At 35.4% G+C, this 144,179-nt stretch overlaps 12 protein-coding genes, 1 long non-coding RNA gene and 2 pseudogenes across 17 annotated transcripts; 7 read left to right on the forward strand and 8 right to left on the reverse strand.

The window, feature by feature from the left end:
- Window positions 1-11: 11 nt before the first annotated feature.
- On the forward strand, window positions 12-696 carry LOC122317774 (cell wall / vacuolar inhibitor of fructosidase 1-like). The gene has a single exon (XM_043134779.1). The coding sequence runs from the start codon at window positions 86-88 to the stop codon at window positions 614-616; it is 531 nt and encodes a 176-aa protein (XP_042990713.1). The 5' UTR covers window positions 12-85; the 3' UTR covers window positions 617-696.
- Window positions 697-6,511: 5,815 nt separating this feature from the next.
- On the reverse strand, window positions 6,512-8,806 carry LOC122296533 (annotated as a pseudogene).
- A 2,090-nt stretch (window positions 8,807-10,896) lies between these two features.
- On the forward strand, window positions 10,897-11,442 carry LOC122296598 (uncharacterized mitochondrial protein AtMg00820-like). Its single transcript, XM_043106419.1, has one exon. It carries the CDS (start codon window positions 10,897-10,899, stop codon window positions 11,440-11,442), a length of 546 nt encoding a protein of 181 aa, XP_042962353.1.
- Window positions 11,443-27,639: 16,197 nt separating this feature from the next.
- LOC122302571 (cell wall / vacuolar inhibitor of fructosidase 1-like) lies at window positions 27,640-28,532 on the forward strand. Its single transcript, XM_043113885.1, has one exon. It carries the CDS (start codon window positions 27,895-27,897, stop codon window positions 28,426-28,428), a length of 534 nt encoding a protein of 177 aa, XP_042969819.1. The 5' UTR covers window positions 27,640-27,894; the 3' UTR covers window positions 28,429-28,532.
- Window positions 28,533-35,596: 7,064 nt separating this feature from the next.
- LOC122317784 (cell wall / vacuolar inhibitor of fructosidase 1-like) lies at window positions 35,597-36,539 on the forward strand. The gene has a single exon (XM_043134790.1). It carries the CDS (start codon window positions 35,841-35,843, stop codon window positions 36,396-36,398), a length of 558 nt encoding a protein of 185 aa, XP_042990724.1. The 5' UTR covers window positions 35,597-35,840; the 3' UTR covers window positions 36,399-36,539.
- A 2,064-nt stretch (window positions 36,540-38,603) lies between these two features.
- LOC122317792 lies at window positions 38,604-41,300 on the reverse strand. The gene is made up of 4 exons (XM_043134804.1): window positions 41,103-41,300; window positions 39,740-40,674; window positions 39,157-39,301; window positions 38,604-39,010 (listed from the first exon to the last, which is right to left on the reverse strand). The coding sequence occupies exons 2-4, from the start codon at window positions 40,287-40,289 to the stop codon at window positions 38,950-38,952; spliced, it is 756 nt and encodes a 251-aa protein (XP_042990738.1). The 5' UTR covers window positions 40,290-40,674; window positions 41,103-41,300; the 3' UTR covers window positions 38,604-38,949.
- A 3,470-nt stretch (window positions 41,301-44,770) lies between these two features.
- On the reverse strand, window positions 44,771-52,672 carry LOC122317793 (galactokinase-like). 2 transcript variants are annotated; one of them, XM_043134817.1, is made up of 14 exons: window positions 52,460-52,672; window positions 51,123-51,389; window positions 50,631-50,815; window positions 50,265-50,311; window positions 49,654-49,748; window positions 49,431-49,513; window positions 48,768-48,836; window positions 48,432-48,617; window positions 47,846-47,980; window positions 47,588-47,722; window positions 46,821-46,891; window positions 46,120-46,197; window positions 45,398-45,539; window positions 44,771-45,316 (listed from the first exon to the last, which is right to left on the reverse strand). In XM_043134817.1, exons 2-14 carry the CDS (start codon window positions 51,286-51,288, stop codon window positions 45,206-45,208), a joined length of 1,503 nt encoding a protein of 500 aa, XP_042990751.1. In that variant the 5' UTR covers window positions 51,289-51,389; window positions 52,460-52,672; the 3' UTR covers window positions 44,771-45,205. The 2 variants fall into 2 exon arrangements, with proteins under 2 accessions (XP_042990751.1, XP_042990757.1); XM_043134823.1 differs by lacking the exon at window positions 52,460-52,672 and adding an exon at window positions 52,140-52,392.
- A 541-nt stretch (window positions 52,673-53,213) lies between these two features.
- LOC122317807 (GPN-loop GTPase QQT2-like) lies at window positions 53,214-56,151 on the reverse strand. 2 transcript variants are annotated; one of them, XM_043134843.1, is made up of 7 exons: window positions 55,928-56,151; window positions 55,659-55,768; window positions 55,173-55,311; window positions 54,824-55,050; window positions 54,095-54,385; window positions 53,743-53,948; window positions 53,214-53,648 (listed from the first exon to the last, which is right to left on the reverse strand). In XM_043134843.1, the coding sequence occupies exons 2-7, from the start codon at window positions 55,692-55,694 to the stop codon at window positions 53,369-53,371; spliced, it is 1,179 nt and encodes a 392-aa protein (XP_042990777.1). In that variant the 5' UTR covers window positions 55,695-55,768; window positions 55,928-56,151; the 3' UTR covers window positions 53,214-53,368. The 2 variants fall into 2 exon arrangements, with proteins under 2 accessions (XP_042990777.1, XP_042990769.1); XM_043134835.1 differs by having other exon boundaries at window positions 55,659-55,784.
- A 9,140-nt stretch (window positions 56,152-65,291) lies between these two features.
- Window positions 65,292-66,226, forward strand: LOC122302578. The gene has a single exon (XM_043113898.1). It carries the CDS (start codon window positions 65,435-65,437, stop codon window positions 66,095-66,097), a length of 663 nt encoding a protein of 220 aa, XP_042969832.1. The 5' UTR covers window positions 65,292-65,434; the 3' UTR covers window positions 66,098-66,226.
- Window positions 66,227-69,616: 3,390 nt separating this feature from the next.
- Window positions 69,617-80,756, forward strand: LOC122296764 (annotated as a pseudogene).
- Window positions 80,757-82,025: 1,269 nt separating this feature from the next.
- On the reverse strand, window positions 82,026-84,574 carry LOC122302586 (peroxidase 40-like). Its single transcript, XM_043113910.1, has 5 exons — window positions 84,423-84,574; window positions 83,216-83,427; window positions 82,912-83,103; window positions 82,636-82,801; window positions 82,026-82,547 (listed from the first exon to the last, which is right to left on the reverse strand). The coding sequence occupies exons 1-5, from the start codon at window positions 84,517-84,519 to the stop codon at window positions 82,147-82,149; spliced, it is 1,068 nt and encodes a 355-aa protein (XP_042969844.1). The 5' UTR covers window positions 84,520-84,574; the 3' UTR covers window positions 82,026-82,146.
- Window positions 84,575-87,780: 3,206 nt separating this feature from the next.
- Window positions 87,781-89,587, reverse strand: LOC122317817 (probable WRKY transcription factor 48). The gene is made up of 3 exons (XM_043134853.1): window positions 88,970-89,587; window positions 88,557-88,700; window positions 87,781-88,418 (listed from the first exon to the last, which is right to left on the reverse strand). The coding sequence occupies exons 1-3, from the start codon at window positions 89,422-89,424 to the stop codon at window positions 88,013-88,015; spliced, it is 1,005 nt and encodes a 334-aa protein (XP_042990787.1). The 5' UTR covers window positions 89,425-89,587; the 3' UTR covers window positions 87,781-88,012.
- A 10,672-nt stretch (window positions 89,588-100,259) lies between these two features.
- Window positions 100,260-104,339, reverse strand: LOC122317826 (probable prefoldin subunit 3). 3 transcript variants are annotated; one of them, XR_006244661.1, is made up of 7 exons: window positions 103,982-104,339; window positions 103,697-103,754; window positions 102,777-102,848; window positions 101,528-101,647; window positions 101,347-101,448; window positions 100,891-101,022; window positions 100,260-100,485 (listed from the first exon to the last, which is right to left on the reverse strand). XR_006244661.1 is itself a non-coding variant. In XM_043134864.1 (6 exons), the coding sequence occupies exons 1-6, from the start codon at window positions 104,134-104,136 to the stop codon at window positions 100,945-100,947; spliced, it is 585 nt and encodes a 194-aa protein (XP_042990798.1). In that variant the 5' UTR covers window positions 104,137-104,338; the 3' UTR covers window positions 100,562-100,944. The 3 variants fall into 3 exon arrangements, 1 of the variants encoding a protein (XP_042990798.1); XR_006244659.1 differs by having other exon boundaries at window positions 100,260-100,499; XM_043134864.1 differs by lacking the exon at window positions 100,260-100,485 and having other exon boundaries at window positions 100,562-101,022; window positions 103,982-104,338.
- Window positions 104,340-122,305: 17,966 nt separating this feature from the next.
- Window positions 122,306-123,625, reverse strand: LOC122317836 (transcription factor bHLH147-like). Its single transcript, XM_043134877.1, has 2 exons — window positions 123,443-123,625; window positions 122,306-123,243 (listed from the first exon to the last, which is right to left on the reverse strand). Exon 2 carries the CDS (start codon window positions 123,134-123,136, stop codon window positions 122,483-122,485), a length of 654 nt encoding a protein of 217 aa, XP_042990811.1. The 5' UTR covers window positions 123,137-123,243; window positions 123,443-123,625; the 3' UTR covers window positions 122,306-122,482.
- A 17,822-nt stretch (window positions 123,626-141,447) lies between these two features.
- LOC122302595 lies at window positions 141,448-142,496 on the forward strand. Its single transcript, XR_006240487.1, has 2 exons — window positions 141,448-141,562; window positions 141,749-142,496. It is a non-coding gene; the product is annotated as an uncharacterized LOC122302595 (long non-coding RNA).
- The last annotated feature ends 1,683 nt before the right edge of the window (window positions 142,497-144,179 follow it).

Genomic DNA, 144,179 nt, shown 5'->3' on the forward strand with positions numbered 1-144,179 from the left:
CTCGCACTCTGAAGAATGACCATCATCTAGCTCTTAGCATTTCTTTACAACTTTTTGCCCCATCTTCTTTTCCTGATCTGAAAATATGAAACTTTTGTTGCTCATCTTTCTTGTTCAATCTGTTCTTCAGACTATATATCTACCGGCAAGCCAAGGCGCGGTGCAGCCAATGGATGTCAGATTGATTGAGCAAACATGCAAGCAGACACCCCTATATGATGTTTGTGTATCCATTCTTAAATCAGACTCTCGAAGTTCCAAGGCAGATGTCACCGGGCTGGCTCTCATCATGGTTGATGTACTCAAGGCCAAGGCAACTGGAACTACGAACTATATTAAGACGCTTCTCCGGGGCAACCTAAAAGGAGATGTAAGGCGTGGCTTAAGCTCTTGTGCTGACCTATACAATACTGTTTTAGAGGCTGATATCCCGGTAGCCATTGAAGCTTTGCAGAAAGGTGATCCTAAATTTGCTGAACAAGCTGCAAATGATGCTGGCATCGAGGCCAGATCATGTGAAAGCAGTTTCTCAGGCCATTCGCCTCTCACTGAAAGTAACAAATCCGTGCAGGATGTCTCATCTGTGGCTGCTGCCATTGTCAGGTTATTGCTTTAAGGGGTTGATGCGTTTTTTGTTATGAACCTACCACAGTACAAAATGAAATAATAAAATGAAATAATGTCTTTAATGGGATATTTTTGGTAGCATATTTCAATTAGCTTCAATTAATTAGTAGTTAGTCATATTATTTCCTTTTATATTATTATGTGTTTGGAAACAAAAATAATTTCTATATGGAGAGACTTTCATATACAAAAGCCTTAAGAAAGATGGGTAAGCAAGTAGGATGAGACATAGAATTTTCATATATATCATGCCATGTAATTATTATAACCTCTTCAAATTTAATTTCACACAAAATAAAATAAATAATTTAATTTTTTTTAATCCGATTAATTCAACTTTTTTAAATTTTAAAATAATAATAATATTTAAAAATAATATTTTAAATTTTAATCTAAAATCAAAAAATCTCATCTCACTGTCCAATCCTATCAAGCAACATTCTCTCAAAATATTTTCATGGTCAATGAAAATTAAGAGGTCCAGTTCTCTCGAAGTAGCCATCCATCCTGGCATGGGCATGTCTATTCCATTTTCTCCATGCTTAGCATCGTGGATGTCCTCTAATAGATATGCAAATCAGTAATTAATAAGACTATCGTTTACTATGATGATGATAATATTATACAATCAGCAATATTATTGATTTGCATGGAAAGAAATTTGTAAACTATATACAGCACAGCATGGTAGCTTTTCCAACTATTAATATAAAATTTAGGTGAAAGGACGCTAATGTGATCTGCATGGAAAAGACGGTAGTGGCGAAACGGCAATCATATAAAAAGTAGGAACGTCATCAAAATGTGATTGTGATGAGACGTATACGACAAGGATCAATCGGAGCAACAGTCGCATGTGGTCTCCATACGCATCTTTTCAAAATGCATTACGAGTGTCGTACTAAGGCCTAATTCTTTCGCACTAAGCGAATTAACTTCAATTTAATTTCAAGTTAAATTTAGTAAGTTCAAATCATTAAATTTATTTTAATTCAATATTTTTTTTATACATAAGATCTATATTTTTTTTTAATTTAATATTTTTTTACACGTAAAATATATAATTTTTTTAATTTTTTATAAATATATTTAAACTCTTCTTAATATTTAAATATATATAAACTTATTTTAAGTGAACTTTGTAAAACCTACTTTACCATTTCAACTAATTATTATTTATAAAGAACTCAATTCATTTCAACTAAACTTAACATAAATGAGTTATATTTTACAAATAGAAAAAGTTACTTCATTATTACCAAAAAAAAAAATGTCTTAATTAATTATTAATTAGTATTTTCTCCTTTTTCACACGTGTGTGAGTGATAAAAACCCACGAGACATCATTACCACAAAACTTATCCACTCAAGGCAGGAAAATACCCCAAAACTTTATCACCATATACTTTGTCAAATACTTTCTCTTTGATTTTTTTTTTTTTTTCCTTAAGAATCCAATGGTCTTAAGTACATTTTATATACAAGTGAATCATGCCAGCTAATTGATATCATTTTAAATGTAAATCCTTATTATCTAATGTTATCTATATTGTCCCTTCAAATAAAAAATATTACCTATATTGTAATTCTCTAAATATTTTCTTAATTTTATGACGTTAACCATTTTTCCAATTATTCTATTATAATTATTCTAACGGTTTCAATTTCTTACAAGCTAACATCACTGTAAGAAATTTTACTTTTTGGGGTGAACTAAATTTCATACCTAAAAGTAGGTATTGGAGACGAAATTTAAATTTTATCTCAAAATATGGATGACTTTATAAACTCATTCGAAAGGCTAAATATCCATTCGAATGTGATTTTCAGTGACGATTTAGATTGTCTCAAAAAGTCAAAACTGTTCGAACTGCAAAAATTCAGTTTGAACAGGGAATTAATGACCGTTCGAATGGTATATAATCTGTTCAAATAATAATATTGGTGGAAAAATAATTTATTTCAACAAGGAAAGTTCAAAACCGTTTGAACTTAAATGTTTTTATTCAAACGAGAGAGATTTGGTGGAAAAATTTGGCGAGAAGGTTGCAAGTCCATTTGAACTACACATATTTTGTTCGAACAAGTTCAGACATAACATTTATTCATTCGAATAGATGATTTGGTGGAAAATTAAATTAAAAATGGCTAGGATTTTTTAAACCTATTCGAACGGAACATACCTCATTTGAATGCATAAACAAATGTTCAAACAAGATTGTTTAATTATAATAATATATTGTTAAAAATGTCGAAAATATTAAAGTAAGAAATATTTTTTCCATTAATTTGTTATCATGTTCAAAATATAAAAAATGTGTATATATTATATATTATGATTTACAAAGAATTAAAATATTTATGAATTCATAAATTACTTTTATGTAAATAATTTAAAAATATTTTAGTGATTTCTTTCACATACAATAAGATTTTTAGTTAAATAAATATTACTTTAAAGATAGTATCATTTTTTATGTGATCGTGAACAGTAAGTATAATGAAAAAAAACATAATTAACAATAAAAGACTAGCAAACATTAAAAATAAAAACCATACAGTAATTACATCCCAAAACACTGACATTCAATACAACATAAAAATCGTAAATTAATAACTAAAACTATCTATTTGTTAAATAAATCAAGATCCTCCTGTAAAATAGTTAGACGTCCATCTATCTCCGTAAGGTTCTCCATAATGGACTTAATGAACTCCTGCTTCATAATTTGGTAGTGCTCTGCCAACAGAGCTTGTACATCATCCAAAGTAACACCAATAGGTTGTCTCTCAACACCAGCAATAGCAGTAGAAACTGGATCAATCGGCGTGCCACTATTCTGTACTGAATGTGATCTTGTTAAGGGGCCCCAATTGTGGTGACCTCTGCTCATTCCCTTGCATTGTAACCCCCGATCAGAATAGGATGTTAGATATCAACAATGCAAATGGTAGACTACCTCCACGCGAATAGCGGGACTTCGATCGAATGCGGAGGAAGAAATATAATGCCAGATTATACCCACAACAAAAATCTAGCTCGCTCGATCCTGAAATCAGTCTTGTGTTTTTTCGGATCGATGTTATACCCAACAATCAGATTAATCATTCTAAAAAATGCTACACAGTCAGCCTGTTGGATCACCTTGCCACCATCATATAGAGGAGCCAAAGGGTCTCGCACTAGTTGACGGACCTGATCGTCTGTGAGACCATCATCAGCTAGATCCTCGCTGCCCTAACTATCATCTGAGCTAGCATACAACTCATCAATCTCTACATAGATGGTGCAGCCGCTGGTCCCCGTGTAGCCGCCCCAGTCGCTATAAGATATGCGTCGAGCATGCGTAGAATATCAAGGAACTCAACAATAATGCGAGGAGAGAAGATGATACTCACTCCCTAGATCGATAAGTTATAGCACAGAGCGTCACCAGGATGCTCTCCCATGGCACGATAAAACTCACCAACCATTTATGAATATGCTGTCCCCATTTACTAACAAATCAGTGTCCATCACTGATCGGTAATGATGGAGTGTATGCTCTATTCCTCCCATGCAAGATTGTGGAAGTCATCCAAAATGATCTACCGTTCAACTAGTGTAGGCCTCACTTGCTAAGCATGAGTTGCTCCGCTACTTTGGCCAGTTTGATCTCGGGAACGTTTTCTTTCTCTAGTTGCTATTAGTATATTGTTGATCTGCAAAACAACAAGGAAAGTAACAATATAATTAAAATAATTATTTAATTATATTAATGTAGAATTATACTATATTGAAATAACGCGTTTGAACAAAACATATTCTGTTTGAACGAGCCATTCCTATTCATTCAGACAAGTGGCAACCAAATTCGAACACTAGAATTGGTGTTCGAACGACCAAAAACGGTCGTTCAAATGCAGGGGATATGTTCAAATGGAAATAAAGTTGTTTGGCAACTCCCCAATCCGTTTGAATAATTGCTAGCTAATAGCAATTTTCGTTCGAATGACCAATTAGTTCATTTGAATACATTCGAATGAATTAACATCTATGTGGAAAATATGTGTTCGAACAAATTCAAACCCGTTTGAACGAAAACTAAGCCAAACACCCACGATTGAGTCAACTTAGCCATGAACGTAAAAACCAAAGATTCTTGAGAATCCTTTGTTTTAATCGATAGAAATGATTTAGGAGTGAAGTCTCATCATTTCTACCGATTATATAGATGTGATTTGGTCCCAAAACACCAAAATGGGGTCAAATTGAATCAAAATCCGACCACCTCAAACCCAAACTATATTTCTAAAAAAAAAAAAAGACATTCACAATGTTTATGGACCCATACTTCGTAGAAATGAGAAATTTGAGGGCGAACGACAGAGTTTATGGTGGAGTTGGTGGTTGCAAACAGTGGAGCGACGGAGGAGATTGGGTGAGTTTTCGTTTGAACGTAAACTCAATGATATTGGAACTGGGTATACCAATCGTGATGTTACATTTGAACGGGTAAATTACACATTCGAACATATTTCGTATGAATTATTCGGTTCGAACAACAAAGATATTAGTTCAAATGTTTATGTTATACTTAAATGTAGTTCGAACGGACAGAATATCCATTTGAATGGTTATTATACTAATATATTTATAATTATATTACTAATACTAATATATAATAATACTAATATTACAAAGTACAAAAGTATAAAAATACTAATTATACTTTATAGTATATATATAATATATATTATATAAGTAAATTTAACATATAGTCTAATGTAATTATATGTATTATAGTATATAGTATAATATAAGTATGTATAATATATATAATATAGTATATATAATATATATTATATAAGTATAATATAAGTATGCATAATATATATAACATATATTATATAAGTATAATAAGTATGTATAATATATAGTATATAGTATAATATACGTAACTAGTTAGTATTGTACTATTACTTATAATATAATACATTAATTGTTACTTATACTTATAGTGATACTTAGTATTATATTATTATATACACTATATAAATGTTTATATAGTGTATATACTTTTAATATATACTAACAAATATAAATATATACACGATATATTTAGTACACATATATAAGTAATGCTATAGTATTATAAACTAGAATAACTATTATTATATTAGAATAATAGTACTAATATTAGTTCGAACTGAATAAAACCCCATTCAACGGTGTTTTCACGTTAAATGTGTTTGGTGGGAAACTTAACGCCATATACTCGGAATATTTACTCATTTGAATGTGAGATTCTCCATTCAAATGCATTTGTGTGAGTACATATACGAAAATACCCTCTTCGCTTCTCTGCATTTGAAGAATATGCCGAGGAATATTCTTAGTTGTTCATTCAGACTACTATCTTAACCGTTTGAACGTGAAAAGTTTAAATAAATCGCAACAATATTTCATGGAATTTTGAAATTTTAGCATTCAAACTGCAAACTTACCCATTCGAACGTGTATTCACAAATTTAATAACCCATACGTTCAGTTCATTTTCACGCACGAACCAAACTTTGGAAGAGAGAGAGATTTCGCCCTAGACAAATCAGGGCAATTATGATTGCTGGAGCAGTTATCAGCCTTTCTGCGATTTCATATATTTTTATGATCGGATCGATAGAACTGCTTGAAGCTGATAAAACTGCTTCCAATTATCTCTTCCAGCAATGCATCATTTTGTACCGTCTTGAGAATTTGAATTAGTAATTAAAGTTATACAACAAAACAAACAAAGATAGATTTATAGTAAAAAAAAACAACATAAAATGTATAGTGCATTTAAATAAGAAATGGAATCAAAAAATTTAAATAAGTTATTTACCATGTACATAATGCAACGGAAGATGGAAGAAGAGGCTCAACGATAAAAACACCTGTTCGTCTTGATGACAATGACAAGCCTATATTATAAACACGAACGAATAAATATACAAGTATAAGATGTATAATTAATAAGAATGTTGATATTAACAAGAAGTACCATTATAAGAAGAAACTTTGATCCATGTTCGAAGAACAATGGGCTTTGCCAAAATAAGGTTGAAATTTCATGGCATTCATCATGAACAAATCGATTCCATATTGTCAAATGCAGGAGTTTTAGACTATTAAAATTATAAATGATGTTAAATTCATCATAATAAAACTATTATAATATATTAACCTATAAATTTTATCAATGTGAGACAATATACGTTCAGACCTTGGATCAATCAAGTATATCTCTTGGATTAACGCTTTTCCATGGTTCGTATTCACTTCATTGGCGGGTTCATATGAATTGCAAGTGCCAAAATATCTAATTTAGGAAAAAAAAATTATTACTTTGCAATGAGAGGGAACTATATAAAGATTTTGACATTTATATAGTAGTTACTTATTTCAGCATCTGTGTACGTCTCTGTATACGTCAAGCTCATTCAAACGAACGAGGTTATATTCTGGTGGTTTGAGTCATGTTGGCTTGTCATCTTTGATATTTTCAACAATGTTTTTGGAGTTTATTGTCCATTGAAACTCATATGCTTCTCTTTGATGTCTTGTCTCTATTGGCCTTACCAAAGCATTTCCGTAATATATAAGTACATCATATGTCAAAGGCATACCTCGTACATGGCTTCAGTAAGAATGCTTTCCAGTATGGCCCTTAAACCCTGGCACCAGTATTCTTTGCCATTGCTTTCTTGGCAATCAGTCTCAATGATCTCTCTGTAAAATGTAGCTTCACCTGAAATTGTGTGAAAGGATCATTAACACCAGGAAGCCAAGCTATGCTTGGAAGAAGAGAGAGAGTGAAAGAGAGAAGGACACAATAATGGTAGGAAAAAAATGCTTACATTGTTCATGCCAAACAATTTCTTGTACTGCTTACCAAGAGCATTTTTTGGTTCTGTAAGGACCTGTACAACCACAGCAAAACAAAAGTAAATTTTATATGTTCCAAATAGGAGGAATATCCTGTCCATTCATCGTTTGCATACTTGTGAAATTTTTTTAAAAAAAAAAATGTAATGCGATATCATGATGGTTCAGATAAAGCTTAGCACACCGTTTTTAACATCAGACTGTAAAAACAACACACACACACACATTTCTTAATCTTAAAAATGCAGTTAAGACAAGCACCCAATACAGTTCCAACCATGTACATACAAGGCTTTATTTTTCTTTTCTTCTTTTCTTGAATGTCATCTTCATTAAAACCAAAAAGAGGTGCAACTTAAGTACAAAAGATACATACAAGAGAAGCACCCAATTACGGGATGCAGGGGGGCTTTAAACAAACAAGAGATTAATAAATAAATAAATAAAAATAGAATAATTAAGTATAACGCAGCATTACCTGCACAAGTTGATCCTCAGTTAAAGCTAACAAACTAACTAAAATTGAAAAACGTCCAATAAACTCCGGTATGAGACCATATGCTATAAGATCAGCACTTTCAACCTGAAGGTGCAGAAAGCAACTTTATAATCTGGACAAGAGTAATTTAACTATAGATAAGGCACAAATATATATATATATATGTATATTTATATATAAATAAGAGAAACATACAAACTTTAAATTCCCACTTCAATGACTTTAGGGTCTTGCTTCTCACCGACGGAAGTAAGGATGACATCATTGCAGCATTGGTTACTCCACCAGTTCTCATGTTTGCACGAACAGGTGCTCCAAAACCAATTGAAGAGTCTTGACGCCTGGTTAGTTTTGTGTAAGAGAAAAAATGAAGGATATCTTAAAATGGAAAGAAAAAACAAAGGGTAGAGGAATTCTCTGTAAAGGAAAATCTAAAACAAATTACCTCTCTGAAATGATTTTCTCAAGTGTTGAGGATCCTCTGCCTTAATCTAAGGCTTTCCATTTGTGTACTCTTTGACTCATAATTATAGTATCTCAATATTCTTTCCATTTATTTGTAATCATTCCATACATGTAATTAAAATCTACGACTATGTAATTACTTATATATATATATATATACAATGACTCACTACTGAAATAGGTGGTGGTTTCCAAACCTTTACATGGTATCAAGAGCCCTTGTGGATTAACCTCCCACGATCACCCTCCCTTCCCATGGCTACCAAACCTTCCTCTGCTCTTCTCCCTTTCACCACTCTCATCCACATGGTTACAATCAAACTTTCCTCCTCCAACTATCTCCTATGGAAGAGCCAATTGCTTCCTCTCTTAGAAAGTCAAGAATTAATTGGTCACGTGGATGGAACTCTTAAGCCCCCACCATGTTTTGCCTCTGCCGATTCTCAGACACCTAACATCAAGCACTTGGAATGGAAACAAACTGATCAAAGACTGCTTAGTCTTTTGCTGTCCTCCCTCACCGAGGAGGCCAAGGCTGAAGTGGTGGGACTCTCCACCTCACACAAGGTTTGGGTTGCCCTCGAAAACACCTTCAGTCACCACTCCAAAGCCCGTGAAATCCATCTGAAAGATGACTTGCAACTAATGAAATGTGGCACCAAGACGGTTTAGGAGTACGCCCATGCTTTCAAGGTCATATGCGATCAACTTCATGCAATTGGCCAAGCTGTTGATGGCACTGACAAGGTGCATTGGTTCCTTCAAGGACTCGACCCAGACTTCTCAACCTTCTCCACGGCTCAAATGGCCCTCACCCCTTTGCCCTGTTTTGAAGATTTGGTGCCCAAAGTAGAGAGCTTTGAGCTCTTCCAAAAATCCTTGGAGCCTGTTGTTTCGTCCGCTACGGTAACTCCTAGAAACCGAATCAAAGGAACTCTTCCCCTCGCCACTCTCAAGGTCGTACTGGTGGCCACAGAAGAGGGCAAGGACATTCCTCTGGTAGATGCCCTCCCCGTTGCCTGATATGCCTTGTGGAAGGCCACTATGCGGATCAGTGTAGGCAACGGTACGATCGCCATGGTCATGCCCCTGAAGCACAACTTGCTGAAGCCTTCAATTCATCATGTTCTCTCTCTGGAAGTGAGGCCTCGGATTGGTATTTGGACACAGGGGCTTCGGCCCAATCCAATTTGGATCAGTCCACTTCTTATACGGGAATGGTGCATCCCTACCCATTACTCACACTGGTACCATTTCACATTCCCCTGATCTTCAATTGTTCGATGTTTTAGTTGTCCCTCATATCACTAAAATCTTGTCCATTAGTAAATTAACGAATGATTTTCCATTCTCTGTTACATTTACTAATAATTTTTTCACTGTTCAGAATCGCCAAACGAGAAGGGTGGTGGCAACCGGTAAACGAGATGGCGGCTTATATGTGCTTGAACGCCGAAACTCTGCTTTTGTCTCTGTCCTCAAAAATAAATCTCTTCATGCTTCGTATGACTTATGGCATACTAGCCTTGGACATGTGAATCATTTTATTATCTCTCTTTTGAATAAACAATGACAGCTTCATCTTACTTCTTTATTACCATCTCCTGTGTTGTGTAGTACATGTCAAATTGCAAAAAATCACCGTTTGCCTTATACTCGTAAAGAACATCGCTCATCAAATGTGTTAGATCTTATTCATTGTGATATATGGGGCCCTTCTCCCGTCAAGTCAAATTTGAATTTTGCATACTATGTTTTATTTGTTGATGATTATTCCCGCTGCACTTGGCTTTACCCGTTGAAATTGAAATCTGAATTCTTTCATACTTTTCTTCAATTTCAAAAATTTGTGGAAAATCAACATTCTGCTCGTATAAAAATTTTTCAAAATGACGGTGGTGCAGAATTTCCTAGCAACTGCTTTCAAGCCCATCTCCGTACTTCTGGCATTCATCATCAACTCTCTTGTCCCTATACACCCGCCCAAAACGGTTGTGCTGAAAGGAAACATCGTCCTGTCACTAAAACAGGTCTTGCCCTCCTTTTTCATTCTCACATTCTCACTCGTTTTTGGGTTGATGCTTTCAGCACTGCAGTTCTCTATGGCTCCTCTCCAAATTAAGAAAACTTTCATCTATTTGGTTGTCGTGTTTATCCTTGTTTACGTGATTACACGACTAACAAAATTTTCGCTCGTAGTATTCTTTGCATTTTTATGGGTTACAGTTCCTCTTATAAAGGGTTTCGTTGTCTTGACCCCGCCACCTCTCGAATTTATATCACCCAACATGCCCAATTTGATAAGCACTATTTTCCTTTCCACCATACTTCCCAGGCTCAATCCATTTCCTCCCTTCAAATCTCAATTTTTTTGGAACCGAGTCTTATCCATACAAACATGTCCCTACCCTCTCCTGTACCACCTTCCCGACACATCTCTCAATCTGGATTCACCCCGTGTATTATTTGTACTGATCCCGTGGATGAGTCTATGCAGGCAACTACTTCTAATGCAGGTTCTTCTCTGCCACACTCGAACTCCAACCCGGCTTCTCCTGAGCCTGTCACTGAGTTACCTCTAATTGCTCGCACTCCTGTTCCGGCTGCTCCATTAGGCTCCCATCCTATGGTCACACGTGCCAAGGCCGGCATCTTCAAAACTCGCCACCCAGCGCATCTTGGTCTTGTGGGCTCCTCTGGTCTTCTCTATGCTCTTCTTACATCCATTGAGCCTAAAGGATTCAAAACCGCTGCTAAGAATCTTGCATGGCTTGCTGCCATGGAAGAAGTTCAAGCCCTGCAACGTAATTGTACCTGGACTTTGGTTCCTCGACCTGCCAACACCAACATTGTGGGTTCCAAATGGGTGTTTCAAACCAAATACTTGCCTGATGGTTCTATCAAGCGTCTCAAATCCCGTCTTGTTGCCAAGAGCTACACCTAGGTCCCTGGTCTTGACTATTGACACTTGTAGTCCTGTCATCAAGGCAACTACAGTTCGTGTTGTTCTCTCCCTTGCTATGACCAACAAATGGTCTTTTCGCCAACTTGATGTCAAAAATACGTTCCTTAATGGGCATCTCACTAAACATGTCTATATGGAACAACCACCGGGATATATTGACCCTCGCTTTTCCAATCAAGTCTATCAGTTGAAGAAAGCTCTCTACTGTCTCAAGCAAGCTCCTCGTGCCTGGTTTCAGCGTTTCAATTCATTTCTTCTTCAACTTGGTTTTTCTTGTAGTCGTGCCGACACATCTCTTTTTGTTTTTCATAAGCAATCTGACATGATCTATTTGCTTCTCTATGTTGATGACATCATTATTATAGGCAACAAATCATCTCTTCTTGACAGTTTCACTTGCAAGCTCAATTCTGAGTTCGTCACCAAGGATTTGGGTTCACTCAGCTACTTTCTTGGTCTAGAAGCTACCCCTACTACTGATTGTCTGTTTATCAGTCAGCTGAAATATGCCCGAGACATTCTCACATGAGCTCAGTTACTTGACAGCAAACCAGTCCACACTCCCATGGTTGTTTCCCAGCACCTGTCTTCTGATGGTTCTCTGTTTTTGGATCCCACGCTTTACAGGTTTCTCGTTGGTGCTCTCCAATATTTGACTATTTCACGACCTAATACTGCTCATGCTGTTAACTCTGTCAGTCAGTTTCTCCATTCCCCAACTGACGACCATTTTCTTGCTGTCAAACACATTCTTCGCTATGTTAAGGGCACACTACATTTTGGTCTTACTTTTCGTCCCTCTGCTACTCCCGGTGCTTTAGTTGCTTACTCGGATGCTGTTTGGAATGGGTGCCCCGATACTCGCCGTTCTACCTCTAGTTATTCTATTTATCTTGGTGATAATTTGGTCTCTTGGAGTGCCAAGAAACAACCTACTGTTTCTCCCTCCAGTTGTGAATTTGAGTATCGTGCTTTGGCTCTCACTGCTGCCGAACTACTTTGGCTCACACATCTTCTTCGTGACCTCAACGCTTCTCATTCCCAACAGCCTCTACTACTATGTGACAACAAGAGTGCAATCTTCTTAAGTTCCAACCTCTTTTCTCACAAACGGGCCAAGCATGTTGAGCTCGACTACCACTTTCTTCGTGAACTTGTTCTTGCTAGCAAGCTTCGCATCCAGTATGTGCCTTCGCATTTGCAAGTTGCTGACATTTTTACCAAAAGTGTGTCTTGCCCTCTCTTTGAATTCTTCTGATCCAAGCTTCACGTCCGCTCAAATCCAACATTCAGCTTGCAAGGGGGTGTTGAGGATCATGTTGAGGATCTTCTACCTTAATCCAAGGCTCTCCATTTGTGTACTCTTTGACTCGTAATTGTAGTCGCTCAATATTCTTTCCATTTATTTGTAATCATTCCATACATGTAATTACCATCTACAACTATGTAATTACTTATATATATACAATGACTCACTACTGAAATAGGTGGTGGTTTCCAAACCTTTACATCAAGATCAACAAATGCTCCACCACATATAAAAAGGATATCTTTTGTATCTATCTGCAAATCATTTAAATAAATTTGAACAATGATGTAACTGAAGCAACAGACAAGCAAACAAATTCGTAATATTTACATGCCTACAAACAAGGTAATCCTAAAGAGGTGAATAGAAGACCAAAGAACTTAATAGGTGTTTCTCTTATATACATCCGATGTACTTGGTTTATGCCTTTTGGATTTTTCAATCAAATTTGAAATTCTTATAAATAAATAATAGAAAAAAAAAAGACTAAAGCAAAAATGTTTGTTTCCGGTGAGTAGTCATTCCCAGTTCTGGTTACATTACTTTTTTATATGATGAGGAAAAAGCATTATTCATACTCATAGGTATAGTCAACAGCAAAAATAGTTCATCCAAAAAAGTGTCAAAATTAAGTAGAATTTTCAAAATGGAAGAATAAATTATCATTGCGATGCCTCATTAGCTTTTGCATAGGCTAACTAGTATGCATTATTTCTCAATTAAGCCTCAGCTCTTTCTTGCTCCTCTCTTGTGGCTTGCCTCCTTGCATCCTTATGGGAACCAAGATCCTCAACACCCAAACCAGCAGATAGAGCCTCTGCTTTAAGGACATCTAAATCCAGCTCCTCTTTCTTCTACAAGGATCTTTTTTTCTGAAGACTTTTTAAAGTGAAGCATTTTTTGTTGAGTAAAGAAATCTGATGAGATCTTCCCAGATTAGTTGAGATCTTCAAAGTAATTATTTGTGGATGAACCCTCGATCCTCTTATGGATCTGGCAATAGGGAAATATATTCTTCATAAGCGTGGAAAATTTTGATTTAACAAATAAATAATTCAGGCGTGAAAAGAAGCTAAAAATCATCTTTCATCACAAATATTCAAACCGTGCAAATTAAGTGTAGGGGAAAAGCAAAGATGGTGTATAGGAAGAATGGGATTATTGCATAGGAAGTTCCTCATCCTCAAACAGAGCCACTCTCTTCTCTTATTTTCTAATATATTGTACATGGAATAACAAGTTTACCTCTTGGAGCTTCTTCTCTACTTCATTAGAGAAATGTCCACTTTCATCCAGAGTTATTCCCTGAGAATAAGAATCCATTAAGCACATAGTTTAAGACCAATGTCCATGATCAACATTTTCTCCAAGTAATTTTAATTAAAAACAAAAGGCAAATTAAGCTCAGGAAAAAACTAAAGCACAAAGGGTAAAAGCAAAAATAAACCTCAACCGCAGTGGGATCATCATAATGTGGTAGAATTTTCTTCTCAGATTGGGCTTCATCATTAAACCTAAAACGTCACCAGGAAGGTGTCATTAGCTATTTTTGGTATGATTATGGATCATAAGACATCGCAAAAATATTTTTTGATAGGTAAGCAAGAAACTTTAATGATTGCAATAAGTATAGCCCAAGTACTTGGGTCACAAGAGAAACACCTAACCATAATTAACAATTGATACAAGAAAGTCATGGATACTAAATCCATTTGAGTTCTATTACAACTGGCCATTGGCATAAAGTATTGATCCAAATATTCACCTTACTTTCATCATATCTCCTTGTTTTCTATTGTATGCCTCATCTCGCCACTTTTGCTCTTATGTATTCCTCAAAAAGCTCACTGCCAAAAAGCATCATAAAGGTAGCTGCAGTATCGATAATTGCTTCATTGCAATATTAGGGCACCATGCCATGTATCAGAAAAGAATCTTCAAATCAAATTTGACAACAACTTTATTCCATTCTACCTACATATAGTACAAGAAGACACACACCATCACTCTTAAAATACATCTATTGATAAATTAAGAACAAAAAACTAACATCGAGATTCCTGATTTCCCAAAAGTGTCATATACTTCTCGTTGGACTGGATCACCCAATTCATTTGAAGGCGAAAGATATTATTTACGAATGTTAATCATATCAGAGGAGCAGCGTCATTTGAGAAATTAAGAATAGTTAATGGTGTTGTGCTACCAACATATCATGAAGCAACTATTTCAACTAGTCTATTAGACAAAGATAGTAGCTTATAAGACTGTTTAGAAGAAGCCTGTCTATATTAGATACCAAGTAGTTTAAGAAACATTTTTTCAACAATTTTAGTATATTGTAATCCTACGAACCCAAGAGAACTTTGGGAACGATTTGAAAAAGAAATGTCTACAGATTTTCTTATAAGAAATGTGTCATCAACAGTTGTTAGGAAGATGGTTCTACAAGATATTGCTCCCACACTAGAATTTATGGGAAAAGATATAAATATGTATCGTTTTGTTCCTACTGACATATTTTACGATCAGGATGAATTTACAAATATAGAAAGTGACGACGAACGAGTAGTCACAATTCCAACATAAGATCTACTTGCATCACAAGTTCTAAATTCTGTAACAAAAAAATGCGTACAATTTGATACTACAAACATTAGTGTCAAATGAATATGGTTCATTTTTCGTTGATGGCCCTACTGATACCAGTAAAACTTTTCTATACAAAGCACTTCTGGCAGAAATTAGATCGAAAAATATGATAGCGCTTGCAACTGCGTTGTCTGATTTTGCTGTCTCTATCTTTCCTGGAGGATGAAAAACACATTTAAGATTTAAGATTCCATTAAATGCAGATAAAAGCAACACATGTAATGTGAGTAAACAGGGAAACCTTGCTAAACTATTACGCCTTCAAGATTAATTATATGGGATGAAGCACCTATGTCTACAAAATATTCAATAGAAGCATTAGATAAAATGTTGCGAGATATTAAAAATACAGATCTCCCTTTTGCTGGGAAGTTATTATTTTTGGTGGAGACTTTCGCCAAGTATTTCCTGTAATTCGTAATAGTACAAAAGAACAACAAATTGATTCAAGTTTAGCTTCCTCTTATTTATGGTCTATTTTGAATAAAAAAAATCAAATTAACAGAAAATATAAGAGCCAAATTAGATCCAGATTTCTCGCATTATCTAATTGAAGTTGGCAATGGTAATGCGCTCATAACTGTTGACGAAAAAATCAAAATTCCCAGTGAAATGACCATTCCCTATAACAATGATGTTGACTCTCTAAATTCTTTGTTAGATATTGTTTTTGGAAATATTTCTAACTATCCAAACAATTAAAGAGAAATGTTAAATCGAGTTGTATTAACTCCAAAAAATCGATTAGTTGATGAAATAAATACTATTCTCATCAACAAATTCCCTAGCGATGTATTATAGTTTTGATAAAACAATTGATATATCTGAACAAAGTATTATGGAAGATTTTTTAAATACGTTGACACCAAACAAATTGCCACCACATGAATTGTTACTTAAAAAAACTTGTCCTATTATGTTAGTTAGGAATATAATCCTTCAGAAGGTATGTGCAACGGAACACAATTAACTTGTTGCAATTTTAGTCGTAATGTGATCGATGCACAGATTTCATCTGGCTACTGTAGTGGTAAAAGAGTATTTATACCTAGAATTTCATTTTTACTGAAAATAACGGCTTCCCATTTAAGAGAACACAATTTCCTATTAGGCTAAGTTTTGCAATGACAGTAAATAAATCACAAGGACAAACGTTAAATTTTGTCGAGATATATTTACCAGAACCTATCTTTTCACATGGACAGTTATATGTTGCGCTATCAAGAGCTAAGATTGCTAATTCAATCAAAGTGCTTATAAGACCAACGACAAGTGATGTTTCTGAAACAAGTTATACAAAAAATATTGTATATAGAAATTTTTTGAGATTAACAGATTCATTATAATATCATGGAGGTATTTCAATTCTTTTAATGTTATTATTATTCATATATTGTGTATTTTTTTGTAATGCTAGAAATTTTTTTCTTATATATTCACATTTGTTTGTCTTTTGATTTTTAATTACAGTGAAAATGCAGACCGTGTATACATCTATTAGGGACATTACTCCAACCACAAGAAATTGAAAAGTCAAATTGATCATTGCAGAGAAATCGCCAAAACGTACGACGCAAAATTCAACAACGAAACACCAAAATTTGATATTGTTAGATGCTAAGGTATTAACATATTATTCTTCATTACTTATCATTAATTTATGTATCATTCAAAATTAAACGATTAAATTTGATCATTGTCTTTTTACAGGGAAATCACGTGCAGGCAGTGATCTTTGAGAGAGACATCGATCTACGTAATGATACATTGTATATCTACCAATCTTACTATATCGGAAATGCTTTGGTAAGGCCAATAGATCCAAGACATCAAAGAGAAGCATATGAGTTTCAATGGACAATAAACTCCAAAACCATTGTTGAACATATCAAAGATGACGAGCCAGCACTTAGACCACTAGAATATAACCTCGTTCCTTTGAATGAGCTTGACGTATATAGAGACATAGATGCTGAAATAGGTAACTACTATATAAATGTTGATATTTTTATATAGTTCCCTCTCACTGCAAAGTAACAATTTTTTTTCCTAAACTAGATATTTTGGCTCTTGCAATTCATATGAATCCACCAAATGAAGTGAATACGAACCATGGAAAAGCGTTAATCCAAGAGATATACTTGATTGATCCAAGGTATGAACGTATATCGTCTCGCATTGGTAAAGTTATAAATTAATATATTATAATAGTTTAATTATGATGAATTTAACCCCATTTATAATTTTCATAGTCTAAAACTCCTACGTTTAACAATGTGGAATCGATTTGTTCATGATGAATGCCACGAAATTTCTAACCTTATTCTGGCAAAGCCGATTGTTCCTGGAACACAGATCAAAGTTTCTTCTTATAATAGTACTTCCTATTAATATCAACATTCTTGTTAATTATACATCTTATACTTGTATATTTATTCGTTCATGTTTATAATATAGGCATGTCGTTGTCATCAAAACCAACGAGTGTTTTTACCGTTGAGCCTCTTCTTCCATCTTTCATTGCATTACATACATGGTAAATAACTTATTTAATTTTTTTTCCATTTCTTATTTGAATACACTATAAATTTTATGTTTTTTTTTACACTGTAAATCTATCTTTGTTTGTATTAATGTTTAACTTTATTTACTATTCAAATTTTCAGGACAACACAAAATGATAGATTGCTGGAAGAGATAATTGGAAACAGTTTTGGATCAGCTTCAAGCAGTTCTATCGATCCGATCATAAAAATATCTAAAATCACAAAAAAACTGATATTTGCTCTAGCAATGGCGACACATTTTTCTTTTTTTAAAGCCAAATTGCTTATTTTAAAGAATAAAGTTCATTTTTTTCTCTTTCAAATCATTTTATTTTATTTTATTTTTTTTAGATGTGGAGATTGGAGGTTGGTTGGGATGAAATGGAAATAGAGGATAGAAATTTGTAAATTGTGTGTTGTGGATTTAGAACTGTGCATATGCTTAAATTTAAAATGTTGATTGTTTGTTGGGTTTAATTCATGTAATAAGGATGAATTTCGAATCTCCCTATACGGCATTATTTGGATATTAATTAATGCACGTAATTATTCTATCTTAACACAAAGATCCACATTTTTAGTTAAAGGCAAATTTAGAATGGTTAATTTTCATCAATCATTCCATCACATGTCATGCGAGAATTGCAACAAAGCAAATGGCCACGATCACGGTAAAAACTTCATATGTCATAGTTGCAAGAATATGAAGATTGCACAGCCAAGGTAAACATTTTCCTCATATTTTGAAATTAAAAATTTTTACATGATAATTAGAACATTTTAAATGCTAACAAAAATAAATAATAATTTATTCATTAATGTCAAGTGTCGAGTTTACCTAGATGTGTTTGATGATAGCACATCGATACCAATGGTTATTTTTTATCTTTGGTAGAGTAAATTTTGGGATGCACAACGATTGATCTTATAGAACATACAGGTGAGGTAAAATCTATACATTAAAATACGTTTAAAAAATTTGATACATTATCTTTTTATATGCTTTTCATAGTTATAGGAATACCTTCCTTATCTTGAAGACATTGCAAATAACATTGAAAATAATGAGTAGATCGCAGTGTTGGGCACGTAGATGAATGAATATGGGAGGCTATGTCAAAATAAGCTTATTGTATTATCTGCTAATAACGTCCCAAGAACAATAGAATGAGTTTGCAGACCTTTGTTTTTAAACTTTTGACTATTATAATATATAAGTACAAAGTAATTGTGTATAGATGTAATTATATTTAAGAGAGTTATGTGTTGTAGCTATGAATATTTTGCAAACAATATATAAAATGTTTATTATGAGCAAAAAAGAATTGTTAAAATATAGATGAAACTCTGTCAATTTATAACTAAATTGGAAAATTTTAAAGTTCAAAATTTAAGAAAAATATCAACTGGGCACACGTGCATCGCACATGCTGCTTTACTAGTGTGTGTATATATATATATATATTTGTCAAAAATTCTTGAAGTGTTACCTTTTCTGGCAAGTTAAGGGTCATTTTTCATTTTCATTTGGCTTTATGGATTCGAAGTCATTAGTTATAACAAAAGCGCACCTTTCATGAATGATCACACCAATTGCACACTCACACGGTCTGAGAGAATTGAGCCTACTCCACCATACTCTTGCTCCAACCCTCGTGACACGTACTCTTTGTCTCGACTCTCTTCCTCTTTCTGGACGTCTCTCTCTCTCTCTCTCTAAGACCAAAAAGATGAGTTGGAGGGGGAATTCGGCGTGTGGGATTCAAGCTGTAGACATTATATTTTAACAATTTTTTTCCTGCTCATAATAAACACTATACATATTGTCTGCAAAATATTCATAACTACAACACAGAACTCCCATAAATATAATACAACTACATATGAGTATTTTGTACGTATATATTATAATAGTTAAAAGTTTAAAAACAAAGGTCTGCAAACTCATTCTACTGTTCTTGGAACGTTATTAACAGACAATACAATAAGCCTATTTTGACGTAGTCTTCCAGATTCATTCATCTGGGTGCCCAACACTACGATCCATTCATTATTTTCGATGTTATTTATTCTTCAAGATAAGGTAGATGTTTCTGTAATAATGAAATACATATATATAAAAAGATAATGTATTAAATTTTTTAAACGTATTTGAATATATAGATTTTACCTCGCTTGTATGTTCTATAATATAAGATCAATCGTTGTGCATTCCAAAATTTGCTCTGCCAAAGATCCAAAAATAACCACTGGTGTCGATGTGTTGTCATCATACACATCTAAGTAAACTCGACACTTGACAGTAATGAATAAATTATTATTTTTTAATGTCAACAATTAAAATATTCTAATTATCATTTTAAAATTTTTAATTTCAAAATATGAAGAAAATGTTTACCTTGGCTGTGCAATCGTCATATTCTTGCAACTATAACATAGGAAGTTTTCGCCGTGCTCGTAGTTGCTTTATTGCAATTCTCGCATGACATGTAATGGAATGATTGATAAAAATCAACCATTCTAAATTTTCCTTTAACCAAAAATGTGGATCTTTGCGTTAGGACAAAATAATTACATGCATTAACCTACATCCAAATGATACCATATAGAGGGATTCAAAATTCATCATTATCACATGAATTAAACTCAACAAACAATCATCATTTTAAGTTTAAGCATATGCATAATTCCAAATCCACAGTACACAATTCACAAATTCTCATCCTCCATCTCCATTTCATCCCAACCAACCTCCAATCTCCATGTCTCAAAAAAACAAAAAAATCATTCGAAAGAGTAAAAAAATAAATTTTATTCTTTAAAATAAGATATTTGGCTTAAAAAAAGAAATTATACCGTCATTGCTAGAGTAGTTCTCAGTTCTTTCTACAATTTCAGATACTTTTATGATCAGATTGATAAAATTGCTTGAAGTTGATCCAAAACTGCTTCTAATTATCTCTTCCAGCAATGCACCGTTTTGTGCCGTCTTGAGAATTTGAATTAGTAATTAAAGTTAAAAATCAAAACAAACAAAGATAAATTTATAGTGAAAAAAAACAACATAAAATTTATAGTACATTTAAATAAGAAATGGAATAAAAAAAATTAATAAGTTATTTACCGTATATGTAATGCAACGGAAAATGGAAGAAGAGGCTCAATGGTAAAAACCCTCGTTGGTCTTGATGACAACAAGCCTATATTATAAATATGAACGAATAAATATACAAGTATAAGATGTATAATCAATAAGAATATTGATATTAACAGAAAGTATCATTATAAGAAGAAACTTTGATCCATGTTCCAAGAATAATGGGATTTGCCAGGTTAGAAATTTCGTGCCATTTATCATGAACAAATCGATTCCACTTTGTCAAATGCAGAAGTTTTAGACTATTAAAAGTATAAATGGTGTTAAATTCATCGTAGCATGAAAACTATTATAATATATTAACTTATAAATTTTATCCGTGGCTGTGGGATTCACCTTTATGTAATAAGATTTCTTGATTACGGCCTCCGTGGCTGTGGGGTTCACTCCAAGCACGTCGTATTAATCAGTCTCCTTCATCATCTCAAAATTTCCTCTTCCGAAATGATCGATTATATGTAGCTAGAAATTCCCCCTTCGCCACGAACGTAGCCGCCGATGATCTGCTTGTCGCAATGGACAGCCTTGATGAAGTTTTCCCCAGCTACCAGCTTTCTCCAAATGCTCCCTCAGAAACTTCACCATCGGAGTTGTCACGGAAAAAAGTGAGAATGGAGAAGAGCAGAAGTGGAAGAGAATGGTTTCCAGATTTCACTCCGTTTCAATCGGTGAGTGTGACGCCCCCAAATTCCACTTGGGATCGGACAGACATTTGAAGCGTCGAGACATGCAACACAAGGTTACCCGCCCCCGTTCATGACATATAAGATGCAATGTTCCTAACATGCATCTAACATTATGCAATATTCGCAGCGGATAATTTTTTTTCTTTAGCAATACTATGCACCAAATTGAAAATATCCCAAATGTTTAAAACATACTTCATACATAAAGACTCATTGAGTAGATCACAACACTAGTCCAAAATGGTTATGATCCAAAAAATACTAAAGATGCAACTCCATTGTACAAGTAGTAATTTACGTTAACTACTATATTAACATTGACGTCGCACCATCGCTTAGTCAACTGTGTCTAATTGATCAGCTCCTGATTCTCCTTCAGGTCCTGTAACAAGATCTACCATTCAGGGGGAATGGTAGTTGGGACTACCAAAGTGAGATTTGTAATCAAATCTCAGTAAGTTAACAAAAAACTTCCACACAAGCTAATGATGCATGCATGACAGTAAAAGCATAAATGCATAATCAAATTCATAAGTAATTAAAGCATAACTTGTCGTACAACATAGCATAATTGACATAACTTAAATTGAAACATGAACTGAACTTGACTTGACATGAACTTGATCTGAAACTTAACTTAACATGAAAAATACATACTCCATAGTTGTTGTGGCCCCATGTATTCTACGTGTAAATACATACTCCACAGTTGTTGTGGCCCCATGTATTCTACACAAACTTGACTTAACATGAAAAATACATACTCCACAGTTGTTGTGGCCCCATATATTCTACGTGTAAATACATACTCCACAGTTGTTGTGGCCCCATATATTCTACACAAACTTGACTTAACATGAAAAATACATACTCCACAGTTGTTGTGGCCCCATGTATTCTACGTGTAAATACATACTCCACAGTTGTTGTGGCCCCATGTATTCTACACAAACTTGACTTAACATGAAAAATACATACTCCACAGTTGTTGTGGCCCCATGTATTCTACACAAACTGAATGTACTCAAGATGAAACGTGACTGGAAAACGAAAGGACTGGAGCCCTGACGTAACATAACGTGATTTGAACATAACTTGAAATACATGACCAACTTGAGATAGAAACATTTCGTAACATGGCATAACATATAATAGACAACATATTTAACATGACATACTTGTAATATACAGTAATACATGACAGAATATATTATGTAACAGATAAAAATTGATGACAGAATAAATTCTGTATAATAGACAATTACGTGATAACTTGGCATGGCATGACATATATGATAACATACATACATACATTGTAGTTCCTTTACTTAGCACACATACACAGTAGACTGCTAGTAAGTTAAAAGCTAACTTACCTCGATCTCCGCGTTTCTTATAAAACTTCAAGTGCGACCACGAGGAACTGTAATTAGTGATTCTAAAAGTTAGAACTAAATCACTAAATATTTGAAATATGGAAAATAATAACTTAAAGAGTAAAATTTTCATTTTACTCTCTACATGTAGAAAAATGACCGTTTTACCCATAACTTAAGGATTTTGCATACTAACTCCAAAAGTTTCTAAAATTTACATTCCTCATGTAAATTTTGTCCTAAACTTAAATATCAACTCAGAAAAATTTAAAATAAAACACAACTATGAAGAACACACTATGGTCGAAACATCCATAGGCCATTTCCCTTTATTTTTGTTGCAATTCCTTCCAACTTCAAAACTCATGCTTAAACCAAAATTTTGCAACAAACATCTTCCAATCCTAAGTTCAAAACCATACTTAAAACATCCATTTAGAAAAAGCTAATAATCAACACCAAACTTTTTTGTAAAAAGATCCAAGCACTTGAATCACAAGTTTTGACCTTAAATCAAAACATCTCCAAGAATTTCAAAAATCAAATCTTACTTCTAACATATTCATAATATCATCCTAACATCAACCATTCTTTAAATCATCAAACTAAAATCACCAAAATCACAAAATAAAATTTGGAGTTTTTGGTTTTACACTTAGTCCAAAAACAGAAACTTTTTCCTCAACTAGTTTTGATAAATCTCTTGATCTATGACTTATAAATATATGATCTTCAAACCAAACCATTACATGGTTTTAAAAGATGTCCTAAAACATATACAAGCTTCTAATTCAAGATCACATGGTTAAAAATTAACCAAAACATAAATTTAGCCAAGAATATCCACACTTTGGCTTATCTGAATATCTCTTTGCATAAAATTTCATATCTCTGAAACTAACATCAAATATCTTCAAAATAATAATATAACATGTATATAAGATGTTTAGGATCCTCTAATAAAATTATCAAAGTCATTAGAATAGGTTTAGACCACCAAAGAGTTAAACTTTCTCAAAACAAAAACTGTTTTTCCTCTTCCAGTTTCTAAGTTTCTAAATCTAAGAAAATCTTTCATCAAAACCTTTAATCATGCAAAAATCCTCAACCAATAGTCATATATACATGTTAACAATACTCCATAAAAATTTCGGACCAATATCTATCTATTAGCTTGGTCAAAAACTCCAAACTATAACATATTCTCCAGTTTACCTCCCAGAATGACCTTTTTATAGTTTATACAATATTTGACTGACCAAATGATCTTCAAATGGGGCAAATAAGATATCCATGTAAACTAGACTCAAAAAGGAATAACTTATATGAATGAGACTTTATGATAAAACACTTACAACAGCTTCGAAATTGGCGTGCAAAATACCTCCTAAAAGCTGTCAGAGAGAGAGTGTTTGATATTCTTTCAATGGAAAGTGTAAATGAAGATAATTTCGTGGGGAGAGGTGGCTGGAGATAATTATGGATGAGATATGGAAGAGATGAGGCTGGAGTTGAGAGTTGAGTGTAGTTTTCTCCTACCCAAAATATCTATAAAAGATTATCTCATAATATTCTATCCAATAGTATCTACAAAAAATCAACTTAAGATATTTTTATCTAATAATATCTATAAAAATCAACTCAAAATATTTTTACCCAATAATATTCATGAAAATTACCTCAAGATATTTCTTTTTATCCAATAATATCTACAGTTTTGAACAGACGTTTTGTCCGAAAATATGAAAAAATGTTATTGCGCCATAAGACTTTAAATAGCCCTCCGAGTCTAATGGCACAAACCATAATACATTTTGACACTTCTAACTATCTTCAATAATCAAAAACACATTTCTGATACCATAGTAAATAATAACACTAACTATGTAGTTAGACAAAAACCTATACGATTAATGGATTCGTGAAAACTTATGGGGTTTTCACGAGGTTCCTAAAGTTAATAGAAATTTCACAATTGAATTTCTAACGGGCTGTTACAGTGAGAGCAAGTGGTGATTTTGGAATCACGTGATTGACAGATGCGGCTCAGCAAGAACATCTTTCGGAACTCACGTCATTTTATGAGAAGAAATCCACCAAGCGGTTTAAAAGCAGGGGCAAAAACGTACACATCCAGCTTAGCAGAACGGAAATTTGGAAAATAAAACAGGGGTAAAATTGAAAAACAATATATTAGACGACAGGTTCTTGCTTATTGCCGCTTATTAATATAAAGATATATTTATATGTTCTTATCAACATTAATGTCGTTGTTCTTACTGGTTGGAGCTGCCCTGCTTTAAACTCTACTCGGCAGCCGGTTTAAATTTTCTACACCACACATGTGATGTGGTGAATCCAATCTGGGCGCCACATCACGGTTCTCAGTTTAGATGAAACCCTCTCATTCGATTTCCTTCCACTGAAATTGCTTTCTCTCCAGATCTCCTCAAATGGGAGTGAAACAAAAACGCTCGTCTTAGTATTTGACGAAAAAGAAAAAAAAGCCACGTCACGTGTGCGGTGTAGGCTGCTCTATAGAAGCACTCTTCTAAAAACTCGTCTGTTTGCTTGAGTGGATGAACATTGTCGGCTTTCCATAGATCCATCCATTTTCTCTTACACAGCAATATTATTTATTTGCATGGAAATGGAAAGAACTTTATAAACTATATACAGCACAGCTTGGTAGCTTTACCAACTATTAATATAAAATTTAGGTGAAAGGACGCTAATGTGATTTGCAAGGAAAAGACGGTAGTGGCGAAACGGCTGCATCTTATCTGCAATCATATAAAACGTAGGAACGTCATTAACAGTCACACTGAGATGAGGCTATTCTACAATTGGACCAACAGCCGCATGTTGTCTCCATACGCATCTTTTCAAAGTGCATTACAATATCGTACTAAGTGCAATAGGTCGAATTAAATCAATTTTATTGAATCTAATTTTAAGTTGAATATAATATTTAAATATTTAATTTTTAAATTATTAAATTTATTTTAACTCAGAATTTCTTTATAGATAGATAGAATCTATAATCTTTTTTAACTTAACACATCTTTTTTTGTGGGATCTACAATCTTTTTTAACTTCTCATAAATATATCTAAATTTATCTTAATATTTAAATACATCTAAACTCATTTTAAGTGATTTCAAAAAATTCACTCTACCATTTCAATTTATTACTGTTTATAAATAACTCAACCTATCTCAACTCAGCTCAATAACCAAACCAGACTTATATTTCATAGATTAAAAAAAAAAAAAAGTTGCTTCATTATTATCCAAATAAAAAAGGTCTTAATTAATTGTTAATTAGTGTTTTCTCCTTTTCACACTTGTGCGTGTGATAATAACCCACAAGGTAAATTGTGTAAAGGAATCTTCATTTTGGGTAAGCTATCAACATAATGACCACAAAACTTATCCACTCAAGGCAGGAAATTAATACCTCAAAACTTGATAATCATATCCTTCGTCAAATACTTTCTCTCTGATTTTTTATCTTAAGGATCCAATGGTCTTAAGTACATTTTAAATACAAGTGAATCATGCCAGCTAATTAATTGATACCTGGCAATATTAATATAGAGTTTCCATTCAAATGGCCGTGTTGACATGACAATGGTGCCGCGTAATTTATTAAAAAAATATATATTTAAAATAAAAATGCATGGGTCCAAAAATATATAAAGAAGAATACTGAAATTCAAAAGTTTCCTCTACTACTTTTGTGTTTGTATTTTTCTAAACAAATCACGTGATAGTCATTTGAGCAGTAAGGTTCAGACAGCCTAATAGTATTATTCATAGAATTTATAAGTCTTGCGATTTGCAAGATCATTGGGATTGGATATCACAAACATAGAATTTGAGGTTTCTCTTACCATTCCTCCAAGTAATTAAGATCTCAGCTCCTAGTTACAATTTTAACTTTAAAAAACTGGCCTTGTCTAACCCTAATGTTATCCCAGACACAAGTGATCAGCTGGCACAGTGTGCTCATGTAGTAAAAGTGTCGACCCTTGCTCAGCAAGGAAAACATGGATTGACTCGTGATCGTGTTCATGTTCAAAGCAAGAATTTTTTTTGTTACTATTTTTTTTCGAGCACACGAGGATTTCATTTTGTTAGAGCGTTTGATCTTACCTTTAACGCTCATAATAGTTGTGATAATTAAGGTTTGTAAACCTTGCAGAAAATAACGTAAGCTAGCTAGCTGGGAATGGAATTCTCCTCAGCTTGCTTGAAATAGGTCCTAGAGGATTCGGTACTTTATTATACATGTAATCAGAAATTAATGTGAATAATAAATTCAGTTAAAAAAAAAAAAGAAAAAAAAAGGAGAAAATGATCAATAAATTATAATCAAGACTGTAAGAATCGATCTGAATAATTAATAGCCTAAGACTAAATACAGTATCATGACTTTCCTTCCACCGCAGCTTTGGTGCATGAGTTAAGATGAACGTTTTGTTGACTGTTGTGCATGATTAATGAGTTGTAACCTTATATGGCAAGAGTATCCTTAGCAGATTGGAAACATTTGCTCACTTAATTTTACTTCTGCAATAGGTACGTACTGGCCCCATGCTCCTGGCCTATAAAAGGAGCTCGCACTCTGAAGAATGACAATCATCTAGCTCCTAGCATTTCTTTACAACCTTTTGCCCCATCTTCTTTTCCTATCTAAAAATATGAAACTTTTGTTGCTCATCTTTCTTGTTCAAGCTGTTCTTCAGACCATATATCTACCGGCAAGCCAAGGCGCGGTGCAGCCAATGGATGTCGGATTGATTGAGCAAACATGCAAGCATACGCCCCTATACAATCTTTGTGTATCTATTCTTGAATCAGACTCTCGAAGTTCCAAGGCAGACGTCACAGGGCTGGCTCTCATCTTGGTTGATGTACTCAAGGCCAAGGCAACTGGAACTAGGAACTATATTAAGACGCTTCTCCGAGGCAACCTAAAAGGAGATGTAAGGCGTGGCTTAAGCTCTTGTGCAGACCTATACGATAATGTTTTAGAGGTTCTTATCCCGGAAGCCAATGAAGCTTTGCAGAAAGGTAATCCTAAATTTGCTGAGCAAGCTGCAAATGATGCTGGCGCCGAGGCCGGATCATGTGAAAGCAGTTTCTCATCAGGTCATTCACCTCTCACTGAAAGTAACAAATTCATGCAGGATGTCTCATCTGTGGCTGCAGCCATTGTCAGGTTATTGCTTTAAGGGGTTGATGCGTTTTTTGTTATGAACATACCACAGAGATACAAAATGAAATAATGTCTTTAATGGGATATTTTTGGTAGCGTATTTCAATTAGCTTCAATTAATTAGTAGTTAGTCATATTATTTCCTTTTATATTATTATGTGTTTGGCAACAAAAATAATTTCTATATGGAGAGACTTTCATATACAAAAGCCTTAAGAAAGATGGGTAAGCAAGTGGGATGAGACACAAAATTCTCATCTCAACTCATCTAATCATTATAATATTTTTAAATTTCCATACAAAATAGAATAAACAATTCAATTTTGTCAAATCTCAATTAAATTTTTTTAAATTTCAAAACAATAATAATATTAAAAAATAATATTTTAAACTTTCATCTAAAATAAAAAAGTCCCGTCTCACTATCCAAACCTACCCAAGCAACTCTCTCTCAAAAAATTTTCATTTTCAATGAAAATTTGGAGGTCCAGTTCTCTCTAAGTAGCCATCCCTCCGGGCATGAGCATGTCTATTCCTTTTTCTCCATCCTTAGCATCGTCAATGTCCTCTAGTAGATATGCAAATGAGTAATTAATAAGACTATCGTTTACTATGATGATAACAATAATTGATAAGGTGGCAGAGATAGACCCATTTTATGTTACCCTTCAATTCTAATAAAAAGAAAAAAGAAAATGAGTTTATCTTTTGTTTATAACTCGAGAGACCGTGCGCCTTGATAAGGATAAATACACTCTCTCGATAGCCATTAAAATGCAGAAATTGTCTCATACCTGCTTGGTGGCCTCGATTCATCTTATGATCCCATTGTTACGTCCATTCAAACAAGGGATGATCCCATGGAGCTTGAAGATATTTTTGGGCATCTCCTCAATTTTGAGTTACGTCTGCAGCAACATACTCAAGTTGTTGAAGCTACCATCGGTTCTGCCAATGTTGCAACTCGCACGGATCCACCTCGTGGTCCTATTGGTAAGCCATCTTACTCAAGCCGTGCTCCATTTTACTCAGGTTCACGTGGCCGCGGTAGGGGCCGTAGTGGTCGACATGGTTCTCCTGGTGGTCATCGCCCAGTGTGCCAGATCTGTGGCAAAACTGGACATTTAGCTATAAAGTGTTTCCATCGGTTTGATCAGGCATATCAAACCATGCCAAACAACATGTCTACATTTCTTACTGCACACCATGCTCCGACTGATACCAATTGGTATCCTGACACCGGCTCCACCAATCATCTTACCAATGATCTTCAGAACTTGAATCTCCATGCCGAGTCCTATAATGGTTTGGATCAAATTCAAGTAGGCGACGGGGCAGGTTTGGCTATAACTCACATTGGTTCCTCTAAACTTAAATCCTCACAATCTGTTTTTCATCTTCCCAATATTTTACATGTTCCAAAAATTAAAAAGAACCTTATTTCTGTGAGCCAATTTACCAAGGATAATAATGTCTTTATTGAGTTTCACTCATCCCATTTTTTTGTGAAGGACGAGGTCACGAAGAAGGTTCTTCTGCAAGGCACGCCTAAAGATGGTCTCTACCCATTCCCATCTTCCGTCTCGTCGTCATCACCGTCTCAGTCTTTTTCCTGTCAACGTGTTTCTTTGGAAATGTGGCATCGCCGTTTGGGACATCCCAATTATCAAACCGTAAAGCATCTTGTGTCTAAATTCTCTCTTCCAGTTTCCTCAAATAAAACTCCGAGTATTTGTTCTGCATGTCAACAAGGGAAGAGCCATCGTCTTCCCTTCCCAGTTTCTCAATCTATTTCTGCTTATCCCCTAGATTTAATTTTTTCCGATGTATGGGGTCCATCCCCTATTTTATCCACCAAAGGAAATAAATATTATGTTTCGTTTGTTGATCATTTCAGCAAATTTATTTGGCTCTATCCTCTTGCAAATAAATCTGATGTCTTGACTACTTTTTCTCAATTTCAAAAAATGGTTGAACGTCAATTTAATCGCCAAATAAAATGTGTTCAAACAGACTGGGGTGGTGAATTTCAAACACTTAATCGGTATTTTCACAAAGAGGGAATTCAACATCGTGTTTCTTGTCCTCACACCTCTCAACAGAATGGGTCCGTTGAAAGAAAACACCGCCATGTTGTTGAAACCAGATTATCCTTATTATCTCACAGTCATATTCCTCATTGTTTTTGGGATGATGCTTTTCTCATGGCCACCTATCTTATTAATCGCCTTCCAACTGCTCCTCTCGGCATCTCCCCTTTTGAAAAATTATTTCACAAAGCACCCGATTTTTCCACCATGAAAGTTTTCGGTTGTGCTTGTTATCCATATCTCCGACCTTTCAACAAACACAAGTTGGATTTTAGGTCCAAACAATGCGTCTTCATTGGCATTAGTAATCTCCACAAAGGTTACAAATGTCTTGATCCTACCTCTGGCAAAGTGATTGTGTCTCGGCATGTAATTTTTGATGAGTCTCTGTTTCCGTTCAAACCACCCACATCAATTTCAGTCCATGCCGAATTACCCCCTGCGTCGTCCACTTTACTTCCCTTTCTAGTCCCTTCAAACGACAGCTACACTCCTGCCGTTCGTAATGTCTCATCCCTCCATGGTCCCACATCCCACTCAGATACCACCGAAACGCCGTCGTCTCATTTATCCTCTTCCCCTACTGAGTCAACAGTCTTTTCTCCCCCGTTTTCGTCTTCCCCATCGTCCCCTCCAACTGCATCTCCGGTTCCGACTCCATCCGAAGCTGCCTTGCCGACTGAACTGCCTCCATCTTGTTCTCACACAATGACCACCCGATCACAGAACAATATTGTGAAGCCCAAACAGTATCGTGATGGCACTACCAGGTACCCTCTACCCACTGCTCTACTCACCGTTTCCACCATTCCCACTGATCCCACATGCTTCTCTGAAGCCCATAAATTCCCAGAATGGCGTGAGGCCATGGATGCAGAATTTTCAGCTCTCATGCAGCAAGGTACGTGGTCCTTAGTTCCTTATGAAGCTGGCATGAACTTGGTTGGTAACAAATGGGTTTACAAAACAAAACTTCGATCCGATGGCACGCCTGAACGACGGAAGGCCCATCTCGTTGCGAAGGGCTATCATCAACAGCATGGGTTAGACTATGATGACACTTTCAGTCCGGTCATCAAGCCTACAACCATTCGGTTGGTTCTTAGTCACGCCGTGTCTCACACCTGGCCTGTTCATCAGATAGACATAAGCAACGCCTTTCTCCATGGTTTTCTCTCTGAAGTTGTTCACATGCAACAGCCGGTGGGTTATGTCCATCCTCAATATCCCACTCATGTTTGTAAGCTGAACAAAGCCTTATACGGATTAAAACAAGCCCCACGGGCTTGGTTCTCACGGCTTAGTGACAAATTGGTGGCTCTCGGATTTATTAACTCTCAGTCCGACAACTCTCTCTTTGTCTATGCCTCGGATTCACTTATCATGTATGTACTGGTGTATGTCGATGACATTTTAATCACCGGTTCAAACTCAGGTGCCATCACTGATCTCCTTGCTCAGCTCAACTGTGACTTTGCAGTGAAAGACTTGGGGCCGTTAAATTATTTTTTAGGCGTGGAGGTTATTCCTGTATCCGGCGGTCTTCTTCTTTCTCAGAGACAATACATTCTCAGTCTCTTGAAACGCACAAACATGCTAGAGGCTAAGCCAGTGTCCTCTCCCATGTCCTCCTCACAGCAGCTGTCACTTTTTAATGGCAACCCGTGCCCTGATGAAACTTTATTCCACAGTGTGGTGGGAGCACTTCAGTACTTATCGCTTACTCGCCCCGACCTCTCATTTGCAGTGAACAAAGTGTGCCAATTTATGCACAAGCCAACAGACATCCATTGGACTGCCGTTAAACGCATACTGCGGTACCTTAAATTTTCTATTGATTTTGGTTTGCTCATCAAGCCCAGCCCCTCCACACAACTTTCCGTCTATTCAGATGCGGATTGGGCTGGCTCACCTGATGATCGTAAATCCACCTCTGGCTACTGCATCTATTATGGCCACAACCTCATTTCCTGGAGCTCCAAAAAGTAGCCCTCCGTGGCTCGCTCAAGCACTGAGGCCGAATACCGTGCTGTTGCCCATGCTACTGCCGAGACTTTATGGTTATTATCTTTACTTCGTGAACTTCAGATTTTTATTCCTTCTCGCCCGGTGCTATGGTGTGACAACATAGGCGCAACTTATTTGGCTGCTAATCCCGTCTTTCATGCTCGTACTAAGCATATCGAAATAGATTATCATTTTGTCCGCGAGAAAGTTAATAATAAATCATTGGATGTCCGGTTCCTGTCTAGCAAGGATCAAATAGCCGATGTGCTCACCAAACCACTGGTTTCTGGGCGTTTCTCTCATCTACGAGACAAGCTCAACGTGCGACTTCCCCCGTTGAACTTGCAGGGGCGTGATAAGGATAAACTCAACTCAAATTCAAATATTCAAAAGCTTCTAAGTCCATCCCAAAGTCTTCGGATACCGACGTCTCCAACTCAGATTTATAGGAGATAATGTTTACTATTTTATATATATCACTTCATGTAACTGATTCCATCTTTCTTGTAAACAGTTTACTATATATATACACTCTCTCGATAGCTATTAAAATGCAGAGAGCACAACTCAGAATTTCACCTTTGTTATACGCCTAACTCTAGTTTCCAGTACTGTATAATTGCCATTCACCCCACCAATAAAATAGTACTTTGTGATCTATATCTCTATCTAATCGATATCGCGTAAAGAAGCATCCAGCATATCCTAAAATTTTCAGTTTTTAATTGCCTAGAAACTTTGTTGGAAATTGTCAAATCACTTGGCTTTGTTCACTGTTGCAATTTCATTACTTTTCTTGGCATTTTATTTTCCCTTTTCTTGATGGGAACAAAGAATAGAGAATGAATTTACATTATGAATCTTCCTGTTTATTGATGGGAACAGAGAACAGAGAATTAATTCACTGTTTCAATTCTTTACCAAAGTTATGAATGAAAGAAGATTCTAAAAGCTCCCTACAAAATAGGGAACTCTCTCGTTAAGCAATGTATTGACTAATGAATAAACCAAGCAACGTGATTCTCAGTAAAGATATAACAATGGCCCCGATAGCAAACTTAGGAATAGGAAGCTCTACCCGCTGGTCCAGGCTGAGCCACTAATTGGACTAAGAAAATGAACAAGCCTGGTTTGCATATTACTGATTTCTACAATTTTTAATGCCTACTTTTTCTCATTGGGTGCCATGACAAAGGATCATCCGATAAGGGTCACCAAAAATAGTGAATATATATTATGATTAATCATGGGCGGCACCCAACTTTGCTTTTGTCCCGTGTGTTGTCAGAAAATATCTGGTCCCATGAGGAGCACTCCGACTGCTTCATAAGACAGTGATTGGAATTTACATTGCCTCATGTTGGTAATTTTTTTAATACTATTTTTTTTTTTTTTTTTACCGTTAATTTCTTCCACTTTAAGAGCCTGCATTCAAGTACCTTACCTTAATACATGTTTAAGTGGCAACGGGCTGGAAATAAAAGTTGCTGTTACTTTGGATTTTAGCATGGTTTGAAAGCCAGTTAAAGTTGTTAACGTCGGCCCTTTAATTCAATTTATTCATTTTCCCATTTACGTCCCTTTACGTCCAGGTTAGTGTATTTTTGTCCGATATATATATATATATATGTTTGTTTGGTCATTCGGTACGAGAGAAAAATAAAAAATAAAAATAAAAACATTTTTTAGTGAGATATGAAAAACATATTAGTGAGTATATATTTTTTAGTGTACTTCTAGATAAAAGAAATGTGTTTTTTGGTAGAGTTTTGAGTTCAACCACTTGTGCAGAGTTGGTTCGAGCTATACGAGAATCAATTAGACTATTGTATCCCGGAGAAATCAAGTCAAGAGAAATTCAGTTGCACCCGTTAATTTGAAACTTTATACACTGTAGAGGACTTGAATATTCTTAAAGAGAGCGATATTTCTGTAACTCAATCCAAACTGATTTCATTTAAATATTAATTTCCTTATAATTTTTATTATATTAGTGTATATTTCCCTAACACCTCATAATCTTGAAAGTCCAATAAGAAATTCCCAACATCAACTTCCGCCTTACAACTGTCATTGTGCTCCCAGTTTTGTATCAAGTATCTCTTGTCAAGTATAAAGACTGTGCAGTGTGCCTGTATTTCCTTTGTCATCCAAAAACAGGGGTGCAAGTGAATGCTGTTAAAAAGTTTTATCATTTTCTGTTTTATTTTCTATCATCGGTCCAAGTCCAAGTCACCAAGTCTCCAACAAGCAAGAATTTTTCTTGGTAGATATACAATGCTGGGATTTGTATCTCTCATCCAACTTGATTTTCATTTTTTGTTTTTTTTTTTTCATTTCACACAAAGGACATCAGATTACAGAGAAATACACGAGTATAACAGTTTTCTCTATTTTTCTTTGTTAATATTATAACTGGTTTGGATCTCTATAGTCTTCAGCTTTCACGTGCAGATACCTGAATAGCAGGGAAAACAGTCCTTGAAAAAAAATTCCTGACCAACAGATTTAGGACAGCAAATCCTACTTTGTGGGACAGATTAAAGCCGACATAAGATTCATCTACCAGCTGTTAACATTTCAGGCACCGATGTGGACATTAATTAATACAATAATAAAAATGTGTAATTGGTGCATCCGAACTCATTGAACTTGAAATAAATAAGGTTTAAAACGAGCTTGGGTCGAAAAAACAAACTCGACAATCAAATTATATAGGAAATTTCCTTAAACTAAAAGGACCTAAGTATATTTGTTTGGTTGTCTATTGGATGTGTATTAAAAGGACAAAATGCTCTTGCACCTTCAGAGAATGACAAACCTTTTTCAATTTTTGGGCCCCAAAGTTTGGGAACCATTGGTACCAACCAATGTTGGTTGTTAGTTGTTAGTTGTTTGTTACTAGTACAGCAAGGCACTTGTGAAAGATCAAAGCTTGAAGTTAAAAGATGGTTTCTTTTCTTTCCTTTTCTCAAGATGTGAATTATTGGCATTTTTCCAAACTAAATATGCAAATCAGGGGGTTTTAAAAAAGGTGGGCGACCATAGAATTATCAAATATGTAATGTGAATGATGCAAGAGATTTCAACTAAAATGTGGACACAACTCTGATTTCAAACTTGCAAAATATGCAGAGAGAAACAAACCATATATGAGACATCACCTATGCCTATTACTTTAGTATGGGAAAAAATGTTCATATCTGGCAATACAATTGCATAAACAAGTCCGGCAAAGTAAAGTCCCATTTCTCATCTCAGAGAAACCCAATTTCCCTATCTCTACACCTTAGCATCCTCCACTCTTTGTCCATCCAGTCTTCACAAAATAATGAGGAATTCAATCTCTCCAATCTCCATCTTTCTTCTTCTTGTTGTTCTTTTCCCCATTTTCCCTCCATTAACCCGATGCTCCATCCTTCCATTGAATGAAAGTGACAATTTGATAGAGGAAATATGCAAGCAAACACCCCACTATGACCTTTGCCTCTCATATCTGCAGTCCAACCCTCAAAGCTCAAATGCAGATGCCAAAGGTCTAGCCCAAATCATGGGCGATATCCTCTTGGCATGTGCAACGGAGGAACTGAATTACATCGAGGGACTGATTAAGCAGGCCCCAGAACCAGAGCTAGAGCGATCCTTGGCTTACTGTGCAGAACTATACATCCAAGTTGTGAAGTATACTCTCCCACAAGCACTAGATGCTTTGAGTAAAGGTGAGTACAAGTTCGCCAACTATGGCATTGCCGATGCTGGCAAGGAGGCCCAAACATGCGAGAAGAAGTTCTCCGGTTCAACCGATTCACCGGTGACTGATCGGAACAATCTTGTTGAGAATCTCTCTGAAGTGGCCAAAGCCATTATCAATGTATTGTTGAAGGGTTAGTTTATTCTCTTTCTTCATTTATGATAGTGCTTAATTGTCGTGTAATGGGGAATCTCTGCAATAATTGTTCAGAGCCTTTTGTCAGATTTTTATCTGTTTTGTCTAGATGAATGTACCTGGAGCAGCAGTTTCAACCCTAAATTTAGTTTCTTGTATGTACTCCTTGTTCTTTTGTGACCATGGCATTGAAGCCTCGTAAAGAGTTGGGCGGAATGGATTTAGGGTTGGGCTTTGTCGGGTTTTTCTTGCACAGGATTCATAGCAAAGTAGACATAAACTTCAAACGAAATGGCTGTGGAGGGCGGGCTCCATTGTTGGAACTCCTGCCAAAAAAATACAGAGGATTTGTTTATGCATACAACGATAATGCCAATTTTCACTCCAAATATTCTTGAATAAAACCACTTGTCTCTTCTATATAAGCAAATTCTAATTTTTCACAACTTGAAAGATAGTGCAAATTATCGTTGTTCTCACTGAACCACCTTAACATTTTCCAGATTGTTTTAAATTTTTTATTATTTCATTAATTCTTTAAGTTTATCATTCTCTAGTTACAACACCACATTTCCACTCCTACTATTGTAATCATTCACTTTACTCTATTACACTCTCCCCCCTACTATTTAAGTATCCATTTGAAAGTTAGATTGAAGTGAGATCAATTCAGTTTAATCTAATTTTAAACTAAATCTAATATCTAAACACCCAACTCTCAAATCACTAAACTCATCTCAACTCAAAACCTCTTTACTCGTGGCACCCACAATCTTTTTTAACTTCCCATAAATATATTTAAACTTATTTTAACATCCAAACATATTTAAACCTGGTTTAGATTCAAAAATGAGTTGAGATGGTTTTAGATTAAAGATAAAAGTTAAATAAAATATTGTTATTATTGTTTTAGAATTTGAAAAAAGTTGAATTGTTTATTATATTTTGTGTGGAAATTTAAAAAAATCGTAATGATGAGATGAAATGAGATAAGATGAGTTGAGTTGAGATAATTTCCTAATTCAAACCAAGTTTAAACTCATCTTAGGTGGATTCCACAAAACTCATTACATCATTTCAATTCACTACCATTCGTAAAGAATTCAACTCATCTTCAAGTCCCAAGGAGTCGGCTCAAGTGATGAAGGTCTTGATTTTGGGATATCACTCTCTTTAAGGTCTAAGATTCAACGCTCCATAAGTGTAAAATGTAAAAAAAATCCTTTAATGTCACACCCTTAGTGAAAAGCTAATCATTTAACCAGTTTCGTGTAAGGAAATTTCTTAAGATACGGTGCACAAGATCGGAATTTACTCCTTAAATAGGTTTCCTGACATTTAAAAAAAAATATTCAATTCAACTCAACTCAACTCAATATAAAAAACGGAGCCTAAATAATCATTTGTTGCACAAGAAGACCCTTCTATTGTTTTTATTTTCCAAAAACTCTCTAAATCTCCTCTTCCCAAAAGACTTGTCAGGTTCGGCTTCAATCGTTGTCACTGCACAAAAATTTGAACTTTTTATTTTTCTTGCAATAAATTCAGAGACTCGGATTACAACACACTGATTATCTGGTCCAAACTGAACAAGGGAACCCAAGATCATTATTGCCGGGGACGACCCTTTGTTTTTAATTATTAAGTAATATAGGAGGTAACTTCCGAAGTTCAGGTGCTCGCCAATCATTTGATTTGCGACAACCAAATCTAAAAGTTGCATGTGAAGCCACCTGTGAAGACTCTGTGCCTCAGCATGTGCATCAAATACTAGACCCTTTATGGACAATTAGAAAACGAGCCATCCTATGTTGAATTACTAGAGGCTTTGAATTTTCTGGGAAGATTTCTGTCACGGGATCACCTGGTATATACCTCCAAAAGATCTCAAAGAAAAACAATTACTCCAGAGCTCTTCATTTGATTCACATTTTGACCATTTGGATGCTAATTAGAGCACCCAACAATAATCACACTGCAATCAGTTAGGAAAACCAGAGCACCATCACTGCATCCAGAGATTCCCTAATATTTTCTGCAGCAAATTAGCAATCCATGTAGCGCAAAGAACACCCGGAAAAAGTGGTAAAAACACTAGGTTCCTGTCATCCTGATAACAGCTTAAAGGTTGACCAAAAAGGTTTGGAGATCTATGGCAATCTCATACAGTTTATTCATTATACGACAACAAGATATGCAGAGGAGTGATTCGCTTGAATTTTGCAAGGCTGCATGAACTGCTTATAAATAAAATAACCATCCTCAATCAAACATAATTTGGCCAGGTTCGTTGCTACGGAGCAACTTGTGAAAAGTATTTGGCATCACTTATAAAAATTACACCTAAAACTTATACATTAATTTGACTCGGCCCCAATTTTACTTGATATACACAATAAAGGGGATAATTTACCCAAAAGATTCAGATTCATGTCACGTGTAAAAAAGAAAAAGTGAGGAAAAATGGTTTGCGGGAGAACTACAAAGGGCAACTCCGAAGTTTGTTCTCCAATGAAAACTAGGGCTGTTGCATTCACTTCAGTTATGCTCCCTTTCATCCCACAACTCTCATCAACTTTTCCGATGGATCAGAACCAGCCATTTGCTCTACCAAACTGCAATGTACCAACATAACAGATGATTTTTACTAGACTGCCTCATCACTATTGAACTCATGAATGACAAAAGTACAAACCAAAAAGAACAATTTCAATAAGGAGGGGAATATAGTTTATATAGCCAATTTGGACGATATACATACTTGAGAGACACAGAACCAGGTTCATTTGGCTCACTAGCAGACGGAAATGCATAGTACTGAACAGAAATCAAACCACTGTCTGTCGGTCCTGCTGACACAGGAGACCCTTGGAAGTTTACAGGTGATTTTCTACTAGACGACATTCCTGCAGCATTGACAATCTCATGAGAACGCAAAACAATGGTAGGAATACCAAAAAAAATCTTGATAGGTAAACAGCAATTTACACGACAATGATATAAACTTAAAGCAATGGAACGTTATAAGATTATAAAAACTAAAGTGAATGTTTAGCCTCTCATACAAAATCTAAGTGAATCTACTGAAGATTGATGGTGCATCTAAAGTACGACTTTGCATAATCAGGAAGTGCCATGCTGCTAGCTCACTGAACAACAAAAAGTAGTACTGAAGAAACCAGATATATTCCATAATCGTTATATAGTTCTTTCAGCATAGTACTCTAATTTGTCGGGTCAAATCTAACCCATCCATCTTCACAGGAAACAAGTCATGCAGTCAACCAAAATCCAATGCTAAAATGCGAAGTTAAATCAATATAAGTCCAATAGGAAAATATTACCTTGAAAGATTATTACAAGACAGAAGAGAATGGTCAACACCATGGCAAATATGCTGCTGCTATTAGGAGATGATGACTTAGCAGCTTTCATCTTCTTCAAGGCTTTCATTCGCTCAATCCTTGCCCTCTTCAACATGGCAAGTTCAGAGATCTCCTTGATTAGCTTCTGGTCAGCTGCATCCAATGATGGACCTCTGGGAGGTCTCGGAGGTTTTGGAGGTTTTTTATTGCTCGACTTTTTACGTTTATCCTTCACTGGTGTTATCTCAACATAATCTACATCCTCTACCCTCTCTAATATCTTGTTGCTAACCATCCTCACATTCTCAGGAGAAAATCCATTAGAGTTTGAAAAATCGCCACATGAACTCTGCTTATCTTCACTCTTGATGGGCCCATCAATGAACCCACCACAAATCTTCTCGAGCAATGTCCTTTCTTGCTTTGTAGCACCCAAAACAGGAGCTTTGATCGATTCTTCTTCACTAACTGTGAGCCCACTCTCAATATCACCTTCAAAATCTCTCTCTCTCGGAGTCATATGATCCATTCCAAACCCACAAACAAAATCTAATTATGTTCCTTCTCCACACACTCCAAATGGCAGAATCCACAATATCCCCAGAAGACCACCAAAAACTTTAGTCTTTGAAGTCAACCCATAACACAAATTGCCTCTCCGCAATATATATTAACTTCCTAAGCCAAAAGTGATCACAACTGAATCTACCTTCATTAAGTAAAGAACATTTCCAACTTGAGTCACAACCAAGGCCAGAAATCTTCACTATTGCTGTTTAACTTGTTTTGCGGCAGCTGACTGACTTTCTAGTGATAATCAACAGAAAGATAACAATTCCCCCATGTCTTTTCCCGGTGAATTCCACCCAAATGGCTATGTCCACAATAAGAACAATCCCAACAATGAACAGACCCTGCAATTATTGATGCGACAGAAAAATATCAATCAACTATCATCTGAAAATAATTGCATATAACTCTTGTGGTGATTTTAAAATACCAAAACAGACCAATGCAATGTTGAAAAATAAAGCCATAACCAATATGAAAATACTTGAAAATAAAGCAAAGAACAAATTCGGAGTATAACAAAAGTGGATTAAAAAATGTCAAAAAGAAAAAACGATTGCCAAAGCAACACTAAAGCATATAATCCCACAATCAATCAAACCCACGAGATATTACAAATCAACCCACCCATCAGAGTCCGTATATGGTTGCAATGCAACGAACGTAGTTAATATTCAGCACAAACCAAAGCCAAAATATAGAAAAACATAATAAATCAATCAATAAATACAAATAAAAAGCATTTTGAAGAATGAAACGGAAAAGTGAATACCTTTAACGCTAAGCGAAATAACCCCAGATCCGATGCCCGATGAGAAAATGCCACCGTAGAAAACGGAAGCCTTCTGCAGAGAGAGTGAGAGAGAAGGGGGAGGACATGCCACGAGGGGTTCAGGCCATAGGAATAGGGGGAGGAGAGCCGGGAAAGTGCTAGACTACATTGTTTTCTCAGAATTTAAGATTTAACAACTGTCTCTGTCGTTATTGTATAGAGTTTTGCTACGAATAATTATAATTGCGTATTGATATGTGTATTAATATTAATATTAATTTATATTTAAAATTTAAATTAATATTATTTTTAATAAAATTTATTTTTTAATTAATCACATCATATTAATATATAAATTAATACATAATTATATTTATAATTATATTTTTCTTTATTGTATTATTAGTTTTTAAAGATAAGTAATACTAAAATACACTACATGTGTTGTCGTCAGAGAAGCTTCACCGACACTTGTTAGTTCTATCCATTCCGCTTTGTAGTTTCTAGTTTCTACTTCTTCACATTTTTTTTTTCTTTTATTGTTTTTTTAATAAACACACATTTTGGTTTTTTAGGATCTTCCTTTTGTACTAATATTATACTTTTTAAATACCCAAAAAGCTGTCTGCATTCAAAGGTTATTTCTTTGGGTTGGGTACAATTGTAAATATATTTTGTTATGATTAACTTTCATAAGGAGTCATGAAAAATTCTTTGGGTGACAACCATAAAAAATATATTTGAAATTTATCATTTTACTTTATGTTTTTTTTTTTGTGCCAAAATAATTAAATTACTGTTTGGATAGTAAATTGATATAAAAGTTTAATAAAATATTATTATAATATTATTTTTTAATATTATTATTATTTTGATATTTGAAAATTTAAATTATTTATTATATTTTGTTTATAAATTTTTAAAAATTATAATAATAAAATAAGATGAAATGAAATATTTCTTATATATAAATCGAGCCTAAATAAATCCGAGCATTTTTTGCACAAGTTAGAAACGCCTAGCCAAATAAAGCTAGTCACTTTATTTTAAGAAAACTTTTTAAAACCCCTACCTAGGAAAAAAAGAACCCAATAACATGATTCTAATGGTGAATGCATATTTTATCAAGAAAAAAAAAGGTAAACTTAATATATTTGTTCGATCTATTTACAGCAACCCTTGCGATTTGAAATTCAAGATGAGTCACTCTTGAAGAGGGTTTGGGCACCCTCGAGATAAATTAAAATTTTGTACCCAACATTCAATGTCAATGAAAAGAAAGGAAATTCAAGATGAGTCTTAACAAAACACATTAAGATGTTTTATAGCGTACTTGCAAATATTAAGATCTAAACTGAGAAAATTAAATATATGTAAAGTGAGTTTATAAAACTTATTGGGTATTTAATGTATTTATTTATCATAGAAAATTAATGTTTCAAAATGAGAGAGAGATTTGAGAAAGTAATTTTTCTTTTTTAAAAAATAAAATCTATATACAGTTGTACTTGGCCTATTTGTTACTTTTAGGAGGAAAAAGATGTGGTGGGTGTATGGGATGACAAATGATATTTCATATTTTATTTTTTAATAGAAAAATTTATTCTTTTTTAAAAATAATGTATTATATTTACACAATTTATAACTATATTTACTATTACTCGTATAGAATTTAGAAAAAGGGATCCTCACATTAACAGTAAATCTATTATATATGTGTTTTACGACCGGTCCTACAAGCACTTTTGGTTTTAGAAAACGGTAATTTGTAATGAAAATTAAACGTTTGGGTTGATCTCGTCAGAAGTCTAAACAGCATTATTAGTCAAAAGTTAACATCTAACGGGAAGAATCCAACGTTTATATTTTTGAAGAGAAAGGGACAAAGAAAAGAAAAAAAAAAGGGAAGAGAGGACTAATTCCTTAGGCTTTCAAAACCCACTGAATCATAAACCAAATGACAGTCCATTGATTACTACAAAATCACAAAGTCACTTTCTTGTAAGCTTATAAAGGTAGAATATCTACTTTTTCTATGGATTGTGACTGCCCACCAAAATTAACACTAAACTGCATGTTTTTCTTTTTTCTATTTATTTTAATGAAATCATATATGTATATATATAAACATATATATTCTCATAAAAGGGACTTCGGTTGGCTTAACCCATTATAGTAGCCGAAGAGATAGAGACAGAAATAGACAGCGTATCACATAATATCAATGGGTGGATGGACCAAACCCACAAGGGCAACGAGAGGGAGGGAAGATGTTTGAGATCTCAGAGGATTCTATTAAGTTTGGATGTTCCATAGTTGGGAGGATAATCTGGACCCACTTGGTTTTTGGATGTGCGATTTGGTCCCAAAACTATTGCCTGTTACTTTCTTGGGTGGATTTATCTGTATATCACTGTTGACTGTATTTGGTTGAGATATCGGTTAGCATAATGAATAGTACTAAAGATAAGATCAACCTAATAGTGGTTTGAGGTCTTAAAGAATAACGTATGCATATTTGTTGAGAGAATTGGTTAGTATAACAGTCAATTCTCAACATCGATGACAGTTATTTCCTTTCCACCACTTCCCAGAATTATTAGACAAGATCAACTAAAATCACCTCGCCCGAATGACTTTTGAATATTATTGGGTTGAATGTGTCCTTTCCCTCGTCATCTAACAATCCAAGAAAACAAACTTCATGCCTCCATGATACGTTCAAAGCATCTAACACCTTGGACTTTCATTAAGCTGCCAAAAGCTTAAACTCTGATATTATCGTTATTGCTGTACTCGCGCATGGGTTAGAATTCCCTCCATGTCACAACTACTTGGAGAGGCCCATGCATGCTTACTGTCATCAAGGCAGACTCTACTTCTCCTCCATTAGTGTCATCAATGCTTCCTACCTACATTCTTTTTTATACAGTTTACAAGTCCAATACTTTCCCTGGCTTTTGTACACGCTTATATTCTCTATATTTTATGTGCACATAAACTACCAAAATGTTATTTTTTCAATGAACGAAAATTGGAATAATAGCATATTCTTAAAAGTTAGATCTAAATCTTATTTTTTTCAAATCTCAAATTTTTCATATACTAAGAAAATGGTCAGCTTGGGCCCGCTCAACTAAACATTTTTTTTTTGGTTAAGTAATTAAACATTTAGGTTTGGTTTAACCAAAATTTTCAGACGAAAATTTTGAATTTTAAAATGAAATATTAAAATATTATATATTAATATTATTATTATTTTGAGATTAAAAAAATAAAAATAAATAAATTATTTATTATATTTTATATAAAGATTTAAAAAAATTATAATAATAAGATAAAAATTTTAAATTTAAAATAAAAATTTCTAATTGTCAAACTGAACTTAAGATTGCAGAGTGCAGAATCACGGGAGATTCGATAACAAAAATCCATGTTGGCCCATCGAGATAGTCTTTAAGTGATGACAGCCACCCAAACTCAATGGCCCCACAGCCTACTAATACACATGCAGATTGAAACCCATTTTAATTAGTGGACCATCACGACGGATGAGGAAATATCCTGAACCGGTTTTGTCTCTACCTCTAGCCAGAAGACCCGGCAATTTTCGGACAGGGCAAACAATGATTCGGGTTCCTCCATTCTTTTGCTCACATCTCATCCACTAATACTGGTGAACATTGTCATTAGTAATGAAATATTGTAATCGAGTAGCTCTGCTGAAATGGGCAGAATTTGGTATCATAGTAATTTCCTTTCACAGGCAACAAACTCTGTTTATTTTCGGCCAACCCTAGGATTTGTGACAACGACGTCGATAAAAGTCCATTTCACTTAAAAACTCTTTTTTTTTTTTTATAAGTAATAATTTTATTGAAGAAATAGGCATACCAAGTACACAGGAGTATACAAAGGATAAACCTACAACTTCCAGAAACAAAAAGAAAAAAAACCCAGAACCCTAAAAAAATTCTAAAATTATCTCGTTGGATTTTGTTCAACTAGACGAGATTCTTTATGTGGTTTCTCGGCACAAGTTAATAGCAGCAGTTGCTGTTTCTCTACCCAATAAAAGGAAAAGGGCGAGCAAGTGACACATACTAAAACTTGAAGATCGCAGCACCACTTGACGGCTTGGAAGCAAAAATATACAGGCCAAGATCGTTCTTGTTAATGATCCCTTTGTCAATCCTTAACTGGTAGAACCGTTCCTGATACAAATACGAATTCATCAATTGTTTATTCCAATAATGTATGGATAACTTTCCATCTAGGAACAATTGAAGGCTAACCTTCAAATTGAGGATAAACTGTGGTACAATGCTCTCTTTCACCAAAGCGACTGAACAACCACCCCATCCAGCTCCTGTAAGTCTTGCCCCAAAGGCACCGTGTTCCCGACATAAATTTACAAGTTCTTCCAGCTCAGGACAGCTAGTTAAGATTAAAAAGAAGAAAGAAAAATTTAACACGAATGTATAACGTGAGCCAGGCTGGGCATATTTCATGAAGTAATAGCTACTGCAGAGTAGATGCATTTATGTTAGATTTAGACTGCTTTTCTTTCAATAATTATATAGGTTGCAATGCCAAAAAGAAGTGCATGATGAGAATCTCGTAAAAGGCTTCATTTTTCCAAATAAAAACATAGAATGTGCGATATTTATAAATGAAAATTTGTTACACAGAGCATGTAGCCTGTACATGCAAGCTGCATATTTATATTGGACCTTTGCGTCTTTTTTATGTGGTTTCTCACTAAGGGAAATACTCTAGTCACAAAAGAATTACACAAAAGCCATCCTACAAACTGATGTGGCTTCATTTGATTTATTAGATTGTAAAATTACTTTTATTGTAAAGTAAATCTAATAGATTAAATGAATTCACGTCAGTTTGTAGGATTATTTTCTATAATTCATCTGTGGATGTAGCAGTACTATCTCACTGATGATGAGGAACTAGTGAAAGTGCATGCATGCACATTCTGGAAGCCAATTTTGAAAAGTTGTACCTGCATTCGTACAAAACGCTACAGCTGGAATGGCTCTCGTTCATAAGGTCACCAAGCTTCTTCAGCTTGTCCTCCTCACTGCAAGAACAATTAATTGAAACTTTCTCGAGAAACTGGAACTTAGACAATAAAATAAGAAGGTTCTGCAACATCTACATCTATTTTAAAAGGCAGAAACTTAGATTGACTCAAAAGAAAATAATACGAAAAACTACACTCAGCCACATTGCAAAGTTCTCTTGGGAAGAGCTTCAATCAATAACTAAATTTCGGTTCCCAATTCCCAGCCTAGTTCATAACACCCCAAATTCGTATTGGAGCAACCGAATGACGACACATTTCATGAACATAACAACCAGGAACATAGAATGCACATATCATGATGACTATGTATCATGCGGACGTCAACATGCCACAACCCTCCTTTTCTGGGCATGTAGCAGACTTGAGAAAGGATTATGAACCAACAATTTCAAAACTCTAATTAAAGAAGTAACAATCGATAGGTCTAGGCTTATGAGTTTCCTGTGCATAGAGCATGTGCAATCCAAAATTAGATTATTATTTTTTTCAAGTAATTTGATTCATGTATCTGTAATAGTTTAACAATGCTCAATTTGATTGGTACTTAAAAGAAAAAGGAGCATTTATGAGCGCCAAAAAAAAAACAAAGAAGCTAGGATCAATTAGATATAACTGACCTTAACTCTGATGCCACAGTGTCCTTAAAGGCATATACTCGCCTGGCCTCAGAATACACATGAGCAGCTCGCTAAAAGACAAGTTTATCATAAAGAAATAACATCTTGAATCAGAAATGGACAAATAAATCACTTACTAATGATTGGACTACATGACAAAAAATGCTACTCGGAAGGGGGAATAAAGAAAAAAGATATTTCCAAACAAAAGCATACATGATTTACTCTGAATGTTTTAAGTTCTCTTTTGTGGTAAAAATAAAATAAAAATTTGCAAGAGGAACCAAATCTTAAAATAAGAATGTAGTAAGATTAAAGTTTGACTTCTGAATTATTAAGAATATAATGCGAAATGGTTAACCATTTGGAAAAGTTAATTTTAAATATCCTAAATACTTGTTAATACTACAATGCTGGTAAGGACATAACATAAGTATATCTGGGGGATCTCCTAGAAAGAGAAAGCTACTCTCAGAATTATTCTACCTCTCCCAAACAAGACAAATCATGAGCTTGTGACATAGATTGGTGACCAAGAAAGCTTGGGGCAGTATGAAGGTAACATTAGCCGGTGCTTCCCAACAACTCCTCATTATATTCAGGCATTCAGAAAGTCTGCCTCCATTTTAAACCAGTTTTAATGATAATTAAAAAAATAAAGAAATGGAAAATAAGAACATGAAAGATTCATAAATTTCAAATCTTAGGTTAACTATGAAATGGGTTAAAAGTAGCTGTCCATCTATGAAATACAAACAAGAATGTACCTGATGCAACTTAAAGTTCTTGGCAGCTTTCAACACATCGAGAGAAGTTGGAGAATTGCCAAAAACTGATGGAAGCTTTTCCTCCATGATCATTTCAATCTCTTCAGCTGTATATGGTTCCTCTTTCAGGAATTTCTAATGAAAGACAGAGTTTAAATACATACATAAATCCAGAATATCCAACAAACATGTATCACCCCATGATCAGTTTGTCATAGCATAATTCCAAAGGTTGTAGAAGATAGGCAAAAGAAATACCTTAACAGCAAGGACAGGATCGGAAGATCCATGATCACGGGCAAATGATACACACAACCCCTCAACATCCGAAAGTGTTTTCACATTTGATCCTGCCTCTTTTGGTTTCATTCCCAGCTTTATACCAAGCACAATCTGAAGAAGTTTGACGGCACACAGCGTGATTCTCTATTTGATAGATCAAATCACCCATATAGAGATGATGTATGAAAGAAAAAAGTTGTTACCCTTGCAATTTGCAAGCCAGTTAACCATATATCTCTTTTTTCAGAAAAAGAAAGTTCAGTTTCTTCAGTTAGAATAATGGGATCTTCAAGTGATTATACTCACTTAGATCACTAACTCAAACTTTATCTCTTGCACTCAGAAGGAAAAAAAAAAAAAAAAAAAAAATTTGAAGCAAAACTCCTCAATATTTCCCTTTAGCCGCCCATCTCCTTCCAACTTGGTTGAAAAGTAATTGGCAAGTGTCTTGAAAATCATAATACGAAAACCAAAGCGGGCATACTGAAATCAAATATAAGGGACAGCGAGGCAGGTTTATGAATATTTCATGTTCAAGACTATAAGAAAAATTGACACTTACAGCAGCCAGCTGGCATTCAACAACCCTGTTATTGTAATTTGTAGCAGCTGTGACTGCTTTCTGAGATTCTGCCAGAGAATGGGCTACTACAAAAATCCCACCAGCAGGAAGTTCCACATCAGTAGCTTGAATAGGGTTGAAATCAATCAACTCTGCAAACCCAGATTTGGCCATTACAGAGATTGCCTGCCACGTGAAGGACTGGTTGGTCAGGTAGATTAAACTATACCAATGCGATTAGACAGGCAAAAAATCAAATACTAATCAGAGATATTTGATGGTCAATGCAGAAAATTAGAACAGAATTAATCATTACGAAACAAAAATATGTATTACCTGATCCATTCCGCCAGATTGTGTCCCAATGTGTCGTTCACATTCACATGTAAGTTGGGCAATTTCTTTCTGTTAAAATAGAAACATATGTTACGATCCGAAAGGATTTAACGAATAAACAGACAAATAGGAGTAAAATGTTTACCAGAGGTACAGAACAAGCGGATTTTCCAACTTAATTATAGTACTAAAGATTCCAAGATAATTTTATTGGCTAAATTCCACATGAGTAATGTATGCTTGAAATCAGTTACAAGTTTGACACCATAGCTTAGGAAAATGAATTGCAAACTTCAACAAGGTTGAATCCCCAAGTTCAGAAGTAATAAATGCACAGCCTATGTAAATACAAGTAAAAATGCAAGTACTAAAAAACAAATAAATTCTTTACTACAAGTCAGATGCACTCCAAATTAAAATGATCGTTTGTTTATGCTGTTCTAAGGCATAAGAGGGGAAGAGAGAGAACCCTCTATCTATCATTACAATTTTGCACAAAATAGGTCACTTTGTGCAGAAGATGTACTTTAGGAAGAGCTTCCAAGCAAAGGGTACATATGCCCCACTTGGTATTTAATAAGTGATTTTGAACTAAAATGTTCCACTGAAGACAACAGGGAGATTCCATAATATACAATTGGTGAAATAATGGTTAATATGTACCTTCGGGAAGTTCACATCAAAAGCAGCCATGATAGCAATTGTGGAAGAGCAAACAAATGCAGCAGAACTTGATAATCCAGATCCTAAATTAAAGGAAAAAAATGAAGACACCAGTATGAAGGTAAACAATAACAATATTGTCATAGTAAAAACATGGCAAACAAATCAACTCCTATTGAACATCATGGCCAATGCCATTCTACGTGAATAATGGGAAATGCACCTGTAGGAACTGTTCCATCCACAAGAACATCAAGTCCAACTGGTGAACCAGCATTAACTCCTTTTAATTTAGCGTATTCATAATAGCCTTTGTACCTGGAGAATAAAGACCATCATTTTCTGCTGAGAAGTAAAGAAGTAGCTAATTGATAATTTGTACATGTTTATCAAATTAATGCAAAGAGAAATCGTTATTGAAGAGATATGGAATAATAAAAAGTCCAGTCTTCACATACATTAACTTTTGAATTTAGAAACTACTTTAAATTTGATTGCCCTTCTACCATGCAAAGAAGCTCTCCTTCCACCCATCGCACAAAATTTATTTCAACAACTTTGAAACAGGTGAAGTTCTTGCAAGTGATGAGTCAGACTAGGGGAACTAAATTAGGTTAAATTCAAAGCAAACATACATTATATTTTCAAGGTCATTTGAGGCAAAACTACAGCACAACATCAATTCAGTTTTGCATTTAGTTCATGAACTTCTACAGAGGGTTTATATAAGAAGTTTTAATTTAAGAATTAATCATTGAATCTAGAAGAGTGACATTAACATAGAACGCAGTCACAGAGAGAATATATCTAGAAGTACGGTCTTTCATTTCTCACCCACAAATAAAATAATGGCCCCACTTGTGATCCTTCAAGTTAATTTCCTGCACAATAAACAATGTCAAATTTTGATATTAAATTTAGATTTTTATAGAGGTGGACATGGACTACAAGTGACATCGTACTATGAGATCTGAAATTTTTAACAGCATAACAATGGTTTTAACGTCAATCTAAGCCAGGAATTACAAGGCAGCAAATCACAACGGATGCAATCTTAGAGGGACGAAGTAACATCAACAATTCCAATTTAAATTATCGAGTCCAAAATGCCAAAGATATAATGCACACACACCAAGGGATACGATTCTAGCTACAAAACTCAATTGGAGTAACAAAATATTATCAGCATTATTCGTTTACCTGGTCAGGATCAGCGGGATACGTGCACATGGTGTACTTATCATTGACATTAGCAATTCTGAGAACCTTTTCTGCGTCTCCCTCATCGTGCTTTCGGATTGCCACTACCGTGTCTTGCCGTATTGCCATCGGCAGCACCGAGTAACCTTCGTAGTCAATGTGCTCCCCGATCAAGTTCACTCTTCCTGCACGCAGGAAATCAATCACTAACAGTCCGGTTCTCAATCTATCATCAAGATTTTCTACGTCCAAAACTCAACGGAAATAAAAAATTTTATGATAATAAGTCCGTATTGCATCAAAAGAACAGTGTGTGTTGCACACAAAGAGGTTAGATTCATTTCCAATAATCTAAGATTCAGGAAAAAGTAGATTTTCAAAGAGTTTAATCATTAGCGAGGAACTCGTGAAATCCATTTTCGGAACCATAAGATTTCCTCGGCAACCAAAAACAGATATTAAAGGAGAGGAAGAGAGGCAGCTAACGCTAACCTGGAGAGCGAGCAAAGACGTGAGGAGGATGACCAAAAACCTCGAGAAACTTGGACTTGAGATTGTCAAATCGAAGCTGGGCCTCCTCGAGCGGGGAGCCGTCGCCGTAGACAGGCTCCAGTGATGAAAACACGGGTATCGGGAGCCCATCGTGCTGCTTCGCCATTTGATTGTAACCGTAGAACTAACTCGGAGATCAGGGCCAGCACCACTACCGAAGTCTCCTTTTGTGTGTGTCTCGAGAATCTTGGCTTTTTGTTGGGGAATCTGATTCGGATGAAGAAGATGAACAGCAATTAATTTTAATAATTTTAAAATCTATACACTTTTATATAATTGTTAATAATAATTAATTAAATTACCTTTTCAAAAAAAGAAAAAAAAAATTAAATTGCTTTTGGTTATGGTCAATCTTTTTTAACGGATTAGCTCCCGGATAAATCTTTTAACAGTTAGACATTATCAAATCAAATCATTATCCTTTGCATGAAAATTCTTTTCGATCTAATTAATTTCAAGATAATTAAATTAGTTAAAAAAATTTGTGAGAATTTATTTTCATGCTAGTTATTCCGTTTTGTAATTATTATTAAAATTTTATTTTATATAAATAAAATTACATATTAATCTATATATCAATACGAATTATTTTATATTTAAAATTAAAATTAAAATTATTTTTAATAAAATATAAATAAATTAATTAAATAAAAAGAGAAATGTTAAACCAACGTGCTGACGTGATAGTCTTATTTTTATAAAAAGAAAAATAATATTTGTAATCGTAATTATACAAGTGATGTGCAGTAATTTTAAAAAAAAGAATTAATATAAGATTTATATAAAAAAAACTAACTTTATAATCGTAAATTCTACTTTTTTTTCAAAATGATTATGCGATGTTTATAATTTTATAACTGTATATAACACTGCTCATCATAAGTGGAAGGATACGATGGGCAAAACTTTATTTTATGAAAATAAGAGAAATAGCGGTTTCCTTTGAACTCCCTTCACCTTCTCCCATCTCTCAGGCCTACTCTTTTTCATTTTTCCGTTCGTTCTTCAAACGGCTGGAACCAGAGAATATGTCTTCTCCCATCAAACACATCACTTGCTTTTTCACTTGGTGGGGCAAAGTCAAATGGCTACAACATAGGCTTTTTCTGCTCTTCTTAATCTTCTCCCATCTCTCAAACCATAATCTATGGGTGAATGTGCTTTTTATTGCATTAAGTGAAACAGACAGTACTAAAACAGAGACTATCAAAACAGAGACCGCCTAAAAGAAACATACTGATCGAAACAAAGACCACCTGAAACAGACAATAACGAACCTGATTTGCAACCAAAATTTAGATGGCAACTTCAGATGGAAGAGAGAAATTTCCAAGTGGTCTCTTGATAAAACTGACGGAAGACGGAAGAACAGAAGAACAGACAACAATTTTAGATAATATAAAATAGAGAGAAATTTTGGACGGAAGAACAATAGTTTTATATGGCAATTTCAGAGGGAGAGAACTTTCAATTTCAGACGGAAGAGGTGAAACTAACGAGTTGACGGCTAAGGTTTTGTTTTAAATAAATAAAAAATAATAATGTGCCATGTCAGCAGGTAAGGAACAATGCGTTTTTTGGACGTACACGTAGCAGGACTCTATTTTGAAAGAAAATGGCCCGCCCAAATATGGGCAAGTTTTTGACAGGTAACGATCAGATGGGCATGCATCTGTCATTGATTGATCCACGAAAAGGGATGCATCAATGTCAGTGTTTAACGTTGCAATAGGTCCCACAATAATAAAGGAATCCAAATTCATTGTTAAAGGCAGAATAATGAAATTAATTATTAATGGGAATCTCTGATTTTACTGTCAATTATGCTTTTTGACATCTTCTCATTTAGTTTTTGGCACTTTCTGCTCATTCATTCCACGTTCTGGGGAATTTTTTTTACAAGTTTGCTCTTCCCTCTCGTCAAAAAATAGCATTAAAATCAGTATAAATTCATGTTCAGGTAAACAATCTGAGCAGGTAAAAAGTTCTGAAAAAACAGAAGAAAAAATAACAATCAAGACCAACAACAGCTAAAACTCAATCATACTGCAGAAACTTCAATAATCAGACTTGTAAATAGCAAACACAATACCATAATCCTATATGGCGTTAAATTAGAGGTTTAGTTAGTTGTTAAGGTCCTATACAAAATTTTGTTTCAAGAAAACTACATTGGAATAGGTGTACTAAAAGGAGAATCTAGCAACTTCTTCATCTTCATCCTCATCGATAACATCTTCCTCTTCAGTAAATTCCTCATAGTCATCATCATCTTCCCCTTCTATTTCTTTATCTTCTTCATCCATCACAGTTTTATTATGGTCTTTTTTGTCCTTCAGACCAGTGTTCAAGACGACAGTTTCTCCCCTTGATTTTTCCATATCCTTCCTCAACTTATCCATGTTTTCCTTCCTGCGTTCTTCCTCCAAGCATTGCTTCTCAGCCCGTCTCTTGTCAAGATCAGCCCTACACAAACAAGAATTAGCAGCAAAATTAGTAGAAATTTGACTATTTAATATGAGAGAGAGACAGGAAAATATTTTTCAAGTTGTAACAATACTTATAGTTCTCCATGTATTCCTCTGCAATTGCATCAATGGCCTTAAAGAATTCCTCCATTCCAGCACCAGTAACAGCAGACACTCCAACAGTACGTAAATTCTTGTAGAACTCATCCAGCACAAGACACAGGCTCTGACTCAAAGTTGATGTGTATGATTCATCTGAACTTACTGCTGCTTGAAATGCCTCAAAGTCTTCCATCCACTGCATGCACATCAGCATCCAAGACAAGGAAATAAATACAAAGGGAAACCTATATGCAAGTCAAAAAGACAGCAGTCTTGTTGAATGTAGTAAACAATATTACTCCACTATAACACATTCACATCAAGGGTCAATGAAAATCATACCTCCAAGGCAAATTGATGTTTAGCCACATCAGTCTTGTTGAATGCCAGCACAACAGGCAACCTAGTTTTGTAAAGTATACTACAAGCATATAGCATATTGCTCATGAAAGTCACTGGACTTGATGAACGAGGTGTATCGACTACATAAGCAATAACAGTAGGGAAGGTTGATGCAAAAGCTTCTGTAATGATGGCACCCGAAGCAGACCAAGTGAATATTTCAATCTGACCAGGAGTATCCACAAGAACATAATCAAGCTGATCTGCTCGCCTCTCAATAACAGAAATAACCTGTTGGGAATTATAAATATCAGTATACATATAAATACTCGGTGAAAATGAATAAAAGAACAAATCAGAGATAAGAGTTGAAGCGAGAGCATAAACCAATAAATAAGAAGATCCTGTGGCTACAGAGTATACATAGCTGAAAAGTGCTCAGCATATGCAATCACTTTGATAATTTTTTTTTTTTTAGTATCACTTTGATATTGCACCAAATGCATAGTCTATATGCTTAAACTAGCCAATTGCAACCTAACCACTTATCCTAGAATCTTTGCAATTGTGATAGTCCAGATAGGACACTGAAAATTGGTGCAAGACCACCTAGAGGTCACAGAGCCATGGCCTCCTCTGGCCTCATCAAAAGCAGAGGTTGAACTGAGCAGCATAAGGCATTAGGACATTAATGTACATTAAAGCATATATTTCAAATTTAATATTTACCTCATCAAACTTTGTAGCAAACAAGTTGAGTGATGTCAAAATTCCGCCATTAGGTCCTAGATTGAACTGTTTCATCACTTCCTTGTACTTCACAGTGTCTCTTATATCAATGTTAGCGCTAAATGGGAGGGTCATCACAGCAGGGTCAAGGTTCATCACATAACCCCGAATGTTGGAAGCCTGGGTGTGGCAAACCAGCCTATGAAGAAATGTCGTTTTTCCACTCCCTAATCATACCTAAAACCAATTATTATCTCCCAACTAGTAACACAATGAAATAGTTTTTGAAAACCTGGACACGAACAAAATATAAAAAAGCAACTTTCAAACAAAGCCACTGCGACATTACCGGCCATTCCTACAACAATAATAATAACTGGTTTCCTCTTGAAGTTGGTAGTCGAAGTCCCTGCCTGCTCAGATGATGCCCCCTCAATATGCAGCTTATTCATTGACTCGTTAAGGTCCTTCTTTTCCTTATCCTTTGCCTATGATGTACGATCAAACAATAAAAAATAAGAGATGCGCCATTTTCAAAACAAATTAAGCTCAAATCTGAATTGGGTCAGTCAGAACAAGTACAAAAGGGTGGGGAAACCCAAAAACAAAATTTTCACTAGATATCATAGATGCTTCTATAATTTGGGACCAGGACCAAGAGAGCCTAAACTAAATAGAGTTTTTAACCTCAGGTCCTCATTAAAGCTAAAACATTAGCTCAGAATACAAATTTTGAAAACTTTTCCTGTCGTTTTCTCCCGAACCAAACAGAGACAACCACAAACAACAAAACTATGGAAAAAAAGGCGGAGAGATGCGAGTGTGAGCATTTTACTTGAATGTTTGATGAGTCCTTGGAGTCCATTTGCATTAGTGTGCTCTTTCCGTCTGATGAATTGATATTCAGATTGTGGAAGTCAGAATCAACGTCCTATTTGTACGAGCCTGCGATATCCACCGACTAAAAAAAGAAGGCTCAGATTCCAGGCTTTCTTATATAACTTTCTTTTGGGGACAACCAGGAGAAGAATTTGGTTTTTAAAAACAAGGGTTTCGAGATAGAAGAGGCTGTACTGAAGAGAAGGCTACAAGCGGATCCCTGACCTGCGTTAGAGCGTCGGTAGGGGTTTTAGGCTTTAGCAGGGTTCCTCCTTGTTTTACCCTTCCGCCGAGCGCCTTTCTCCGGGAAAGCTGAAGATATTTTGCTTTATTATTTTTAGGCCCAGGTTTCGCGAATTGTCGGGAAAACTAGGGGTGGGCAGCGGGCCCGCACTCCGCTACCGTGCCCCCGCACGACAGGGCAGGCAACACCGTCTCGCATTTCTTCCGTTCCACTCTTACCTCTATATAAAAATATAAATATTTATATATACAAAAATATAAATATAAATATATGTTTATATTTTACAAATTTATATATATAAATATATATATTACAATTTCTTAAGTTTATTTACAAAGTATATATTAGTAAATTTAAAAATTATATAGTTTAAAAATTACTACACTATAACTTATACAAAATATGTATTAGCAAATTTAAAAACTACATAATTGTTAAATTATAGTCATATTTAGATCTAAAAATATATTTTTTTATCATTTTTGGATCTAAAAATAACTTTTTAATATAGTAAAATGTAATCTATATTTAAAATGAAAATGAGGAGGGGCAGGACGGATTGAGTATCCACCTTGCACCCCGCCTAGCGGGGCAGGCTACCCTACCCACAGGATGTGGGGGCGGGTGGCGAGGAGGAAAACCCCCACCACCGCACCATGCGGGGCGGGGTGCGGGAGGTAAAACCCACCGCTCCGGGAATATAAAATAAAATAAAAATTTGTGTTAGTTCTTCCGTTATAAGAGATTAGAACATTCCTGCCATAGTTCTTGCTATGGTAGAATTATTATAAACCTAAAACCTTTTCTTCTTCTTATTTTTCTATAAGAAACTTTTAGAATTGTCTCAAAATAAAATGATTTTCCGTCCATATTAAAGCATTTTTTACAACTTCTTCTTTTTTCTCAAAACAAAATTAAATTAGATTATAATGTGAGAATATGTTATCAAACCTCATATCTCTCTCAAAACTATTATATTCTTAGCTCGTCAAATATATGTCAAATGGTAGAAAAAATATAATTATGATCATGTATTAATTCAAAATTTACCAAAACCCTGAAGTTCTAGTCCAGCGGAATAGATTTCAAGCTCAATTAGCATATTTTTTTTTTTAAAAAAAAAAGGACATAAAGAAATTAGTTCAAGTAATGTCACAAATCCCAGACAGCGACAATAAAGATAATCGACAACATCAAGTCAGATTATCTCAATTGCAAAAATCCACATTATCACCAGCTCAATAGACATCTCCTTTTAAAGACAACTCATCCTAACATCCAGTATATCTGATGGACTCTCAAGACCCATTTGATCTAGAAATTGCAAATTATATATGACCCTGAGATTATTATGTGATTCCAGAAGATTATTACTTTCTCAATTATTCAACATGACATATGAAAGATGTTCGAAACATTATCTCTTCATGTCAAAAGCATTATCTCTTCATGCCAGAAGCATTATTTCTTCAAAGAATAAAAACAAACAATTTTGTACATTAACATGTTACTGTTTACTATTCAACTCATCTGATTCATTAAGACAAAATGTTAGGCGTGGATCATTAATAGTTATTGTTTTAGTGTCTATAAAAAGGAGTTTGTAAATAAAGAAATACATTCAAAATTCCTAATATGAAGCCAATCATTTTCTTCTCTCAATCCTTGTGATGCTCCCAACTCTCACGTATGAATATGTGGAAATCAAGGCGTCGGGATAATAACAACATGAGTAACACATCCCATCGCCAAGTGCCAAGTGTGTATGTATACAATAAAAATAACGCAATGGTAATAAAAAGTCTTTCAACTAAGTACCAAAATTTTGTTTAAATACAAACTCACTTAAAAACAAGTGTACTAAAAATATTACAAATAACCAGTAAAATATAATATCAATCAAAAATAAGAAAATAAACCACAATCCATGAGTGATCCCCGATTACTCCTCCGGCAAAGCCGCCTCTTCAGGCTCAGCCTTCTTGTCCTCTTCATCAAAATTTACGGTACCCAAGGTGCTACTGCAGGTAAGTAACAAACCAAACAAACCTCAAGATAAAAAAAATATATATCCATGCCACAACAATATGCATGAACATGATGTCATATGCATATATACCAAAAATCTTCATTTTTTCCACGCACACCAAAATCCCATTTTGACCCAAAACATTTCTTTTAAAACATTTCATCGCCATTATCCCATATAATGATCCAAAAAATCCAATCTCACCATTTTTTCAGAAAATGACCCATTAACCAAACCATCAGAGCAATGTAGGCGGGAATCACAGGAGGGGACTCTACCGCCATCTCTGCTTACCACCATCCCTACACCTGCACCGTGGGCAGGAATCGCAGTCGGGACTCTACCACCGTCTCTGCTTACCACCATCCCTACAAGTCCGTCTGTAAGCGAGAATCACAAGCCAGACTCTACCACCGTCCCTATTTACCACCATCCCTACAAGTCCGTCTGTAGGCGGGAATCGCAGGCGAGACTCTACCACCTTCCATGCTTACCACCATCTCTACAAGTCCGTGTGTAGCAGACGAGACTCTACCATCCCTACTTACCACCATACCCTACAGTACCTCTAACTCAAGCCAGTCAATCCAATCATTCAAATATATCCAAAAATTATTTTTCACTTGAAAACCCAGTTTTTAAGTTCCAACCTATGAACATGCATGCAATTACACAAAAATCCAGTTTTCCTTTTTTCAACGCATGTACATGCATGCACTATGCAACGCAAATGACAAGACATAAATATATCCAACAATTATCAACATCCACTAACATACAAATAAATTCGTCCTCCAATCCATCTGACCCTCGATTCATCGGACTTAGTCCAACATAACCAACCAGTCACAATTTATTGTTAAAACAAAAATATATTTAAATCTAAAAGGAAATTTGAAAAATACTTACAGTGCTATAAAATAATTTTTGAATAATCAACGAGTTGCAAGAGGTAGAGGAAAAGAAATGTAACAGTGTAAAAACACTGTGCCCGTGGGTTGTAAAATACCCACTTTTGAATGGGGACGAACCAAGGCTTGTGATTGATAAGGAATAACTTAGAGGTATTTATGAAACTAGTGGAAGTGAGGGTTGGCCGTGGGTGGCAGCGAAAACGGTGGTGGAAATGAAAAAATTCCAAAAATGAGTTGAGTTCGTGGGGTCTGCTCCGGCGACGGATCGGAGCTGGAAATGAGTGGTTTAGGTCGGCAAGAGGTTGATGATGAAGTAGTGAAGAAGTGGTGGCTGGAGGTGGAACGACGACGGCGCTAGAGCTTAAGAACGACGAGGCTTAGGGTGGTGCGTGCGGCTTAACAGCGGCTCAGATAGGGCTAAGTTTTGGTGGGAAGGTTCACCAACCAGAGGGGAAGAGGGTGGTGGGGGCAGTGCAAGGCACAGGGGGACGGCGGTGGTGCAGTGGAGGGATGAAAATTCTGACGAGAAGAGAAGGGTGTGACACGCGGGAGAGGAGAGAGAAACCAGAAGAAGAAATGATAGAAAAAGAAAGAAAAAAGAAAAGAAAATGAATAAGAAAAGAAAAAGAAAAAAAGAAAAGATGAGAGAAAAGAAAGAAATATAATCCTCACATCTTGGGTCAGGAAACTGATCCAATGAAAATAATTTAAAAAACTATAAATTGAATAAAATAATTTAAACACAGAACCTTATTAAAATATAATAATTAACTAGTAAAAACTAACAACAAAATTTTAAATGAAAAAATAAACTAAATTAAATTAAACAACAATTTAAACACAAAGTAATAATTAATATTAAGAAATCACATCAAAATAAATTTCACAACTAAATAAATCCAATTAAAATTTGATAAATTTAAAATAAAAAAACTAATATTTTAATTAATTTAAAAACTCATTTCGATAAAAATACACGTAAAAGCAGGATATCACAATCCTCACTTTCGAAATACTCTCTCTCTTGTGTTAAACTTTCTTCATAACTTTTGCTTCCAATTGTTTTGAGAATTAATTTCCTTGTGAATATTATATTTTTAATGAAGTCAATTTTATCGTATATGTTTTTTATCTTTTATATTTATTTATGTATATGGTCGGTTATACCGCTTATATATATTGATATCATGCATATGGCTGGTTATATTGCCTATTATTAATATATTATATATTACAAAGAGATTACCCGAGATAGATTATTGGTATTAGAATCATAGGCTATGGTATGCTTATTGTATTATACTATTGGTATATTGTTTTATGTCTTATCATATCATCTTATTTTATAAAATTACTCTTATACCATACCTTTCTTTTACATATATGTTAAAAAGAGTAATGATCAAGTTTAGCCTGTCATTTGGACATAAACATGGAGCCATGCATGCGGTCACCACACAAATATTTTTCCAAGCAAGCATAATCAATGCCGAGGTGTTTTTTTTTTTTTTTAATTATCAAAACAAGCAAATTGCATTAAAATAAAAGAATATACAAATTAGAGAGGGTGAGCTTTTCTAACAAAACATCCTAAAACAATAACCACAATGCAAAAGAGATGGAAAAAAAGAAAAAAATAGATTTTAAGACTAATTTCTTGGTCTCTATCCAAACCCATACAAAGAGGGTACAATTTTAAAAGATGTTTTGAAGGTAAGCCATTGTTAGAGGCGGTATAAGCGGATGCATTATACTTAAAAGTCTTAAGGTATTTGTTGATGAGGTTCCTAGTTTCTTTCATTTCACAAGATTATCGGTTAGGAAAAACAATAATCCTAGTAGACTGGAATCAGAATGACAGATATGCAATGGCGGAATAGTCAACATGTGCCTTTGGAGTGACACGTAAGGACCATGTGCTGGTGGAATGGAGGTGGGGTCATACCGATCTGAATGATCAGAGGGTGGGAAGTCTGCTGGTACGACATGTGTAGTCGGCAGAGTTATTGGAGTGCGGCAGCACATGAAGGCCATGTGCGGAAACAAGTCGCGCGTGAGGGCCACGCTCTGATATTTTAGGCACAGTTCCGCGTTGTTCCAGTTGATTGGCAAGAGGGGAACTTCGTGGTAGGGGCGCGTGTCGACTATTCATGGCTCATGACCAGGACGAAAATATTGTCTTGTTTTGGATACTTGTAGTTGAAAATATTTATTTCATTTGTTTGTTTCGTGGTGGGGTGTGGAAACAATGCCGAGATTACTCTGTTTCGTAATCAGAAAGTTGTATGAAAATTATCTTCTCAGCCTTGATTACTTCTTCACTAGATCATGGCTCATGACCAAGACAAGAAGGTCGTCTCGTTTTGGATGTTTGTAGTATCGTATTATTATTTCATGATGTGATATTAAATGATAAATTTATAATTAAAATATAATTAATATTTTCTAATCATTTAATACTATATTATAAAATAATAAAATGATGATAAAAATTAAAATGATAAATAACATTAGTATTTATAGTTATAAGAATCGTGTTTTTTTAAAATAATATATAATTTTTTACCGTACAAAACTGTTTTTGGAATCATTCCTTCTTGAATGGCCTTGCGCCACTCTGTGCGTACCCACTTCCTGGTATTCTCTCCCTTTGTTGTTTATCATTTAAAATTGAATTTTGTTATTCAGTTTCTGAACTCATTGGATTTGTGCTAGCCTCGCGTCATGGCTTTACAATGAGTCATTAATTTACTATGAATCATGACCACACGAGGTTGACAGTGATCTTGTAGATAGTGACGTTTTGAGTTTCACCGTTTCTTTTCTAGAAAAAGAAACTCTTCATTCATTTTAGATAACCTACTATTCTTTGTAGCGTTTTCACTAGATTCCTCCGCTCAGTTTCTTTTCTAATACTAACCTTTATATACATTTTTATATTAGTGTTTTTTAGGTCTTGTTTGTTTTCGTGACTAAAAACTAAAATTTTAAAAACTTCTCAAAGTTTTCGTATTGTTAGAAGTTTTACAAAAACAAACACACATTTTAATCTATCAGTTTTCATCTTAAAAGATCTCAAATTTTTTCTCAGGTGTTCATCTCAAAAGATCTCAAGTTTCTTATCAAGTTTTCATCTAAAAAAAAAATATATCAAGTTTTCATCTAAAAAAAATTACACCATTGGTAAATAAATAAATAAAGGAAGTAGCCAAAAAAAAAAGGAAGCAGAAAAAAAAATTCACCATTGGTAAATAAATAAACAAAATAAGCAGAAAAAAAAAAACAAAAAAAAACAAAAATTTTGACCAAATGGTTAATAAAAAAGGAAGCAGCAAAAAAAAAAGCATAATTGGTAAATAAATAAACAAAGGAAGCAGCAAAAAATAAATAAAAAAAGAAGTAGAAAAATAAAAATAAAAATTACAGGATTGGTAAATAAATAAAATATTATAAAAAGTACTACAATTACTTGTGGGTCCCATCATATTACTAACTATAACAAAAGTCAAACTAATCTCATCTCATCTCTAAAAACAAACACATATTTTATCTTATCTCATCTCATCTCAACATATCTCAAAATTTTTTATCTCATCTCATCTCTAAAAACAAACACATATTTCATCTAATCTCATCTCATCTCAACATATCTTAAAATTTTTTATCTCATCTCATCTCTAAAAACAAACACATATTTCATCTAATCTCATCTCATCTCAACATATCTTAAAAGATTTTATCTTATCTCATCTGTGAAAACAAACAATTGGTTATCGACACTTCAATGATTGGTTATCGACACGTGTCTTACCACGCAACTCTCTAGTTGTCGATCTATCGAGATGAAACGAAATTACGGTGAAAATTTCGACACATGACACTTACACGCGACTTGTTCTACATGTGGCCGTCACGCGCTGCTATGCCATAATCCATTTGTCGGCTACACACGCCACACTATTAGATTATACACCTCAAGATCTATCAGATCTGCTCTACCCCATCTAATAATAATCGGCGCATAGTCTCCACGCGCCATCACAAACATGCGTGAAGAAACTTGGCCTGCTATAGTTCAACCCATTTGATCTGGTCTTCTTATTATGTTTTCGATTTTCCTAATTGATGATCTTGAAGAAAGAAATACGAGTCTATTTAAGAAATATATAAAGACAACAAATTGCAATGCACCTTTAACGTCCATCACCTCTAACAGTGGTTTCATAGTTCCTGCAAGTGTGTGAAGTGTAAAAAAACCATCATCTAAGACAAACGCCCCCTTTGCAAGTTATAGGTGGGACCAAGTTTTTTATCCTAAAGCTTTTTAATTTTTAAAACTTTTGCGCTGTAGTTGTTATAACGATATGTTTGTTGAAGAACCACATCTCTTCTTCACGTATCTCATTTTTCTTATCTAAATTATATATTTGCTTGCTTGGGGAAAAGAAGAAGATAAAAGATGGTAACGTTTTGAAGGCTATAGTATTTATTGCTCGTTAATGCAAGGAATATCTCTCTCGTTTTAAAACATTAAATTTAGCCAATAATTCGAGATCATTCAAATGCTACGTGACCTCAAAATATCTCAATAAATATTGTCGCTTTTATTTTTAAAGAAAATTTCTACTTTTTTTCTTTTATATACCTCACTAACATATGTAATTTGTAATTTTTAACTTACATCAATATATGTGTATTTATTCAAAAGCGTGACTTAATTGGCATAATTCCCAATTTCTAAAATACAGGTAAGGAGTTCGAAATCTCATTCCTCTAAATGTATAAAATATATATATATATATTTAAATAAAAGAATAAAGATAACAAATTATATATTAATATGTAATAAGAAGATGATGAGTAACATTTCTTTTTCTTTTTTGAATGCTTGAACTAGAAAATAGAAAGTTGGACGAACTTCCTTCTGTCAAACCTTACTTCATGCACCGATCGTAAATCGTCCACCGTAATCAAACATTTCGACATCCAAGAATCGCCAACCTTCCACATACAAGTAGTACTGGTATTTGCAACAATGACGCAACACGTTTGTCCATGCAGCCACGATGGTAACTAACCTCATTTGATTGATGATGAAGATAAATTTATTTTTAGTCCTAACAAATTTAGCTAAATTAATCTTCAACAGTCTTAAGGCTTTTGAAATAATGTCCATGCAGCCACGTTACTACTGTCGATCCTCCTCTTCTGAATACAGCGACTTACGTATTCAATTAAAATATATAAATCTTATGTACAAACGTCGTGTTAATTCAACTCACACTCCACTCATTGATTTACAAAAATTTTATATACAGTTATTTTTATATACTCTTCACGTACTTTACTAATATGATTGTCTCGACCACTTTTTAATATAAAATAATTAATATCATATATTACATATTGATCAATTGAAGTATATTAATATGATGTTAATTTGACACCATCTTTGACACAATTAATCTACAAACCCACCTTCCCCCACTAGTAATGACTAATATTATATATTACAATCATTTTTATATACTCATTGCATACTCTACTAATACGATTGATTAAGATAATTATTTTATATTAAAAAAAAGTGACGCAGTCAATCACATCAGTAGAGTACGTAAAAAATACGTAAAAGTGACTACATATAGAATTTTTGTTAATTTATTTTTGTTTATCTCGTTTATGTCATCGATTAGTTTATTTTATTAATGTAATATGTTAAATTATAAAATTATTTTTATTATAATGACTGTTATAGTCATAAATAAATTACACAAAATTAATTCCATAAATTAACGTGTATTCTTGTAATTCGATAGATTTACTTTATAATAAAAATAACTTTACAATATGACGAATCACATGAAACTATTTCAGTTTGTAAAATTATTTTTGTATAATTTATTTGTGATTATAATTGTTCTCTTTTATTCTATAGCCTAAAATGTAATAACTTTATTATCATTAAATTATCTTTTTATTTTTTTAACTCTCGTTAGTTATATATAAAATTTTTCAACTGAAAAATGTTATCTATTTTTAAGAAAAATTTATAAACAAAAATTATGTATCTGAAAATTATAAAATTTAAGATTTAAAATCTGTTTTTTTTTTTTTTTAAATCACAAAATAAATCTTATATATAAATTTGGAATTACATGCACCTACTCTTATATTTTTTGAGTAATATTACATATAATTGTGAAGTATATGAGTACTGTACAGTCGTTTTAAAAAAATAAAATTTACTGTTAAGAAATTAATTTTCTTTTTACATAAATTTTATATTTATTTATTTATTATAAAATAATTATATAAAATTTACATATTCACCACTGCCACTATTATTATTATTTTTTATTTGCTAAAATTTAGCCAAGATTTTGAAAACCCGAACGCTCATACATACAGACCTGCAATTGGCGCGGCACAAAGCCATAACCGCCTGCAGTACCATCTTCTCCACGCATACACGTACCAGAGAAAAGTCCTTGCAGGGATCCTAGACCTAGACCGTAAACCCTACCGAGACCGACTCACCGACCATGAACGACGGCCGCATAACCATCGAAACCCACCACAGCTCAGATCCTCAGAGGTTCCGAACATTCACTGTACACTTCTTCCACAGCTACCGTATCCACGTCATTCTCACTTCCACCCCCGCCGTCGTCCGTGCATGGCTCCGCAAAGTCCGTTCCCGCTTCCTCACCCACATCCGCAGCCGCCGCCTCGTCGTCGGTCTCGGCGTCCAGTGGAACCCCTATTATGCCTCTGCCGCCACTCTCCAGCTTTGCATTGGCCACCGCTGCCTCGTCTTTCAGCTCTTCCACGCGCCCCGCATCCCCAGCGCCCTCCGCCGTTTCCTTTCCGACACCGGTAACACCTTCGTTGGCGTCTGCAACCACAGAGACGAGGACATGCTCCTCGGCTCCAAGCACAGGCTATTACTCTCGAACCTCGTTGACGTTCGTGATGTGGTGACCGCGACGAAGGGCTGGAGTAGGAGTCTCTCGATGGAGGAGTTGGCAAGCCGTATTTTGGGTTTCAAGGGCGTGGAGAAGCCCGAGCGGATTGGTAGGAGTGCTTGGGATGATTACTGGCTTAGCGAAAAGCAGGTCCAGTATGCAAGCGTCGACGCTTATCTTTCTTTCTCAATGGGAAAGGCTTTGAATGTGTGGAAATGGCCTGATTCGATGAGTCTTTGATGGTATGTTTTAGTATGGGTTTTGTTGGGGGCAGAATTGAACTTGAAATTTTTTGATGTTGCACTTTTATCGCCACCTGACAAGTCTCTATCTCAGTTCATGGACCGAATTCCACGTTGTTTTTGTTGTTAATCGACTAATTGCTGTGTTAATGCATATGCTATCCTGTTGTTATTTTGGTTTGTGCAACTAAACCAAGCCCTGCATTATTCTATACGACAATGCATCATGCATACTGGATGGTATCTATTGGAAATCGAAACCCCTAATAAAAAACTATTTAGATATTTGCTCCATTTTGTTTGATGTTCCAAAGTCCAAGTCCAACTTCCAATATTGAGGTAGCTTCGGAAAATCAGTTTCTTTCATGGTTTATGAAATAAAATGTTCTAATCTCTCTTAATTCATTTTTCTCTCGAGTGTTTGGACATAGCTGTTTAGCTTAGTGCATACAAGTAACCTGCATCCTTATGAAAATTGGGAAGTTAAGGGATGCTGACAGTATTCTTCGCGAGGCTTCAGTTGGTCCTATTCAATTTTCTCAATTGTTTATACTTTATGAGTCTCCGTTTTGTCCCTGGAAGGTAAAACTCATCTTGGATATATTTTATTTGGTTTTGAATCATTCTCTTGAAGAAGGGGTTTAATAAATATTGAAGTGTATCTTTGCCACAAACATATGCACTGAGTAGCACACAATACATGCACATGCGCGTGCACACACACAAATAAGAGATCAATGTGCAGTCCTAAACAAAACTTGAAACTTGGAAACTTGGAATGTGCATCCGCAATGGAATGGGATACTTTCTATTTTAAAACGTGTGAGCGTTTCGGTCATTGTTTTTCCAAAATGATTATGTTGACAAGGGAACTGATCAAAATTCTCAATGTTTTGTACCAAATGGATACTTTGTATTTCAAGTAAAATGGAAAGGTTCCTTAACTCTCTATAGCCTATAAACTAGAGTGGGTTACAAGAATATTTAAATTTTGGCTTAAGGGTTGTTTCTTCTCCTGTGAAATACATTTTAGGTGACAAACTAGCTGATTTATTCAACTACATGACCATATTGGACAAAAATTTTGTAAGGATGCTTATCATAGCTTTTGCAATGTGCATTATCTTGATTCTTTGTTTGGTGTTGGCAACATGTATTCTGTTTTGCTTTTTTCCCACCCATTAGGACTATAAGTCTGTCTCATTTGAACACATGGGCTTTTTAATTAATTGCTGCTGGTTATACATGACCCTTTTGTTCCCTTAAAAAGTCCTGTTACATTCAACTCGTACTAACTTTTTTTACTTAATTATAATTTACTTATTGCTGCAATTACAGTAATGCTCTATCCTAATTTGGTATCATTTAACATCAAATTATTGCAACCAGTTTGTAGTGAAAGATAGTTGCTCCTTTACTTGCCGGTTTTGAACTTGATGGAACAGAACAGAGCAGTTCAAACTAAAGATTTTTAGGACTATTTAATCTTGGACAAGGTAGTGGTGGGCATCTCGGGTTTTGATGCACTCTGAGACATGTATCATACTCAATATAACAAGTTTCATTTTCTTGTGTTAAAACTATCTTTTAGAAATATTACAGCCGTGATCTGTCAGAATTTGTGCTGGTTTTAGGTTTATTGACACTGTGCTATGGTGCTTATACAATGATAGAAACGTTATTTTGGATGGTGACTAGACTTTTGGATCCTTTATTATGTGTGATGTATAATGGTGCTTACATTGCTTCTTATAAATTGTGTTGGCACATGGAAATTGAAGAAATACATGAAGATTTACTCATGTATTCTTTTGTTTCCTCTTATTTGTGATTCCTTCATTGATGCTTTTCGCTACATGGAGATCATAGATGAGATGTTCACATGATAGTTTGATATTCAAAAGATGAACCTCTTCAATAGAATTTATTCTAGTCATACTATTGTCTTGGCTCAATGCCCCATCAGTCTAGTTCATATTTTTTTCCCTTTGATACTAACTCTTTTATTATTTCAGGCATTGTCTGCCTGTGAAAACTGTAATGTGGTCGAATGCTGGTTGGTCCTTGAGATTGTGATAAAGAGTGCTATGTTATTTTGCATTGCATATCTGTTTATTGTACCTTGGGCATGGGCGCTTGAGATTTTTTTGTCCAGAAACTTTGGTTACACAAATTGGTAATATCGATCTGAGTTCCAACAATTAAAGCAAAAATTACAATCGTCTAAAGCACTTTGTGGTCACTGGTGCCACAACAACCTGTAGAATATGAAGTGTATTGTCCAAAGCCAAAGGCATTTTCTTTGGATTAAGCTCTTCTCGGCATTGGCATTGTTCTCCTTTGGACAACGATGCTCTGTCAAGGCAATCCTTACAATGCCATCCCATACAAAGACAAAATGGCCCGACAGCATCGTCATAATATTGTGGCCTCCCATTGTATAATATGTACATAGTTATTTTATTTTCAAGTTGGTTTATAGGGTACACCATTCACAACATTTAAATGGTAAGATTTGATTCGTAAGATTACAATTTAAAAATTTATTTTTTAAATCAAATTACATCATGCATTTTACCCAGTGTGCTATACACATCGACTTGATAATAGAATTATATATATATTTATTTATATTCTTCATAACTTATAAGCTGTTTGACTCTCCAAATAACTTATAGTTATATTTTCAGTGAAAAAATATTTAATAACTTTGATGAAAATACAATTTTCATTATCCAATTAATAAATATTGTATAGTTTACACTTCAAATTAACTAATACTGACACAAGTGCAAAATACCGATTAATTAGAGAGTGGACAATATTATTTCTTCAATATATATATTTTTTTAAGTTAGGGTAAAAAATTTTGAAAATTGTTTTAGGTGTGGATTGGATGGTGAGATGGGATGAGATAGTTTTAAATGAAAATAAAAAGTTAAATAAAATATTGTTAGAATATTATTTTTTAATATTATTATTATTTTTAGATTTGAAAAAATTGAATTATTTTTATATTTTATATAAAGTTTAAAAAAATTATAATAATAGAATAAAATAAAATAAAATAAAATAAAATGAGATAAACACTTTATACAAACGGGCCTTAATTGAAACCAAGCAAAAGAAGGAAGAATGCTTAATAATGATATATGACGCTTCTGAAGCTAAAGCCCGTTGCCCCATTTTGCTGAAGGACGGTGCTACAGGCACCGCTGGTGGCTCCCGCTGGGAGTCACCGTTAGGCAAAAAAAATGTTTTGTCTTTTTGATTTTTTTTTTAAAATTTTTTTTTTAATACTTTTAAACATTTTAAAAAAATATAAAAAAATTATAATAATATTATAAAAAAATTACTTAATCATTAAGAAAAAAAAAAATTAAAAAAAAAAATAAAATAGGGCCAGCGGTGGCCCCCAGCGGGAGCCACCAGCGGTGGCCCTATCATTTTCCTTTGCTGAAAGATATGGTAGGCCCGTAACTGAAAAAAACTCGGTTAGTTCGCGTGAGAAGCCTAACACGACTGCACCCACTCGCCCAGGAACTCTCTCTCTAGTCTCTCTTTCTCGCTTTGCTTCTCGCGGAGCTGGACTTCAGGCTCACTCGTCAACGTCCACGCTCTTCCAAATCCTAGGTTTCGGGTTTCTACACCAAATTCTTCAAGCTGGATAGGCACCGAGGAGATCGCTACAACAGTAACAAACATAGCCACCACCAAGACTCAACACTCCCACTCCAACCATCACTCTAGAGGTCCCTCTCGCTTCTCCGATGCGTCTCCTGAGAACTTGAACCAGCACAACCGCCATATAAAAAATGAAAGGGGTTGCATTGATTTCGTACTCATAAATGCAAACCTATGCTCAAAAGTGGAATAAAAAATAATTGTTTGGATGCTTTTCTCTTCATAATATTAAGAATCTGTGGGTTCTACTACTTATTTACAGGAAAACCTTTTGCATTGATCAGCTTTGACCAGTGGCCCATATCGGTAATTGAGTGGTTGAACTCATAGTTCATTCCTTTGGCACGCTGTTAATTAAGCGGTTAAACTCATGGGCCATTTGTTGCAGAGTGGTAATGCTTGTGAGGTTGTGCATTGTGATACCAGAGTATAGTCAAGTGAATATTTTGATTTGGTTGTTGGGTTTCATCAAGGTTATTTGTATTCGTTAGATGCTGAGGATTTGCGGCATTTAGTTTTCTTGGAATGTTGCATGGTTGCCTTTCTATTTTGGGTTCTACTGAGACCCGAGGGTTAACATGAAGCTTTTGGTTTCTTTGTGGGTTGATATCTCTCTACTTCCATGTACGTGGCTGTTTATGTATCTTGAAGCACTCATTTGTGAGTATTGCGGTTGTTGACAGAGTTCGCAGTGGGCCTCATTAATTTTTTATTTTTATTTTTTAAATTTATTTATTTATTTTTGTTATTTTTTCTGATCAGTAAGTCGGGCCTCAATTAATAGCCTGACACCATTGGCTTATATCTTGTGCATCCAAAACTTTTTGATATCCTTGCGTGTAATTGCATAGATTTTCTGTGGTTTTGTTGTCAAATGTGGGGCTTATATTCATGCGTCAATGCGTGGAAGTAGCTTTCAGGCTTGCAAATTTTCAGTTTGTGCAGGCCAATGTTTTGATTGATGTTATTGAAAAAATAGAACGTCAATTGATTGGATGGAAGACTATTTATCCAGGGGTGTGTGGATTATAAAGTACCCTTTCCAGTAGTCCGACTTACCTGTTGTCATTATTCCCCATACCCACTGGTGTTGTTTGTTGTCTTGAGTAACTTTACCTGGATTTCTTGCTAGAAGATTTGGTGATGAATTTGAGTACCACCTTACCAAGTGGTCAAGGATTTGTATTCCTCTTTCATTGGGTAGCTTTGGATTAGAAATTAGTTTATTGTTCCACAAATCTCTTTTGGTAAGTGGTTATGGCCTTAAACCACGGAGAGCTGAATTGTGGAGATTGCTGGTTGAAGTCAAGCATGGTAGCCTGTCGTAAGGTTGGTGTTCAAACAAGCGTAAGCGGGTGATTGGGGGTGGGGGCATGGAAAAATATGAGAAAAGGGCAAGGAGATTTCTCTCATTGTCTTCGGTTTCAGGTGGGGGATGAGTCTAAGACCAGAAACTATCATGACATAAGGGTGTGGGACCAGACATTGAAGATGGCTTTCTCGATGTGTTGTTGCATCTCTCAATTATAAAAGGCGTCGATTGTAGAACTTTTGCAGGTCTCTGATAATAGATCTCAATGGAATGTTACCTTTATTAGAGCAGCACATGATCGAAAGCACTAATGATCTTATTGTAAAGAGGCATCGATTGCACATGATTGTTTGTCCTCTTTCACGCAAAAAAGGGAGTTGATAATATGTGCTGGATTCTTTCCAGAAGACAGATTTTTTCATCAAGTCTCTATCTCATGCACTCTTCCCTCAGGATGCCCTCCCTATTTATTGGAAGAATATTTAGAGAAATAAGGCATCATCAATGGAAGCATTCTTTGTTTGGTTGGCACGTCATGGAAGATCATAGTAGTTGATAACTTGAGGACAAGGAGTTTTGTAATAATGGACTATTATTGCATTGCAAGTGCAAAGGAGAAAGCATTGATCACCTTTTGATTCACTGCAAGGTGGCTATTGATTTATGGGTATCCATATTTTGCACATTCAAGATCTACTGGGTCATCATATGATAGGTGGACTTGATTGCTTGTTGGTGTAGTTCTATTAGCAGTTAGTAAGTTCTATTAGTAGTTACCCATAAAAAGGTAGTTAGTAGTCATAGCAACTTCAATGCTTCGAAGATGGCCCCCTTGTGTTTGATTTGGTATATTTGGCAGGAATGCATTGTTTGAACTTTTGTAGATTGCAGGAAGATGTGAATAGAATCAAGAGACCTTATGTTCAACTCTCTTTATATATGGATAGAGCCACAGAATAGTTTCTACACCTATAGGAATCTAGAATTTATTGAATTGTCTTCTTTTTCTTCAGTTTTATAGTTGGGAGTTCTTATTGCATAGTTCTGGAGTGCTTTTATCGCATCCCTTTATGCTTTGAATAAAACTTACTTGTAGAAAAAATGTTTTGGTTGATGGTATATTGCTCAAGCAAAATTATGTTTTGATTTGCACATTAGGCACTGTAATCTCATTGTTAGAATTCTTGGTGCTGTAGATATTTATTTGGTCTATTAGGAGTTTCAAATTTGGAAACTCATGTTGGGTCATTCAGGTTTGTGTTGGGTATTTGTATTCTGGTCATCAACGCGTCAACTCTAACCTGGCTCTAATAACTAAATGCCTCGTCCAGGTTTGAGCACCATTCAGATTCGTGTTGGGTCACTCATTTGTACACATGACACATTGATGATATCCATGAGATCAGGAATAGATTATAAATCTGGAATGTTCAAATTCTCAGGAATTAAATATAAAATACAGATGTTCCAATTGCCCAAGTAAAAAACTGTTAGAAATAATGATAATAATTGCATAATTAAAAATTCAACTGAACTTATTCTTTCAATTTGTAATTTTGTTCATCCTTGTTTGTATCTTAAAAGAAAAAAAAGTTGAAATTTGTCAAGTGTTTTATAAACATATGTATAAACAATAACATATCTCATTCAGTCTCTTAAGTATTTAATATAAGAAAAGGAAACTGAGCATATTAGCTCTTGAAGTCCTCATCAATGGAGGTGGCACAGACTGGAGTGAACTTTAATAATCCCCTTGCAGCCGTCAATGACAAAATGTCAAGATGAAGGTTCTATGAGCTTTTAGAGTTTTGATCTTTAGGGTTTCGATTTTGGAGGATCTTCAGTAACTGTAAAATTTTTTAAATCACTCAGTTATCATAACAGATGCTTGAAGTATTTTTATTATTTGCTTAATATTTATGGGCAAAACAAGTACAAGACATTTATTTATGGATCATTTAGACTTTTTGAGGGTCACAATGACGGTATTGTGGGGCTATACAAAATGGTGTATCCTGAAAAATGATGTGTCAAATAAATGGGTTAGTAAAGTCAATCCGTGTGTTGGGTTCCCTGGTCGTGTTGAAAATTGCTGACGCTAGTTTTAATGATGCAGAGGTGTTGTATGTTCCACTAGATGGCATAGCAATACTTCCGTGTACTTGGGTTGTGCCCCTTTGCGCTTTGAATAAATTTACATTACTTATAAAAAGTGTCTTGGTTGATGTTAATATTGTTCAAGCAAAGTTTTATATTGTTGATTTGCATATTGAGCACTGCAATCTCATTGTTAGAATTTTTGGCGTTGTGGATATCTGTTGCGTCTGTTAGGAATTTTGATGATGCATAGGTGCTATATGTCCCACTTGATGGCATAGCAATGCACTTTAATTGTGGGATAGTGGTGGAGCATTAGTCAATCTGGCTGTGATAATCCTTGAATAATTAATAGTTTTTTTCTTTTTGGTTCTTCTGTAGAAATATTCTGTATATGTATTGCTCATTGAATATGTTTGCTAGACTTAATAAGATAGAGGCGTTGAAGGAGCATAATTGGCTTAACCAAGAAGTAGGCCAGTGATACAACCAGGGATGCAGATTTTGTCCAAGTTTCAGATTCCAACTCCCAAGTGGCGACATAGCTAATTTTAAGCTGTCCCTTTAGGTGGCAATCCTTTAAAGATGTTTGCCTCTGGCATGTTTTTTTATAAGGTTGCTTATGAAGTGATTGTATTGTTGAGCATGTTGATTACACAGTTAACATATGTTACAGGTACATACTGCGCATATTATGCTCCACAATTGTTTATTTTCAATGGTTGGTGAATTGAGGCCCTTGTTGCCACTATTTTTCTGGATGCTTATTGACTTATCCCTCCCGAGATTATTATTTATGAGGTGCCTTGTTTGGTCCATTTTCACTCTCACTGACAGCCATTTCAATTACTCTGGCGTAAATGGATGTGGGCTGTCCTTTAGAGTACTCTTTACACTTTGCCATTTGACCTAAAGAATATGGATGTGAGAACTCTTATTTACATGTTGACTGCAGCCATAAAATTTTGTTGATTCACTAGGTTTTGATTAGATGCTAGCATGGTGGAGTTAAGGAAGGTGATTTATGGAAGTTGTTATGGGTAAAACTACTAGCAAGTGGCAGTCTTCACCAATAGTACATTTCTGTTATTAAGGCTGGTGTGAAAATTGGAATTTGATATCCCTACACTCTGGTGCATGTCAAACTCAGTGTTGAAATGGTCTGTTTGCTGATTACATGTAGTATTGGTTTGATGCATATGAGGATACATGATGCAACAAAGTTATAACCAGAGTTGATGGCTGAAAATTTACTCTTACCTACATTTGTTGCTTCTGTTTGTATCTCCCAGGAACTTATTATTTTGGGCGAGTTCTAAGGCTTGGCAAATCTGTGGGGCTTTGAAGACTGAAACCTTGTTTTATGTGCTTGTTATTAATGCTACTAATATCCTCTAGATTTCTTCTAGGACTGTGTGGATAAATCAACAAGGTTTCTGAGATGACTAATCATTAGTTTGAAGACTTGAGTCAAAAGATCAGAAACCCTTTTCATTTGCAAATCATTGACACTTTTGAGTTTTCGGAAGAAGCATAATGAATCTTAGCCACATTGTGGTTTTACAGTAATAGTCTTAGAAACATGGGTATCTGCTCTGCTTTGTGGCAGGGGCCCCTGCATTGCCTATTTGCATCACTGCTGTTTGCCATTGAAAGAAAGGAGAAAACAAAGAGTGTTGAATGATATCTTAGACACAATATATTACTCAATGGGATGGGGTTAAACCCCATTCTCTGTTGTTTTTTTTTTTTTTTTGGTTCTGTTTTTTGGTTCTGGACTACGTAAAATATCTGGCTTCTGTGTGGCCAATATCTGTTGTTGTGCATAAATCTTCTTGTCTTTTTCCATCATCATTTAGAGGAGTAGTGGACCTTTTTGATTCTTAAAGAGGGTTACGTGGCAGCCTATAAATTGCTGAAACGTGGAAGATGATTCCTACCTACCTCACATGGCGTACTTGGAGGGAAAAGTAGTTATAGAAATTTTGAGGATTTTTGCCTATTATCAATAAAACTCTTATTTACTGATCAAAAAAAGAAATTTTGAGGATTGCAAATGGATGCTGGAGGAGCTAAAAAATTTACCTTTTCAACACTCTTTTCATTTGGATAGCTTCTATAGATTGTAATGAGCTTAACTTTCATGATTTTTCTTGTATCTTTTTCTCTCTCTAGATAGGTGTCTCTCTTGTAGGAAGAAAAATTTGCACTTCAGTATTTTATGTGGGGTGGTATTGAGGATGCAGCCCTCCTTCCCCCACAGAATGCCTCCAGTACATGGTCCTTTCCCTCCGATTCTTACCATATGACTAAAGTATACATTGGATATGCTTGGGGAAAATTTTGTCCTGAAACTTGTTCTTTATGTAGTTGCATGTTTTTGTCTGAAAACCATCAAAATTTCCCATTTTTGAAGTAATTACTATTATGGTAGGTTCGGTCGAGTACAAATTGTTTGTTGGCTTGCTGAACAAATATGCTACAGAAAAGGAAGTTGAAGAAGTATGTTGATCCAATAGTTGAGCTGTCCTTTCTCTAAGATTAGTACTTTCTGTGCTTAATCTTTTCTCAGTTTGACGCCCAGAGAACTGCTTATTTTCCTTACAAAGTTTTTTACCATAATGAGCACCATATGTAGTTTAAATCTTCTCCTTAAGCGCATACAGTGCAAGTTTAATTGGGAGCTACTTGTGTTACCTAACTAATGATTGGTGTTCAACTTGTCAGATTTTTTTCAAGTATGGCAGAGTAGAAGATGTTTACCTCATGCGTGATGATATGAGGCAGAGTCATGGTGTGTACTCTGCTATTATAATCTTATAGGAACAAGATTATAATTGGAGCTGTAAGATTTGCTGAAGGCTTTCTGGCTTGCTTCTATAATATCCCTTATTATTAATTTTTTATGTACATGAAATAGACGTTTGCATCATTGTTAACTCTTGTTAAAGCATGTGCCAGATGCTTTTTATTTATTTATTTTGACAGAATTTTGGAATTAGATTAAAAACTGCAGGCATGATTGACTTCTGTTAATTTACTTTTGTGAGAAAGTGTGACATGGTTGATTTCAGTAGTCTATTTCATGTACACAAAAAAAGGGTAATCTATTTCATGCACTTCATAAATTAAATGTTACAGTCCCTCCTTAAAAGCACAGCCGAGAATGCTGTCTCTTTTTATTTAAGTGACATTCTAGGAAAAATATTTGTATTTCGTTATTTGTGGTGTTAACGCAGAACCAACTGATGGCGTTTATGCTTGATTGGTATGTTTTGAAGGATGTGGTTTTGTTAAATACTTTCACAGAGACATGGCAGTGGCAGCTATAAATGCTGATAATGGAATCTATACAATGAGAGTTAGTGCTTTTCCCTTATTCTAGCAACATTATTTTATGGATTTCATTTTAAAAGTTATTTATATACTATATTTTTTATCCTGCTTCTTAGGGTTGTGATTAACCATTAACTGTCCGATTTGCTGATCCTAAGGGGCCTAGGCCTGGAGATTCAAGGTCTTGAAATCTAAAACATTATCTTCAGTCAACTTTGTACCATTATGATCTTTTTTCTTTTGGTTTTTCTGGTGGGGGAGAGAAGATTTCATTTGGTGGAATTTTGCATCAGGGACCTGGCATCCTCAATGTTTTAAAGTTCAGGATCTGCTTAACTGTAACTTTTTGAGAAATCCTCCCTGTGTTGCTCACAGACAGAAATCACTACATTCAGTTTTTGACCCTTTTTTTGGATCTCATTTTCAGGGGTGGTCCTGCATTTGGGGGTCCTGGTGTAGATGCTCATTTTCAATTACCGGGGGCTAGGTACTTTAACCCTCCACTCCTCCACATGAATTCCTTATTCTTCCTATTACTCTGATAGAAAATATTTACTGTTAATGTCATATTGGTGACTGCAGATTCATATAGATCTTTTAGGTGTATTGCCTCTCTGAATTCAGGTGATACTGGGATAGATTGTTTACTGATTTTGAGTGACTAGTCAAGAAAAAAAAAAAAAGAGATCAACAATTAATGATTTGCTATTGCATGGGTAAAGGGTGCCTCAATGGCGGACATCTGTACACATGGCTCCATTCAATGGGAAGTAGAATGTATTAGCGCAGCACATGATTAGGAGTTGGATTTCTTTCCTTGTTGTATGCCACTTTGTACTTGATTAGCCTAAGATGGGGGTGAGAAGACTGGAGCGTTGGATCCCCTCTGAGAAAGACATATATGAGGTGAAATTGCTTCACTTCATGCTGATTACTCATGAAAGTTCTAACATTTAGACAATTTGAGGAGGTGACTAGTGTTATGCTAGGTTTGGTTCGCGGAATAAGCGCCCCCTAGTGTGGAGCAATTCCATAGTTTGGTTTGGGCTTTTTTACAAGGAATAACACCTGTTATAAAAAAATGTTCTAAAAAATTAGAGGAATAGCTATTCTTGGGGGTATGAGATGTATTTTTTATTTAAAATCAAACTTTAAAAATTTGTAAAAAACATATTTAAGTTTGGGAGGTGGCTGCCACCCACGATGGCCTTTGGGGGTGGTTTTTCCACCCCTGTGGGCTTGGGTGTGGTTGGACTACCCCCAAAATGGATTCCGGGGGTGGTTTGACCACCCTTGCCTTTGAGGGCCACCATGTAGGGATTTTCTTTTTGCTTTTAGTTTTTATTTTAAGGTTAAAAAAAATTGTTGCTTTGGGGAAAAAAAAATTTGGGGTTTGGATTTTTTAGGAATTTTTGTCCTATTCCGAGAGACCTTATATATAATCACCAAAATTTGAATCCTTTTTCTCTTGCTAACTAGGTGCATCTATGTATGCACCCTTTGTAGTTAGATTGCAGCTTAGTTCCCATTATAGAATTTCTTACTTACCAAAAAAATATATGCTCAAAAGCTCTTTGTTAAGCTATGGTCAGTATGTCTCTTAGAACTTTTGTACTTGTTAAAATACGATATCATTTTCTGCCTCATTACATTTAGGCATAAGCTATATTTCCAGTATTGGAATCAGTCTATCAGTCAGAGCTGAAGTTATGTGCTTGGCCAGTCTGTTACTGCATTTGAGTTTTCTTGCGGTTTTCTCCCCACTAGCTTTACATAAGCTGAATGCCTAAACTTGAGAAACCAATGTTCCATAATTTACCTCTGATGTGAGTGTTACCTTAAGACTGGTGTGAGTGGCATTTAGCTTTCTATGTCTGTTCTGCAGTTAATCTGAAGCTTCTGTCTTTTTATTCCCAACATAGATTCTTTACATGGATAGTTTATTGATGGTGTTTTTCACGTTGTGTTCGCACTGTTGTTTCTTTGTATGCTCTTCTCTTACAGTTTATTCATCAAGTGCAATTCTTTCTGTATTATTTTTTATGGTGTAAACTTCTCAAATCCCAAAACAATAATGGTATTAAAAAATAAGATTTTAAACTTTCATCTAAAACTAAAAATTCTCATCTCACTCCCCAAACCTGCCCTCATAGGAAAAATTTCAGGCTGATTCTCTGAGTAGCATTGGTGGCCCTGCTGATGGTTCCCATTTGGGACAGGCAGTTACATCGCAACACGTATACGGAGAGAATGACGTTTGATTTCTTCATGGTGTACCTAGTACTTCCAAAACAAGTTGGTGATTCCATCCCTGGTTCTTTACAGAGTTTTAACCAGTCAATGCCGCAACTTCCACCTGTTAGCCAGCAAATATCATCACTCCAGAAGCCTATTCAGTCACCTCAGCACTTGCCACCTTCCCTTCAGTCGCACCCTCAGATTCCAGCATCCTACTCACAAATGCAGGCACCCCTTGCATCACTACAGCAGCTTGGTCAGTCACGACTTCATCGTTCTGCCGCTCAAACACCCTTCAGTTGAGAACTGCCATCTCAACAGTTACTTGGTTTGGGTGGACAGCCATCCAACCTCAGGTTCACCAGACTGCCACCTCTGCTACAGTACTCCCAACCCCTTTGGATGCTAACTTGCAACCTTATTCTGTCCCTACCGGTGCAAATCAACAGCAGCCTCCTGCTGCTGTGTTACAGCAACTGCTTCAGCCTCTTCAGCAGCTGCCTTCTCAGTTAGCTCAGATGCTGTCACAACAGATACAAACTCTTGACGCAGGCTTTCAGTCGTCCCAGCAAACGTTCTCCCAACTGCAACAACAGTTGCAGCTGATGCAACCATCAAATCAAGGTTTAACATCACAGCAGAGTTTTCTGGCTACTAAACAGCAGGTATTCAGGATTTAGAGGGTATGCTTTGGATAGGATGCTGGAATAATATCTGCAGTTGCTGACAACTACAACTTAAAATGTCATGAGGTTTAGTTGGAGCTACCATTTGATAATCTCACCGAAGTACTGCTTAAATGATAACTTGTTTGCCCTAATAATTCATTAATTGGATGAGAATCAGGGATGTGAAACATAGCATTTATTCTTATTGCCGACATTTTTGTAACAGGATGTATTCTATAAATGTGACCCACTTAGTGTATCTGGGTCCTTGACATGTCATTCAAATTGTAAACATCTGTCTGCATCTGAAGCCAGAATGTATTTCTATATCAATTTTGAGAGTTTATAATTTGTATTTATTCGCTGAAATCTATTTTTACAATGTTCTGTTGGTTAATTGTTTTGTCGAGCTGAACAATTATATGCTGAGAATGCCATTTGATGCTGCAGTCTCAATCGGCGGGGATTGTACCACAGATAGTTGCCAGCACCATTGGTAGACTACACTGGTTGCTGATGTGCCTTCATCCAATCTGCTGCTCCTTTAATTTCCCAGGCTGTGGCTCCAGTAAAATGTAATTGGCAGAGCACACCTCTCCTGATGGTGTGCTCTGTATAAGATTTGCCTTATAGTGTAACTGGTGACAGCCAGTTGAGTTGTATAAGATTTGCCTCATTGTTGGGATTTGTCCACAATTTATGGGAGTAATGTCTTTTTAAATGGACCTGTAGTAGGAGAAACCTGAAGATTTGACAGTTAGAACATCAGCATCAACAAAAACCATTAGCTCAGCAACATCAAGCCCATTCCCACCCTCACGTTCCATATGCCCAGCAAGTTTGACAAACACAACGGGTCGAGCGGCCAGCTCAGCTTCACACAATCCTCCACAACCACCAGCAGTTACTGCAGCCCACTTTGTCATCATTGGTCAGTGTCTTTAATCTTGTCAATTCAAAATTATTACATATTCTTTTGCTCACTGTATAACTTGGTCTAGTGCCAGGCTTCTGGAGTTACAGGGCACCAAAATGTTCAGATAAATTTTATTTTTGCGGGAAGATCTTACTTTCTATCATAATGCCTTATTTAGAGCTGGACCTTGCAAAAAGGTTATATTATACTGAGGAAGATTGTTCTGGTGTATTGCACTATTTGGAGAACAGAGTTTGTACAACTTTTAGTCAAGACTTGAATAATTTGTTTTAGGAAATGGGTCGGCAATGTATATTAAGCGCACTCTTGATTTGATACACTAATTCTACATTCAAGTAGCTTTCTATATTGTGTTCAATATAAATCTGTTGTGTTCTTTTTGCAATCGTTGTCTTTTTAGGACCCTGGTTATACACAATTACAATTTACAGGAAATAGCTGGTTCAGTTCGTGGTCCTACATGCTTCCAACAGGTGTCTGTTGTTGACGTGTTGATGTGCTGAGATTTCTCTCCATGGGCGATAATCTAATTCCAATTGTCTGCATCTTCTCATGTAGGGCCTTCAGGCTTCTCAGGAGTGGATGTGGGAGAATAACTGAGCAGGTTCTAATTATTTCCTGGTTTTAATTGTCTGCTATTGCTCTGGGAATTAGCTATCTATGATTCTATATGGAAAGCTTCGAATCCATCTGCCCTCCAGCTTCCATTTTCTTTTCTCGATTGTAATAGCATCTCTGGTAACTAAGTAGATAGAGAAGATGACAGAGGGACTGTGATTTCACTTTTCATTCTTTTTCCATCTTTCGGATAGAAGCAGAAGCAACCACCTTTTACTTGAGTACCACATTTCCCATCCAAATGTGATTTAAGATGCCCATGGCTTTATCGAGCGATAAAAGTACCGTTAGATTATCACCGATAAAAAGAGATACTGTAAGATCATCTAGATTTTTATTTTTTTTGGGAGAGAGAAGGGGGGGGGGGGGGGGGGGGGGGGGGGGGGATGAGTTGGAGATCTACAGTTAGTTTCGCATGCTTAGGCAAATTTTATCCTATATTCTTTACTTGTGAAGACTGGATGATTTTTTATGCAATCAACGTTCTTTATATTTTATTGTTGAAAATCTTCATCTACGGGAACTTGAGGTCGCTGAGCAGAAATTGGAACTAAAGATGGCACTTGAGCACTAGCCACTAGGACTATACTGAGCTAAAGAATTGGTGTGAGGCTCACTCAAAGGCTAAGGAAGGCAAAATTTCCAAGCTCAATTGCTAAATATATAGAATGTTTGATGGTAACAGCTATTTGAGTCTTGAGTTCTCTACCCTCCATGGCGAGGTTTTACCATCTAGCAGGAATCAGCTGAGTGATTAAGCTCGTGTGCCATTAATTCATGGGGGGTAAGGGCTTGCCCTAACCAAGTATTAGAATGTTAATTCTTGTATAACATAATTTATTGGCATAATCATCTTCAGTTCACATCTTGTTTACGATGTATACAAGATCTGTGAACCCAAACTAGAGTTCATCGTAACGACAATTGATGCGCATCGGGTTCGAGAGCAGTTCTGACCAAGAAAAGGAAGGATTTCAAACCAATATAATCAAGTTGGGTTGATTACCTCCTTGATATATTGTAAGGAAACGACACATAATTACTATTTATATTTTTCATTAATATTTTCGTAAATAACTATATTAAGCATCCTATTGCATATAGCATGGATATGCCATGACTCCTCTATATGAGGCTAGCTTCTTCAATAGGCTAAATTAATTAATACTTCGACAGTTCCTTCGAATCTCACCATTTGACCCTGTTAGTTCCCCCAATCTTCCCATTTTCAACATAGAAAGTTTGAAGTCCTCAAAGAATACAAATGGATCCTCTGCGTAGGTTTCGACTATTTTGCGGGTTTGCTCATTGCCACTAACAAGAACCTGGTCTGATGGAAGCAATCCCTCTCCAGATAGAAGATTAACGTAGTACTGGTTGTCGAATGTTGCCGGGGTCACCAGGTCAAGATGTGCTAATGTCGTACTACTGTCTGATCCTGAGCATAGCTGTTGGAGTGAGGCAGCGAAATCAAGGTTAATATCAGCGCCATTTTGGTTGGTTCCTTGCAGTCGAGTGCTGAATGTTGAGCATCGGGCTTTGCCAATTGTGTGCGCACCTACCAAAAGGTAAATGGTCGTGTTTCTTGGTAAACAAGTACTTCTAAATTCTTAAGAAATACGATCCAGTTCAAAGCAAGCGATTACCGGAGAGGGCAACCATGTCATTGAGCGAAAGGCCAACGTTCTGGAACGTGGCCACAAGGGTTGAAACAGTGGAGTTTGGGCCTGGGATGTTGTTGTTTGCTGCTTCTTTGCTTGCACTCAAGCTGTCCCGCCTTCCCATTTGGACTTCCCAAGCGGGTCCGCCAGACTGCATGCAAGAAAATCGGAAGTCAAAATTACCCCAAGCCCATCATGCAATTTAATACGAAAAGCACATCTCATTCAGCACAAAATCATCAAAGGTGGTTGAGTACATACCAGAACAACAGAGTCTCTGGCAACAGTTGCTAAAATGTCAGCACAAGAAATGGTTTGAGGACATACAGATTCAAGTTCAGACTTAATGGCGTCTATTACTTCAAACCCCCTAAGAGAATTCAAGTTAGGACCTGCAGTTTTTTCTCCAACGAAGTTCTCTGTGTCATCTAGCAAAATCGAAGCATCACACCCCTGCAAAACTCTTAGCATGCATTATGTCCTGATCTAGTGTTACACTACTTCTAAATAAGGCAAAAAAAAAAAAAAAAAAAAACATCGGTGAATTAAATAAAATATGACTTACATTGACAAAACAGTCATGGAAATGGAGACGAAGCAGTGAGGCCGCCATTCTTGGGTCGTTGGAGACTGCCTTTTCGACCCAGGAGAAGATAATGGCCTCGGCCTCTGGGCAGATGTCTTGGAATATGCCAAAACCTAAAGACACTCCACCGCATGCTTCGTTCAAGGTGTCGTTCGGCGTGCTTCCAAATGCAGTTGCAAGCTTAAGAATCACTACACATAAAACCAAGTACGTTGCCATGTTATGAGCCTATACAGCAGAAACTTTTAATGCCAGATCAGGAAAATATATTGATAACAGGTGGGGATGAGTGTTGGGTAGTGAAAGATGCTTATATATATAGAGATTGCTTGGGAGTGTTTGGTAACAATGCGACTACCGGGTCGACAGTGTGTGTGTGTGTGTGTGTGTGAGAGAGAGAGAGAGAGAGAGAGAGAAATCGGTTAGCTCCATGTACAAAGGTGGGTTGATCAACTTAAGAAGACATAGTCAAGCATGAGAAAAGGTCAGTGTATGATGAGCATATGCACGTAGACAGCACCTAACGCCGTGTGTACGTACGCTTCAATCTTCATGCTTTCTGGTTTCGATCTCTTTTTCCATAGTACTTAGAATCTCGATCTTACATTGATTAACTAATGTTAATTCCTAGTCTGCGTTGAGACATAGAGTGGTTGCTGCTGTTAAGGAAATAAATTTAGACGTCGGAGTCCTTTTTATACTTTTGAGATTAGAAGTGCTACGTACGTACGCGTGGTAATTTCTTATAGGGTTGCTGAGTTTCATATGAAATAACTATTAATTATTCCGTTTGTTTGTTTTATTCAGACCATGCACAAAATGCATCCAATCGTTTTGTACGATGCATCAATAATATGAATCATTGCATTCCAATTAATCCTCTTCATCGATGAGAATTTTCTTTTCTTTTTGTCTTCAATCTTCATTCTGTTCTAAGAATTTCCATAAAAACTTTGCACTAAAAAGATTCACGTTAAAGATGTTCACAATTCAACAGAAGTTTTGTCAGTAGGTACCTAGTCTTTGATTTTCCCTATAAATTTTTCTCTCCTCTGGCCACTTTGGGCCATTAATCAGGGTATGGCATAGACCAATAGAAAATTATCATAATCAGAAAATCTGCTCTAAAACAAGCTTAAAATTTTTCCAAGAGTAAATAATTAAAAGGGAGCCAAATGATCGTTACCGGCCGGGCTGTGAACCTGCAGCTGGGACATGCTGCATAAACTCATGGGATCGACAATTTGATCTGTATGCAGCAATGTCATGTAATCACTGATCATCTGTCATTTCATCAAGCAACTCCAAGCCATGCATGTTTTAGTATATGAGATCAAATGTTGCTGTTGGGCACATGAGGTGATAAGAAAATCCATAATTAATTGGTTTGTATTTTAAGACTGACATGCATGCTGGAGAAGCATCGTATAGATAAACCGCCCCCACATAACCCTAATTTGGGGGAAAAGCCCCCCATCCACTATGTACAGTGCATGGCATTAACAAACCGTGTGTACGTGTAAGGTGGCCGTATCTATCAATTATATATTAATCTATACACTATATAGATTTGTTTTTATATACGAAGCGATCTATATATTATTATAATTATTAAATGATCATCATAACTAGTACTAGTGTTATCGTCGAATCTCCATTTATATTATTATCGAATAAAAATTAAATCATTAATTTATATACATAATTAGCTAAATTAGGAACTTAATTATTTGAAAAATAATATATTTAGTTAATTACTTACCAATTCTTATTTAAACCCAGTATTAATATTTTAGTTTTCCTAGCTAGCGGGTGGTCATGATCTTTTGTTTTCTTAACTTATGTCATTTTACTTTTAACACAGTATATAAAATAAAAGTGTTATAGTAATAAAAGTAAACTTACAAACTGACGTGATTTTATCTGATACGCTAGTAAACTTATTTTATAATAAAAATAACTTTACAATTGATAATGTGCCATATTAAACACGCCAGTTTATAAGTTTGTTTTGTGTCGAAATATCTATGACTAAGCATTTCTCTTCTTGATCCCTCTCTTCACAAAAACAAGGCACGCAAAGTTTCTCCATAGCAACGCAAAATAGTAAAGGGTCGATAGAAAATCAAAGTTGCTCACGTAAACTTTTAGAGATCAAAATTCTAACATTAAAACTCTTTTAAATATTCTATTTGTTGTATAATGCTTTAAAGTATGCTAACTTAATCACAAAGTATGTTTCATAAAATAAATTTAATTATTCTTACACATCATATACATATATATCATGTGTGTGTATGTATGTATGTATGTATTATATATGCATATTTGTGAGCCAAACTGTTACTGAAATGGACCTATTTATTAAATATTCGGCAATCACGGATCATGGAGAAAGCATCTGTTTCTACGGATGATCACGATATATTATATGTCATTCTTCTGTATTCCACAAATATTGTTACTTGTTTAATGATTTATGGTCACGGAATCATTATTCTTTATACGAGCGAAAAGCAGATAGACCTGAAATTTGGGTGCTTCACGACAAGAGATCATCTGCTTTTTCATATTTAAGATAGGAATTTCTCCCACAATTAGATAAAATATTTTTACAAAATATTCTCCGAAAATGCAAAATACAGCTAATTATAGGGGTCGTATTATATACAGATAGAATTATTATATATGTATCTGGAAAAAATTCTGAAACGAGAATTTCTAACTTTTCCAAGTGGACAAAGTTAGTTTTGATCTTGTTGGAGTATATATATATAATTACATCGATCCTTCTTCATCCAAGCCCAATCAGACATGGCCTTGTGGAAATAATGGGAGCTAACTGGGTATGCATGCCCACGTTGCAGTACCTTTATGGACCCAAATCTCTTGCTGTTTGAATATAAGTTTACACGCTTTAAGTCTGCTAAAGACTACAACACCGCCCCCGATAAGTTTTTCTTTATGTTCTTAAAGCATCTAGTTGTCTGGCTGGCACTTCAGTACTTTGAAAGGTTGGTGTATTTTGCAATTTGAAACGAAAAGCTAAATTAGTGGCTGCAAAGCCGGGAATACAAAAAAATGCCATCTTCTTTTCTGAAAAAACACGAGGGATGCTTTTTGATTTACATGTACAGAATATTCATCTGCAGATCAGTACTGTAGAATTAATGGAGGAGAAATATAAAAAGCTAGCTAGCTTGATCTTGCAATTGCATCATATATGGCAGGCTTTTAATTATCATGTTACTGCATTCATGTACTTTTATTGACCTTTTTCGTCTGAAATAGCTCCATTCATATTAGATCTATCAGTAGCTTGTATAAGAAACTGATGATCTCATATAATTTTCTAGCACAGTATCTTTCCTGTGTATATATGCTAGCTGGTATTTTATGCTACCATATAATATGCCTTTAATCATGGGATGGCTTCCCTATTGAAATTATTTTTTCCTTTACAGTTGGAATGCGTGCCACATAATTTATAATTATCTGCTGATCGGTCGATTATATAGTAAAAAGCATATTTAATATGGTACAAATTGTCAACAAATACACTGCTTTTCAGTCATATCTGAAAGGGTGTTTTAAATTTACGTAATGTCCAAAGGAATAGCTATTAGCCACCAAAAAATTAACAAAGATCCAAGCAATCTTTTCTCGATCATGTCCTGGCTTTTAGGTAATTCAGACAAGCTGTAATTTAAACATGATAACGTACTGTACCTCGATTGAGACCAAGTTATCTAGACGTGAATGCTAGATGCACCATATATATATCTGCATGAGTTCTAGTAGGAATTCAAAATTTAGACAAACATTTATTGAGGGAATCTTCGTACATACACACTTCTGCATATAATCATCAAAGTTTTAGACCATGCTACAGCCCAGATCAGCTAGAGCATGCAGTTCAATTGGTTTTTCACTTAGTTCTGCTCTAGCTAGGTAGCTTAGATAGAAAATTCCCGTTAAGTACTACGGTTACAATTAGCGTGGTCATTCAAGCAAGTAAATGATGGCACATTCTTAGCTATATTAAAGATTGTAATACGGACAAAGCGCATTAACAATCTCATCAATAGGTACGCAAACCAGTACCATATTTTCAACATTATTGTTGAACGAGCCATATATTTATGACACCAAGATATCTCTCACCATGATTTGAATTTAAAACCAAAACCCATTTCCTTTGAGGAGCTCACATCGCCAATATTCAATGGCTCAAGCTCCGTCTTGCACTTCCATGCATGCAGGTTCCAAGGCATGATTAACACCCTACACAAACTTTTCACGACAACCTCATCTTTAGGGTTCCCCACCCTTCACGAGAGAATGAGCGGGATCAAGTTCCCAAGTTCATTCTAGATTTCTCATTTTCCGACGAAGTCCTAAGGATTTGTGACAGAAAATGAAGTTTTCTCACCAACTTTAGAATGAGAAAAGAAAACTGACAAAACCCTAACCCTAAATATTCTGACAAAACTACCCTTTGATAAGCGCGCCCCAAAAGAAGGAGGAGGATGAGGAATTAAACAGGAGGGAAAAGATACAAATATATATCCATAATTGAATAATCTCCAAGTACAAAGAATTAAAAATAAAAAAAGAACCCAACCCAAAACGAGTCCCCCTAAGGCTAAAAGGCTAATCATTTTACACTGATAATCCAGAAGATCTATATGAAATGTCGAAGTGGGTTGTTCCCTAAGACAAAACTCATACGAGTCAGAGAATCACATACCATTAACAGATAAATTAACCATTAATCTACTCCTCTTTGGGCTCCTTTCGCATCTGCGACGGAACGATGTCCTGCAGAAGTCCATGGTCTCTAAGCAATGTTGCCGAGGATGTGCCAAAACGTCTCTCTTGAACAAAACGAGGAAACGAGGGATTCAAATTAGTAGTGTTAACATTCAAAGGCAGCTGTGAGCAATATATATAAGGATGTTGCTGTTGTTGATACTGAGGCTGTGGAACAACAAATGGTGAAGGCAAGCTGCTGTAGCCGGCGGCATCTGTCGTCGCTATTCCGATGCTTCCACGGGGTGTCACTGGACACGTATGCGTGTGCTGTCCTTCATAGGTCGTGACCACAATCGTAGAGTCATCACAGGAACGCTCCACTCGCTTCTTCACACCACACCCAGCAGTGGTGCAACGGTAATAGCTCCTGTACACAAAAATTCCGTGCTCGTCAAGAAAGTTAACAAAGCTAACTAGCCATGAAAGTCATTGCAACTGAATTGGTGCAAACTTATCTGAATCAATCGTAGGGGGACCAGATCAGGGGGAGGGTGATATTTAATACCTTGGATAAGGGCTATTTTTCACAGCTTTCTGGCCGTACTTCCTCCATCTGTACCCATCATCAAGGTGATCAACCTCGCTCTTTGTCATGAACGCAAATCTCGGTTCTCTTTGCCTTTTTTGGTTCTTCTTTTTGGGTTTCAACCTAAAACCCACATACACATGAAAAGACACTTTTCACTTTTTTGCTAAAATTAAAGGAAACAGCCACCCCCATGAAAGTCATGCTTAGTTTAAACACCACAAATGAAAACTCATTTACCAATCACTTTTCTCTTAGATTGCCTTATCACGCCCATTTTTTCATGTTTCGCCACAATCAGTACTATTACCAAAACATGACCGAGAGAGCAAAGCAGCTAGATTTAAAGAAAAGAAAGACTAAATAGTAGTCTGCCAATTAGAGAAGCTTACTGTTTCTTATTCTTTTCTTGGTCGTCCTGGTCTTCCTCTTCTCCACCAGCCTTATTTTGTCCCTCATTCGCTGCTTCATTGGAGGACGAAGAAATCGACGAAGAGTTCGGCGTCGCCGGAGTATTCACCACCTCGGACGACTCCGGAAAAGTCGAGGCCGGAGAGGGAAGCGGGTGTTGTTGTTCTTGTTGTTGATGTTGCTGTTGCGGCTGAGGCATCATCGGTGCGGAAAACCATTCGAATAAAGATGGGTCGTAGTCCGAGATGCCGGCCAGCATGTCCATGAAGCCTGAGGACGAACCCTTTTGATGATCTCCCTGATGATCACATGGCATGTCGAAGATGCTTGCTGGTAAAGCAAAACTGCTCGGAATCTCATCGGAAAATGTCGAATTTGCCATTAATGAATTCTCAGTCTTCATCTCTTGATCTTTCCTGTCCATGGACTCGATCATCAGCACATATTCTCCATTTGAGCCTGTCCTCCAAGGAGCTTGTTTTATTACGAACTCTTCTATCTGTCAGAGAGACCGAGAGAGAGAGAGAGAGGGAGAGATATCAAAGAGAGAGAGTGTGTGTGTTTGGTTTTTTGGGAGTGTGAATGAGGGGGATAGGCTATAGCTTGGGTTGGGACTTTGGAGAACAGGTTGGCTAAGACAGGTTTCCCACCTAGGACTTGACCGACATTTGCCCGTTACAATATGTACGGAGTATGTCGACGGGCCGGTTTCTGCATTAAATGCAGTGTGGACCGCCAACGTGGGTCCACATTGGCAAACGCGGCTCTTTGACTGGTTTTACCGGTTGCGTGTAGACAAGATTTTTGGCCTCCACGTGGGATGGAAAATAAAAAATAAAAGGCACTCCCTTTCCATCTGATTTTCTGCCCCTCTCTGGGATTTTCAACTGTGTTGTGCAAGCTATGGACAATTTACTTCCTAAAATGTCCCATTTAATTAATTTTCTTTTTCCTCTTAAGCATTGGATAACCGATAAGGTCAGATGATGGCTTGGACAGTGGACACCATCAACCCTCCTAAATCGCAATTATCATGCCACAACTTGTACGATGGGTTGTAAATTGTTCCTATCTTCAAGCTAGGGTGGTCTTGGATTATCTCAAAAGTGGAAGAAAAAATCTATTTTTTATTTATTTTTTTAATCATTTTTTGATATAATATTAAATAATAAATTTACAAATAAAATATAATTAATAAATAATTTTTAATCATCTAATATTATATATATATATTATAAAATAATAAGATAATAATAAAAAATAAAATGACAAGTAATATTATTCATAAATGTCTATCGTCACATCAAAATGTAATGACACACTAACTAAATATATTTATGAAAAAAGTTGAATATGGCTCGTGCGTACGTTCGTACGTGTGTAGGGACCAACCATTAGCGGGTGATAAATGCCAAAGCATATATAAACAATTAAAGGGTAAGAAAAATCAACCAATTACTTCAACAATATTAACGTTGAAATTAAATTTTTAATTTACTTTTCTTTCTTTTTGGGGTAAGTAAGTGAAAATATATTTATAATAGTGAATTGCATAACTATCACATAATAATTTTTAAAAAAATAAATAAAATATAAAATTTATATAAAAAAATTTAATTTTTTAATTATAAATTTTATTCTTTTTCAAAATAATTATTCAGTAATTAGGCATTTCATACGAATTGTATATAGAATTACTCCGTAGGTAAATATATATTATTAGGGCAACACTTACCACCAAGTAGCCCTGGCCAGATGTTAATTAGTTTCTATCTACATTAAATATTACTCGACGTGCATTGTTAATTTAAGCTAAAATTAAGGGCATCTGGGTAACACTGTGCAACTGCGTCGAAAAGTTTCCGGTGGAGAAAGAAACCAGACAAGATCTAGAAGCCAGAGAGATTGAAGTGGTAAAATTTTCAGGTAAGTAAAAGGAACAGGAAAAGAGAGAGAGAGAGAAAGAAGGTTCTGCACGTGTAAGTACGTGCATGACATGCTGTGCGCATGCTGACAACAATACCGCGTCACCGACTCCCGCCCCCAAGAAGCCCGCCTCCTTCCCGACATCAACGTTTAAAATAAAAGAAAACATTTATTATTAAAAAAATAATTTTTTTATGTATAACTTATATTTATTTATTTTTAAAAAAATTAGACGATAATTACACACTCTATAATTATAAATATTATTTTTTAAAATTTATTCTAATATATAATAATGTTATAATTTTTCTGAACAGTTTCCAATTTCATTGCAATTAAATAAATTATAATAATTTCGTTTTATATTTCTCAAAATTAATGTTTAGCCTAATCGACATAACCCTGTGGCACTGATTGTCCTTTATTCTGCACGTACAATTTATCCAGTTTAATATATGAATGGTGCTACAGGCATAATTGGTGGCTCCTGCTAAGAGTTATATTAGGTAAAAATAATTTTTTATTTTTTCGATTTTTTAAAATTATTTTTAAATATTTTAAAAAAATTATAATAATATTAAAAAAAATTTTAATCATTAAAAAAAATAAAAAAAATAAAATTAAGCCAGCGATAACCCCCAACGAGAGCCACCAACGGTGGCCCTAGTGTTTTCCTTAATATATCAGTGTACATCGTATTTTTTTTACCTTTGACTTGGAGTTTACGACTCAAACGTTTGAGCACTATTTTAGTACTTTGTGTACGAATTATATACGAGTTCAAATGTCATATCATGCATGAGTTTTTAGGGTTTTGAGTGATTAATAATTAATCTTTTGCTCGTTATGATCGAGAGTAATTGTGATTTGTGTAGTGCTGAAGCCAGAGGCTAGGCAGAAGAAAGGCCAAAAAAAGTGTTTTTTTTATTTCATTTTTTTATATATATTCTTAAATATTTTTTTAAAAATAAAAAAAATTCACAACATCACTAAAAGATACTTCTTTAATCATTAAGTAAAAAAATAATCAGGACACAAATTCGAGACCCACGTTTAGTGATCAATTTAACATTTCTAATGTGATTTTGTTTGTTTAAAGTTTAAGAACTACGAACGCTTGCATTAAGAAGTAGACAGCACAATATTATTTATCGTGTCTGATCTTACAATTTTAAGTTTTTAATGATCAATATTATAAAGATTTAGTTTATTTATGCATTTATGACTCATTTTGTAATATTATCTTTTGTTCTCAATTATCCTAAATCTTAAAACTTAAAACGAGAATCTTAATTTTAAAGAAAATAATAGTTATTGCGTAAAAAAAATGATAATTTATAACAAGTTATTTGCGACGAGAATGATTATTTGTTACAAGATTAGAATCATTTTGATATGAAATTGTAATTTTAAGGAAAAAATTGATTACAAATAAACAATTTTCTTATAGTGATTTGTGGGTAAAAAACATTAATTAACTTAGTTGTGGAGTGGATGCTTGCAACTTTCTAGATAGACCATTGCTATATATCCACTATAGAATTATAGAGTAATGTTACATACAAGTTATTTTTACATACTCTTTATGCACTCTACTAATATGATTGACTATATTAATTTTTTTAATATGCAGCTAATCACATCAGTAAAGTGCATAAAAGAATGTACAAAAGTGACTATACATAAAATTTTTGATAATTTATATAACTATATATTAACAAGGAACCTCAACAATGTTAATTGTAGTTCAGTCCCTCTTTTCATAAAAATTCCATTCTGAATCCCCTAATTAATGCCCATAAATCAAGATTGGATAATGTTAGGGTGCACACCAAATGTGCATCCCAATTATGCACACTAGTGTAAATGGTTTTTTTGTTTAAAATCATTTTTTAAACATTCTTAACAATTAAGGAAAAAAAATACATTCATTAATAATCAATTCCTTAATCATTAAAAAAAATCAAAATATATATATGAGTACCGGATATATTTGATAATGATACTAGCATTTTCCAATATTATAATATGAATGCTAGCTAAAAGCTATAGCATTTCGTAAAATGATAGAGCCAGAAGCTTCATGCAATCATGAATTTCTAGATCTCCAAGTTGTCATTAGACATTAAAATCTAAAATAATCATCACAACTTCCATGTGCAAATTGATGACTACAACGGGAAAAATTCCAAAACCTTTTTAATCAATTCAATCACGAGAAAAGAATTGGAAGAATGGATATATACCATTGGGGTAATTCAACATGATATATACATACATACATGAAAATCATTTTAGAGATTACAAGAAACTTACCTTGCCACGATACACGGTCCATATATATATATAATATGGTCCCCCGATGTCCAGAACTCGATGTGGGATAGACAAAACAAAGCCAATCTAGCTAGCTAGCTCGACTTCACACGTGTATTTAATCATGATCAGATTCCTTAGTTTTGTTTGTTTCTTTTGTTTGTTGCTATTTTCCTCCCACTGGGGTATCAAATGGATCGAAGGGGTATAGATCATAGCTTTTGTTTAATCAATGATCTGTGTCCTTTCAAAGAACATGCAGTACCACTTCACGCGGTTTTAGAGATTTTTCTGTTGCTTCCAATACATGACGCCCTGATCCGCCCTCTCTACAGCATCTTTTCCCTCCCTTTATTTTCTATCAATCAAGTTTTTCATCATCTATTAATTTGAGATATCGACCTTAGTGTCTTTTTGGCTAACTTATACTGTTTCTCGTTAATTCTTAGCGAACTAAATATATATACTTCATATAAAAGTAATTATAACTCGATCGTCAATATGTTTAATTCTCTCTCTAAGTTTTAAACTAATAAATTTATAATTTTAAGACATTCTAGCAAAAAAAAGTTTATATGTGGTTAGTTATTTACGATGAAAATAATCATTTCATATCAAAATGAATATCTTCTCATTACAAATAGTTATTTTCACCGTAAATAATCATTTTTCTTATATGCTGCGAGCCTTAAGTATTTTATTTTACACCCACTACTATTTAAACTTAGGCTCAGTTTGGATTGAGAAATACTCTCAATCCATATTATTTCATCATTACAACTTTCATAAATTCTTATATAAAATACAACTTAACTCACTATTCGAACCTAACCTAAAACACATATTAGCCTAGGCAGGCATGCATATCTCTTTCCTTATTCTATTCATTCTCTTTCACTTATCTCCTTATTTTATAGATATATTATCCTTCAAATGTTAGACAGGGCCATACTCTAGATTATATAAATATTAAGGGGGGAAAAAGGAGGCCCTATCATGCAATTATTATAAACCACCAGTCACAAATAAATGAAAAAGTTTTTTTAACATATCATAATGGAAAATTCTTCTTATCATCCTCACACTTCACACATCACACTTATTTTAATTTTTTTTTTATTTTTTTTATAATAAATATGTAATGTGTAGGTGATAAATAGAATAATTTAATTAGTTTAATAAGAATAAAATGAAATAAAAATAAAAAAAAAATAAAAAATATTATTTTAATATATAAAATTTGTAGTGTGGGATGATGTGTAGCATTTTCCTATCATAATATTATGGTTGACTGTTTTTTGCTTTGGGAATAAGTTTGGCAGAAAAAAAGGAAAAAAAAAAAAAAAAACACGGTAATGGGAAGGTAACTAACTTACTCTACACGAAGCACGAAAAATACACCGTGAAATAAATTCTGAGAAGGTTTCATATTCCTTTCACATGTTTCTTCACGTGCCGACAAGGCTCGTGCTTCGCACTTTAAATTTTAATGATCTCATAGTTGGCGCATCTTTAGCACTTGCTCAGTCGGCGCGTGATTTCTGTTGTAATATCTGCTTTTAATCTTCTCCCTCTAGGACACATCGAACACCGACTAAGGAAAAAAAGAAGATTTCAATTTTGACCGTTTCTGAGTCTCGCACGGTACCGGCCGATATGTCGCTTTATGGGGATCCGAGTTTTCTGAAACATAGTGGTCAAAAGGTCAGAGCTTTGAATACTTACCTGGAATATAACGTTCAATTAAAAAGAAGGAAAGAAAGAAAGAAGAAGCTAGGCTTGTTGGGTAGATGGTGAAGGGATCTGCATGTGGCCAGGGGTAGGAAATACTTATATTATTCTTATGGTCTGTTGGGTAGTTGGTTTCTGTTTTTGATAATTCTATTCACACTGTGGATTAATTGGCTTTGTGGGGTTACAGCCTTAAGGATAAATGGACCGTCGTTGTCCTGTAACGTGTACAACCTAAGACAAATATGCATGATCTATGGGGCAAAGGGTACGAAATTTACCCATGCACCTCCTTATATAATATTCAGGACGTTGTATGTAGCATGAATGAAATACAATCTTATAGATTGCTATATACGTTCTATAATTAATTAACTTATGTGGGGACACATGATCATGTACACGCACCCATAGTTTCCTACCCCTTCACTTTATTCCATCCCCTTTTTCGAGAGATCATAAATATAAGAGTAAATTAAGGTGCGCGCATGGGGAAGTTTCAAATATATATATATATATATATATAGAGACTATCGAGAAACTATGGTATAAACTAATTAAGGAACTCTTCTCCCCAAGTTTCTCAATAGTCTATATATATATACGTATACACACTTGATGATGTGTAGAAGATCATCACTTACAAGACGTACAAGAACATGATGATATCTATGGTGTTCACATTAGACAATGAGAATGTTTTTGGGAAATTATTTTTGGATCTTAAATATATATTTTGTAGGTACGAGGCATCAATAATGCATGTAGTAATTCACGTACGTGGTCCTTAATTAATTTGGACTAGGTAGAATTGAGATCATGCCTCTATAAAATAAAAGGTTAAGATTCTTCTATATATATAATATATATAATATTTTAGTTGTTGCTGATATTAGAGGAAGATCAAAATGCAGCGGCCGCGACCGCTTTCTTGCAGTGTTGTTTTCTATGGGCGCGCGCGGCTAATTAATTATATATATGATTATAAGCTGAATTTATAACTTTCAACTGCCTCGTTCAAGCTCTATATATATATATATAATATGGGTCTGCCCATATATTATATATATTCTATTACCGATCGACAACTTTAGTTTCCTTAATTTATAGATTGTGTGAAGGATAAAAGCTTTATATTATGAATTCTGTTACGTACAGTTATTTTTTTATACCTATTACGTATTTTATTGATGTGATTAATCAAATCAATTATTTTAATTTTTAAAAAAATGATGTAACTAATCACAATAATAGAGTGCACAAAAGAATATGTAAAAATGACTGTATTATTGTGTTAAAATTATATAGTAACGAAATGTGTGAGATTTATATAGCTTGACGAATACTTTTTTTTTTTTCCTACCATTATTAGGGAATCTAGCCATAGGCTATACTACTACTTATAAATAATATGCCATATCATTAAGATTAACGAGATGATCGTCATAGAAAGTTTAAAAAAAGGAAAAGAAAAAACGGTGTTTTTTTAGTCATTAGGGGGGGGGGGGGGGATCATTAATAGGCTATAACAACCGATGATTTTGGCAACAGTATCAAAAAAGAAAAAAAGGCTTTGCTATTTGTGTTGTAGTGGTACTCATCATGTATATGCTCCATATATATATATATATATATATAAATATATATATATATATATTATATTATATTATTTCTTTCATCTTTTCGGCGTGAAGAAAGAACATGAAATTTCGAAATTTAGAGCCCATCATAATAATGGTGCTTTTGAAAATATTTGTTGAGCCAATTAAGTAATTGATTAATAATTATGAATTAGCCAAAAGCCCCTTTAATTTGGTTGCTTGCATAACTTTCATGATATATGATCTCTCATCAACTATATATATATAGATATAGCTTCTAGATTAATAATAATGCTTAGATCATCATCCACTAATGACGGTCCTAAACTTATAATTTCATTTTGTATATATTATGAAAACAATGTGATCTGAATAATATAATATCTATATAATATTCCCTCCTGCAATTAATTATATCTATATATATACATTAGATAGATATATAGGAATCTCTGTCTCTCTCTTTAACTCACCCAAGACTACTGGTCTCATGCACATATATATATATATATAGTCAATCCAATCAGGTTTGACCGGCAACATTAGTAGTCCACGGCCGGATGTGTGTAAATTTTGGACCCAATAAATAACTTCGGGTTCAAACCGGACGATTGAAAACGTCGGTATTTTAACAACTAATTAATTAAAACCTGTTCGATTACCAAATTCATGATGATCAATTAAGATGTGGTAGAATGTTTGAAGAGGGTTTGTACCGATGAAGTCATCTGTCGCGTGGTATTGAAAATAATCAAGAACAAACCCTAAAGCCGGTTTTCCTTTCATATATATCCAGCTCCAATAATATCTTAATTTATGGCTTTTGAAAACCCATGCAAGACGTTGATGGAGAAGCTGGATGAGTGGAAACACCCCACCGATAATTGCGGCATTTTGAAGTTACTCTAATCGTTGACAGATTATTTTTATAATTAAATAATAATAATAATAAATGTTTTTAATAATAATAATAATAAAAAAGGTGAGAAGACTCGAATTTGAGGTTGAGGTTGAGTTAGCATCAATGCATGGCAGCACATGATAAGTCAAAGTCAACATATTGATAATTTATATGTGTTTATTTATTTATTGTGACGCCAAAAACGCGTTATAACACAAAAGGACAAGGGGACTTTATTTAAAATTTTACTAGGGCATGGGCAAGGGCAATGAGGACAGAGGTGCATTGGGTTTCGTGCACGTCTCTATAAGCATTTGTGATCCTCCCTTCCCCCCAACTTTTTAGCCATGATTGCATGAAAGCAAAGCTGGACGTCCTCTCACGTAATGCCTTTGTTTCTTTGCGTCTTCTTTGGTTAGTGGTCTGTCTTGCATTTTGGGTCAGCCTCTCATTGTTTGAGTGAAGTCTACTAATGATGCTGCCATTTTCTTTTGGGCTTTGCTACGTACAGTCGGAAAATGCAGTCGGCGTGCAGTCGGCTGTACAGAATGAATAAAAAAAAATTATAAAAAAATTATTTTATATTCAGGGGGACCTACATGAATTATAAAAAGTTATAAAAATAATTTTTTTTTTCATATAGGTCCCGTATTAATTTTTTTTTACAGCCGACTGCACGCCGACTGCATTTCCCGACTGTACAAATCATTTCTGTTTTCTTTTATATCCTTCGTTAACTTATTGCCCAATTATGAAAATAATTATTAAATTCCTTGAGAAAAATCATGGATATCGATTATTGGTTCAAATTTACTCGAAACATTACCATCTTTAGACTATTCCACATCACATATTTATTATTTGCCTAATAATAACTTATGGAAAGTGTGCACTTTGGTTTTGGGATTTTTTTTTCTTCTTTATTTCTTTTATTAATTGTGCTTTTAATCTTGCATCCATCCCCATGACCACTTAAAATTATGGTTACGTCTATGAGTTTGGAAAGAAATCCAATAAAAAAAAAATTATTATTAAGATTGGGGCTAATAATAATAATTCACTCCTATCCTCCTAAAATCCGAGAGAGAGAGAGAGAGAGAGAGAGAGAGAGAGAGAGAGAGAGAGAGAGAGAGAGAGAGGAGAAATCTAAACCCGTGAATTGAATGCGGATTTTCAGGCAGCAGTCAACCCAAGACTATCATAATCACAAGGTTATCAAAGGCCATGAAGCTCATATTTAATCAAAATCATATGCCATCAAAATGCCATCGTTTATGGATATAAAATACCCTAAAAGATCAAAATAATATCAGAATGTGCGGTGGAAGAAAGAAACGAGTTGTGGTTTGTGTATAGTGAGGCATGTCAAATCGATATAAGAAAAATCAGTTATAAGCGATTTTACGCATCAATACGTGCACCTATTCAACGTGACTGGTCGGACAGCCTGATTTTAATGAAAATTATATCAATTTTAAATTTTAAATATGAATATAATATTTATATACATATTAGTATGTGAATTCACTTATACATAATAAAACTTTGCTATATTTAGCAAAAAAAAAAAAAAAGCTATGATTTTGAAACTATTACTTTTATTATAATTGGGCCTGTTTCAAGAGTCAACTATGCATGCAATTAGACTATTGTTGGCTCTTGTCTTCATCACATCGACCGAGATCCAACCTCAGAAGCAGCTTTCTGATGGTTCACTAGAACAACTTTGTGGCCCACCACTTGAACAACTTCCTGGCCCACTGGAACATATTCCATAATATATATTTCTTTATGGGGGCAGGCTGAAAGAGAAATTTAATTTATTTTTATTTTTTTTTAAAAAAAAAGGAAGAGGAGAAACTTCTAGTTGTACTTCAAATAAATAATGACCTACAGATCCTAATTCAAAAGAAACATTTTATTAAAGTTGCAGCAATAGGAATTTGGAAAGTTCAGTCAACCAAGCCATCCAAGTCCTAATTAAGGTCCTTAAGAGTTCAATAAGAGAATTTCAATGATAAACAACAGCCTCACGAAAACTGTAATGTATGTAATATAAGTATTATTTGCAATGGGAGAAGATAGATGACATGAGAGAGTCTTTCTGCATCAAATTAGGCATTACCCCATCATCCAGATGGGACGAGACTTGTGAGCTCAAAGATCCTAGGAGAGGTTTGTGTTCAAGGAAACAGCTATTAGCCTAAAAAGTCTTGATATTAACCCAGTATACCACATTCCGCCATTTTGTATCGACCATGACTAAAGGCAAAACCGAGCGTCTACGGCACAAAACATGCAAAGACGCTAACTTGGAAAATTGCTAACGTATTGACTTTAAGGCCTCATTTGGTAGTCAAGAAGAGATGATATGTTTTGTTAAAAATGGAAGAAAATATTATTATAATATAATTTTTTAATATTAATTTTATTTTGAGATTTAAAAAAAATAAATTATTTATTATATTTTATGTAAGAATTTAAAAAATTTATAACGATAAAATGAGATAAAATAATTTAGACTTGTATAAACCAACAAGGTCTAAATGTTCACCGACAAGATAGGGTCTCTGTGTGTGATAATGCAGGCCCATTCAAATTCAACTTCATGCCAAGCTATTAAAAACAGTGATTGAAACAATAACGTTTGTGCCGCCCCCACCTACCTGATGGATCAGATTCCAAAACAGAAGCACGGTAACATAACAGTTAATTGAGAATTTCAAACTGTTCAATTCTTTTCTTTCTCCATAGGCTGCTTTGGTTGTCTTTAAACGAAAAACAGAACTAAAAATATTTCAGAAACAGTATCATCACATTAGTTGACTTAAGATACATCAAAATTAACATCATGTCATTCCGACTATCCACAATATTATATCAGAAACCATCCAGATCTACGTTCCTTTTAAGGATGGATAGAAAAGATTGGGGTGACATCATTACAGACCTAGTGATCTTGACACCTTGGCGCTTCACTCAGCAAAGGTTCGCCGACAAATTACCTTCAATTTGAAGCTTCCTGGGTCCCACAATCTTCCTCATTAAAGAGAATTTCAAAATTTAAATTACAGCTAGTTAGCTGATATCAAAACTCATTTCAAGCAAGTTGTTATAAGTAATTAGCTATCCCAAAGTTTCAACAAGTAAAACAAATATGTCCAATCCGAATTACGGGCAATACAGAAGTTATAGCTCAATCCCATCACTGTAATCATACATCAAAACTAGTTCTTATAACATGACATTTTCCCTAGAAAACAGATACTTCTAATAAACCACAATCTAGGACTTGAAATGCAGAAGTAAAACGAATCCTTGAAATAGATCATCGACTCCTGAAGGTAAAGGGAGACAATCCAATCACCTAATTCAAGCAAAAACGAAAAAACAAAAAAAAACAAAAAAAGAGATATCAGGACCATACTCTCACAAGGAAAACATATTCTGCACCAGTGAATCTGGGTGGATGGTTTTAATTTCAAGTGTCTTTTGCAGCAGCAACTTGTCGAATTCTGCGCTGATGAACATCCCAGTTATATATACGAGCAATGGTGACCTGTTCAATGGTTGTCAGATGGTCAAGAATTGATATTAATTTTTTTTATATTAAAGATATATGAAAAGAAGTTGATGGTTAAACATGCTTAAGCATGCCCATGATTTTTATAGGATCGTTACATTTCTCAACTTCATGATCAGTAAAGCACAGAAATTAAAGCGGTAAACGCTCCCCACTCCCACTCCCACTCCCACTCCCACACTATATACATGCAATGCCTTGAACATAAAAACATCTTTTATGCCAATGGATGCACGACGTACAAATAAATATAGAATTTCAAACAGAGAGAGTAACTTCTCACATTCACACGAATACTACCTGAGTTATTGTCACTTGATCTCTCAAGAATTGTAGATCAGCAACAAGAACTTCTAAACTGGCTTTAGCGTTATCTAAATTTTTTTGCAGAAGAGTAGCGGCCTGCACCATAAAGACAGACAAGAACTCAACCAGCAGGCATGGTGAAGAAAAAGCTAAGCAAGATTTGACTACAGCGAACCTCTTCACATGAATACTCCAACATGACATTTGCTCCCAGCCATAGACATACTGAGTCAGTATCCCCGATGCGAGCTCGAGAATATATGCCTTCAGAGACTTCAAAATCAGTAATAAGTCCCTGCATTCGTAACCAAACAAACCTCATTGAAGTAAGAACATAAGAGTAAACTAATAATCTAGTAATCATTACTAAAGCATTAAAACACCTCCCATGACATTGAACTGGCTAGAATTGTCGTTTGTGGAAATGATTTTCAAGGGACAACAAATGATTTTTATACATCAATTTTTTTTGAGATTGAAAATGCAACATCTCACCGCAAGGAACTACCCTATTATGTAAGTTTTTTTTTTTTATAAGTAAATATAAGTTTATTCCGTTGCCGGGAATCGAACCCGGGCCTCCTAGGTGAAAGCCAGATATCCCAACCGAAACAAGTGGAGATACGGGCTATTGATCCCCGTACCTCTCGCATGCTACCCCAATATGCAGTTACCCCAATATGTACTTAACTTACATATTGGGGTATGGGGATCAATAGCCTGTATCTTAACTTACATATTGGGGTGGACACTTTATACAGGAATATGCACTTAACTTACACATTGGGGTAACTGTATAATTCAGGAATTGCACACAAAATACAATACGTAGCCAAGACCAAGCTTATGAGCTTGCATGTATAGCAAGACCAGAAAACACAAAGATCATGACTGTAGAATGAGGTTCCCCGCATTCCACATTGCATTTGTGCTTAGTTTTTTATAACAAAACCTGACAATGGTGGCCAAGAACATTTTGGATTGCAATTTACATGAAACCTTTTAGCCCAGTGTAATGGAAGACTCAGACTTCTATCCATGCATGACTTCATTTCATATCGTAATGAAAGGCATTGAATACACAAGCAGCATGAGGTTAACCTGCAGTTTTTCCAAATAACCCACACCACTCGACTTCATTTGATACCAACAAGAAAGACATAAAGTAAGTGTTTTTTTATATAGAATATAACATACACTACTTAATTTGTGACATCTTTAGAGCTGTGCATGAATACCACCAGCACTCACCATGAAGATACTTGAAACTGAATGTGTTAAGCAGAATGATTGTCCCAGAGTATACATTAGTGTGCACCCACAGAGAAAAGAATAACCGAATCCCCTAAGGTTTTGTCTTCATCATGATTTGTTAGAAAACAATACTCAGCACAGACAAATTACATAAAAGTACAAAAACGAACCTCACCAGTACCCTTCTTAGCTTGCAACGTGGCAACCACATCTAAGCACTTTACAATGTCAGGAATCTTAGCCTGATAATCACAAGAAAAAAAAGTGTCACCCAAATCATATAAATCCAAATAGGTATGAAGAAATTGGTGATGTGGTAAATATGAATGGTTTACCAAATTCAGCTCCCAAAAGAGGAATTAGAAAGAAGAAATATGGTGGAAGACAAATTTCAGGAACCCATACTCATCCACAGTTTGGTAACTGATATGGCGACCAACAATTACACCCAAGATTGTATGGTATACTGCTTGTATGGGGTTATGTGGGGGTTATATTAATGCCTTTTATTAAAAAAAAAAAAAAAAATCCCAACTACTTCTAACATGACATACATGTACACGATATATCTATGTGCAGAGCAATGACTTGGTAGCCAAGGTTGGAAAGAATTTCATGTCTAATGCTTAATATTAATGTGTAAGGTCAAATCTTCTAGACTTCCAAGGATAATTCTATGATAACTAAAATCCTAATCACTGTTTTCAATTAAATAGTTTATATTCTACCGCCTCAACCCACAAATAAGTTAGAAAAAGTTTAGGATCCTCCAGGTCGTTCATAGTGAGACGACAACATCTAAACCATTTTATTTAAAGATAATGGCTCTACCGTGCAGTTCCCTAAAAAATCAACAGGATTCTAATCTAGAGAGGCGTCTCCATAAATATTTGCAGCTATACGCAATAGTGGTATGCAACAATCAAACTCCAGTTAATTCGCACAATTTTAGTCTAACATAGGCTACTGACTTCTCTTCCATTATAACTATAAAAAATAAATAGAGAATAAAAACATGGAACTCAACAAGTCAGGTCAAATTCGAGTGCCCGTGTCATTTTCAGAAACAGCTAAAATTCAATAAGAGCACCTGAAGATCCCTTTGCTGAGCTAGAAGTTTCATCTCAACCAACTTATACTGCTGTAGTCTGCAAGAGATTAGAGCATGGCAGACATTAAAAAATATTAAAATTTATAGAAAGAGAAACAGAAAAAAATATGTTACAGATTCTAAGGCATCATATATCTTCAAATCCATCACTATTCTCTCTCACATTCGAGGGCAAATAAAATTAAAAAAAAAAAAAAATGAACAAGCTACAAATCATTAGTGAGATTTATGAGAGAAAGATTGAAAATTAAAATAGAGGCATACCTTTCTTGGAGGAAAGCGAGAGCAGAGTTAACGTCGAGACCTGATTGGGTGAGATAGGTCTGAACGTCCTCAACGAATTGAGCACCTGGTATTCCTCTTCGTTCTGTAAGCCCTGGAGAAGCTGCAACCGAAGACGAAGACGAAGACGAAGCCATTCTCTCAAACCAAAACACAGAGAAGAGAGAGTATTGGTTCGTGCCGTGGAGACTCGACGACTCTGGGGTTTACAGACCAGAGCAGCTGCGATTGCGAGGGCGACTACGCAAAAAACGCCGCCGTTTTCTGTTTTCGTCCACCTGGATGGAAAGCACGGCGTGTTTCACTGCGGGTTTTGGACTAATTTTGGTATGGGAAGGTTTGCAATCGCGGGCTTTTAAGATGGTTTAATAGAATTTTAAAGGGCCTTAGATCGGCCCAATGTACAGTCCCCCCATCCGAAAATAACGTGGTAAATAAATAAGTATATTTGAACGATTTCTATTTTTTAATAATTTTTTTATTTGATGAAAGTCCAACCTTGAAAAGCCCTCATTCGGAATATGAAAAATGATATTTGGAATTTTAGATTGTGTAAAATCTGCTAACTTCTTTTAAAAAATAATAAATATAAGATTCATATAAAAAATTTATTTATTTTAATAATAGATCTTATATTTATTTTAAAATATGTACGCAGAACTTACACATATTATCTCTAGCATTACTCGATTATAGAATGAGTGTCACTATGCGATTTATGCATGTTTGAACTTGAAATTGACGAGAAAATAAAGCCCAATAAGCTTTGCAAATAGGTTTTTTTTTTTTTCACTCTCTCTCTCTCTAATCATGAAAAGATTTTGGGATGTGAAGGAAGGTATATATATATATATATATATATGCAATGAGCCCAGATCTGAAAGGCCAGTCCATGTACATGGAATTATTTCTCTCAATCCCATTTGTGGGCCCCTTTCTTTCCATGGCAGTTCAAGCCCTTTCTCAATCCCATTCATGGGCCCCTGAAAGTGCGTATATTCAGTATGAATTTGGATCATCTGGGTTTTTAAATGCCAGCTAAAGATCAGTGGGGATTTCTTGGCTTCCGGGGGATTAACCGAGCTTTCTACTTTCACAAGTACCTCATCATACAGAGGACTGAGCAAAATTTCTGTAACTCTAATTTCATTTGATACTTGCTTTAACTCTAACTTCATTAGAGTTGGAAAACTCAGAGTTCGGAATCAAGAGTGTGAACTTTTGTGTAAAACATATTCGGAGTCAAAATCGTAGGTTGAAACTTTTGTTTTCTACATCTCTATGGTTATGATGCTCTGACTCTAGCATTTTCGATCGGATTCAAAACCAACTCCGATTTGAAGTTGAAATTCAAATTAACCTCTAACCTAAGTCAGAGTTGGAGGTCGGGGTTCACCATTCCGACTCAGTTGGAGTTAGAGTCTAGTCCTAATCATATGTACACCTTGCTCACCATCTAGCATGCATCTACTTCGAAGATTATAATAACTACGTCACTAAAAGTAGTTACCAACTTTAGATTAGTATTATGTCTTTATTTTAATAAATTAGATTCCGCACCGCCATGCTGATTCTATTTCATATGGCCGCCTTCGGAATACATATGTTGCCAAAGATTGGTTCGACTATGAAACCGCTTCCGACCTCCCCTTGCCAGCTCCATAGATCATGATGTTTTATACTTAACGGTCCTCACAACAACTAGCACGTTTGACATGTTTTATAGATATATGTGATCACAAGTACTTCAATGTCCAGCTGAAGAAATTATTCCACTCATGTCCCCACTTATTCTCCAATTTTGGAAGCACTAATCCAACTTGCAAAACTGTAGGACCGCAATTAATATCATAGAAAAAAAGGGAGGACATGCAATAAAATTAATTGATGTAGCACTACCACTTATTTAAATTTTAAGGTCGTTCGTCCCAAATTCAGGGGAATATGAATATTTCATCCCGATAGCCACGGATGTTGATTTGATCATGACTCTTTAAGTTGAAGCCTATTCATAAACCATAAAGGTCCAATTACATATAAAACATGCATGATATATATATATATATATATATATATATATAGGTTTCCTTGCTGTACACGGCACCACAGTTCTTTTCATCAATAATGTACCCCTAATCCTAATCTACAACGTATGAATATGGTTTCGACACTAATTTTCTAGGGATCTCCTTTTTTTCCCCCCAAAATATCTTAACAAATCCATGAATAATTTGTGGGAGTTCCACAAGGAAATAGTTTCACATCAGCTTCTAGATAACTCTCAATCCTAGTCATGTTGCCTCGTGGGCGGGACCTCTTTACTGTCGTTTAAGGTATGGTAAAGGATAATTTGTGCTCAAGGACTCGTTTAAATATTAAGTTGAGTTGAATTTTTTATAAATAATAGTGAATTAAGATTATACAGTAAATTTTATAAGGGCCACCTAAGATAAGTTTAGATATATTTAGATTTAATATGAGTTAATTATATGTATTTATGAAAAGTTAAAAAAAGATTATGGGTCCTACATGTAAAGAGATATTGAGTTGAAAAAAGTTATGGATTCCATATGTAAAGAAGTTTCGAGTTAAGATGAGTTTAATAATTTTAGAATTGGATGTTTGAATGTTAAGCTCAATTTAAAATTAGATTGAATTGAATCCAAAATTCAAACGGAGCCTAAATATATAATAAAATTTTATTGGCAAGTCGACAGATAAAATACACATTTTATGCCACTAACAACTAAAAAGATAAAATTTGATTTAATTTGCAAGAGAAATTTGATAATCAAATATATTGCAAATCAAATTCTAACTTAATTGTTAGCAGTGCGGGAGGAGTATTCCCCACAACGGTTCGGGAGTGGATGGAAATTAAGGGCATACGTACTTAATCGTTTGTCTGCATGAACTCATGAAGGATAAATATATAGCTTCATGATCCATAGCTAAGTTAACCCGAGCCATTTTTTATACTGATGGAGAAGCAAAATATGAGATTAAAGATTATAATCATTCTTACGTCTTGGAGGTCATATGAATCTATAGGGAATATATATCTTCTATATATAAAAAGTATCTATAAAACAGAATTTCTTGTTTTAACGGAAATTGTTGTTTTTAACGAAAATTGTTAACGCAGTCAAATTTAATTCATATTGGACTTCTCATTCAATTATGGACGTCCGGCCGTATTCTGTGAAAGAAAAAACTGTCAATTAATTATGCACGTCGGTTTATTTATGAAATAGTAAACATTTATGGAGAAGATGAAGTTGGATGCATGCACGGGCATCAAGTGGTTGGGGAGTTTGAGGAGGAGTTGTGCTTAACGGAAGAAACCGTGCTCTGTTTTTATTGTATAGAAACAGAGCTTACTGTGAGGCTTGGAAGAGTGGAGGAAAAGTGGGCTAGGTGGTGCAACTGATGGCTCATGGTGCATCTGAGTAGGAGGAAGGAAGTGGTGAAGAAACTGAGAGAGTGAGGAGGCTTGAAGGAGGCTCAACCATGGTACATGCTCTTGCTGGCGCTTGGGCTACTAAGGGAGAGTTAGGCCAGGAAATTATCTAGATACGGTCAAGTAAACTAAGGGAGATTTAGGCCAGGAAATTAGCCATTTTGGTGTTGTGCGTAAGTCTGGCGCAATATATCCATATAGAAATTAATAGAGTATCAAGTAGGTTATGTTGAGTTGGCATGTTGGGTTCATGGCATTTGGTACTACGGTCAAATCTGAGTGATTGTCATTCACTCTCACAAGTTCATAGCACGAACTGGGTCAGAGAGCTGGGACTAATTCCCGATCAATCCCCTGCTCCTTCAGTTCATTCCCTTCTTTTTTTCAAAAAATATATAGTGAGATCATAAACCAAGGAAAATGGCCATTTTCTCAACTGACAATCCATGGGTATTTGCATTTGGCATTTTGGGTAGAGACATATACCATAGAAGTTTCTGATATTATTATTTTCTAGCTAATTTTCTTGGTGCAAATATCTAGAAAGTGAAAAAAAAAAAAAAGATGTTACTGTTTTATTTCATTAGTGGGGGCTTTGGATCTTAATTTCAATTTTACATACTTATAAAAAAAAATAAATCGTGCATAACCAGCATGGGGGAATTAAATAGATGGGGATTTATCTTTGGAAATACAAATTTGAGTTATGCTTTGTATGAAATATCTTGGGTGCTTGTGTAATATTAGTACAATTTTATGTGATAAAAGTGATTACTTTGTGATGTTAAATGGGCATGCTACTTTAGGTCGTTTTAGCTCAATTTATCTTACATGTGGTCCTGTGGATGTTCATCTGAGAAGGCGAATTGTTTGCGAACATGGCAGGAGGGGACTTCACACCGCACGTGGTCACTGTTAGTACTGGGGAGGTAATGTATTAAAGATAAAATCATGTATTATGCGGCCACCCCCACATGAAATACCATCTCTGTCTTTCTGATCATTTTTCAATGTAGTTTTTCTTTTTTTAAACTATCCAAATAATAATCACAATAAGAACGATAATAATACTTGAGGATCTTTGCGCCAATCTTGATGGTCTCGTGCTTATCCAATATAGATTCTACTTCATCTTACAGGACGTTGCAAGAAAAATTCTTTGATTTTCTCATAAGAGTCCTCGAGGAATATATATTCTCTCTGCCAATGGAGCTGTTTCCAATGTTACTATTTGCCAACCGGGTTCTTATGGTGGAATCTTGACCTACAAGGCATGTTCTGGGATTTGTGTGCATGTGTATTTTTTATCACTATTGTTGTCAGTTTTTCTTGCATTTTCGGTGTCTTTTCGCACGTAAAAGGGTTTGGGCCGTTATCTTTTGTAAGAATAGAGCAAAATTAGATGCATGATTTAAGTATCGGTTTGTGCACCCTCAAGAACGATGTTGGTACCTGGAGTTTGCCCTTTGCTTACATTCAGGAGTCCCTTGTTTCATATTATACGTTTGAGCAAGTACAGGCAAGTCTTCCATTGGTATATAATTTAAATACGAAGGTATATTGCTCTCTTGAAAGGATGGTTGGGAGGAGTGAGGTTTTCTTGCTCTTTCGTGTGTGAGTTGATAATTCGGTACCTTTCCAAGTACTATATCACCAGCTTTGAACATGCATACATGTTTCTAATTGACAATTTTGATCATACACAATATTCGTGAATAATAGACCTTTTTCTGTACCTGAAAATTACATAGTATATGATTTTTACCTATGCACTTGTTTCTCTCTGATGATTTTATACTTCTTATTGCCGTCTATACCATCATGAAGTTCATTTTTTAACATCTTTTTAATTCCACAACTTTCTTGCAGGCCGCTTTGAGATATTGTCTTTATCTGGGTCATTTACAGTCATATAACGGTATTTATAATAATAAAATATGTTAGATATTTTTCCATATTATATATACTTGCACTAATATTGATCTCAATTTTAACAAAAGATTGTCTTTGTCATCTCATTCATCAAGTACCTTTATAATCAATCATTTTTTTCTTGAGACAGCTTCAATAAGATAATGATAATTCTTGTAAATTAGCAATTACATATTAATGCATTTATATTAGACTTAATTATGTGATTTATGTAATTTATCTGTATATTTCATTTCCTTACATTATTCTTCTTTTCTAAATTTTAAGGACGGAAAATAATGATTTGATAATTAAAAGTATCATTGCAAGATTCTTGACATAGCAGAGAAATTGAAGGAGAAAAAATATAAGCAGTTTAATGTCCTCTCTATTGAAGTAATGCAAGATGAAAAAAATGTTGGATCGTAATCTTAGAATCCAAATGATCTCAAACAGCTTTCATAAAACTATGAGTAATGTTTATTTATAAGACCATACTATAGATTTTATTAATGCTCTTCTTTTTTAATATATCACAACGTGTAATTATTTATCAATTACATAAACATTACATCATTAGTTAATTAATTAACCAAAAATATTACATCTTTATTAATAAAAAATTAATTCTTAACCAAAAAAATTAAATATAAACTAAACAAACATGCATTACACGTTACTTTCATCTAGTATATATATATATATATATATATATTTATATATTTATATATCCTTCATCACATTAATTAGGTTCATGATCAGAATAAAAAGCTCTTATTGTCATTCGAGACCTAGGGATTGAGGACATGGCCTTGTTATTGTTCAAGGTAAGCGAGCATGTGGTTTTATTATTCCCCATATTGTTTTTATGCACATTAATTATATATATAAAAGTAAACTCATTGACATGATTTCAAATGATCTATTAGATGATCTATTTTACAATAAAAGTAATTTTACAATTTGACTCATCAAGTCACATTAATTTCTGAATTTATTTTTATGTAATTTTTTTGTGCCTAAAATATTTCTATATATTTATTGAAAACAAAAGTACACGAGAAAAAAATGAAGATAAACAGTGCATTGTTCAAATGGGAGGCAAGACGGGCAGCTTGTTGTTGATTGTTCAAGGCATAGAGAGGATGTGGTTTTATGATTCAGCATATCAAAAAAGCTAAATATAGTCGGTAAGGACAAACGGCGCATATGGCTGTTGATGTGGCAGCCTCCTTTAATGAAATAACGTCATTTTTGGGATTAGAGAAACAACGCCATTTCATGCACATCTTTAGGTTTTCTCTTGAGTTCCCTCCCCCATATCCCTTTGTGATGTTTCTTACTTTCTTTCGTGCCTTTGTCGATCTCTAGAGACTGACTTTTCTCCTCAGCAGCTGCAGCCCTCTTAGCCCCTTTCAGGTCTGTACTCGTCCGGTTGTTTTGCTGCATATGTCTGCTCCTTCTTGTTCATTTGATTTCTTTGTCGCCATCCATTTTTCCACCCTGGACTCCCTCCCTCTTATGAAGTTCCTTTGTGATCTCTCCCTCTCCCACTCCATCGTTGTCATTCTTGGTTCTCCTCCTTCCTTCTCATGGATTTGAGGTCCTCTCTCTATTTTTCTGTGTGGTGTGTATATATATGTGTGTCAGTTTTTGTAAATATGTTTAACGTGGTGAATTTTGTATATAATGGTGTCAAGCAGTGAACTCTTCTGAATTGGTTAGGAAATTCAGCCTATAGAGTCTTGTCATGGGGAATGGTGATGATGGGCAATGTTTTTTCCCCCTCACAAGTTTGCAAATTGGGTAAGCTCTCTCTCTCTTTTCTCCTAGTTATGGCAATTGATGGTTATCTTGCTTTACTCATTTTAAAGATTTTTTCCCCCCTTAATTTAGTCAAGGTTATCTCCTTTTGCAAACACTAAAGCACGGAGGGAGAGAAAGGTAGAAGAGCCTCAATGGTCCATATTTACTCCAGGTATTACCAACAAATTTCAAAACCTTATAAGGACATCTAGACATAGGTATTACCTTTTCTATGTTGGAAAACCCCCCAAGTGTGAATTGGTTGTGGATTTATAGCCACCCACCCCATCCACCAACCACTCACCCACCCACTCACCATTAGAGGCTCACTTGGTCAAGAAGTGTGGCTATTTTGTCCCCCATGACTTCTCCTATAAAAGGAGGTCATTTGTTGAAGGTTAAGGTCATCCTTACTGAGGTGAGAGATCAAGACAGAGGGCTGGACGAAATTTGAGTTCTGGGGAAACCTAGAACGGAGTGCCATTTGAGGGATAGAGAGATAGTTTATGAGTGTTTGTAATTTTGTCAAACATATTGAAAATATTGAATTTCCACTTCAGTGGACATAGGCAGGTTACTGAACCACTTAAATATTGTTTCTCTATCATCTTGTGTGATTTTTGGACAGGCCGGAGGCGCAACAATTGGTATCAGAGCTTTGGTTTCGTATTGTCTAGAAAAATCAAGTTGATCAAAATCAAATTTTGACCACACAATGATGTTCCTCGCATCAAGACGAATCCGTTGTCTCAGACGGCATAAAAAACGGATGCCGGAGGAGCCCGTACGCGCCCCTAGAAGTTGGAGAGTGCATAGACGAGCCTAAATCGCGTTAGAGGAAGAAGACGAGTGGGAAACACGTGCCCACGCGCCCCAACTCGCGTCTGGAGGAAGAAGACGTGTGGAATACACTCTCCCACGCGCCCCCACGCTTTGGCACGCGCTCCCACGCGCTACTGTAGCAGAAGGCTGATCTGAACCGTCCAAAAGTTGCAGATCGATTTTGGACTAGATCTAAGCCATGTGGAGTTTGATTTCAACGATCAAATAGTGGTTTCTAACTATTTAGATCATTCCAGACTCATCCGTATGGTTAGAATGTTGAGATTCACCATCAGTACTTTTGATCTGAACCGTCCATCAGTTGTAGATCATGTTGGGCTAGATCTAAACCATTCGGAGTCTGATTTCAACGATCAAATAGTGATTTCCAACTATTTGGATCATTCCAGACTCATCCGTATGGTTGGAATGTGGAGATTCACCATCGGTACTGTCAATCTGAACTGTTGATGAGTTGCAGATCATTTTGGGCTAGATTTACGCGAGTTGGAGTCTAACTGCGATGATCAAATAGTGCTGACAAATTATTTGGATCATTCAGGACTCATCCGTACGGTAGGAATGTTGAGATTCGCCATCGGTACTGTCGATGTGTTGCAGATCATTTTGGGCTAGATCTATGCCAGTTGGAGTCTAATTGCGATGATCAAATAGTGATGTCAAACTATTTGGATCATTCGAGACTCATCCGTACGGTAGGAATGTTGAGATTCTCCATCGGTACTGTCGATGTGTTGCAGATCATCCTGGGCTAGATCTACGCCAGTTGGAGTTCAATTACGATGATCAAATAGTGTTGACAAACTATTTAGATCATTTGGAACTCATCCGTATGATGGGAATGTTGAGATTCGCCATCGGTACTAATGATCTGGACCGTTCATACTTCAGATCGGTTTTGGGCTTGATCGTAGCCAGTTGGAGTCATGACGGACTCATTTGTTGTGGGCTTAATCGTAGCCAGTTGGAGTCATGACAGACTCATTTGCTGTGGGCTTGATCGTAGCCAGTTGGAGTCGAGATAGACTCAGTTCGTTTGGGCTTGATTTAAGCCAGTTGAGATCGTGAAGTTTGAGAGCAAACTTTAGATCATTGGACGATGCTGATTAATTTATTATATCAGGAGGTTTTGGCAGTAATACAACTCATGGAGCATAATGTTATTAAGAGGAGAACCGCAACGGATCTCATTGTGGTTTTTTTTGAAAAACCAGTTGCAAATAACAAAGTGCAGATGAAGAAACAGTTCAATTTCAGAAAAGGCAGAAGGTACTATTGTTGCCCAATAGCATTTGACGTTGTGGTCAAAAAGTTGGGAGGTCAGGAGAATGGTTATGAGTAATTCTGTAAAGAAGTCGAAGTTGAAGTTTCTCAATGTACGAGATCTTATCCTAGATGAGGAGGTGCGCAGAAGAGATTCTGGCAAGATCTCGAGTTGTTGGTCCTGAATGTTGATAGTAAGGACAGAGACAAGTCAATATTTGGACAACAGATTACTCGCTAGAAATTGTGGCAAGACAGGCCACAAGAGACTGCTAAAATCAGGAGAAAATTGGGAATGATGCTGTGAATATGGTGACTGAAGAAATACATGGCGTTGCATTTCTTGCAGTGCACAATGCTGTTAAAGACAGCTTGAAGACAGCAGTCATTCAATAGTGTTTTCTCAAAAAGGCGTGGAAGGTTACGAATGACTCGTTGGTCTTGGTTCATTGTAATGGTCATGTGAATTAGATAAGAAAGTAAAATGAACTCAGTTTTACTTTTCCTCATCTAAACTTGAAGAAATCTCCCTAGACCACGACATGAAGTAAAGGTGTGAGAGATGAGAACAGAACGTCAGATGTTCTAGGGACGTCTACACCTAAAGTTGATGATCACATAACTGCCAAGACGATCAGACCTCCATGGTGGTTACTACCTTAAACTATATCCTGCTGAATGAAGGTAGTTAACTACAGTATGAAGAAAATCTTGCAAGAATGGAGATTATGCAAGTCGGAGACTGCACACAAGATGGGCACATCGACTGAAGACAGCAGTAGGATGATCAGTCACCTAGATCAAAGAAGGAGACCTCAGCAACAGGTTCTCTGATATGTGTCAAGGTCCGTGCGAGACCATTGATTCCCAGTGCAGTGGGAGATGTGTTGCCCTATGTAGATGTGTTGATTAAGGGCACTGTACATGATGAACTAAAGTTATGCATCACTTTAGTTAGTCTTCTAAGTTGAAGACATGAGCTGTAAGATTGTATAGATGATAAGGGATCATGCTAGAGATAGAGGCTGGCATATTGAGAACCAGTCTCCAAGTTGGAGATTGGTGTGATTGTAGGATTATGGAGCCTGGTTTTGAAAGCTGTAAAGGCACCAGGTAGATTGTTCGCTCGGCTGTGACTCGGGCGAAGCTTAGTTTGCTCAAGGTCTACATGAGTGCGGACTCATGGACTCGAGCAAGAAAGAAAAATCTTAGAGAGTTGAGATTATGCAGTAAAGCACTTGTAAATCTCATCTGAAGAAAATCCCTTGCAAGCTCCGTGGATGTAGACGATGCGAATGCATTTGAAGATGCATTTGGAGAGGCATTTGGACATCCATTTGAAGACGTACCTGCAGATGCATTTGATAGTGGATCTCTCATGGCTGACAAACATTCCAATGAAGGAGTGCAATCATTTGAAGGATGCAACCGTTTGTAGTATTCTAGTATGGCACACTTGGGTGGAGGGGGTGATTGTTGGAAAACCCTTCAAGTGTGAATTGCCCAAGTGTGAATTGGTTGTGGATTTACAGCCACCCACCCCATCCACCAACCACTCACCCACCCACTCACCATTGGAGGCTCACTTGGTCAAGAAGTGTGGCTATTTTGTCCCTCATGACTTCTCCTATAAAAGGAGGTCATTTGTTGAAGGTTAAAGTCATCCTCACTGCGGTGAGAGATCAAGGTAGAGGGCTGGGCGAAATTTGAGTTCTGGAAAAATCCAGAACGGAGTGTCATTTGAGAGATAAAGAGATTGTTTATAAGTGTTTGTAATTTTGTATAAACATATTGAAAATATTGAATTTCTGCTTCAGTGGACGTAGGCAGGTTACCGAACCACTTAAATATTGTTTCTCTATCATCTTGTGTGATTTTTGGACAGGCCGGAGGCGCAACATTCTAACTCTATTTATTTAGCAATCAATAGACCCAAGCTTACACCTCTTGAAGATGACCCATATGAAGATCCTAGAGACCCACAAAAATACTTGTACAGATCCACTTCAAGACTTGAAGATCCCGGTGTCGAGGATGAGCTCGAGTAGAAGACGACACCATGAAGCCGAACACGACCTTGAGAAGAAGACGACGCCATGAAACACCAAAACATCACGAAGACCCAAGCTTCAGACTAGAGCACCACGACGCTAAAGTTTCTGTGAGATCAAAGATCAATTCCAAGCTTCGGACCAGAGCACATGAAATTTCTGTGAGATCAAAGACCACCTATGGCCAGAGCACTAGGAAGTTATGAAGCTTCTGTGAGCATTAATACGAGATTGTAGAACGAACATAGCACTAAGAAGCGGGTATCAGCTTGTTTTTGTTTTTGCCTCCTTTTTTTCAATTAAAATAGTAGTTGATAACGTGCCGACTGCAGGACGACTATCTGTAGAAGAATTGTTCAACATATTATTTTTCATGTTCATTATATCTTTATTGTGATTGGTACACGAACAAAAAGTATACGATTAAACAAAATGGGAGGCAAAATGGTAGAGTTCATAAAAACAATATCTCGGCACGTGTTTTGATTATCTTTTTCGTATCCAATCCGCTAGAGAATTGACAATTGGTCTGTCATCGCTTTGATCTTACTCGTGGACTCAGCATCAGTGGGCCTATCCCTATCCATGGATTTATTCTTATCTGCTCATTTTAGCCCATCCTTCTTGGGCCTTGAGCCCTTTGGTCCCACAATATCACGTAAAAAAAATAATATTTATTATCATAAAATATGTAAGTATCGTGTATTTATATAAAAAATAAAAAAAATATAAAATTTACATAAAAAAAATTAATTTTATAATGATCGATTTTATTTTATTTTTTTAAAATAAATATATAATACTTACACAATTTATAAATATATCTTATAACATTATTTTATTTTATTTTGATTCCAAAGCTACAAATTTTGTCAGCATGGAAGACGACGAAGGGGAACGTGCCACTTAAATTATAAGCCAGTTGGGAATAGGATATATGAATTTGAACTTCTCCATCGATCAATAACTACTGGTAACGATATTATATCCATCACCTTTCTCTTTTTCTCTTTTGCTTTATATTTCTTGGAGTTTAATGGACAAGCCATGACCCCTCCATGTGGGTTTACGAACTTTAGATTAAATTACGCAATTTTTAAAATGCATGTCCTTTTCTTTTTCTTATATAGCTTTTGTTCTACTCATGATTATATGGTGCAAACCCATATGAAAAAAGTTAATAAATGATCAAGGCGGGGTGGAGGGGCTTTAATTACCAATATGGCCAAAAAGAAGTGTGTTGCAATATCTATGGTGTTGGGGCGTACCATGACATGTCACATGTTACTAATGATGATTTCTTAATGTGTCAAACCCTGCATTATGTTCTACGAATCTCTGTCTAATTAATTAAAATTTATATAATATCCACTTTATCTATTTTCCTTTTCTTTTCTTTTTTTGTTCATCCGGTTCTCACGAAAGGAAGCCTAGCCTAAAAGAATATGGATGCAGGAATTAGCGCACCTAGAAATATATATTTATTTAATTACAACAGTGAAGTCTTTAACAAAGCAATTTGCTTGAATTTTATATGCACAAGGCCGGGAGGACAATGGTTTTGACATAAAATAGTTCATGGAATTTCATCGATACCTAATTTGAAAATACGGTACCTAAGATCTAGCTAGCAGGCTCCTAATACAAGTATATATATATATATATATATGGAAACTTTACACTTTTAAGCTTTATTTTCAACTTAGCATAATGGATCGAAAACAAATACATGATCAAAGAAAAGGATAATACAAAGCCATCATAAGCATTTAATGTGGTATCTGTTTATTGAGTTTTACTCTATATAATCATTTTTACATACTCTTTGTATATTTTACTGATGTAGTTAGTTGTGTCAATTCTTTTTTTTAATACATGAACAATTATATCAGTGATGTGTATAAAAAATGCGTAAAAATAAATATACATAAAATTTTTTTATTTAATTATAATATAAGGCTATTTAATTCGTTTAGATAATCAAACTATTAGACAATTAAAGAGTGATTCATTTCATATTCTAGTCACATCAATTTATATATATACTACTCTATATACGAACTATGATTAATGCTACAAACTATACATATATCTTATTTTCATTTTATTACCTAAAATGTGACTTATTTATAATCACTATATATTAATTTTTTTTAATAATTTAAAAGAAAAATCAAAAGATTGATTAGTTATAAGATGATAGGAGTAGGCCGACGATGATATAGCTGACATAATCTTGCCCTTGAACGTCCACCCACCCCCCAGCATGTCACATACCAATAAGCACTAATGATTTGATGCCTCTACCTTGGAGCTGACACCTTTCAATCTATGAATAGATTTCGTAGCGTTTCGGCTAAGTGGACGTAAGACTCTTGATCATTCGTTATCTTCCGTGGACAATCTTTTGTGTACTGTTATTAGCTTGGAGGCCAGGTTAGATTCGAAGACTGAGATTAAAATTTTTAATTTTGGATGAGAGTTTAAAATATTATTTTTTAAAATATTTTTTTAAAATTAAAAAAAATTAAAATGAAATTTAAAAAAATTAAATATTTTATATAAAAATTTAAAAAAATTATAATGATATGATTAAATGAAAAATTATAATTCAGGATAAAGCTAAACCCTACCGCGTATAAATTAATTGCATGCCTTTTATTTCTATTTGTGTTATACATATATACCAATTGTGTGATTAATTCTTTCAGAAGTGAGAGCATTAATCTTTGACAATTAATCACTTGTACGTGCGTAGTTGTTGTTATCAAATAATTAAGGTGATTGATAATGTGCATGACTGCTAGCAAGCTAGCTAGCTAACGTGTGTGTGTGGTGAAAGGAAACTTTAAAAAGTTTCAGTGGATCAGGGTGTTTTGTTGTTGAAATCTCTATTTGATAATTAGTATGTTTTCTTGACTCCCAATCTTAGTTTCACACCATCCTTGCGTGCAGTTTATGCCACAAATAACACTTTCAAAATGGTGATTATAAATTCCGACTCACGGTTAGTTTGAGAGGTGAGAATACTTTAGTATTATTATTTAATATTTTATTATTATTATTCATAAAGAATATGAAATCACCTCACAACTCAAATAGAATCTTAATTTGTCAGAAAAGACACACTCATGGTCTTTACAGATACATCCAAACAACTCTCCCTTGCGATGAGGTTTCTCCAACTCATGATCTTTGGCTTTGATACTCATACCACTAATAAGAAACAGTTGAGCTACCAGTCCACTTAAGACACATTCAAATCTTTTATGGCATTTGATATTGCATCCCACTAGTCTGTTTTTTAAATAATCACCAAAAATATTACTGAGAACACCTCAGGAAACTTTTGATTATTTCAATAAATCTAGAAAACCTTAGTCATTATCAAATATACTATAAGATATATATATTTTTAAAAAAATATGTAGTGTATAGCACAGAAAACCTTTAAACTGAGTGGCTTTTCACTATATATATTGATATTTTGTATCATGTAGTAGCTAAGGCGGCAGACATCATAAAGAAGGGAATAAATAAATCATGTGCTTGCTAGCTTCCTCTATTTTTTTTCTTTTCTTTTCCATTTCATTACAAAAAAAAAAAAAAAAAAAAAGGCGACAAGTCTTCTGTGCTGTGATTGCGACCATAACATGTGCACCAAAAGTTGGTGCTCAACACGGGTTCTAGCAAAGCAAACGTAGGAGTGGCAGCCTACTTTAAAAACTGCTCACGCATTCTCGTCTGGACCCCAATAATTAGAGGTGGAGCCGGATATCGACAGATAAACAGTACATACTTCCAAAGCCGCTTACTTCTTTATTTTTTATTTTTTTTAATTTTTTTTTTCAAGTTTAATCGGCTAAAATCGCTCCCTTTAACCATTCGTCAGTGCTGGGATCCTACTGACACTGATGATCTGGTTCCTTCACGTAAAACACCATGAAATGGAAATGGAGGTTAAAATACACAACAACATGCATTCGATTTTGTTGTGCTAGCTGTTTGTAAATATGCCAGAGCCAAATGAATGCTACCATCTGCTGCTTTCACAAGTTCATGACATCCGAAAACGCGCCTACCTATCTATATATACATATAAGCTGCAGAAACTGCATCATGTGGTCCTTAAATTTTGAACCCCATCATCGAAATCGAGTGCCTCATCCACTTCTCATTACCACAAACACCCCCCCCCCCCCCCCCCCCCCCCCCCAAAACAACAACAAAAAACACAATATAAAAAAAAAAAAAAAGACAATCCCAGCTGATGGTGATGAAACCTGAGCACACGTGTGCCTCAATTGGGTATGCCACCGAAAACGAGAGGCGAGTACTTTTATTAGATTTTGAGATACATGCATGCAGGGCACAAAACAACAGGGTATTTAACCCCAATAGCACATCTTGAGAGTGACTTTACTAAAGAACCTGTCCGACGAATGCTCCATTTGGTAGGGTAGGTTGACCTAAGATTGGAACAGTTGCATGGCGGGGGATGCATGCTGCCCAAACTTGGGGACTTGGGTAGAGGTTGGAAGTTATTATAACGTTGGGGGGTCAAGAGGTCCTGCCGTGTAAACATACAACCCCACCCCCCCGCTTTCGATCGGCAACTTTTTTGGACAGTGGAGTTAGCTGTTCAAGACACTCCCCACATGTTGCGATCTGCACGATGGCCATTTGCTTACATATATAGGGACCGCGCGCATGCACCTTTGGTAAATCAGACTTAGGACAGTACTGTGTGAGCTCCATTCATATACCTAATTTCTTAGGCTATGAGAAGCATTATATTAGATGGATATGAACATTTTTCGTTTGGTTGTTAGAATGCAGTGAAATCAATTCAGTTCAAAAACTTGTTCACTTTAAAAAAATTCTCATATCATCTCATCTCATTTAATAAAATAAAATCACATATAACTTTTTTAAATTTCCATACAAAATAAAATAAACAATTCAATTTTTTCAAATCTTAATATAAAAATAATATTAAAATAATATATTCTAATAATATTTTATTCAACTTTTAACTTTAATATCAATTTATCTCATCTCATATCTGAAAACAAACGAGAGTCTAACATCAAAGCACTTAACTCTTAAATCAATAAACTTATCTTAATTCAAAACTTTTTTATACATGAGATTCACAATCTTTTTCAATTCAACATCTCTTTACACATGAGATCTACATTTTTTTTCAATTTTCTATAAACAATCTAAACTTATTTTAACATTTAAACACATATAAATTCATTTTAAGTGAACTTTACAAAAATCACTTTACTATTTTAATTCATTATTATTTATAAAGAACTCAACTCACTCAATATCCATACACTGCCTAATTATTTACCAATAAGAGATTCTCTTTTCTTCTTCATAAAGCTTAGAAAATTAAGATTCCTCCTATTTTTATCGGAGGTTGAGGGATGGGATCATAACGAGAAAGGAGATGATTTGGATCCTTTGTCGTGGACCGTGGTTAGGGAGTACATGGGCGTGCACCTCACAGCAGTGATAATCTAGGAGGCCAGCCAAAACTGCGAGGAATTTTCTTCAAGGGACGGATAGGTTTGGAAGTAAGATCATTTTATTATTATAATTTTTTTAAATTTTTATTTAAAATATATATAATAAATAATTTAATTTTTTTTATATTCTAATTAATTTTTTTAAAATTTTAAATCAATAATAATATTAAAAAATAATATTTTATTTAAGTTTTAATTTTCATTTGAAACTAAGAATTCTAATCTCAATGTCTAAATATTAAAAAAAAAAAAAAAAGAAAGGCTAAGAACACAAATTTTAAAGAGTTTTGTTCCTATTTTTATTAAAACTAGCCTCCTAAAAATATTTAATGTCACTTCATGACTCTCTTCCATCCTTGCAGCTACATCAGAAGGAGAGAATTCCTTGAATAAAAAGACTTTTATTTTAATTTCAATTACAAGAAAAAAAAATGATAATTTGTCCTTGGGTAACTGGGTTTGCCACTTGATTTAACCGCCAACGTATTTTATTTTATTTTTTTTAATAATCTTTAAAAAAGTTATTAGTATTGAATTTGTGTATTTTTTAAATATTAAAAAAGAAATAAATTAGCTATCATGTCCAACACTACACACGAATATCCATTGACTCAATACGATGACATGAGAATGTTTTCTAACTTCTATATTAATATTTATTTAAAATCATACAAATTTAAGAATTATTAAATGATGTCAGGCAACATAATGTATAATAATAAAAAAATAGTTGAATAGTTTCTTGACTTATTTTATAGAAAATAATTAATTGGACAGCAAGAACCCCAAATACTATATCATAATGAAAAAAATCTATTCATCATTCATTTTTTTTATCATCTTCTAATTATTTTATGATATATTATTAGATTATAGATTTACAAATAAAATATAATAAATATTATCTAATTATCTAATATCATATTATAAAATGATGAAAATTAAGATGATAAATAATATTATTAATAAAAATATTCTAAAACAAAATAAAAATCGACCCGATATTTGGAACATTGCAGAATATATTTTTTGTATTTTACACATTTATTATTTAATATGCTAAAATAAAGTTAGGAAAAAAAATTAAAATAAATTATTTATGATATGAAAATCTACTAATAAGAAGAGATTTCATAAAAATAAATTAAAAAAATTAACATAATTTTAACTAATATATTATATTATTTTATAATAAAAATAATTTTATACCATTAAAATACTTGGATTTATAATTTTATTTATATAAAATTACTTTCTCAAAGGAGATAGGTCTTTTTTTTTTTTTTAATAAATAAATGAGATAGGTCTTTATTTTGACAACGGATGTACTACCAAATAAGATGTAACGGCGCATTAAACAATTTAATGCTCTCATCGAATATGAATTTCTTAAACACTCTGATTTGCAAATCAATTTAGAGCAAAGCCGATGTCTATGGAATGAAATTATTGTCCAGACTTCATTGGAAATTGGGATGGTATTTACTTGGGATTAGAAAGGAGCATGTATTTAACAGATAATAAGAGATTCAGAATAAAAATAAAAAGACAAAAGAGAGATGAAAACCAAACTGAAATGACACCCGGCAATAGCCAAAAGGTGTCATCATCAACTGGGCGGCGCCGAACTAGAGCCGGCGCCGGAGAGCCTATCGGCGAGGGCTGTCATGGCTCGAATCTGCATCTCAAGCGCCGCTATATAATCTGTAGTTTCTTCTAGAATAACCGGCAACGGTTGTTTCCTGCAACCGGGGACCAACCGCCCAAGGAACCGCACTTTCTTTTGCACGGCCGGTAGACCCTTACCCTTCAGCCTCAACACACTTACCTTCGGCTTCCTCGACAACGAAGACCGGTTAGTCCCGGTCACTGTCGCAACGACTCTCTGCCTCTTGTGCTTTTTCTGGAACTTGAGCTTGAGCCGGTTCGTCAAAATGGCTCGGCTCCACCTCGTCCTCCCCTTGGCAGCCACTGCCAGGACTCTATCGGCCGCCTCGCGCACGGCTCGTCCCCGGGGCGGTGCCGAGACCGAAGCCGAAGAAGTAGAAGAAGATGGAGGAGGAAGAGAAGGAGGAGGGCTACTGAGGCGGACTTGGCTCAGAGCTTGGAGGAGCTTGGAGGAGTAAATTTGTTGCTGAGCCTCGGATTTCCATTTGATATGGTCCTGATCATGGTGATCCTTGGCTTGAGTTTTCTTCTTCTTCTTCTTTCGCGAACGATCAGAGTTCGTTACCGGGTTCGAGATCATCAGAGTCGATGCCATTGCTTTACCGTATGGATCCGCAAGAATTGCGTATGTCTCTGCGCCAAATTTTCACCAAAAAAGAAAAAGATTTCTGTGCCTTTTTGGCGGTGAAGACGAACGTGCACCTGGAAAAGATTAAGAGATGTAACAGAGAGAGGGAGGATTAAGGTAAACCCGGTTTTGATATTAATCAAATCCTTGGGGAATCAGATAAAAATCCCGTTTCGGATCGGATATTGAAACATAATTCTGGTATCAAAATCTTAAAAAAAAAAAAAAAAAAAATCAAACACAGGAATCGTGGAAAAGTCCAAGAGACCTTACCTTAGAGAGAGAAAACAGAGCAGTCTCCTAAGCATCAGGCTCCGATTGACACATTTAGAGATGGTGGAAATGACAGAACGGGAAGAGACGAGAGCGAGTGAGAGAGAACGGAACGGAGTGGGTGAGGTGTCGCTCGGTGGTTACGAGAATGAAGGGAGAGAGAAACGTTGGGAAAGAGATTTAAAAAGGAATCAGAGGATAGCACGCCTGCTTTGCTTTGAGACCACAATTTTTTTTTTTTTTTTATAATTTAATCTTGCCTTTTTTTTTTTTTGAGACGAGATGATAAGGGAATCACAGGGGTGCTTATAAGTTGAGGTGTCAACGTTTCAATAATGATTTAATTTATTATAATTACAAAAAATAAATTAAAAATTTAATTTTGTTATGCTAAATGATGTAATAAACTTTAATATTCACCAAAAATAATATTTATGATGAGTTATTTGTAACAAAAATAATTATTTATAGTGAAAATAGATTTATTTTAATAGAAAATAACTGATAATAAATAAGTAATTTATTTTTTGTAATAATATATATTATTAGCATTGCATCGATAAATAGATTTAACAAAGATGATATGGACAGGACCACATGGGATGTATTAATGTCATGTATGGACTATTGTTGAAATGAAATTGGATTTACTAATTGTAGGCGGATCTTGGATGAATTAACGACATTACGCGTTGAGTAATTGATATTTTTGTGGACGTTTGTTGATGGATCATATGGAAAAGTCATTTAAAAAAAGATACGCGGAGGGTTATATTTCTTATCAGAGAGAACTTGGGGGCGAATCCGAAGTGCATGAATTAAAATGATGTCTTAAAATTAAAGAACAATCATGTTCTTCACTGTATGGTAACATGACTATTTTTTGGTGTCGGTAATAACGTTTGGTGATCAGAGTCTATAAATAATATTCGAGAATGATGTTATAAAAACCATTAATGGCACGTGCATGCCTGATCTTTGACTACTAGATATGATCAACAACTACTGATCATGATAATGTTTCGTTTTAAATAATAATATATAATTTCTTCCATTTTATATGATTAACTTAATTTCTTAGAAGCTCATGTAATCTGGTGCTGCCTTTTATTTTTTTATGGGCATATATAATATTATTTTTAACAGTGTTTTTGTCGGTGCATTCATGATCTTCTGTCTCAATATTATTTAAGCTTCTTAATTTCCACAGAATATATGTTTTTTTTTTTTTTTTGTCCTATGTTGTTTTGCTACATAATCTATTAATTATATACATATATATACACATATACTAGTAGTTGGGGCGAACGTCCCTCGCCCATGGTGGAAAATATATATCTAATTACACGATAATTCACGAAAAATATATATTAATGACAAAATATAAGGAAAATAATAATAATGGATTATAAGAAAAAAAAATAGAAACAATGGATTATTAGAAGAACAAAAAAACTTTAGAAGAAGATGAAAGAAAAAAATACGATTGAATAAAAAAACCCAACATGCATTATATATCCATCCAATCTAAAAAATTTTGATACAAATTTATAAATATAGTTTGATAGAAGTTTTAAAAATGAAGTGAATTTAAATTATACAATATTACTAGTTGATGAACAAGTTTAGTATATTTTTGTAAAATCAATTGACAGGATATTAAATTTATTATGACGTTGTTTCAGTTCATCTATATTTGTGCCAAGCTGGATAATCCACTCTTTTGTGAGGTTTCTTTGGCCATTTTTTCCAAGAATGGTAGTTGTCCTATACAATGTCAAAAATTCTTTATAAAAAACAGAGCTCGATCAGTTTAATTAATCCTTTTTTAACAACTTATATTTTGTATTTTAAATTTTTTCAGTTACTCTGGAATTTAAGAAAATAAAATATTTGGAAACAATTTTAAAAGAAGTCATGAGATTTGGGCACTCCATTCAAATACTGATCATTAGCTTTTTCCATAAAGTAAATCACCCAATCACAAGACTGGCTGTTTTATTTCTTTATTTGTATTATTTTATAATTACTAAGTTGTGAAGTTTATATTAATATGCTTTTCTTGATATTGAGTATTGTCTATTATTTAAATTGTTCTCTATTTTAAATTATTTTATTGTTGGATTTTATTATTTTGTTTTATTAATATTTAGTTGTGGTGTTTTTATTGATCTTTTATCTATTTTATTGTACCTTTTTATTTTGTTGGACTTTTTTTTTTTCGAGATTGTACTTGTTTTAGTGTGTTTACTTCTGTTTTGGGCTCAGCCCATTTAGCTTCGTGAAGCCCAGCTCGTGGGCTTGCATTTGGCCGCTTTATTTCCCTTATACGGCGTCATTTTGGCTTGCCCTTAGGGCTTTATTCTTGTCTTCTTCTCTTGCCATGCCGTCTGCTATTTTCTTCTTCTTCATCTACGTTGTACCTAGATCTGCAGTGTATCATATAGATCAACAATGAAAGAACAGAAAAACAATGAAAATCAAAGGATGCATGGGCGGAAATCAAAGGGAAAAAGGATAGGGCTTCGGTGTTGGGCTATTAGGGGGGGGGGGGGGGGAGAGGCTCGTGGTGGAGGAGAGGTGAGGTGAGGCCTTAATGGAATGCCCTAGACTACAGATGGGCTGGGTCAAGGTGGCGCACAATGGGGTGTGAGAAATTCGGGGAGAGGAGGCACGGGCTGGGCTACTGCAGGAAGAGAGGGAGGTTCGTGGGAAAGGAAAAGTTTTCGGTGAGATGGGGAGCCGCTGGGTGCGATGGTTGGGCTGCGGCAGTATGGCGATCGACGGAAGGAGAAGTTAGGGTGAGGGAAGGGAATCTGGAGCATAGAGGAAGAGAGAGAGGGAGAGAAAGGAGATGAGAGGAAAAAATACTAGGGATTAAAACTTAAAATAGTAAAAGCAAGGGGCAAAATTAGAAAAAAAGAGTTAGACGAAAACAATGTAGCAGACGAATTCGCACTTATATATATAGTAGATATATATATACACGAGAAACAACTTTCAATATCATGATGAACATGATTTTCTCCAACTAAACTAAATTTCTTAAATCGTGGTTAATTAATTCAAGATCCGAATAGGGTTATAACTTACAATGATTACGTACATAAGTCAATAGCGAAGGTATTGAAAAAAATAAAAAAAAGTCAATGGCAAAGGTACGTAGGCAGCTGTGCTCCGGGAAAATATTAAAAAAAAAAAAAATTACAAACAGATGGAGCTCAATCAAAAGCTGACAATCCGGGCCGGCCTTGGATATCATGCATGCATGTTGATCTCTTCCATAATACGAAGAAGATAAGAACATGAGGTTGAACAATCAGTTAGCAGCCTATGAGCTAAAAAGTAAGCTAAAAAGCTGGTTGGGGGGACGGATCAAATGGGAACGTTTGAACTTTGAATTTAGATCATATTTAAAAGCACAATGTTGAGAACAGTCCGCAGAATTATGATCAGTTACATGAGAAGGTTTATATATGTACATATACAGACAGAATGAAAATAAAGAAATATGTATTGCTGACGTTTTGGGTCCATCTGTATTGTTGGCTTCCACTAATTGATCACTAGAAATTAAAAATTTGTTTATCATTCCTTGCAATGATTTTGGGGGGGGGTTTGATGATCATGAAATTAGAAAAAGATTTAAACGTCCAAACAGGAAATGCATGTGGAATATTGTGGGCTAGCTAGCCACTGTTTCCTATTTTTATGGGGTTTTGTAATTTTCCTCCTTCTCATGTGATTTGTAGACAGCTAAGCTCCACATTTTGGGCAAAAAAATGGGTCCTCTGCTGCTCTCCCCAAGTGGAACATATATATTTTTTAATCTAATGCCTAATTATTTCATAATTATCAAATCAGGAAGGAGATTATACTAATTGATCAGCTTAGAATACAGGTTTCTCTGGTACCTCTCGACATGAGTAATGATAATTATAATAAATGCTGCTTGCACGATCGACACCTTTGTTCATTGGATGGGACAAAGTTCAGATCGAGACCACAAAGCTGTTCATGCATGCCAGTTTGTAAACTATTGAGTATTTCTTTGGGTCTAAAATTTTGATCAATCATGAACCTAATTCTCATTCTCATTAAAAAAAAAAAAATCATGGCACCACCGCCACCATCATGTGCATATTAGTAGGGACGTATATTCTACCGAGAAAACGAGAAATATTCTGCAGAGTGACTCAGACACTAATGGGCAAGTGTGCATTATTATGATGCTAGTCTCAAGGAAAATTGCCTGTACCTGATCAGGTGAGACATGAATATAAAGAGTTTGCATTAAAAAGGCAAGAGATTGATCAGCATTAGAGTGCACCAGAAACTGTGTTACTTGTTGATTATGGAACTTAGGTGGTTCGGGAAAACCTGGGACGTTCTAGGAATTTGAATGAATCCTTAGCTAACTAATAATTAAGTTACCATGAGGATAAAGTACTTATGAAAATTAATAATTCCCTCGTTCGAACTTTAATTTGCCCTGATCAGCCTCTCTTTTCCTGAGTCCTCCCCAGCTGGTCTATCAGCAACGTCATGTTTTGATGTGACCGGAAAAAGTAAGGGTTGGCGATCGATCAGGTCAATGAAGAAAGAAAAGTTTTGTTGAAGTACCAAATTAACCGGTTACAAAACGAGCAGAGTGTCGAGGTTACTTTTTGGAAAGTACGTACCGGATCCCAGCTTACATATTACAGCAAGCAGTTTATAGTTGCATCTAGCTAGCTAGAGAGTTCCATTAATGTGAGTAAAACCGAATTTCTTATTGGTCAAGACTCTAACCAAGGGATCAGATCATTGTGCGTATCATGTGTTCTTCTACAAACCAGATCGATAAACTTCACTCCACACTCGGCTGTTGTTATTTTCTTTTTACTTACAGCTCAATCATCATGAACATTAGAAATAATAAGCATCTGAAGTTTCTGTTTAAAACCATTCATTTAACTTAGTCGGATTGAGTTGAATTTATTGCCATCTATCGTTCAAAGTCACACATCATGCACATGTTCTTCCAATTAGTAATCATGATCATAACCGACATTAAAAACACAACCCTCGAATGAAAATGGAAGAAAAGAGCTGCACTCATCATGTGTGCTTCTTTCGTGCTAATTTCTATGTGGCATTGATATGGCAAGACAGTTTGCTAGATAGAAATATATATATTTAAGGGTGGAAGGTAAAACAATTACATCCTCACGGCATGTTTTTCAAAACTATCATGAAAAATATTGAAAGTAAAGCAAATTTCATAACCTTGCAATTATCACCACAAGATCATTTCATCCTCAACACGAATGCATAGATCAGCATTTTAAGAGGAGTTGAATGTCAAGTCAAAATGGCATCCAAGCATCATAATAATTGTTAGGTTTCTTTATGTACTGGAGTCGGTTTTGTTTGCGACGGTTCGATTGACGATCCAATTCGATAAAAATTCATTGCGATTTTTTTGTAGATTCTTAATGAGGCAAAATCTTTTTGACCTATTTAATTTGGCTCTTGATCCAGCTTAACCCGCTGATTAAGATTTACATATATATTGCATTATACCTTTCTACTACGTCCACCGTTTTGTATTTTGATTATCATTTCAAATAAAATCCTCTACAGCTACCTAAACGTAGACACAAGATTTTTGAGCTACATAAACCTTATATCGTGTGTGATTGATTTTTTTTTTTTTCTTTATCGTTCCTAACAAAAATCAATGAACCTGATTTCTTTGATGGTACATGTTTCTGTGACTCTGGATTATTGTGAAATCCATTTAATTAGAATGTTTAAATGCAATCCATTGAAAAAACAAGAGAGATCGGAGAAGGAATATTCAGTAGTACTGTTATTAATTTGCCTATTCCGGACTTCGAAATACCATGCATGCATGCCCTTTACTACTGACTTCCAACTTTTATTTATAATTATTTCTATTTCAGATGTTGAATTTGTTTGTGCCTACAGGCTACGGCTACAGAAAAACAATCAAATTGTATATAATTTTACTACACGACAGCAAATACAAGTCTTGTACAACATGCTACAAATTAAACACTCGGGTTCCACAATTAATCTCGTTCAACAGTAGTACTTTACAACTTTTTCGTGGATTACAACAAACCTATACCTTTAAGCACATGATGAGCTACATCTCAATGTTCACTCTCTTAATTATTGATCATGAACTAATACATGCTAATTTCATGGGTTACACCCAAATCACTCACTTTAAGTACTACGGCTACCCCACCACCAGCCCTCTCTCTGATTCCTACTAGTGAGTGTCATGACTGCTTTCATTGACCAAGTTGTGTTTATTTTAAGTAGTGTCAAAATTAGATTCTTATATCTGTCTTGTCAAAATACCACTTTCAGAACAGAGCCTATAGTTTTTCTTCCATCTGGTGTCTTTTATATCCATTACTCAGATTCTTTCTCATCCTCATCTTGTAAGTTTTAACTACTACTTCCTCGAAAGAGCCTATGAGGGCAAGCTTGGTGTCTCTATCTAAATATATATTACTAGCTCATGACGTTTTCCTTGTGCGTGCAGTAGTGCTACTACTTCTGCCTCCAATTATAAGCCTAGAATAAGAAGCCCTTTCCTTGGCGTGTATGCTGCTTTATTATTAATTTTCAATTTATATTTTTCTTCTTTGACTGCTTAGGTTTGACTGGTTTTACTTCTATTTTAATTTGTACCTTTCATCACATGCTACCAACTACCACCATGATTTCCTCACAGTAACATGAATCATTTTTACATGATGGGATTGATTGATATTCCATCATTGATCACTCTCATATTGAGGATATCATTTCTGTAATATTTGTTTTAAGCTAGGCATCACCTTCTACGTTTGAACGTCCCTTCTCTCTCTCCCCCCAGTCAATACATGTGAAGCACCTGCACCTTCAATTACGGTGTATCAGATCATGATCATTTTAGTATAGACTATCACAGAAACTAGTTTAATAATCAACTGCTGAATCTCATGATTTAAGGGTAATTAACTGCGTGTCTGTAAAGAATTTTGTTCAGAAATCTCTGCCCACAGTTTCTGCTGTAAGCATGCTTCCGTACTACTGGCCGCTAAGATGTTAATTTCATAACAGTAAGCAACATCAATTGGCCTAAATTATTGACCAGATTACCGGGATAATCTAATTCAGAAACAACAAATTTATTGTGTCAAGGACAGGAACGTTCTGGCTATCATGGTGGACTCTCACCGCCAAATGAAACGATCACTTCAACTTCTGCCAGCTATATTGGATTCTCAACTTCGGCCCATTCCAGTCAACAAACTAACAAACGTTCAGACCTATTTGTGGCCCAAAAGGAAGCTTAAGTGATATTTAATTCTGGGAATGATGATAGTTATAAGTTTATAACCCATGCAGGAGATGGGGCACGGTCCTCAAATGGAGGTGGATAAACTTTGGTGGAGCTAGCTAGCTTTCTCTTGCCAACAATATCCAGACAGCTCATGATCTGTTATGGAGGGTAAACTCAAGGATTCCAGGGTTGGTTTCAGACAGCAATACACAATATCCATGACGGCACATATTTCCTGGGTGCAGCAATGAAGATGGGGAGAGCAATTAATTACAAGATCAGTTACGTACTGATGAAAAACAAACTTCTAGTTGTGGCATGCAGCAGCTAGCTTCACGTAAAGAAGTTGGCCAAAAACACACGCACAGTATCACAGATCTCAATTAAAGATCAAAGAGGATCCAAGAACGTACGATTCATAACATGATCGGAGAGACATCGGAGCGGAATGTATTAATTCTAGATTAATACATGATGACCTGATCATGCATTAATTGTTTGCAAATTAATCAAGATATAGTAGCTTATGATCTATGTGGTACCTCAACCATCAAATTAGGTCAGATTGCATTAAGTTATAGCTAGGGCTCTCGATACCTGAGAATTATCTATTCCATGTAACCTAATTAATGCATCTTCTCAAAGCATATTAATTGTGGTTGAATAAGAAAGTGTCTGCGATTCCGCACACGTGCACCACGTGCACATTTATGACCTTTTAGCGAGCATGCGATATATTTCCTCTCAATTCATTGAATATATATCTTCAAGAGCATTGGTAATAGCTATTGCTAAGTCCAAAGTTTGACTAAAACTAGATCTTTTAGCTAAAATTCAAACCAATAGAGATAGTGTTTCATATTAGACTAGCTATTCTAAAGTCAAAATAATAATATAATATGATATATTTAAATAATATTTTTTAATATTTTACAAATACACTTCATATATTAATTAATAAAGAAAATTATTGTTTCCCAACATTAATATATCTTAAATTGACACTAGTTTGAAAAATCAGATTAATTAAAAAACAATAATTAAATGACTTTAATTAAAAAACAATTTATAATGAAAGGACTTTAATTAAAAAACAATTAAAGTTGTAGAACATTTAACAAATGAAAATAGCAGTACATTTCAACAACATTCCAAAATCCATTCCAAAATGCATTTTAGCCAAGCCACATCCCAAAACCCACCAACATTTAGTATCACCCAACAAAGGGCAAGACAGTACATTTCAGCAAATGAAAATAGTAGTAAATTTCAACAACATTCCAAAATACATTTCAGCCAAGCCAAATTCCAAAATCCACCAACATTCAGTATCACCCAACAAAGTTCAAGCTGCAATACACTTAAGCAAATGAAAATAGAAGTACATTTCAGTAGCAGTAGACTTCAGTACATTTTAGTAGCAGTTTTACACTTCAGTAGCAGTACCCAAATACTTTCAGCAAATTCAGTACTAAACATAGAAGCAAGTTCAGTACGTAGTAGGTTCAACAATAATTCATTTAGCTCAGCACGCCCAAACATAGAAGGAAAAAGCAAATGAATGATGAAAGTCATAAAGAACATACCAATATCAACTGCGGGCTTAAAAGTAGAGGGATTAATAACATATAAAATAAAATAAAACCCAACAAATATGGACTAAATAGTTGCATTAGCATTGTACTAAATTTGCTTCACTTTTATCTTTATGTGATTTGATAAACGAACCATTGAAGCAGTCTCAAAGGAAGATGCCCAAGACCCACCACCACATTAGCAAGTGTAGTACAACAGATGCAACATGGCCACAAGCAACTTAAATAAATGTTCTTATGAAATTTTCCAAATTTGGGGAGATTTCCATCGTTGATAATTCCACGGCAACCAATAGAGTCAACTCTTTTGGAATGTCCCTCAAACCAAGGCAAAAACTAGTTTATAACAGTTCTGTAAAGGTAGAAATTGGTTAGGATTAGATGACTAAATGATAAGATTTATCTTATCATTATTTGATTAAATTTAGATGAATATAAAATAAGAGATGACTTTATCTTTAATGACATTGAGTTTATCTAGAAGTTTATAAGGTTGTTTAGATAAGTGAGTTACATAAATTTCGAATCCAGAAGAGTCTGGAATTATCAAGACCCGAATCTGAACACAGATAAGAAACTATAGTGAAAAGTTATCACGAAATGTTAGTAACCCGTCAGGAAACGTTCTCGCGACTGTTTCTACTCGTTAGCAGAATCTTATTGTGACTGGAACTCTTTCCAGACTTTTTATTTAAAGGGATTCGATTTTGTATCTATGTAAGGTTTTTGAGCCACAAATTTCAGAGAGGATATTCTGAACATTTGTGAGAGAAAATTCACTTGAGAATTTTCATCCCTTCTTGAGTATGATCATGGTTTGAGTGTGAAGTAATATCGATTGGATTTCAGCCCCTAGAGTTCTAGGAGGAAAGGCAACATTTGAAGATCGCCAGAGGTTTTGGCTGCTACTGCAGTAGAAGACAAACATGTCGTTTGTCTAGACAAGTAAGAGAGTCGAATTGTAAATATTTTGTAATTGATGATTGCTTGTAATTGTTCTTCAAATAATAAGATTGACTTTCTTGGGTTTGGCTGCCCCGTAGGGTTTTACCTTTAAAGAATTTTTTAAAGGGTTTCCATTCGTAACCAATCGTTGTGTCTTACAAAGTTGATTATTTATTTTAAAGTATTTTATTCATTTTATAATCTTGATAATTGAGATCTAACCTATTTGTTCAAGGAAATTGATAAAAAATTTTGTGGTTTACAAGGTACGTTGGGAATTTCAAGTTCAAACCTAAGTCATAACATCAAAACCTTATGCAGAAATGCCAATAACCAGTCCGTAATAGTTCAAACCTTATGCAAGAACCAGTCCATAATAGTTCAAACCCAAGTCATAACATCAAAACCTTATGCAAAAATGCCAAGAACCAATCCATAACAATTCAAACCTTATGCTAGAACCAGTCCATAACAATTCAAACCCAAGCCATAACATCAAAACCTTATGCAGAAATGCCAAGAACTAGACCATACAAGATTGGCAATGTAACCAGAAATACAAGCTATGCATGCGATCAAACCGTAAAAGAAATGCCAATATATATATATGATTTTTTGTTGAGGGATTTAACTCAATTAGAAATTTGGACCAACTTTCGAACAACACAATCTTCATGAGTTTGAAAGTTGTAAAACTGTATGCACTTTATTCTCAGAATTGCTACTAAAAATCCTCATGCATAAACCAAGGCTTGTGCTGTCATTTATTTTGTCAATCTACATCTTTCAATCATCACGGGACAAACTAGCAAGGTTTTCACTGTCTCATAATTACAGAATCCTAAGGAAATTGGAATAGAACTTCAATCAAAAACAGAAAAATACATTCTAATCCCACTATGAGTTTTTGTTATCCTTATGGGGACATCAATAGTCCCACTCTCCTTGCCCGCCTAACCAAACGTTGCAGACCATCTTTTGGAAAAGTAGAAAAGACCATATCAAGCATTATTTAAGACCCCACTCACAACCAAACATGATGTAGACTAGATCAAGCCAAAGCCAAAACTAAAAAATAAAATTATAAATTGTAAAAAACAAGAGAAGGGGAGTTGATTACCTTCTGTGAAGTACAATAGAGCTCTAATAGAGCCCTGGCCAGTTGATTAAAATCGATTTTCTCTTGCAAATCAACTGCTCCTTCTCCTAGTACTAGATTTCCAACTTTGACAGCCCTGGGGTAACGAAAACAGCAAGAGAACTGGAAGAAAAATGAAGAAAATGGAGAGAGAATGGGAGAGAGGGAGTGTTGGGCCAAAGAGACAACCGACGAGAAAGAGAAGGGAAGAGAGAAACAGGGAGAAAAAATGAAGGGGGTGTTTGGTGAGGGAGAAAGGGAGAGAAAGTGAAGGGTTTTGGGGAGAACGGATTCACAAGAGAAATAGAATGATTTGGTTGAAGAGATGTGATTTTACAATAAAATAATAATTTGACGATGACCAGTAACTCGCTATGTATGAAGAATGGAATAGACTTACTCATGTAGCTGAAAGCTTCAACTCTTCCATTTTACCCAGTCCAATGTAGCGGGTTTAAATACCAAGAAGTCCATATTTTGGCTTTTTAGAAGTTTTAGCCAAGCCGATGTGAATGCTCTAAGACATGTTCATCCATACCACACGCATGCACAAAACCCAAAAGCGAACTTCATCATTAGCACTTCAACTTCGGTTACATGCATGCAGTACTACGTACGTACATACGTAAAACATGGTTGAGATTCAGTAAAATCCACCAAGTAGCCTAAGAACTCTAGATGACTTCAATCCACTCTTTTGAAAAATTAGACAATGAGAAAGATTTATATATAGTGCAGGCCAATGATAGAGATTAGATCGAGGAGATCGATCAAATCGATCGAAGCGAATCATCGATAGGATAGATCAATGGTACCGTCCCGCCCTCTGATCACATTACCGACCCTTATATTACATGAGAGAGAATATTGAAGGAGATTTCTAAGAGAATTTCTACTGTTCTCTTGTTTTTCGGCTAGTTTATAGCTTTTACTCTTCACTCTGATGGTGTTTATGCTGCTGCTACTTAATTAAAGAGACTAAGAAATAAAGTAGAGAATAAAGCCATGGAAAGTGCTTGAATAAATTTCACTGTTAATTGTTTTTCCTCACTGCTCGAGTGCTCTGTTTCCACAGGTATTTATAATGCATGTCTCAACAAATACAATTCTCAGATTAAATCCTCACTGTACACCTCAGCTAGTTAGTTACACAAATATTCTTCCAGAGGTTTCCACAATATTCCATTTGCTCACATGCACATTTCTATTGCAGTAGGTCTGGTGCACGAGCTTTCTTTTGCTTTTGTGCCACTCACTGCATCCTTTGGTGTATCGGCTTGAGTAGTGTCCTTAATAGCCCCCCTCGATTCAAGCGGCACTGAAGTTATTGTGAGGATTGAGCGTAAAAGAGTGAACTGAGCTGTCCAGAGTGGTTTGGTCAAAATATCAGCTACCTGATCTTTACTGGAGATGAAGGAAACTTTGACAGTTTTTGCTGCCACTCGATCCCTCACGAAATGAAAGTCAAGTTCAACATGTTTAGTTCTAGCATGTAAAACTGGGTTAACAGATAGATAGGTAGCTCCAAGATTATCACACCACAAAGTTGGTGGTTCTTTGAGGAAAATAGACAATTCTTTCAATAAAGATTGAATCCAAAGAATTTCACAGGTAGTGTTGGCTACCGCCTTATACTTAGCCTCAATAGAGGACCGGGCAATAGTGGGCTACTTCTTGGAGCCCCAGGAAATTAAATGAGAACCAAAGTAAACACAAAAACCTCTAATGGATTTTCGGTCATCTGGACATCCCGCCCAATCCACATCAGAAAAGAGAGTGAGTTGAAAACTTGAAGAGGAAGAAAAATAAAGGCCAAAATGTGTTGTTAAACGGAGATAGCATAAGATACGCTTAACAGCCTGCCAATGAGGGAGACGAGGACAGTGCATAAATTGACAGACTTTATTCACTGGAAATGATAAATCAGGTAGAGTAAAAACTAGGTATTGAAGACTACCGACAATGCTCCTATAGAGTTGAGGATCCTCAAAGGAGGATCACTCAATGGCCGAGAGTTTTACTGAGGCTGACATTGGGGTGGAGACCGGTTTGGACTTATGCATGTTAGTACGAACTAACAAATCAGAAATATAACGAGATTGAGACATAAACAAACCAGTGAAATTACGACTAACTTCAATACCCAAAAAATAGTGCAACATGCCAAGATCTTTAACAGGGAAGTCAGACTGAAGAGAGGAAATAAACTCAAAGATCAGTGATGGTTTAGAAGCTGTAACAATAATATCATCTACATAGATAAGTACATAAATTGAATCAGAATCAGCAGATAGAATAAACAACGAAGTATCAGAAATGGAACCATGAAATCCTAACGCAAGCAATTTTGAGCTTAATTTGGAGAACCAAGCCCTAGGGGCTTATTTCAGACCATAAATGGACTTACGTAATTTACAAATATGATGAGGAAAGTCAGGATTAACAAACCCAACAGGTTGATGCATGTACACATCCTCCTCCAAGTCACCGTGCAAGAAAGCATTTTGTATGTCAAGCTGATGCAAAGGCCAATTTCGTGTAACTGCAATGGATATGAGAAGTCTGATGGTCACAGGTTTCATAACAAGGCTGAATGTTTCGGAGTAGTCAAGACCGTCCTGCTGATGAAACCCTTTGGCCACAAGACGAGCCTTGCGACGCTCTAGAGTGCCATCAGCATGCCGTTTAGTCTTGAGAATCCATTTAGAGCCGAGTATATTGAGGGTGTTGTTAGGAGGAACAAGATCCCAAGTTCGGTTATGAAGAAGTGCTTGAAATTCGTTGGTCATGGCCGGACGCCATTCCGGATATTTGGCAACTTCGGTGTAGGAGGAAGGCTCCTCAGGTACAGGAGATGATTTGGAAATGGTGAGGGAGATGAAGGGTTTAGGTTGTGGCCATGGGATTGTACCATCAGATCTAAGAAGAGCTTTTTGAACTTGAGCCTTGAATCGGGTTAACATTGGATGAGTGGAGGAGGGCTGAGAAGGTAATGATGCTGAAGGGTGTGGGAGGGACGATGCTGAAGATTGTGGGAGTGATGGCGCTGAAGTTTGAGAAGAGGTCACGGGATTATTAGGGTTGGAAGGCTCTGTGCATGAAGAGGCTGATGTTGATCTTGCGGAGGAGGGGGAGTTTACGGAAGGCACGTGAGAAGTAGAGAGTGGCCTGGGCTGAGAGTTATGGAGCGGTTGTGTGGGAGAGGAAGTTGGGCTGGACTGAATGAGAGGCCCAGTAGGAGTTAGATGAAGGAAAGATGGAGAAATCTGGTTGAAGGAGGATGGGTAACAGGATGGGGCTGAAGAATCGGGACTGGGTGCAGGAGCAAAAGGAAACAGGTTTTCATTAAATCGGACGTCCCTAGATAGATAAACCCGGCCCGATGGAATGTGAAGACAGTTGTAACACTTATGATCAGGGCTATAGCCCACAAAGACACAGAGTTGAGAGCGGAGATCAATTTTATGACGATTAAAAGGCCATAAATTAGGCCACCACGCAGAACCAAAAACACGAAAAAAAGAATAGTCAAGTGAATGATGAAATAAGGCTTGAAAGGGTGAAACATTGTTGAGGACTGGGGTAGGCATGCAATTAATTAAGAAAGTGGTTGTTTGAAACGCCTCAACCTAATATTTGTTGGGCATGAAAGAATGAGCTAGAAGTGAAAGGTCCGTTTCTACAATGTGCCGGTGCCGATGCTCAACACTACCATTTTGAGGGTGCGAATAAGGACAAGTGATTCTGTGAGTTATGCCAAAAGTTTTGAGAAGAGAATTAAGTGGCCGAAACTCCCCTCCCCAGTCAGATTGTATAGAAATGACATTGGAGGAAAAAGTGTTGCTAACATAACGAAGAAAAGCCAAAACAATAGGGACAACATCCGATTTAGCTTGTAAAGGAACAAACCAAATATATTTGGTAAAGTTGTCTACAATGGATAAGTAATAACGACAACTTTTGGAAGACAGCACAGGCACTGGTCCCCATACATCAAGAAACAAAAGTTGGAATGGATGCTTGGATTTGGATGGTGATGGAGGGTGAGGAAGTGCATGGGCCTTCGCTTGTAGACATTCTGAACAAGAAAAATGAGCCGAATGAGTAGAAACAGGAAGATTAAAATTCCTATTGATAAGTGCTGTAACCCGAGGTGATGGATGGCCTAAATGTGAGTGCCAAAGCTGGGAAGTGGTTCGTTCACCAATGAAGGCTTGGGGTAGAGTGGATTTATTTGTAGTAGTCGAAACGGTCTCAGCAGCAGGTTGAAACACATAGAGCCCATCTTTAACAGTTCCTTGGAGAAGCACCTTCCGGGTATGCAGATCCTTCACAAGAAACAAAGAAGAGTAAAATTCAAAGTATATAGAATTATCTACACAAAATTGACGAACAGGTAATAAATTGCGAGTTATTGACGGAACATGTAAGAGATTGTGACGAAAAAAATTTCGAGAAGGGGTGAGGAGTTGAGTCGTGCCAGTGTGCTGGATGGAAAGGGAAGAACCATCACCGATACTAATTTGGTCAGGGCCATGATAAGGAGCAGAAGCCAAGTTCAAATTAGAAAAATCAGTCGTAAAATGATTTGTTGCAGCTGTATCTGGAAACCAGTTATTGACCGAAGCAGAGGAGGATGGAAAAGTGGTGTAGTTGGCTGTAAGCGATAGAGGAGGGGAATATTGATATGCTTGATTGAACCGGTGATAACAAGATAAAGTCGTATGACCAGACTTATGGTAGACTTGACAAGTGGGTCGGCTAGGAGAAGTATTAGACAAAAGGCTAGGTTGAGGAGAAAAGAAAGCACGACCCCTACCTCGGACATGATTTCGACCACGACCCCAACCACGAGTAGATGAAGTGGAAGAGGACGATGACTGGGTAATGGTGGAATTCGTAGCAATGGGACTGGTGGAGAGCAGAGAATGGATTTGGTGAGCAAGTCTGGATTCATGATTTAATAAATAACTGAAATCTTGGGATGAGGATAATGGTTCAGGCCGAGTGGTAAGGGAAGTGACAATGGATTCATAGTCAGATCCTAAACCAGCTAGAAGAAAAATGTTGAACTCAGAAGGAGAGAGGGGATGTCCAGCGGCACTAAGAGAAGAGGAAAGGGATTGAGCTTTGTTAAAGTATTCAAAAATTGATTCCGAGCCTTCTTTTAGTGTAGCCAACTGAACCTTAGTTTGCATAATATGAGCAGATGATTGAGCTGAGAATAGAGTATGAAGGGTCAACCATGTATCTTTTGAGGTAGTACACTCAAGCACCTAAGCAAGAACCGAATCGGTAAGGGACGAATTTAAGGCAGAAAGAATGAGTTGATCTTGAAGAACCCATTTCTTATAATCTGGGTTTTCATTGCCATTAACAGTAGGTGGGGGCATGGGGATGGAACCATCTATATAGCCGAATAGAGAATGATCTTTTAGAAAGGTTAGAATCTGGGCTTTCCAGAGGAGATAGTTATCAATGTTGAGTTTGACAGTAACAGATTGAATAGCCAAGGTGGTGATAGAGGGGGAGGTGGCAGGTGGAGAAGAAGATTTAGCCATTGCAGGTTAGGAAGCAAAGAATGGATGTAGGTCCTATTTGGCTCTGATAACCATAAAGAGACTAAGAAATAAAGCAGAGGATAAAGGAACGGAAAGTGCTTGAATAAATTTTACTGTTAATTGTTTTTCCTCACTGCCCGAATGCTCTGTTTCCACAAGTATTTATAATGCATGTCTCAACAAATACAATTCTCAGATTAAATCCTCACTATACAGCTCAGCTAGTTAGTTACACAAATATTCTTCCAGAGGTTTCCACAATATTCCATTTGCTCACATGCACATTTCTATTGCAGCAGGTCTGGTGCATGAGCTTTCTTTTGCTGTTGTGCCACTCACTACATCCTTTGGTGTATCGGCTTGAGTAGTGTCCTTAATATTAATTAATTATAATATATCTCTCTTCATGAACAATTAATCCTTGCTGTTTAATGAATAGCTTCTATAATATGGATTAAACAATAAAAAATGCATAAGCCCATTAATTAATATCTATTAATTTGTTAATTCCCCCGTCCAAGGGGAGCTTTTGGTGATTAATTAAGCAACGTTCCATATCTTGGCCATTAATAGCACTTGTACGTACCTCCTTAATTAACACTTAAACTCTTAACATTTGAATCAATTACTTTATAAAAATCATTGGCGTAGCTATATATATGTTTAACCAAACATTAACCACACATTACTCATGTGACGTTCATGTATGTCCGGCCCACATGAGTCTACCACTGGATCGATTAATGGAAAATTAAGTATGATAAAATTGAATGAGTATGATAATAATGTATAATGAGTGTCAAGTCTCACATTCGTTCATTTTCCTTATAAATTAATGAAATAGAGCTAATTTATGATATAATTTAAATTAGCTTCGATTATCACCTTAATTAATCTTTTCAGAGAAAATTAACCTTAATTGTGATCATTCGGACTTTTCTTTTTATATCTTATAGATATATATCCACTGTTGCAATACTGTTACTATATATTAAGTTTATAAACATTAAGAACAGTGGGAATATATATATATATATACGTACGTGGTGCTGGGGTATAGTCAAGTACCCGGCCATAAACTAGTTCTCTCTCTCTCTATATAAATATTTAATGACCAAGCTGAAAAGAAATGCGCTGGTAATTATTGCTTGCGGGAAACTATATATTGATCAGTAGTACTTTATCGACAATCTCACTTAATTGTGAACCCGACAACGAAAGTAGTATGATGCACGACTAATTATTAAACCGTTGAATATTAACAATAAAATCCAATCTAATTATGAATTTTAATGATCTATCTATTTCCTTGGTGGCCACAGGGACTCCCAATGGTGCCACCATTGCGAAACCCCCTCCACCCTCCACCCTGCCACTGCACCCTTGCTTTTTTAGTGCTTTGATATATCACCCGACATGCTCTCTCCTTGATCAAGTGCGAAGAAAAGCCTATAAATTGTAAGTTTTGTCACCTATTTCTTCAAATTGGTTCTAAACCATCTTCTAGCAGATCTAAGAGGCTGTAGCCTGCAGGTATATATGTTATTTTTACCCCAGTTTCAGTGCTAATATTCATGAAGTTCATCGTTTACTTTGTTTTTGTTTTTTTTGTTTTTTTATTTTGTGTTTTTTTTTATTTTGTGTTTTTTTGTTTTTAAATAAGCAATCATCGGTCTCAATGCTCACCTCCTGCATGTGTTCGTATGTTTTGGATGACAGATTGATTCATGACCATGAAGACCTTACTTGTACTCTTTGTTGCATTCCTCCCGATCTTAGCAACTCTGCAGACCAATGCAGAAACTCATGTGACAGTGCAGGCCAATTACGTCCATCAGCTCTCAAGGACTGAATCCACCCCTGGTCGAAAGGTTAACGGTGGTGCTAGTCATGACAGTGTCAACAACGACGTCGTTGCCGCAAGCGCGGAGACTACAGCGGTCGCCAACAGTACTGATACGGTCGATACAGATCACGAGGCGAACCCAAGCTATCGCGGAAACATCAATGGAACTAATTCTCCTTCGTCCAGTAATACTCACCATTTTTTTTCAGATGATCGCAAACCCCACAGAAACTAATTATCGAACCAGGAGAAGGGAGCTAAATATTTATGCATGAATAAATTAACAAATATGGTGTGGCTTAATGCAATAAATTAATTATATAAGCGGAACCAACGCGTGTTAGACGTAGCAGGCATGGCCAAAGCACAAGCATGCATGTCCAAGATGAAGTAATTTTAGTTTCTTTTTATGTAATTTTGCGCAACGTACAGACTTCTAGCTTGCGTGCAAATTAACTATAAATATATATGTGTGTGTGTGTGTTGTGAAATATTATTGCTTCTCTGAAATGAAGGAATCATGCATGCATAGCAGCATATGGCTAGCATGCATGCTTCGTGTTTGCTAGCATATATATGCTCGATATGATCAGTCGTTGTACCCTAGCTAGCTTGGTGGAACTGCATCATCATTTGCAACCGTGTGGAGTGAAGATTTTAAACCACGGGAAACCAAAACTGTAGTACTAGTCTTCATTGGAAAGAAATCAGCCCTAATTTCCTGGCTTATTTGGCAGATCATGTGTTTAGATAGGATGAACATGATCAAGCTACCTAGGCTTTGCGGAATAGTAAAGGAACGTTAATTCATCATAAAAAGGGATGGAATTTTTTTTTTTTTCCAAGAGGAGGTGGGAGTAATACACTAATACTCAGGAAGAGCGTCGAGGAGAGAGAAAAAGAGAGAATGCAGCACTACTCTAGGTTTGCAGACTTGAAATTAAATGCGTGTGGATATATGACAATGGATCATATATAATAAAAAATCCAGCCTAAAAAATGTTCAACTTTCCAAAAATGCGTTTACAACGCTCTGCTAGGGTTTCTCCTTGTTCAGAGCTTCACGCTATTTATCATGGCCACCTCCGGCTGGCCCCCCTAGGTCGTTCGCCGACCTTGTTTCTGCCATTCTACAGCCGTTGCCTGAGATGGAGGTGGCTTTCTGGCCTCCAAAAATTGTAGATGGGGAGATCATTTTTCACTTCTCGGTAAAGGAGATTGACTGCACAGCTATGCCGTTCCGTTACTCGATGGTGATCAAGTTCCTCCATCATGAGCGGCCTTATCTAGATGACATACAAGTTTTTATTCGTGCAAGATGGGATCTGTCCAGCATGCCGGTAGTCTCCTCCATGCAGTAGCCGCACCATGTCTTTATTAGGATGACCAATGAGGAAGACTTCAACAAAGCACTTTCAAGGGAATCTTGTGAAGTGAATTGGTGTCCGTATAGGCCCTTTGTTTGGAGACCCGAATTTGATGATAACTTTGAGCCACCATATGTCCCGGTTTGGATATTTTTACCAGGACTTCCACCAGATTTCTTCCATGCTTCGATCCTTAAGGTTTTGACAGCACCGATTGGGAGGTTAATTTATTCGCCGAGATAATTCGATGAAATTCGCAACCCGAACAGATGGAGCAAGGGTCTGTGTAGAGGTTAACGCGTCGAAGGATCCCATTCTTCACTTTTGGATAGGCAGCCCTAGGTTTTCTGGTAGTCGAAGGCAGGGGGTAGTGTATGAAACACTACCTGCCTACTGTTCTTATTGCAGATGTCAAGGCCATAATTCCAAAACATGTCGCCGTGGCAAGGATTAGAATAAGAAAGGGAAAGGGAGCAATGTTTGGGTCAATAAAGGTGCCAAAACAGGTCTGGACGATGAGAAGCAAACTGAGAATGAACCTAGTGCTAATGAAGGTGAGAAGGTACCTAATGCTAATGAAAAGCCAGTCGATTCAGGTGGCAAGGAACCTAGTGCGATTGAAAAGCCAACTGAGATAGAGGCAGGAGAGTCTTCAGCAAAAGAGAAGCTAACCAAGAAAGAGGCCGGAGGGTCGTTGGCCATTCATTCTGGAAATGACCAAGAAGAAGTGCAGCACGTTAGTCCTAACCTGCATGATGAAGAAGAAGACCGTAGAGTCATTAATGGGCCAGATAGTGAAGGTGATCATCAAGACATAGATGTGCAAGTGAAGAACTTGGGTCTGCAGCTAGCACTGGTGGATCAGCAACCGAGTGAGGAAGGGGCCATGAAGGTGCATTATGCGGAAGAACAAGGGCCTGCTTTAGGGTCCAGTGAC

This window comes from Carya illinoinensis, chromosome 1 (assembly GCF_018687715.1).
Source record: "Carya illinoinensis cultivar Pawnee chromosome 1, C.illinoinensisPawnee_v1, whole genome shotgun sequence".
Classification (NCBI taxonomy): Eukaryota; Viridiplantae; Streptophyta; class Magnoliopsida; order Fagales; family Juglandaceae; genus Carya; species Carya illinoinensis.

Bases quoted from the DNA above. Each gene is read 5' to 3' on its own strand.
- LOC122296598 (XM_043106419.1), top strand. From the start codon at position 10,897: ATGTCCCTACCCTCTCCTGTACCACCTTCCCGACACATCTCTCAATCT.
- LOC122317817 (XM_043134853.1), bottom strand. From the start codon at position 89,424: ATGATCGAGTCCATGGACAGGAAAGATCAAGAGATGAAGACTGAGAAT. The intron at 88,701-88,969 runs GTAAGCTTCTCT...TGTGGGTTTTAG, and splicing joins CAAGAAAAGAATAAGAAACA to GTTGAAACCCAAAAAGAAGA. The intron at 88,419-88,556 runs GTATTAAATATC...TTTTGTGTACAG, and splicing joins AAAAATAGCCCTTATCCAAG to GAGCTATTACCGTTGCACCA.
- LOC122302578 (XM_043113898.1), top strand. From the start codon at position 65,435: ATGAACGACGGCCGCATAACCATCGAAACCCACCACAGCTCAGATCCT.
- LOC122317826 (XM_043134864.1), bottom strand. From the start codon at position 104,136: ATGGCTTCGTCTTCGTCTTCGTCTTCGGTTGCAGCTTCTCCAGGGCTT. The intron at 102,849-103,696 runs GTGCTCTTATTG...TGTGATTATCAG, and splicing joins CTCAGCAAAGGGATCTTCAG to GCTAAGATTCCTGACATTGT. The intron at 101,648-102,776 runs GTTCGTTTTTGT...TTACGAATGCAG, and splicing joins CTAAGAAGGGTACTGGTGAG to GGACTTATTACTGATTTTGA.
- LOC122317793 (XM_043134817.1), bottom strand. From the start codon at position 51,288: ATGGCGAAGCAGCACGATGGGCTCCCGATACCCGTGTTTTCATCACTG. The intron at 48,837-49,430 runs GTACATATTAAC...CTATTTTAACAG, and splicing joins TTGATGTGAACTTCCCGAAG to AAAGAAATTGCCCAACTTAC. The intron at 45,317-45,397 runs GTTAGCCTTCAA...TATTTGTATCAG, and splicing joins AGTTTATCCTCAATTTGAAG to GAACGGTTCTACCAGTTAAG.
- LOC122302586 (XM_043113910.1), bottom strand. From the start codon at position 84,519: ATGATCAGTGATTACATGACATTGCTGCATACAGATCAAATTGTCGAT. The intron at 83,104-83,215 runs GTAAGTCATATT...AGAGTTTTGCAG, and splicing joins TCCATGACTGTTTTGTCAAT to GGGTGTGATGCTTCGATTTT. The intron at 82,548-82,635 runs GTAATCGCTTGC...ACCTTTTGGTAG, and splicing joins TGACATGGTTGCCCTCTCCG to GTGCGCACACAATTGGCAAA.
- LOC122317774 (XM_043134779.1), top strand. From the start codon at position 86: ATGAAACTTTTGTTGCTCATCTTTCTTGTTCAATCTGTTCTTCAGACT.
- LOC122317792 (XM_043134804.1), bottom strand. From the start codon at position 40,289: ATGGATCATATGACTCCGAGAGAGAGAGATTTTGAAGGTGATATTGAG. The intron at 39,302-39,739 runs GTAATATTTTCC...TCAATGCTGCAG, and splicing joins TCTTGTAATAATCTTTCAAG to GAATGTCGTCTAGTAGAAAA. The intron at 39,011-39,156 runs GTATGTATATCG...GGTACATTGCAG, and splicing joins CCTGGTTCTGTGTCTCTCAA to TTTGGTAGAGCAAATGGCTG.
- LOC122317836 (XM_043134877.1), bottom strand. From the start codon at position 123,136: ATGGCATCGACTCTGATGATCTCGAACCCGGTAACGAACTCTGATCGT.
- LOC122302571 (XM_043113885.1), top strand. From the start codon at position 27,895: ATGAAACTTTTGTTGCTCATCTTTCTTGTTCAAGCTGTTCTTCAGACC.
- LOC122317784 (XM_043134790.1), top strand. From the start codon at position 35,841: ATGAGGAATTCAATCTCTCCAATCTCCATCTTTCTTCTTCTTGTTGTT.
- LOC122317807 (XM_043134843.1), bottom strand. From the start codon at position 55,694: ATGCAAATGGACTCCAAGGACTCATCAAACATTCAA. The intron at 55,051-55,172 runs GTAATGTCGCAG...AGGTATGATTAG, and splicing joins TATTGTTGTAGGAATGGCCG to GGAGTGGAAAAACGACATTT. The intron at 54,386-54,823 runs GTAAATATTAAA...AATTCCCAACAG, and splicing joins TTGCTACAAAGTTTGATGAG to GTTATTTCTGTTATTGAGAG.